Source organism: Scyliorhinus canicula, chromosome 15, assembly GCF_902713615.1.
Source record: "Scyliorhinus canicula chromosome 15, sScyCan1.1, whole genome shotgun sequence".
Lineage (NCBI taxonomy): Eukaryota > Metazoa > Chordata > Chondrichthyes > Carcharhiniformes > Scyliorhinidae > Scyliorhinus > Scyliorhinus canicula.
Genome location: NC_052160.1, coordinates 130,009,588 through 130,153,766, shown reverse-complemented (window position 1 = coordinate 130,153,766; position 144,179 = coordinate 130,009,588). Strand labels below are relative to the sequence as shown.

At 46.7% G+C, this 144,179-nt stretch overlaps 1 protein-coding gene across 1 annotated transcript; it reads left to right on the top strand.

Moving 5' to 3' along the window:
- Positions 1-56,137: 56,137 nt before the first annotated feature.
- Positions 56,138-128,464, top strand: wnt2bb (wingless-type MMTV integration site family, member 2Bb). The gene is made up of 5 exons (XM_038820722.1): positions 56,138-56,850; positions 80,001-80,221; positions 98,820-99,097; positions 108,920-109,184; positions 127,390-128,464. The coding sequence occupies exons 1-5, from the start codon at positions 56,663-56,665 to the stop codon at positions 127,617-127,619; spliced, it is 1,182 nt and encodes a 393-aa protein (XP_038676650.1). The 5' UTR covers positions 56,138-56,662; the 3' UTR covers positions 127,620-128,464.
- Positions 128,465-144,179: the final 15,715 nt, after the last annotated feature.

The following is a 144,179-nucleotide window of genomic DNA, read 5'->3' as shown; positions in this document are numbered from 1 at the left end:
CATCTTCGCCGTCATTCCTTTCCATGTGCCTCCTGGTGTTTCACGAGGTATTTGCTTTATCTCTGTCCTCAGCAACTTCCTCTGGCTCTGACCTACCCATGTGGATTCCAACAAAAGTTCCAGTCAGTGTGAATCCACTCAGGATTACAGGTGTATTCAGGACTTTTAACATTCTTTGGACTGTTGTTCTCACCATCGCCTGAGATTCACACTGAATGCCATGCACTGCCGTATGTACACACTCAACCTCTCTCTCTCCAGCAGAACCCTATCTCAAAGCTATCTAGGTCCCCAGTTTCATTTCATTCGTCGCCTCATCTGATGTCTTAAGAAGAAGTTTTTTCTCTTCCTTTCAGGTGTTAAGGGAACACAAGCTCCATCAACTTATGGGCACTGTCCACCCCTGTGGATCCTTCCTCCCATTCCCTTCCCTCTGACCCCATTCCTTCTTCTAATCCCATCATGCATTCACTCTACAATCTGCCGTTCCCCTTTCTGACCTCGCCTTCTTGGAGCACAACCTGTGCTCAGCAAAGGACTCAACTTTATCCCCTTCTGCCCCAATCTCAGTGAATTTTGGGCTTGACATGAACAAAGAACAAAGAGCAAAGAATAAAGAAGAAATGACAAAGAACAAAGAAAAGTACAGCACAGGAATAGGCTCTTCAGCCCTTCAAGCCTGTGCCGATCATGATGCTCTAACTAAAAAAAACTTCTTCCCTTACTCGATCCGTATCCCTCTATTTCCTCCCTATTCATGTACCCATCCAGATGCCTCTGAGATGTTTCTAATGTGCCTGCATCCACCACATCCTCTGGCAGCGCATTTCAATCACTCACCACTCTCTGTATGAAAAACATACCCTACACCTCGCCCTTAAACTTTCCCCCTTTCACCTTGAACCTGTGCTACCTTGCAATTGACACCTCCACCCTTGGAAAAAGCCTTTGACTATCCACCCTGTCTATGCTTCTCATAATTTTGTAGACCTAAATCAGATCTTCCCTCAGCCTCCGTCTTTCCAGTGAAAACAAACCTAGTTTATTCACCCTCTCTTCATAGTCAACACCGAGACCAGGCAATATCCTGGTGAACCTTCCCTGCACCCTCTCCAAAGCTTCTGTGTCCCTCTGATACTGTAGTGACCAGAACTGCATGCAATACTCCAAATGCGGCCTAACCAAGTTTTTCGATTGATGTTGAGCTCTTCTTCCGTCACCTTTGCCTCCGTGCTCACATCTTTGGGCAGGAGGTCTTCCTCTGACCAGCGGATCCTTTCACCCACCTCCAATACTCTTCCTCTACCTGGTCCCCTCCATCTGGCATCTTACCCGCTCTTGATCTTTTCATTGAGCACTACTGGCACAGAAACAGACCAATCGGCTTGATCCGTCCATGCTGATGTTTATGTTTCATCCAGCCTCCTCCCCTCATTCCTAATCTAAATCTGCCGTTGGATCCACTGATCTCTTCTCCCTCGTATGCTTGACTAACTTCCCCTTAAATGCATCCATACTCTTCACTTCGACTGCTCCCTGTGTTAGCAAGTCCCACATTCCCGCCCCTCTCTGGGCAAAGAAGTTTCTCCTGAATTCCTTCTGGAGATCCTACACAGCGGTGAGTGACGACACTTCAGAAATACTAAATTGGATGTAAAGCACTCTGGGATGTCCTGAAGTTGCGAAAGGCGCGATACAAATACAAGGCTTTCTTCTCAACTTCCATGGGATTTGAACCCTTGTTCACAGTGAACAATTTGTCCAGATCAGTTCCCTCAATTCCCTTCATGGCTATGAAATCCTCAATCAGGTCACCAGGCCACTCCGTATTCTGTCTGATGTGGAACTTCACAATATTATTGTGGTTTTGATCGTGGATTCTGGACCCTTCTCTGGTGGTCATAATCTTGTAATTCTCTTTGGGTATTCAGCAACCTACCTGGTTTGTGACTATTTCTTGTTTTTAAATGTGTTGCAGAAGTACATTATGGGGAAGTAGAAGTTGCAGTTTTAGTGAAACAAGCACAAGGCACTGTTTGGCATTCCATTGTGTCAATGTCATACTGGACTGACCTCCAGTAAATCAGTTTCCAATAAAGACATGGAATTACTGCCAAGGTTCAGCCGAATTTATTAAGTTGCCCTGACATTTTGTGCAAAAGGGTTTTTGATTGTGACCGCCTCAATACACATTCCTTAAACGGGGAGGGGGGGCTCATGCAGACTTTCTGACAGTTCCTCTCTCAGTCTATGAGTCCTAGAATCATACAGTGCAGAAGGAGGCCATTCGGCCCATCCAGTCTGCACCGACCCTCTGAAAGAGCACCGTACCCAGGCCCATTTCCCCCGCCCTATCCCCACAATCCCATGCACTGATCATGGCCAACCTCACTTAACCTGCACATTCTCTGGCATAAGGGGCAATTTAGCATGGCCAATCCATCTGACCTGCACATCCTTGGACTGTGGGAGAACACAGGAGCACCCGTAGGAAACCCAAGCAGAAACGGGGAAATCATAGAATCATAGAATCCTTAAATTGCAGAAGGAGGCCATTCGGCCTATCGAGTCTGCACTAACCTTCCGAAAGAGCACCCTACCTAGACCCACGCAACCGCCCTATCCCCGGAACACTACCTAACTGTTGGACACTAAGGGGCAATTTAACGTGGCCAAGCCGCCTAACCTGCACATCTTTGGACTGTGGGAGGAAACCGGAGTATATATATTGTGAATAGCTGGGGTCCCAGCACGACGCCTGCTGTACCACATTAGTCACTGCCTACCATTAGAAAAAGACCGCTTTATTCCTACTCTTTGTTTCCTGTCTGCCAACCAGTTTTTTATCCATCCCAACACACTATCCTCAATCCCGTGCACTTTAATTTTACATGCAAATCTCTTACGTGGGAATTTGACAGCAGTTGATGCTGGAACAGTTGTTCATTTTAAATCTGAGATAAATAAATTTTTGTTAAGTAAAGATATTAAAGGAGATGGGCCTCCAGGTATATGGAGTTAGGCCCCAGATCAGCCATGATCACATTGAATGGCAGGGCAGGCTCGAGGGGCTAAATGGCCTACTCCTGTTCATAGAATTTACAGTGCAGAAGGAGGCCATTCGGCCCCTCGAGTCTGCACCACCTCTTGGAAATAGCACCCTACTCAAGGTCCACACCTCCACCCTATCCCCATAACCCAGTAACCCCACCCAACACTGAGGGCAATTTTGGACACTAAGGACAATTTTAGCATGGCCAATCCACCTAACCTGCACATCTTTGGACTGTGGGAGGAAACTAGAGCACCCGGAGGAAACCCACGCACACACGGGGAGAACGTACAGACTCAGCACAGACAGTGACCCAAGCCAGCTATCGAACCTGGGATCCTGGAGTTGTGAAGCAATTGTGCTAACCACAATGCTCCCGTGCTGCCCTGTTCCTGTGTTCCTGTGTTGTCGAAAACCTTCTGAAAGTCCAAATGAGCCGCAACCACTGGCTTCCTCTCATCAACTCTACTAGTTACGTCCACGACAGTAAATCTTCCAGCAATATTTCCCTTCCATACATTCATGCTGATTCCCAATCCTGCCGCTGTTTTCCAAGTGCTCTGTTATTAAATCTTTTATAACACTCTCTAGAATTTTTCCCACTCCTGACTTCAGGCTGACTGGTCTATAATTCCCTATTTTCTCTCTACCTCCCTTTTTAAATAGTGGGGTTACATTAGCTACCCTCCAAGCTGTAGGAACTGTTCCAGAGTTTTTAAAAAATAAATTTAGATTACCCAATTATTTTTTCTATTAAGGGGCAATTTAGCGTGGCCAATCCACCTACTCTGCACATTTTTGGGTTGTGGGGGCGAAACCCACGCAGACACGGGGAGAATGTGCAAACTCCACACGGACAGTGACCCAGAGCCGGGATCGAACCTGGGACCTCAGCGCCATGAGGCGGTTGTGCTAACCACTAGGCCACCGTGCTGCCCTAGAACTGTTTCAGAGTTGAGAGGATATTGCAAGCTGACCACCAATGCATCCACTATTTCTCGGGTCACTTCCTTAAGAACTCAGGGATGTAGATTATCAGGCCCTTGGGGATTTATCGGCCTTCAATCCCAGCAATTTCCCCACCATTTCCCTACTAGGATTGATTTATTTCAGTTCCTCCCTCTCACTAAACACTATTTATGGTACGTTATTTGTATCCTCCTTTATGAAGACAGAAAAGAAGTGTGCATTTAGTTGGTCAGCCATTTCTTTGTTCCCCATTATAAATTCCCCTGTTTCTGATCAAATAGACCTCCTTGTCTTCACCAATCTTTTTCTTTTCAAAAACCTATAGAAACTTTCAGTCAGTTGTTTATGTTCACCACAAGCTTACTCCCATTCTCTATTTTCTCCTTCTTAATCAATTCCTTGGTCCCCTGGCTGAATGCTAAACTTCTCCCAATCCTCAGGTGTGTTGTTTATTTCTGGCCATTTTGTACGCCTCTTTCTTGGATCTAATACTATCTCTAATTTTCCTTGCAAGCCAGGGTTTGGCCACCTTTCCCATTTTATTTTGCCGCCAGACAGGAATGGACAATTGTTCCAGCTCATTCAGGTGCTCTTTGAATGTTTACCGTTGCCTACCCACCTTCATCAATTTATCACGGCCAACTCGCGCCTCATACCAGAGTAGTTTCCTTCATTCAGATTCAGGACCCTAGTCTCAGAATCTACCACGTTACGCTCCATCTTGATGAAGAATTCCATCGTATTACGATATGGCACCAAGGGGCCTCGCACTACAAGATTGCCAATTATTCCTTTCTCATTGCACATTACTCAGTCTAGGATTGCCTGTACTCCCCAGACATTTCTTTTGACTAAGACACATATACTTTACTAGCCCTACCTATGGGTTTACTCTGAAAAAGCAACGTTTAAATCCTTTGCAACCATTTCAATTGTCGAGCTATCTTTTCAAATGAATTAAAAAATGCTTCCACATCCTTTTAATCAAAATTTGAAAGAGCATGTATGAATCTAAAGGTCACCCCACTAGGTTCTTGTCGAGAATACATTGTCTTTCAACCTGCTGTGGTGACTACGCTAACCATCAGTTTTTTATGTTGAAATTTTGTCTCCCTCCTTTTCTCTTCCTTCCTTTTCTATATTCTCCCTTTCCACTTCAAGTTTTCTCATTTCCGTATCCCTATCCTGTCTTCTTCCCTCTCCTGCATTTCAAGATTCCTTATTTCTATTTCTCTTTTAAAAAGCCCTCTCTTTTTCCATTTCTTTTTCTTTTGTTTCAATTCAGGTTCTATCCTTTGCTATTTAATTTTTGCCAATTCAGTTGCCTCACCTTTCGGAGAACTTAATCTATCAGTCACCTCTTGTGCGTTTAATGCGTAACTCTACTGTCAAGTACAGCAGCTTTCTCAACCCTGCAGGTAATCCTACTTGTAACACATCTTCAAATTCCAACAACTTAACTTTAGTTGCACTTTTTAAACTCTCCGAAGTAATATCGTCTATTTCCAAACAATTTCCATTGCTGCAGCCATGTTGCAGTCACCCTATTTAAAAGCATACACTATCCCACCTGGTTCAAGACTCGCCTTACTCTCGTTGCGCTTAAAGTCACAAATTCTAATATACCCAAGGGATTATGCTCTTAATCTCCTGCCAAGAGCTCCCGAGTTTTGTAAAGAATCTCACTGATGTTACTTGCGAGTGTATATCGAAACCCAAGAGAGTAACTTAGAACACTGGTTATTAAGTGTTTATTTTGCAATTCGGAATAATGTGAGGAAAGATATGCAAAGCAGTGAGGAAAGGTCCCGTCTTCTTGGAATCATTTAAAGAAAATAATGTTCATCAAACTGTAAAATACACAAGAAAAGGCCACAAGACCAAACACATTCGCTACAGTAATGATTCCACACACAGGAAACTTGAATTAACCCCATTCCACATCTACCTACATCCCTAAACTCTGAGAATGTCCCTTTACGAAAGCAACATCCCGTAAAGTTTACCTTTATGAGCCAAATCCAGCAAAAAGTTAGGGACTGGTTAAGCACACTGGGCTAAACAGCTGGCTTGTAATGCAGAACAAGGCAGCAGCACGGGTTCAATTCCCATACCAGCCTCCCTGAACAGGTGCCAGAATGTGGCGACTAGGGGCTTTTCACAGCAACTTCACTGAAGTAACTTATGATAATAAATGATTATTATTATACACACAATTTGTATATTTATTATAGGAAGCCTTCTTCTGGTTCAGTGTAGAAACTTTGAGGTTTTCAAAACAGCAGCCTCTCAGCCTAGAAGCCTGCTTTTGGGAGAGCTACTATTTCTAGCTGTATGATCCTAGTTGCTCATCGGCTATGTTTCTCTCTCCAGTACATAACTAACTCTGCCACTGATATATTGTTTATCCCTTTTGATCTTATCCTATCTAAACAACTAATTTCAGAAGGCATGATTTTAGCAGGTAAGTGTGACATGCATTCTTATATCTCCACTTTGAACTCCCACCTTCTGTAATTTTAACACCTACAATTCTATACTCTATTGTTCTCCACCTCACCTAAGTAAATAGCTATTTATCCTGCTGCTGAGCTAATTTGACATCAAAAACCCCTCAGAGTAGCTGAGCCCTTAACAATTCCCTTTTATCCAATTGCTTAATCTTTATTTTATCCCAGCTTCTTGACAGTAAGAACACAGTTTGGAGAATTCCCCAGCCTCCTTTCCACTTTGCTGTTGATTTGTCCCCTGTTTAATCTCCTGTGATGCAATGGCACTGAAACATGTTGCAATTTGATTCTGCAGATATTCACTGGCACCTCTGTATGGATCCACCCTTTAACTGGGAGCTTAAACTGAGAGGACTGTCACCAATGATCCATCAATGTTGGACATACACCAACTATTGTGACAACAGAGTCCACGCGAGAGGTGTAAAGAAACTGATTATTTCTCATTGAAGTAACTATTTACACGTTGCACACAGGTTCCAGTCAGCATACTCTGGTCACCTCCGACTTGGCCCGAGATTTGAGCTTGTGCCCGTTGCTCTGCTGATGGGGCCCTGCCCCTTAGCGGGGAAGCTCATACCCGAAGAGACTCACTGGGAGACTAATTGGTCCGACTCCTAATGTCTCGTGCGTGTCATAATATCCCACTCCCCACCAAGCCCGAACACTCTTCCGAGAAGGTGAAGTAGGAGGTTAGGTGGATTGGCCCTCATAAATTGCCCTTAGTGTCCAAAATTGCCCTTAGTGTTGGGTGGGGTTACTGGGTTATGGGGATAGGGTGGAGGTGTTGACCTTGGGTAGGGTGCTCTTTCCAAGAGCCGGTGCAAACACGATGGGCCGAATGGCCTCCTTCTGCACTGTAAATTCGATGAGAGATAGATTCTATGAGGGTGCTTGCTTTTTTCTTCACCCACATTGTGCACTGGTGGAGCTGGGTCCGGGAGTCTATATCTAAACGGTGAAAGCCGATTCCTCGCTGATCATCATGGTTTGGGTCACCATTGGTGGCAGCTCATCAGTCTGTTCACCGCCAGAAATTTCCAATGCCTGGGTCTCCATATTGGAGTCGAAACCCTCGGCTTCCTTCCTTTCTGTGTTGGGTTCACCTTGGGGTAACGCCCTGGAGGCTGCTGGTGCCGACGCTGCCTGAATCGAAGCTGGCTGCTCCGGTTGAGTTCTGCATATAACCGGTCTCCCGTTGTGGAGATGGTCTGGATTTCTCGGTCCTGCACCCAAACCCTGGTGTGAGATTGGTCCTGTTTGTCGCACTCCCAATCCTGGAACCCACTTGGCACCGTCATCCCAGTTGCTAACAGACTGCGTTACCTGTTTTTGTCTATCTGGGCAACACGCTTGTTGATCTTGAATGCGCTATATTTTCCCGCCAATATCTGGACACATGAGGCTGAGGCGGGTCTGAAGTCTGCAGCCCATCAAAGGTTCTGCCGGTGCTACACAAGTCGCAGCATGTGGGGTGGTATTGTAAGAAAATAAGAATCTAGCCAGGCATATGCCTAGGGAGCCAGAGGTCTGCTTTTTCAATCCTCTCCTGAACTTTTGCACTGCTCTTTCAGCTAGCCCACTTGAAGCTGGGTGATAAAGGGCCTTGCAGATGTGTCACAACCCCTTTCGTCTTCATAAAACCCCCAACTCTTCGCAAGAAAATGGCGCACCATTGTCGGTAACTAACACCTCCAGGATATCGTGTGTGCTAAATGAGAGACTCCGTTTCTCAATCGTCGCCTGTGGACCTCCAGCCATTTTGGATGCACATCGATTATGATCAGAAGCACGGAGCCTTGAAAAGGGCTGGCAAAATTGGCGGGAAACCATACCCGAGGCCAACCCGGCCACTCCCGGGTATGAAGAGGTGCAGCTGGCACGATCTTCTACAGTTCCTGGCACACACTACATTGTTGGGCCAGTTGCTCTATCTCCGCGTCTAGGCCCAGCCACCAGACATATCTGCGGGCGAACATTTTCGCTTTGGACATGCCCAGGTATGAAAGTCCCTCAGTATAGGACCCTGACCCTTATACGGAACCATGACGCGAGTCCCCTAGAGGAGGATGCCGTCTTCCACACAGAACTCTATCTTGGCAGTAAAAGCCTTTAACCTGCTGGGCATTTCCCAATGTTGCCCCCCAGTATATAACAAACTTTGGGCAATAAGGAGTCAGTTTGTGTCCATCCACATGGGCCGCTGTAACTGGCAATGTATCCATGAAGTGTAACGCTGCTATGCCTTCATCGGCTCTGGGGAGCGTTGGTGATCTCGTCAGCAGCGGGAAGCTGCTCAATGCATCCTCGTTCCACGATCTGCGGGCCCAGCCAATGCTCTAACGTATGCTCGTACGTCGCCAGTAAGAGGGCCTATCTCTGGATTCTGGCCAACGCTATAAACGGAATGGCCTTATCCTCCTTGAAGAGTCCAACAACGTTTTGTGGTCCGTCGACAGTATCTGACCCAAGGGCTTCCGGTGTGCACCATGGAGTGAGTGGTCACACACACAGCAGCTCCTGCCTAAGGTTACAGAAAAGAGCTCTTTTTTAATCAATACGGGATGGAATTTTGATGGAAAGGCGTAGGTGAATGTTGGAGGAGTACTTTCCCCCAGGAATGGTATGTTTCTTGGTTACCAGACCCGCAGAAACTGTGGAAGATTTGGCTGCAGCTGCAGCAAAGATAAAAGCCTCTTCCAGCATGCAGGCGGGGGAAGGGCGGGCTTAGAGGCCTCAAGCTGACTTGAGGGCCTTTATAGAACATAGAACAGTACAGCACAGAACAGGCCCTTCGGCCCTCAATGTTGTGCCGAGCCATGATCACCCTACTCAAACCCACGTATCCACCCTATACCCGTAACCCAACAACCCCCCCCTTAACCTTACTTTAATTAGGACACTACGGGCAATTTAGCATGGCCAATCCACCTAACCCGCACATCTTTGGACTGTGGGAGGAAACCGGAGCACCCGGAGGAAACCCACGCACACACGGGGAGGACATGCAGACTCCACACAGACAGTGACCCAGCCGGGAATCGAACCTGGGACCCTGGAGCTGTGAAGCATTTATGCTAACCACCATGCTACCCTGCTGCCCCTAATGAAAGCTGAATTCTAGCAGCACAGGGAACAACTTTGAAAATATCTCACCAAGGCCATTGAAGAAGTGGGGACGGGACTTCCGGTTGTGGCGATGCGGAGCTAAGCCGCACGTTCAGTAGCTCCCGCTATTTTTGGACTTTCGGGCTCTTTTAAGGGTCCGCAACGGCGCTGATTCGGCTTTTCCCCGGGTGGGAATGCAGACTCTGTGCTTGGCGGCCGGTGGATGGGCTGGACTGGAAGTGGAGCAACCAGAAAATCAACTTTGCAGCAGAAGAAGGTGCGAGGCAGAAAGGACAAGATGGCGGCGGGCAGGGAAACGACAGCGTGGCAACAGTGGGCGAGGGAGCAGGAGGAGCTGCTGCTGCACTCCTTCCAGGAACTAAAGGCTGAGATCCTGGAGCCGTTGAGGGCATCGCTGGGCAGGCTCGGGGCGACTCAGACGGCTCAGGCTGCGGAGATTCGGGAGCTGCAGCAGAAGGCTTCGGAGAACGAGGACGAACTCCTGGGCCTGGCGGTGAAGGTGGAGTCACACGAGGCGCTTCACCAGAAATGGTTGGCAAGGATGGAGGAGATGGAGAATCGCTCCCGCCGGAAGAATCTGCGGATTTTGGGCCTCCCGGAGGGGCTGGAAGGTTCGGATTTGGGGGCCTACGTGGTCCTGATTCTGAACTCGCTGATGGGCGCGGGGTCGTTCCAGGGACCCCTGGAGCTGGAGGGTGCCCATCGGGTGCTGCTGCGGAAGCCCAGGCCGAACGAGGCGCCCAGGGCGGTGCTGGTCCGTTTTCACCGCTTCGTTGACCGTGAGTGTGTGCTTCGTTGGGCGAAGAGGGAGAGGAGTAGCAAGTGGGAGAATACGGAGATCAGGATCTACCAGGACTGGAGTGCGGAGGTGGCAAAGAGAAGGGCTGGGTTTAATCGGGCGAAGGCAGTGCTCCACAAGAAGGGGGTCAAGTTTGGCCTGTTACAGCCGGCACGCCTGTGGGTCACCTATAAAGACCGCCAACTTTACTTTGACTCTCCGGAGGAGGCCTGGACTTTTGTCCAGGCAGAGAAGCTGGACTTTAACTGAGGACTGGGGGCTGGAGAACGGTGCACACAGCTTTGTCCTCCTTTATATCCTTTCCCTTTTTTCTTTTTGGTTCTATTGGACGATGTTTTTTTTGCTGTTCTGTTTTTGTTTTGTCTGCTTTTCGGGACTGTTATCTGTTTATTTGGGTGTTTTATCATATCATGTTGGAACTTTTATTATTTCACTGGTTGCGGGTTTGGGTGGGGTTCGCGGCCCTGTTGGGTCATGTGCCTGTCTCCCCGCGTTTTGGGTTTGGGGGCGGGGCTTGGGATAGGGGCGCGGGCTTTTCTCCCGCGCTGGAGACGCAGGGGGCGGGGTTGGGATTGGCAGAATGGGTGTGTGTCACTGGGGAGGGTAATTGAAGTGGCGGGAGAAGCCGGGGTCAGCAGGAGTCGGCTGACTTACGGAAGTACAATGACTGGAGTTACGCAGCTAGGGGGGCCCTAGCTTGGGGGAGGTGGGGGCGGTGGAGGTTTGGGGGGGGGGGGGAAGAGGGGGGGTACCGGGTTGCTGCTGGAATGGCCACAAAGGAGCTGCAGCGTGTAGAGGGGGTCGGGATGGGGGTCTGTTGCTGTGGGGAATGGGCTGAACGGGGGGCACGGGCACGTGGCGGATTACGGAAGGGTGATGGCTAGTCGATGGGGGAGGGGGGCAGGTGGCCCTCCGATCCGGCTGATCACCTGGAATGTGAGGGGACTGAATGGGCCGGTTAAATGGTCCCGCGTGTTCGCGCACCTGAGGGGGCTGAAGGCGGACGTGGCTATGCTTCAGGAGACGCACCTGAAGGTGGAGGATCAGGTTAGGTTGAGGAAGGGGTGGGTGGGCCAAGTGTTTCATTCGGGGCTGGATGCAAAAAACCGGGGGGTGGCGATCCTGGTGGGGACGAGGGTGTCGTTTGAGGCATCCAGTGTGGTGGCAGACAGCAGCGGGAGGTACGTGACGGTGAGCGTGTGGTGATATGATCTGCATACCTGTCTGCCATTGGGCCAGAACGTCGGCTTACCATTGGCCCTGATCGGTCATGTGCCTCTCGACCGATTGGCCGAGAGGCTGAGTTAACCACGCCTCTATTAACGAGGTATAAATGGTCAGACGCCTGACGATCGTCCTTTCCATTGTAGACGATCGCAGAGCTGTGTTCTAGTCTATTAAAGCCTGACTTTGGTAAAGCACTCGCCTCGCGTACAATTGATGGCACATCAGAGCGGCAAGCTACAAGTGGAGCGGGTGGTGCTGGTCAATGTATACGCCCCGAATTGGGATGGTGCAGGTTTCATGCGGCGCATGTTGGGCCGGATTCCAGATTTGGAGGCGGGGGGTCTGATAATGGGGGGGGGATTTTAACACGGTGCTGGATCCGCCACTGGATCGATCCAGAACCAGGACGGGTAGGAGGCCTGCGGCGGCTAAGGTGCTGAGGGGGTTTATGGACCAGATGGGAGGGGTGGATCTATGGAGGTTTGCAAGACCGAGAGCCAGGGAATTTTCATACTTCTCCCATGTGCATAAGGCCTACTCCCAGATCGTTTTTTTCATTATGAGTAGGGCGCTGATTGAGAGGGTGGAGGATGCTGAGTACTCGGCGATAGCCATTTCAGACCATGCCCCGCATTGGGTGGACCTCGAGCTGGGGGAGGAGAGGGACCAGCGCCCGCTTTGGCGCTTGGAGGTGGGGCTGCTGGCGGACGAGGGTGTGAGGGGGCGGGTTCGAGGATGTATTGAGAGGTATCTAGAGGCCAATGATAATGGGGAGGTCCGAGTGGGGACGGTCTGGGAGGCGCTGAAGGCGGTGGTTCGGGGAGAGTTGATCTCCATTCGGGCCCACAGGGAGAGAGGGGAGCAGAGAGAAAGGGAGAGATTGGTGGGGGAGATGGTGAGGGTGGACAGGAGGTATGCGGAGGGGGGATTGCTGTGGGAGCAGCGCAGCCTTCGGGCTGAGTTTGATTTGTTGACCACCAGAAAGACGTAGGCTCAATGGAGAAAGGCTCAGGGTGCGGTGTACGAGTATGGGGAGAAGGCGAGCAGGATGCTGGCACACCAGCTCCGTAAGCGGGATGAGGCCAGGGAGGATTGGTGGTGTTAAGGATCAGGGAGGAAATGTGGTGCGGAGGGGGCTAGACATTAATGGGGTCTTCAGGGACTTTTATGAGAGACTAGATCGGTCCGAACCTCCGGCGGAGGAGGGGGGGATGGGGCGCTTTTTAGACCGGCTGAGATTCCCGAGGGTGGAGGAGGGACTGGGGGCGCCGGTTGAGCTGGTCAAAGGGATAGGGAACATGCAGTCGGGGAAGGCGCCGGGGCCGGATGGGTTCCCGGTTGAATTTTACAAGACGTATGCAGACCTGCTGGGCCCCCTGTTGGCTAGGACCTTTAACGAGGCAAGGGAGGGGGGGGCTTTGCCACCGACGATGTCTCGGGCGCTGATCTCCTTGATTCTTAAGCGAGACAGGGATCCCCTGCAGTGTGGGTCATACAGGCCGATTTCACTCTTGAATGTGGACGCCAAGTTGTTGGCAAAGATCTTAGCCACGAGGATTGAGGATTGTGTGCCGCAGGTTATTCACGAGGATCAAACGGGGTTTGTGAAGGGGAGGCAGCTGAACACTAATATAGGGAGGCTCTTGAACGTTATAATGATGCCGGCGGTGGAAGGGGAGGCGGAGATAGTGGTGGCGCTAGATGCGGAGAAGGCCTTTGATTGGGTCGAGTGGGGGTACTTGTGGGAGGTGCTGGAAAGGTTCGGGTTTGGGGAGGGGTTTGTCAGTTGGGTGAGGCTGTTGTATGAGGCCTCGATGGTGAGTGTGGCCACGAATAAGAGGAGGTCAGAGTATTTTCGATTATATCGAGGGACGAGGCAGGGGTCCCCCCCTTCCCCCCTACTTTTTGCGCTGGCAATTGAACCCCTGGCTATGGCGCTGAGGGAGTCGGGGGATTGGAGGGGGCTGGTCCAGGGTGGGGAGGAGCACTGAGTGTCGCTCTACGCGGACGACCTCTTGTTGTATGTGGCGGACCCGTGTGGGGGGGAATGCCGGTGGTGATGGGGATTCTCCGGGAATTTGGGGATTTCTCAGGGTAGAAGCTTAACTTTGGGAAAAGCGAGCTGTTTGTGATACACTAGGGGGACCAGGAGGGGGGGATTGGGAGGCTCCCACTGAAAAGGGCGGAGAGGAGCTTCAGGTACTTGGGGGTTCAGGTGGCCAGGAGCTGGGGGGCCTTGCATAAGCTTAACCTCAAAAGGCTGGTGGAGCAAATGGAGGAGGAGTTTAAGAGGTGGGAGATGCTGCCGCTGTCTCTGGCGGGTAGGGTGCAGTCAGTCAAGATGACGGTGCTCCCGAGGTTTCTGTTCCTGTTCCAGTGCCTCTCCATCCTTATCCCGAAGGCCTTTTTCAGGCGGGTTAACAGGAGCATTACGGGATTTGTGTGGGAGCACAGGACCCCAAGGGTGAGAAGGGTGTTTCTGGAGCGGGGCAGGGATGGGGGGGGCTGGCGCTGCCCAACCTCTGTGGGTATTATTGGGCTGCCAACGCAGCGATGGTGCGTAAGTGGGTAATGGACGGGGAGGGGGCAGCATGGAAGAGGATGGAGATGGCGTCCTGTGTGGGCACGAGCCTGGGAGCACTTGCAATGGCGCCGCTGCCGCTCCCTCCAATGAGGTATACCACGAGCCCGGTGGTGGCAGCTACCCTCAAGATTTGGGGGCAATGGAGGTGGCACAAGGGAGAGGTGGGGGCCTCGATGGGGTCCCCGATACGGGGGAACCACCAGTTTGTTCCGGAGAGAATTGATGGCGGGTTCCTGAGTTGGCACAGGGCAGGTGTCAGGAGGCTGGGGGACCTGTTCATAGATGGGAAGTTCGCGCGCCTGGGTGAGCTGGAAGGGAAGTTTGGGCTCCCCCCCGGGGAACACCTTTAGGTACATGCAGGTGAGGGCGTTTGTCAGGCGGCAGGTGGCGGGGTTCCCTCTGCTGCCGCCGCGTGGGGTTCAGGACAGGGTGCTCTCGGGGGTGTGGGTTGGAGAGGGCAGGATCTCAGAAGCATACCAGGTGATGCAGGAGGTAGACGAGGCCTCGGTGGAGGAGCTGAAAGGTAAATGGGAAGAGGAGCTGGGTGAGGAGATTGAGGAGGGGACGTGGGCGGATGCCCTGGAAAGGGTGAACTCCTCCTCTTCATGTGCGAGGCTTAGCCTCATACAGTTTAAGGTGCTGCATAGGGCTCACATGACAGGAACAAGGATGAGTTGGTTTTTTGGGAGTGAGGACAGGTGTGTTAGGTGCTCTGGGAGCCCAGCAAACCATGTCCATATGTTCTGGGCATGCCCAGCGCTGGGGGAGTTTTGGAAGGGTGTAGCAAGGACGGTATCGAGGGTGGTAGGATCCAGGGTCAATCCAGGCTGGGACTCGCAATATTTGGGGTTGCAGTGGAGCCGGGAGTGCAGGAGGCGGAAGAGGTCGGTGTTCTGGCCTTTGCGTCCCTAGTAGCCCGGCGGAGGATTCTTCTTCAGTGGAAGGATGCGAGGCCCCCAAGCGCGGAGGCCTGGATCAACGATATGGCGGGGTTTATTAAATTGGTGAAGGTGAAATTTGCCCTAAGGGGGTCAGTGCAGGGGTTTTTCAGGAGATGGCAACCATTCCTAGATCTTCTGGCAGAACGGTAAAAACAAAAGGTCAGCAGCAGCAGCAACCCGGCGGAGGGGGGGGTTTCTTTGTTTTTGTTTTGGGTTGAATCTTCGCTAACGACGGGCGTTTATTTATTGTTTCCCTTTTGTATTTATGGGGGGGGGGGGTGGGTTTGTTCTTTTTGTTATTTGAATTTTCTGTTACTGTTTTCTTTTTTGTGAAAATGTGAAAATTTGAATAAAAATTATTTTTTTTTAAAAACAGTATCTGACCCTATTTCCTCTCTCACTTTGACAATGAGCCATCCTGACTTGAACCATTAACTCTCTTCTCTCTCTACAGATGCTGTTGGACCTGCTGAGATTGTCCAGTATTTTCTGTTTTTGTTTCAGATTCCAGCATCCGCAGTAATTTGCTTTTGTATTATACTCTGATTGACCAAAACCTTGGTTACCCTAGGTTTTAAATCTTTGGTTTGAAGGAGCTTCTAAAAGGAGCAGAACGAGGTGGGGAGTTAGTGGGGGGTAGGGCGGAGGGGTAACACGTAGGCGCAGAATTCACTGTGTGATGTTTCCCTCAAACACCCAACTTCCAAAAAGGAACAAATGTTAATAAAGATTACGGATCCAAGGCATGCGGATGAAGTTAAGGCAGAGATCACCCATGATCTCAGTGAATGGGAGGAATAGAGTCGAGGGGCTGAATGGCCTGTTTCTATGTTCCTATGGAGCAGAAAAGCAGGAGAGAAAATTCAAGATATGTGAAAAAAACATGCAGATCCATTTGATATAGGTGCCAGGTTAATCTCTCTGCTGAACTTTATTTTGCCCCAAAGTATCTACTTTCACACTTCCGCTGAGCCATGACATCAATTCTTTCTCAATACCGGTTCTGGGTTTCACTTGCACTACGGCGCACAGACAAAAAATACTCACGAAACATAAAGAAACACACAGAGACTGCAAGGCTGAGACATTGATCGGAATAACTTTGAGCTGTTAATTATTAATGGGACAGTGTCAGGTGAGACAACTATTACAAAGTCACGGTCTGCAGATATAGGGCGGAATTCTCCGCAAGGCCCGACGCCCTCGTGAAACCTGGAGAGGTTCACGACGCCGTCGGAAGCCTCTCCCGGCCCCCTATTCTCCCCTCCCCGGGGGGATAGGCGGGCCGTAACGGGAAACTCGGCGGTCGGGCCTTGTCCCTGGCTTCAAGGCCCGGCGCACCAATAATGTCGCCGCGGTGGAGCCTCATGACGTCAGCCGCACATGCGCGGGTTGGACAGCTCAAACACGCGCATGCGCGGTTGCCGTCTTTCCCCTCAGCCGCCCCGCAAGACGTGGTGGCTTGATCTTGCGGGGCGGCGGAGGGGAAAGAGTGCGTCCCCTTGAGACGCCGGCCCGACGATCGGTGGGCACCGATCGCGGGCCAGTCCCCTCCCGAGCACGGTCGTGGTGCTCGATCCCCGATCCGCCCCCCCCCCAGGCCCCACACTTACCTGGCGCGCCATGTTCACGACGGCAGCGACCAGGTGTGGTTGCCGCCGTCATGAACAGGTCAGGAACGGCAGGCCGCTCGGCCCATCCGGGTCGGAGAATCGCGGGTCGCCGTGAAAAACATTTTGGGGGGTGTGGGAGAATAGCAGGAGGTGCGGGAGCGGACCTCCCGCTATTCTCCCACCCATCGTGGTTGCGGAGAATCGCGGCCACAGTCTTAAGACAGCATAATAATAATAATCTTTTTTTTTTAATCGCTTATTGTCACGAGTAGGCTTCAATGAAGTTACTATGAAAGCCCCCAGTTGCCGCCTGTTCGGGTACACAGAGGGTGAATTCAGAATGTCCAATTCACCTAACAGCACATCTTTCGGTACTTGTGGGAGGAAACCGGAGCACCAGGAGGAAACCCACGCAGACACGGGGAGAACGTGCAGACTCCATACAGACAGTGACCCAAGCTGGGAATCGAACCTGGGACCCTGGCGCTGTGAAGCAACAGTGCTACCTACTGGGCTACCGTGCTGCCCTTGACATAGAAGTGCCTCCAAGAGAATCACGTCACTATGATGTCTACTTGGCCCCAAGGATTGTAAATCCCTTCCCAAAATTTTTTCATGCATTCTGATTCTTGTTGAAATTGAATTTCCTGATAGATTGCCTCCAAAATGAATGGCAACTTGATTCATGAAGTTTCAGAAGCAAAACTGCTCCATGGCCAATTGATTCAAGTTGTTTGTATCGTGTTAGGCTGCTCAGGCAACACAGGTGTCAGTGTTCAATCAATACCATTTTCTGATAAATGGGACAGGTTCCACGCTCGATGAATATTAATACCAGACCCTGAAGATTGAACAATTGAGAACAAAATTCAAAGAGATTTGCATACAGGGAGATTGGACAAATAAATTGACAGATTAAGAGAAGCGAGTGAACATTAGGACATGGTAGCATTATGGTGATGCAATTGAACAAGTAATCAAGAGACCTTGATTAGTGAAGACATGGAGTGGAATTTTTCCGACCCCCCCCGCAGGGTCGGGGAATCGCCCGGGGCCGGCGTAAATCCCGCCCCCGCCGTGGCCGGAATTCTCCGCCACCTGGGAATCGGCGGGAGCGGGAATCACGCCCCACCGATCAGCGTGCCCCCCGCGGCGATTCACCGGCCCGCAATGGGCCGAAGTCCCGCCGCTCTCAGGCCTCTCCTGCTGGCGGGAATTGGAGCACCTCTGGTGCCAGCGGGATTGTTGGCGCGAGCGGGCCCCGGGATCCTGGGGGGGCCCGGGACGATCGGACCCTGAGGGGTGCCCCCCACGGTGGTCCGCACCTTTGGGGAGGCCCGACGCCGCAGTGGTTGGCGCCACTCCGCTACGCCGGGACCCCCTCCCCGCCGGGTAGGGGTGAATCCCGGCCAAGAACTCAAATCCAAGCCCAGCTGCTGGGGTATGTAAATTCAATTGGTTCAATAGAATCTTAAATAAAAAACTGGTATCAGTGATCGCTGACATAACTTGGGTTCTTTATGCTGCTCTGGTGGTGGCTCATTGAAGAGATTTTGAGACTTGTGGGTTGAAAGTAAAACAACTTAATTGGTAGGCTTTAACTAACAACAGTTCCAAGTATGGTCACGCATGGCGTTGCTCCACCATTGAGGCAAGCTGCATACAGAGTGTTGCTTCCAGCCCGTTCTTGCCATGTGACTGCACACATCAAACTGTGGGTGGTGTCACATTCCAATCCCATGTTAACCCTTGCTATGCCATCTCCTCCACATTATAATTCACATTGACCATTCCCAGTGTTCACATTGACCATTCCCAGTGTTCACATTGACCATTCCCAGTGTTCACATTGACCATTCCCAGTGTTCACATTGACCATTCCCAGTGTTCACATTGACCATTCCCAGAGTTCACATTCATCAGTCCCAGTGTTCACATTGACCATTCCCAGTGTTCACATTGACCATTCCCAGAGTTCACATTCATCAGTCCCAGTGTTTACATTGACCATTCCCAGTGTTCACATTGACCAACCCAGTGTTCACATTCATCAGTCCCAGTGTTTACATTGACCATTCCCAGTGTTCACATTGCCCAATCCCAGTGTTCACATTGACCTTTCCCAGTGATCACATTGATCAATCCCAGTGTTCACAATGACCATTCCCAGTGTTCACATTGATCATTCCCAGTGTAAACATTGATCAATCACAGTGTTCACATTGACCATTCCCAGGGTTCACATTGACCATTCCCAGTGTTCACATTGATCATTCCCAGTGTTCGCATTGACCATTCCCAGTATTCACAGTGATCAATCCCAGTGTTCACATTGACCAATTGAGTGTTCACATTGACCATTCCCAGTGTTCACATTGGTCATTCCCAGTGTTCACATTGATCAATCCCAGTGTTCACATTGATCATTCCCAGTGTTCACATTGATCAATCCCAGTGTTCACATTGATCAATCCCAGTGCAGGCATTGACCATTCCCAGTGTTCACATTGACCATTCCCAGTGTTAACATTGACCATTCCCAGTGTTCACATTGATCAATCCCAGTGTTCACATTGACCATTCCCAGTGTTCACATTGATCATTCCCATTGTTCGCATTGATCAATCCCAGTGTTCACATTGACCATTCCCAGTGTTCACGTTGACCATTCCCAGTGTTCACACTGACCAATCCCAGTGTTCACATTGATCAATCCCAGTGTTCACATTGATCATTCCCAGTGTTCACATTGATTAATCCCAGTGTTCACATTGACCATTCCCAGTGTTCACATTGACCATTCCCAGTGTTCACATTCATCATTCCCATTGTTCACATTAACCAATCCCAGTGTTCATATCGATCATTCCCAGTGTTAACATTGATCAATCCCAGTGTAGACATTGACCATTCCCAGTGTTCACATTGATCATTCCCACAGTTCACATTGATCAATCCCAGTGTTCACATTGACCATTCCCAGTGTTAACATTGACCATTCCCAGTGTTCACATTGACCAATCCCAGTGTTCACATTGATCAATCCCAGTGTTCACATTGATCATTCCCAGTGTTCACATTGACCATTCCCAGTGTTCACATTGACCATTACCAGTGTTCACATTCATCATTCCCATTGTTCACATTAACCAATCCCAGTGTTCATATCGATCATTCCCAGTGTTAACATTGATCAATCCCAGTGTAGACATTGACCATTCCCAGTGTTCACATTGATCATTCCCACAGTTCACATTGATCAATCCCAGTGTTCACATTGACCATTCCCAGTGTTAACATTGACCATTCCCAGTGTTCACATTGACCAATCCCAGTGTTCACATTGATCAATCCCAGTGTTCACGTTGATCATTCCCAGTGTTCACATTGACCATTCCCAGTGTTCACATTGATCATTCCCATTGTTCACATTGACCATTCCCAGTGTTCACATTGATCATTCCCAGTGTTCACATTGACCATTCCCAGTGTTCACATTGATCATTCCCAGTGTTCACATTGCCCAATCCCAGTGTTCACATTGATCAATCCCAGTGTTCACATTGACCATTCCTAGTGTTCACATTGCCCAATCGCAGTGTTCACATTGAGCATTCCCAGTGTTCACATTGATCAATCCCAGTGTTCACATTGCCCAATCCCAGTGTTCACATTGACCAATCCCAGTATTCACATTGATCAATCCCAGTGTTCACATTGACCATTCACAGTGTTCACATTGACCATTCCCAGTGTTAACATTGACCATTCCAAGTGTTCACATTGATCAATCCCAGTGTTCACATTGACCATTCCCAGTGTTCACATTGATCATTCCCATTGTTCACATTGACCATTCCCAGTGTTCACAATGACCATTCCCAGTGTTCACATTGATCATTCCCAGTATTCACATTGCCCATTCCCAGTGATCACATTGATCAATCCCAGTAGTCACATTGACCATTCCCAGTGTTCACCTTGACCATTCCCAGTGTTCACATTGACCATTCCCAGTGTTCACATTGATCATTCCCAGTGTTCACATTGACCATTCCCAGTGTTCACATTGATTATTCCCATTGATCACATTGACCAATCCCAGTGTTCATATTGATCATTCCCAGTGTTCACATCGATCAATCCCAGTGTAGACATTGACCATTCCCAGTGTTCACATTGACCATTCCCAGTGTTAACAATGACCATTCCCAGTGTTCACATTGATCAATCCCAGTGTTCACATTGATCAATCCCAGTGTTCACATTAACCAATCCCAGTGTTCATATCGATCATTCCCAGTGTTCACATTGATCAATCCCAGTGTAGACATTGACCATTCCCAGTGTTCACATTGATCATTCCCACAGTTCACATTGATCAATCCCAGTGTTCACATTGACCATTCCCAGTGTTCACATTGACCATTCCCAGTGTTAACATTGACCATTCCCAGTGTTCACATTCATCAATCCCAGTGTTCACATTGACCAATCCCAGTGTTCACATTGATCAATCCCAGTGTTCACACTGATCAATCCCAGTGTTCACATTGATCATTCCCAGTGTTCACATTGACCAATCCCAGTGTTACATTGATCGATCCCAGTGTTCACATTGACCATTCCCAGTGTTCACATTGATCAATCCCAGTGTTTACATTGATCAATCCCAGTTTTCGCATTGACCATTCCCAGTGTTCACATTGATCAATCCCAGTGTTTACATTGATCATTCCCAGTGTTCACATTGACCGATCCCAGTGTTCACACTGATCAATCCCAGTATTCACATTGACCGATCCCAGTGTTCACACTAATCAATCCCAGTGTTCACATTGATCATTCCCAGTGTTCACATTGACCATTCCCAGTGTTCACATTGATCATTCCCATTGTTCGCATTGACCATTCCCAGTGTTCACATTGCCCAATCCCAGTGTTCACATTGACCAATCCGAGTATTCACATTGATCAATCCCAGTGTTCACATTGACCATTCCCAGTGTTCACAATGACCATTCCCAGTGTTCACATTGATCATTCCCAGTGTTCACATTGCCCATTCCCAGTGTTCACATTGATCAATCCCAGTGTTCACATTGACCATTCCCATTGTTCACATTGATCAATCCCAGTGTTCACATTGATCAATCCCAGTGTTCACATTGACCATTCCCAGTGTTCACAATGACCATTCCCAGTGTTCACATTGATCATTCCCAGTATTCACATTGCCCATTCCCAGTGATCACATTGATCAATCCCAGTATTCACATTGACCATTCCCAGTGTTCACATTGATTAATCCCAGTGTTCACATTGACCATTCCCAGTGTTCACATTGACCATTCCCAGTGTTCACATTGATCAATCCAAGTGTTCACATTGACCATTCCCAGTGTTCACCTTGACCATTCCCAGTGTTCACATTGACCATTCCCAGTGTTCACATTGATCATTCCCAGTGTTCACATTGACCATTCCCAGTGTTCACATTGATTATTCCCATTGATCACATTGACCAATCCCAGTGTTCATATTGATCATTCCCAGTGTTCACATTGATCAATCACAGTGTAGACATTGACCATTCCCAGTGTTCACATTGACCATTCCCAGTGTTAACAATGACCATTCCCAGTGTTCACATTGATCAATCCCAGTGTTCACATTGATCAATCCCAGTGTTCACAATGACCATTCCCAGTGTTCACATTGATCATTCCCAGTATTCACATTGCCCATTCCCAGTGTTCACATTGATCAATCCCAGTATTCACATTGACCATTCCCAGTGTTCACATTGATCAATCCCAGTGTTCACATTGACCATTCCCAGTGTTCACATTGACCATTCCCAGTGTTCACATTGATCAATCCAAGTGTTCACGTTGACCATTCCCAGTGTTCAACTTGACCATTCCCAGTGTTCACATTGACCATTCCCAGTGTTCACATTGACCATTCCCAGTGTTCACATTGATCAATCCAAGTGTTCACATTGACCATTCCCAGTGTTCAACTTGACCATTCCCAGTGTTCACATTGACCATTCCCAGTGTTCACATTGATCAATCCCAGTGTTCACATTGACCATTCCCAGTATTCACATTGATCAATCCCAGTGTTCACATTGACCAATCCCAGTGTTCACATTGACCATTCCCAGTGTTCACATTGGTCATTCCCAGTGTTCACATTGATCAATCCCAGTGTTCACATTGATCATTCCCAGTGTTCACATTGATCATTCCCAGTGTTCACATTGACCATTCCCAGTGTTCACATTGACCATTCCCAGTGTTCACATTGATCATTCCCAGTGTTCACATTGACCATTCCCAGTGTTCACATTGATTATTCCCATTGATCACATTGACCAATCCCAGTGTTCATATTGATCATTCCCAGTGTTCACATTGATCAATCCCAGTGTAGACATTGACCATTCCCAGTGTTCACATTGACCATTCCCAGTGTTAACATTGACCATTCCCAGTGTTCACATTGATCAATCCCAGTGTTCACATTGATCAATCCCAGTATTCACATTGACCATTCCCAGTGTTCACATTGATCATTCCCATTGTTCGCATTGATCAATCCCAGTGTTCACATTGACCATTCCCAGTGTTCACATTGACCATTCCCAGTGTTCACACTGATCAATCCCAGTGTTCACATTGATCAATCCCAGTGGTCACATTGATCATTCCCAGTGTTCACATTAATTAATCCCAGTGTTCACATTGACCATTCCCAGTGTTCAAATTGACCATTCCCAGTGTTCACATTCATCATTCCCATTGTTCACATTAACCAATCCCAGTGTTCATATCGATCATTCCCAGTGTTCACATTGATCAATCCCAGTGTAAACATTGACCATTCCCAGTGTTCACATTGAACATTCCCACAGTTCACATTGATCAATCCCAGTGTTCACATTGACCATTCCCAGTGTTCACATTGACCATTCCCAGTGTTAACATTGACCATTCCCAGTGTTCACATTGATCAATCCCAGTGTTCACATTGATCAATCCCAGTGTTCACACTGATCAATCCCAGTGTTCACATTGATCATTCCCAGTGTTCACATTGACCAATCCCAGTGTTACATTGATCGATCCCAGTGTTCACATTGACCATTCCCAGTGTTCACATTGATCAATCCCAGTGTTCACATTGATCAATCCCAGTGTTCGCATTGACCGATCCCAGTGTTCACACTGATCAATCCCAGTATTCACATTGACCGATCCCAGTGTTCACACTAATCAATCCCAGTGTTCACATTGATCATTCCCAGTGTTCACATTGACCATTCCCAGTGTTCACATTGATCATTCCCATTGTTCGCATTGACCATTCCCAGTGTTCACATTGACCATTCCCAGTGTTCACATTGACCAATCCCAGTGTTCACACTGATCAATCCCAGTGGTTCACATTGATCACTCCCAGTGTTCACATTGATCAATCCCAGTGTTCACAATGACCATTCCCAGTGTTCACGTTGACCATTCCCAGTGTTCACATTGATCAATCCCAGTGTTCACATTGACCATTCCCAGTGTTCACATTGATCATTCCCAGTGTTCACATTGCCCAATCCCAGTGTTCACATTGATCATTCCCAGTGTTCACATTGATCAATCCCAGTGTTCACATTGCCCAATCCCAGTGTTCACATTGACCAATCCCAGTGTTCACATTGATCAATCCCAGTGTTACCATTCCCAGTGTTCACATTGATCATTCCCAGTGTTCACATTGCCCATTCCCAGTGTTCACATTGATCAATCCCAGTGTTCACATTGACCATTCCCAGTGTTCACATTGATCAATCCCAGTGTTCACATTGACCATTCCCAGTGTTCACATTGACCATTCCCAGTGTTCACCTTGACCATTCCCAGTGTTCACATTGACCATTCTCAGTGTTCACATTGATCATTCCCAGTGTTCACATTGACCATTCCCAGTGTTCACATTGATTATTCCCATTGTCACATTGACCAATCCCAGTGTTCATATCGATCATTCCCAGTGTTCACATTGATCAATCCCAGTGTAAACATTGACCATTCCCAGTGTTCACATTGAACATTCCCACAGTTCACATTGATCAATCCCAGTGTTCACATTGACCATTCCCAGTGTTCACATTGACCATTCCCAGTGTTAACATTGACCATTCCCAGTGTTCACATTGATCAATCCCAGTGTTCACATTGATCAATCCCAGTGTTCACACTGATCAATCCCAGTGTTCACATTGATCATTCCCAGTGTTCACATTGACCAATCCCAGTGTTACATTGATCGATCCCAGTGTTCACATTGACCATTCCCAGTGTTCACATTGATCAATCCCAGTGTTCACATTGATCAATCCCAGTGTTCGCATTGACCGATCCCAGTGTTCACACTGATCAATCCCAGTATTCACATTGACCGATCCCAGTGTTCACACTAATCAATCCCAGTGTTCACATTGATCATTCCCAGTGTTCACATTGACCATTCCCAGTGTTCACATTGATCATTCCCATTGTTCGCATTGACCATTCCCAGTGTTCACATTGACCATTCCCAGTGTTCACATTGACCAATCCCAGTGTTCACACTGATCAATCCCAGTGGTTCACATTGATCAATCCCAGTGTTCGCATTGACCGATCCCAGTGTTCACACTGATCAATCCCAGTATTCACATTGACCGATCCCAGTGTTCACACTAATCAATCCCAGTGTTCACATTGATCATTCCCAGTGTTCACATTGACCATTCCCAGTGTTCACATTGATCATTCCCATTGTTCGCATTGACCATTCCCAGTGTTCACATTGACCATTCCCAGTGTTCACATTGACCAATCCCAGTGTTCACACTGATCAATCCCAGTGGTTCACATTGATCACTCCCAGTGTTCACATTGATCAATCCCAGTGTTCACAATGACCATTCCCAGTGTTCACGTTGACCATTCCCAGTGTTCACATTGATCAATCCCAGTGTTCACATTGACCATTCCCAGTGTTCACATTGATCATTCCCAGTGTTCACATTGCCCAATCCCAGTGTTCACATTGATCATTCCCAGTGTTCACATTGATCAATCCCAGTGTTCACATTGCCCAATCCCAGTGTTCACATTGACCAATCCCAGTGTTCACATTGATCAATCCCAGTGTTACCATTCCCAGTGTTCACATTGATCATTCCCAGTGTTCACATTGCCCATTCCCAGTGTTCACATTGATCAATCCCAGTGTTCACATTGACCATTCCCAGTGTTCACATTGATCAATCCCAGTGTTCACATTGACCATTCCCAGTGTTCACATTGACCATTCCCAGTGTTCACCTTGACCATTCCCAGTGTTCACATTGACCATTCTCAGTGTTCACATTGATCATTCCCAGTGTTCACATTGACCATTCCCAGTGTTCACATTGATTATTCCCATTGTCACATTGACCAATCCCAGTGTTCATATCGATCATTCCCAGTGTTCACATTGATCAATCCCAGTGTAAACATTGACCATTCCCAGTGTTCACATTGAACATTCCCACAGTTCACATTGATCAATCCAAGTGTTCACATTGACCATTCCCAGTGTTCACATTGACCATTCCCAGTGTTAACATTGACCATTCCCAGTGTTCACATTGATCAATCCCAGTGTTCACATTGATCAATCCCAGTGTTCACACTGATCAATCCCAGTGTTCACATTGATCATTCCCAGTGTTCACATTGACCAATCCCAGTGTTACATTGATCGATCCCAGTGTTCACATTGACCATTCCCAGTGTTCACATTGATCAATCCCAGTGTTCACATTGATCAATCCCAGTGTTCGCATTGACCGATCCCAGTGTTCACACTGATCAATCCCAGTATTCACATTGACCGATCCCAGTGTTCACACTAATCAATCCCAGTGTTCACATTGATCATTCCCAGTGTTCACATTGACCATTCCCAGTGTTCACATTGATCATTCCCATTGTTCGCATTGACCATTCCCAGTGTTCACATTGACCATTCCCAGTGTTCACATTGACCAATCCCAGTGTTCACACTGATCAATCCCAGTGGTTCACATTGATCACTCCCAGTGTTCACATTGATCAATCCCAGTGTTCACAATGACCATTCCCAGTGTTCACGTTGACCATTCCCAGTGTTCACATTGATCAATCCCAGTGTTCACATTGACCATTCCCAGTGTTCACATTGATCATTCCCAGTGTTCACATTGCCCAATCCCAGTGTTCACATTGATCATTCCCAGTGTTCACATTGATCAATCCCAGTGTTCACATTGCCCAATCCCAGTGTTCACATTGACCAATCCCAGTGTTCACATTGATCAATCCCAGTGTTACCATTCCCAGTGTTCACATTGATCATTCCCAGTGTTCACATTGCCCATTCCCAGTGTTCACATTGATCAATCCCAGTGTTCACATTGACCATTCCCAGTGTTCACATTGATCAATCCCAGTGTTCACATTGACCATTCCCAGTGTTCACATTGACCATTCCCAGTGTTCACCTTGACCATTCCCAGTGTTCACATTGACCATTCTCAGTGTTCACATTGATCATTCCCAGTGTTCACATTGACCATTCCCAGTGTTCACATTGATTATTCCCATTGTCACATTGACCAATCCCAGTGTTCATATTGATCATTCCCAGTGTTCACATTGATCAATCCCAGTGTAGACATTGACCATTCCCAGTGTTCACATTGACCATTCCCAGTGTTCACATTGATCAATCCCAGTGTTCACATTGATCAATCCCAGTGTTCACATTGACCATTCCCAGTGTTCACAATGACCATTCCCAGTGTTCACATTGATCATTCCCAGTATTCACATTGCCCATTCCCAGTGATCACATTGATCAATCCCAGTATTCACATTGACCATTCCCAGTGTTCACATTGATCAATCCCAGTGTTCACATTGACCATTCCCAGTGTTCACCTTGACCATTCCCAGTGTTCACATTGACCATTCCCAGTGTTCTCATTGACCATTCCCAGTATTCACATTGATCAATCCCAGTGTTCACATTGACCAATCCCAGTGTTCACATTGGTCATTCCCAGTGTTCACATTGATCAATCCCAGTGTAGACATTGACCATTCCCAGTGTTCACATTGACCATTCCCAGTGTTAACATTGACCATTCCCAGTGTTCACATTGATCAATCCCAGTGTTCACATTGATCAATCCCAGTATTCACATTGACCATTCCCAGTGTTCACATTGATCATTCCCATTGTTCGCATTGATCAATCCCAGTGTTCACATTGACCATTCCCAGTGTTCACATTGACCATTCCCAGTGTTCACACTGATCAATCCTAGTGTTCACATTGATGAATCCCAGTGTTCACATTGATCATTCCCAGTGTTCACATTGATTAATCCCAGTGTTCACATTGACCATTCCCAGTGTTCAAATTGACCATTCCCAGTGTTCACATTGATCATTCCCAGTGTTCACATTGATCAATCCCAGTGTTCACATTGACCATTCCCAGTGTTCACATTGACCATTCCCAGTGTTCACATTCATCATTCCCATTGTTCACATTAACCAATCCCAGTGTTCATATCGATCATTCCCAGTGTTCACATTGATCAATCCGAGTGTAGACATTGACCATTCCCAGTGTTCACATTGATCAATCCCAGTGTAGACATTGACCATTCCCAATGTTCACATTGATTAATCCCAGTGTTCACATTGACCATTCCCAGTGTTCACATTGACCATTCCCATTGTTCACATTGATCAATCCCAGTGTTCACATTGATCATTCCCAGTGTTCACATTGATTAATCCCAGTGTTCACATTGATCATTCCCAGTGTTCACATTGACAATTCCCAGTGTTCACATTGCCCAATCCCAGTGTTCACATTGATCATTCCCAGTGTTCACATTGATCAATCCCAGTGTTCACATTGCCCAATCCCAGTGTTCACATTGACCAATCCCAGTGTTCACATTGATCAATCCCAGTGTTCACATTGACCATTCCCAGTGTTCACATTGCCCATTCCCAGTGTTCACATTGATCAATCCCAGTGTTCACATTGACCATTCCCAGTGTTCACATTGATCAATCCCAGTGTTCACATTGATCAATCCCAGTGTTCACATTGACCATTCCCAGTGTTCACAATGACCATTCCCAGTGTTCACATTGATCATTCCCAGTGTTCACATTGCCCATTCCCAGTGTTCACATTGATCAATCCCAGTGTTCACATTGACCATTCCCAGTGTTCACATTGACCATTCCCAGTGTTCACATTGATCAATCCAAGTGTTCACATTGACCATTCCCAGTGTTCACATTGATCATTCCCAGTGTTCACATTGACCAATCCCAGTGTTACATTGATCGATCCCAGTGTTCACATTGACCATTCCCAGTGTTCACATTGATCAATCCCAGTGTTCACATTGATCAATCCCAGTGTTCGCATTGACCGATCCCAGCGTTCACACTGATCAATCCCAGTATTCACATTGACCGATCCCAGTGTTCACACTAATCAATCCCAGTGTTCACATTGATCATTCCCAGTGTTCACATTGATCATTCCCAGTGTTCACATTGAACATTCCCAGTGTTCACATTTATCATTCCCATTGTTCGCATTGACCATTCCCAGTGTTCACATTGACCATTCCCAGTGTTCACATTGACCAATCCCAGTGTTCACACTGATCAATCCCAGTGGTTCACATTGATCATTCCCAGTGTTCACATTGATCAATCCCAGTGTTCACATTGATTAATCCCAGTGTTCACATTGATCATTCCCAGTGTTCACATTGACCATTCCCAGTGTTCACATTGCCCAATCCCAGTGTTCACATTGATCAATCCGAGTGTAGACATTGACCATTCCCAGTGTTCACATTGATCAATCCCAGTGTAGACATTGACCATTCCCAATGTTCACATTGATTAATCCCAGTGTTCACATTGACCATTCCCAGTGTTCACATTGACCATTCCCATTGTTCACATTGATCAATCCCAGTGTTCACATTGATCATTCCCAGTGTTCACATTGATTAATCCCAGTGTTCACATTGATCATTCCCAGTGTTCACATTGACCATTCCCAGTGTTCACATTGCCCAATCCCAGTGTTCACATTGATCATTCCCAGTGTTCACATTGATCAATCCCAGTGTTCACATTGCCCAATCCCAGTGTTCACATTGACCAATCCCAGTGTTCACATTGATCAATCCCAGTGTTCACATTGACCATTCCCAGTGTTCACATTGCCCATTCCCAGTGTTCACATTGATCAATCCCAGTGTTCACATTGACCATTCCCAGTGTTCACATTGATCAATCCCAGTGTTCACATTGATCAATCCCAGTGTTCACAATGACCATTCCCAGTGTTCACATTGATCATTCCCAGTGTTCACATTGCCCATTCCCAGTGTTCACATTGATCAATCCCAGTGTTCACATTGACCATTCCCAGTGTTCACATTGACCATTCCCAGTGTTCACATTGATCAATCCAAGTGTTCACATTGACCATTCCCAGTGTTCACATTGATCATTCCCAGTGTTCACATTGACCAATCCCAGTGTTACATTGATCGATCCCAGTGTTCACATTGACCATTCCCAGTGTTCACATTGATCAATCCCAGTGTTCACATTGATCAATCCCAGTGTTCGCATTGACCGATCCCAGTGTTCACACTGATCAATCCCAGTATTCACATTGACCGATCCCAGTGTTCACACTAATCAATCCCAGTGTTCACATTGATCATTCCCAGTGTTCACATTGACCATTCCCAGTGTTCACATTTATCATTCCCATTGTTCGCATTGACCATTCCCAGTGTTCACATTGACCATTACCAGTGTTCACATTGACCAATCCCAGTGTTCACACTGATCAATCCCAGTGGTTCACATTGATCATTCCCAGTGTTCACATTGATCAATCCCAGTGTTCACATTGACCATTCCCAGTGTTCACGATGACCATTCCCAGTGTTCACGTTGACCATTCCCAGTGTTCACATTGCCCAATCCCAGTGTTCACATTGACCAATCCCAGTGTTCACATTGATCAATCCCAGTGTTCACATTGAACATTCCCAGTGTTCACATTGCCCATTCCCAGTGTTCACATTGATCAATCCCAGTTTTCACATTGATCAATCCCAGTATTCACATTGATCAATCCCAGTGTTCACATTGATCAATCCCAGTGTTCACATTGACCATTCCCAGTGTTCACATTGATCATTCCCAGTGTTCACATTGCCCATTCCCGGTGATCACATTGATCAATCCCAGTGTTCACATTGACCATTCCCAGTGTTCACATTGATCAATCCCAGTGTTCACATTGCCCATTCCCAGTGTTGACATTGACCATTCCCAGTGTTCACATTGATCAATCTAAGTGTTCACATTGACCATTCCCAGTGTTCACATTGATCATTCCCAGTGTTCACATTGCCCATTCCCAGTAATCACATTGATCAATCCCAGTGTTTACATTGATCATTCCCAGTGTTCACATTGCCCAATCCCCGTGTTCACATTGATCAATCCCAGTGTTCACATTGACCATTCCCAGTGTTCACATTGCCCAATCCCAGTGTTCACATTGATCATTCCCAGTGTTCACATTGATCAATCCCAGTGTTCACATTGCCCAATCCCAGTGTTCACATTGACCAATCCCAGTGTTCACATTCAGCAATCCCAGTGTTCACATTGACCAATCCCAGTGTTCACATTGCCCATTCCCAGTGTTCACATTGATCAATCCCAGTGTTCACATTGACCATTCCCAGTGTTCACATTGATCATTCCCAGTGTTCACATTGATCAATCCCAGTGTTCACATTGCCCAATCCCAGTGTTCACATTGACCAATCCCAGTGTTCACATTGATCAATCCCAGTGTTCACATTGACCATTCCCAGTGTTCACATTGCCCATTCCCAGTGTTCACATTGATCAATCCCAGTGTTCACATTGACCATTCCCAGTGTTCACATTGATCAAACCCAGTGTTCACATTGACCATTCCCAGTGTTCACAATGACCATTCCCAGTGTTCACATTGATCAATCCCAGTGTTCACATTGACCATTCCCAGTGTTCACATTGACCATTCCCAGTGTTCACATTGATCAATCCAAGTGTTCACATTGACCATTCCCAGTGTTCACATTGATCAATCCAAGTGTTCACATTGATCAATCCCAGTGTTCACATTGATCAATCCCAGTGTTCACATTGACCATTCCCAGTGTTCACAATGACCATTCCCAGTGTTCACATTGATCATTCCCAGTGTTCACATTGCCCATTCCCGGTGATCACATTGATCAATCCCAGTGTTCACATTGACCATTCCCAGTGTTCACATTGATCAATCCCAGTGTTCACATTGACCATTCCCAGTGTTGACATTGACCATTCCCAGTGTTCACATTGATCTATCCAAGTGTTCACATTGACCATTCCCAGTGTTCACATTGATCATTCCCAGTGTTCACATTGCCCAGTCCCAGTGATCACATTGATCAATCCCAGTGTTTACATTGATCATTCCCAGTGTTCACATTGCCCAATCCCCGTGTTCACATTGATCAATCCCAGTGTTCACATTGACCATTCCCAGTGTTCACATTGCCCAATCCCAGTGTTCACTTTGATCATTCCCAGTGTTCACATTGATCAATCCCAGTGTTCACATTGCCCAATCCCAGTGTTCACATTGACCAATCCCAGTGTTCACATTCATCAATCCCAGTGTTCACATTGACCAATCCCAGTGTTCACATTGCCCATTCCCAGTGTTCACATTGGTCAATCCCAGTGTTCACATTGACCATTCCCAGTGTTCACATTGATCAATCCCAGTGTTCACATTGATCATTCCCAGTGTTCACATTGACCATTCCCAGTATTCACAATGACCATTCCCAGTGTTCACATTGATCATTCCCACTGTTCACATTGCCCATTCCCAGTGATCACATTGATGAATCCCAGTGTTCACATTGACCATTCCCAGTGTTCACATTGATCAATCCCAGTGTTCACATTGACCATTCCCAGTGTTCACATTGACCATTCCCAGTGTTCACATTGATCAATCCAAGTGTTCACAGTGACCATTCCCAGTGTTCACCTTGACCATTCCCAGTGTTCACATTGACCATTCCCAGTGTTCACATTGACCATTCCCAGTGTTCACATTGATCAATCCCAGTGTTCACATTGACCATTCCCAGTGTTCACATTGACCATTCCCAGTGTTCACATTGATCATTCCCAGTGTTCACATTGACCATTCCCAGTGTTCACATTGATCATTCCCAGTGTTCACATTGACCATTCCCAGTGTTCACATTGACCATTCCCAGTGTTCACATTGATCAATCCCAGTGTTCACATTGATCAATCCCAGTGTTCACATTGATCACTGTTCAATACGTGTTCTTCTCTCCCAGTCTGTTAAACTAATCTATATTTTTTACTGGATCTTAAATGCTTCAGTCCAGATTTTTGATTTTCCCCGTAATTAATTTTTGCTTGAGTTACTGTAGAGCTCCACATTCTCTCCACTGTACTCTGCCTCTCTAACCTGACTGATTAATTGAATCACTTACACAGGCCATGTTGCGTATAAAATAGTTAGCATACTCATAAACATCAACATTAAAAGATGTCAATCTGTCCATCTGCCTCTCTCCTTCTCTGATTCCATAAGACCATAAGATATAGGAGCAGCCCATCAACTCTGCTCTGCAATTCAATCAAGACCGCTATATTTCTCATCCCCATTCTCCTGCCTTCTCACCACAACCCCTGGTTCCCTTATTAATCAAGAACCTATCTATCTATGTCCTTTTTTTTTTTTTTGTTTAAAATTTAGATTACCCAATTATTTTTTCCAATTCAGGGGCGATTTAGCGTGGCCAATCCACCTACCCTGCACATTTTTGGGTTGTGGGGGCGAAACCCACGCTGACACGGGGAGAATGTGCAAACTCCACACGGACAGTGACCCAAAGCCGGGATCGAACCTGGGACCTCAGCTCCGTGAAGCAGCTGTGCTAACCACTATGCCACCGTGCTGCCCTATCTATCTATGTCCTAAAGACACTCAGTGACTTGGCCTCCACAGCTTTCTACAGCAAAGAGTTCCACAGATTCACCACCGTCTGTCTAAAGGAATTCCTCCTCAGTTTTATAGGAGTGTCCCTTCAGTCTGAAACTGGGCCCTTTGGTTCTGATTTTTCCTACTAGTGGAAACATCCTCTCCATGTCCACTCTATGTAGGCCTCTCAGTATTCCGTAAGTTTCAATAAGATCCCCCCCTCATCCTTCGAAACTCCATTGAATACAGACCCAGAGTCCTCACTTGCTCCTCAAATGACAAGTCCTTCATTCATGGGATAATTCTTGTGAACCTCCTCTGGGCCCTCTCCAAGGCCAGCACGTCCTTACTTAGATATGGGTCCCAAAACTGCTCACAATACTCCAAATGGGGTCTGACCAGAGCTTTATACAGTCTCAAGTGTACATCCCGGCTCTGGTATTCGAGCCCTCTCGATATGAATTCTAACATTGCATTTCTTGCCAACTTTAGCTGCATGTTAACCTTAAGAGAACCCTGAACTAGGACTCCTAAGTCCCTTTGTGCTTCTGATTTCCGAAGCCTTTTCTCCTTTAAGAATAGTCAATGCCTCTATTCTTCCTGCCAAAATGCACAATCCCACACATTTCCACATTATATTCCATCTGCCACTTCTTTGCCCACTCTCCTACCCCATCCAAGTCCTTCTGCAGCCTCCATGCTCCTCAATACTACTTGTCCCTCTACATATCTTTGTGCCATCTGCAAACTTAGCAACAATGCCCTCAGTTCCTTCTTCCAGATAGTTAACATGTATCGTGAATTGTTATGGTTCCAACACTGACCCCTGCAGAACATCACCAGTCACCAGCTGGCATTCTGAAAAAGACACCTTTATCCCCACTCTCTGCCTTCTGCCAGTCAGCCAATCCTCTATCCATGCCAGTACCTTGCCCCTAACACCATGAGCTCTTATCTTATTTACCAGTCTTCTGTATGGCACCTTGTCAGAGACCTTCTAGAAATCCAAGTAGATCACGTCCACTGGTTCTCCTCTGTCTAACCTCCTTGTGATCTCCTCAAAGAATTCTAACAGATTGGTCAGGTATGACCTCCCCTTGACAAATCTGTGCTGACTCAGTACTATTTTACCATGCACTACTAAGTACTCTGCAATCTCAGCCTTAATAATAGACATTAAAATCTTATCAACAATCAAAGTCAGGCTAACTGGCTTATAATTTCCCATCTTCTGCCTCCAGCCCTTCTTAAACAGGGGTGTTTGTCTCTCCCTCTATTTCACTCTGTAACCCTCTCTCTCCCTCTCTCAATTTCTCTTTATCTCTGTCTCTGTCTCTCTCTCCCTTCATGTCCACGTCCCTACTCTCAATTCCACCTCTCTTTTATTCCCCCAGTGTGCACACTGCTCCAGGCATGGTTAATATCTTCGCTTATCATGTTGAAATCTGGGCTCATCGCTCTGACTCATTCTTTCCAAGCTTTTAAAACTGCGGAATCAGATCTTTCTTCTGTTACCCCTTCCTCTTAAAACCCACAGCCTTTCAAACAACAATCTTGGTGCCACTTAACCAACTTCTTCACTTACCTCACCTACTCTCCTGACTTACATTTGTTCAATTTTCCCACAGATGGCACCACACCAGACACTGCACTAGGGGTCACTCTGCACCTATGAGTCAGCGCTCACTGCCGGAGGGGTCAGTCCACAGCAGTGAATCATTGCAGTATGATTCAGGCGGCACTAATGACAATGTTCGGACTCTAAGAGCTCATGCTCCTAAATTTTGTCCCCAAATTGCTATTTAAATTACTATTGCAAAAGATTAAACCCAGGCTACTAAATCCCTTTAGACTTTTTTACTGTGGAAACTGCAGCAACTTAGTAACTAACTACTGGAAGTTTGTAAATTTTGTACAGTTGTCTAAATTGACCCCATATATATATAGCTGGACCATAATAAAACTGCTCCAGTTCTGTCCTGCCAACTCTTCAGAGTGCTAATTGAAAGTTAAATTTTTTAGATCTTTTGGCCATTGTTATCCCATCCAACACAATAAACTCCACCAATGCACTGTCGCAGCTGTTTGCACTGTCTACAAGATACATTACAAGCGGAATTCAGGGAGTTAGGAGTTAAACTAAAAAGTAGGACCTCAAAGGTAGTAATCTCAGGATTGCTACCAGTGCCACGAGCTAGTCAGAGGAGGAATGTCAGGATAGATAGGATGAATGCGTGGCTCGAGAGATGGTGCAAGAGGGAGGGATTCAAATTCCTGGGGCATTGGGACCGGTTCTGGGGGAGGTGGGACCAGTACAAACCGGACGGTCTGCACTTGGGCAGAACTGGAACCGATGTCCCAGGGGGGGTGTTTTCTAGAGCTGTTGGGGAGGGTTTAAACTAATGTGGCAGGGGGATGGGAACCAATGCTGGAAGTTGGAAGGTAGTAAAACAGGGACAGAAACAAAAGGAAGTAAGGGGAAAAGTGCAAGGCAGAGAAGATATAGTCAGAAATCCATAAGGGCGACAGTACAAGGTAGAGTGACTGAGGGGAGCACAGTGAATAGGCCCAGTAATAACAAAAGGAATAAAACTGGAGATGTTAAGATTCAAAACAGAGGTAAAAAAAACCAACATAAGTGTACTTTACCTGAATGCTCGTAGTATTCGGAATAAAGTAAATGAGTTGGTGGCACAAATCATCGTAAATGACTATGATTTAGTGGCTATTACTGAAACATGGTTAAAGGATGGTCACGACTGGGAGTTAAATATCCGAGGGTATCAAACTATTCGGAAGGACAGAGTGGATGGTAAGGGAGGTGGTGTTGCTCTGTTATTTAAGGATGACATCCGGGCAATAGTAAGGGATGACATCGGTGCTATGGAGGATAAGGTTGAATCCATTTGGGTGGAAATCAGGAATAGTAAGGCGAAAAAGTCACTGATAGAAGTAGTCTATCGGCCACCAAATAGTAACGAGATGGTGGGGCAGGCAATAAACAAAGAAATAACTGATGCATGTAGAAATGGTACAGCAGTTATCATGGGGGATTTTAATCTACATGTCGATTGGTTTAACCAGGTCGGTCAAGGCAACCGTGAGGAGGAGTTTATAGAATGTATCCGCGATAGTTTCCTAGAACAGTATGTAATGGAACCTACGAGGGAACAAGCGGTCCTAGATCTTGTCCTGTGTAATGAGACAGGATTGATTCATGATCTCATAGTTAGGGATCCTCTAGGAAGGAGCGATCACAATATGGTGGAATTTAAAATACAGATGGAGGGTGAGAAAGTAAAATCAAATACTAGTGTTTTGTGTTTAAACAAAGGAGATTACAAGGGGATGAGAGAAGAACTAGCTAAGGTAGACTGGGAGCTAAGACTTTATGGTGGAACAGTTGAGGAACAGTGGAGAACCTTCCAAGCGATTTTTCACAGTGCTCAGCAAAGGTTTATACCAACAAAAAGGAAGGACGGAAGAAAGAGGGAAAATCGACCGTGGATATCTAAGGAAATAAGGGAGAGTATCAAATTGAAGGAAAAAGCATATAAAGTGGCAAAGATTGCTGGGAGATTAGAGGACTGGGAAATCTTTAGGGGGCAACAGAAAGCTACTAAAAAAGCTATAAAGAAGAGTAAGATAGAGTATGAGAGTAAACTTGCTCAGAATATAAAAACAGACAGTAAAAGTTTTTACAAATATATAAGACAAAAAAGAGTGGCTAAGGTAAATATTGGTCCTTTAGAGGATGAGAAGGGAGTTTTAATAATGGGAAATGAGGAAATGGCTGAGGAACTGAACAGGTTTTTTTGGGTCGGTCTTCACAGTGGAAGACACAAATAACATGCCAGCGACTGATAGAAATGAGGCTATGACAGGTGAGGACCTTGAGAGGATTGTTATCACTAAGGAGGGAGTGATGGGCAAGCTAATGGGGCTAAAGGTAGACAAGTCTCCTGGCCCTGATGGAATGCATCCCAGAGTGCTAAAAGAGATGGCTAGGGAAATTGCAGATGCACTAGTGATAATTTACCGAAATTCACTAGACTCTGTGGATTGGAAATTAGCAAACGTGACGCCACTGTTTAAAAAAGGAGGTAGGCAGAAAGCAGGAAATTATAGGCCAGTGAGTTTAACTTCGGTAATAGGGAAGATGCTGGAATCTATCATCAGGGAAGAAATTGCGAGGCATCTGGATAGAAATTGTCCCATTGGGCAGACGCAGCATGGGTTCGTAAAAGGCAGGTCGTGCCTAACTAATTTAGTGGAATTTTTTGAGGACATTACCAGTGCAGTAGATAACGGGGAGCCGATGGATGTGGTATATCTGGATTTCCAGAAAGCCTTTGACAAGGTGCCACACAAAAGGTTGCTGCATAAGATAAAGATGCATGGCATTAAGGGTAAAGTAGTAGCATGGATAGAGGATTGGTTAATTAATAGAAAGCAAAGAGTTGGCATAAATGGGTGTTTCTCTGGTTGGCAATCAGTAGCTAGTGGTGTCCCTCAGGGATCCGTGTTGGGCCCACAATTGTTCACAATTTACATTGATGATTTGGAGTTGGGGACCAAGGGCAATGTGTCCAAGTTTGCAGATGACACTAAGACGAGTGGTAAAGCGAAAAGTGCAGAGGATACTGGAAGTCTGCAGAGGGATTTGGATAGGTTAAGTGAATGGGCTCGGGTCTGGCAGATGGAATACAATGTTGACAAATGTGAGGTTATCCATTTTGGTAGGAATAACAGCAAACGGGATTATTATTTAAACGATAAAATATTAAAGCATGCCGCTGTTCAGAGAGACTTGGGTGTGCTAGTGCATGAGTCACAGAAGGTTGGTTTACAAGTGCAACAGGTGATTAAGAAGGCAAATGGAATTTTGTCCTTCATTGCTAGAGGGATGGAGTTTAAGACTAGGGAGGTTATGTTGCAATTGTATAAGGTGTTAGTGCGGCCACACCTGGAGTATTGTGTTCAGTTTTGGTCTCCTTACTTGAGAAAGGACGTACTGGCGCTGGAGGGTGTGCAGAGGAGATTCACTAGGTTAATCCCAGAGCTGAAGGGGTTGGATTATGAGGAGAGGTTGAGTAGACTGGGACTGTACTCGTTGGAATTTAGAAGGATGAGGGGGGATCTTATAGAAACATTTAAAATTATGAAGGGAATAGATAGGATAGATGCGGGCAGGTTGTTTCCACTGGCGGGTGACAGCAGAACTAGGGGGCATAGCCTCAAAATAAGGGGAAGTAGATTTAGGACTGAGTTTAGGAGGAACTTCTTCACCCAAAGGGTTGTGAATCTATGGAATTCCTTGCCCAGTGAGGCAGTTGAGGCTCCTTCATTACATGTTTTTAAGGTAAAGATAGATAGTTTTTTGAAGAATAAAGGGATTAAGGGTTATGGTGTTCGGGGCCGGAAAGTGGAGCTGAGTCCACAAAAGATCAGCCATGATCTCATTGAATGGCGGAGCAGGCTCGAGGGGCCAGATGGCCTACTCCTGCTCCTAGTTCTTATGTTCTTATGTTCTTATATTACAGCAACTCACCAAGGCTCCTGAGGGAGCACCTTCGAAACCTCTAGCTGCTACCACAGAGGAGGTCAAGGGCAGCTGACACAGGGGAACACCAACGCCTGAAGTTCCCTTTCAAGCCACTCACCATCCTGATTTGGAAATATATCGCCGTTCCTTTACTGTCATTGGGTCAAAATCCTGAAACTCCCTCCCTAACAGCACTGTGGGTGTATCTACACCACATGGACTGCAGCAGTTATCACCTTCTCAAGGGAAATTAGGGATGGGCGATAAATGTTGGCCTAGCCTGATTCCATGAGCGAATATTTTTAAAATCTTTAACCGAGTAGTCAGTGCCTTTAAATTATCTCCCCTGTAATGTCGTCTTGATTCTACAGCCTGACAATTTATGATTGTTCCCAATCTTTTGCTCGCATTCGTCTATAATGAACAAGCTGTATCCAGTATCTAGAATGAGGCCATTCGGCCAGTTGTTTCTGTGTTGACACTTTGTCAAAAGTTTTTTTTAATATATGTTTTTATTGGAGTTTTTCATTTATCACAGGTAAGTCTTTGCTTCTTATAGTTCCATACGTCCCTCCAAACCAAGGTTATAAATAATTTACATCTCTTTGCTGTGGTCAGAGTTTACTTTAATCTTATTAAGCATATACAGAGAACAATGGAAAAGACAATGGCCGCGATCTACCGGAATGGGAACAGAGTCCCATAGCTCGGAGCGGCGAGAAGCACCACACTATCGAATGGCCATTCGGGTAGACTGGGGCCTAAGCGGGGAATGTGTGGCCATGGTCGCACTTTGTCTCATTTTCTGCAATGAAGAACTCTGCTCGCCGGGACTCCTCAGTAGAGGGACAGACCGGCCGAAGACTCTGGAACTTTTCATGGGCCCGTTGAGTCCCCTCACGTTCCAGGTGACTATTCTAATGGGGAGTTTATGTCCCCCATCCACCCCCTCCTGAGGGGTCAGCCATACTTACCTCGTGGATGTGCCCCTGCATGCCAGGGTTTCCATTTGTCCATGGTCCATCCAAGATGGTCGCCGCAGCCTTCCTCTTTCCAAACGTCTCCATGTGTGACATCTTTGTGACCAGCATTCTACACTTCCCCCCCTCCCATCGCCCCTCCTATTCCCCAACCCCCTGGAGCTCTTATACACTGCTGTTTACCCCCCCCCCCCCTTTCCCTGCTCACCCCTTGTCTCCCCTCCTTACCTACCTATTCCCTTGCCTCTCAACCCTGTCCCACCTGGTTTGTTGCTCTACACCCCCTCCCACTCCTGCCAGGCACTCCCTCCACCCTGGCAGGTACAACAAGACACCCCTTTCTTACTCCCATGCACCAACTTGCTCGAGGGTGTAGCAACTACCCTCTCGAATCAGGTTCTATTGTAACCTCTCCATCTGATTTTCCACTCTCCTCCACATCACTAAGAACAGTTTCCCCTTTCTCCCCTAGACCGTCAAAGTCCACATTATTTTCCCCCACTGCTTCTCGAGCTCATTCTTTCAGATGAATCCTCTGATCCTTTAGGTCCTCTGGCGAGTCAAAATAGTGTTCTTTGCTCCGGTGTGTGACCCATAGCCTGGCCAGGTACAGCGTACCAAACCGCATCTCACTCTTAAACAGCAGTTTTGGCCCTGTTAAATTCTGCCCAGCGCTTGGCCAGGTCGGCTCCAATGCCTTGGTACAAGCGGATGGTGTATCCTTCCCACTTCCACAACTGCGTGTTCGTCGTCCACCTCAGGACCCACTCTTTCTAATGGAATCTGTGAAGCCTCGCTATCATTGCCCAGGGTGGGTCTCTGTTGGAGCGCCCTGCGTGCCTGGTCTACCCCCCGAGGGATTGACGAAGCCCTCATCCTTGACCAGCTTTCCCAGCATCGATGCCACAAACTCTGTCGGATTCCTCCCCTCCCTGCCTCCGGATGCCTGTCAATCTAAAGGTGCTGCTCATCAACCTTTCCCTTCAGTGCCTTCTGGGTCATGTCCAACCTTGCAAACCTCGGCTTCGAGCGAGGCGATCCGGTTTCCCTGGCCCGTGGCTGCCTTTTCCAGGTCCCACACTGATGCCTCCTGGGCCCCGTCTCTGCTCTGCTTTGTCCATTGCCTCCTTTCTGGGGCCACGGCCTCTAGTACTGACCCCACCGCCGCCATGAGACCATAAGACATAGGTGCAGAATTAGGCCACTCGGCCCATCGAGTGCTCTGCCATTCAATCATGGCTGATATTTTCTCATCCCCATTCTCCTGCCTTCTCCCCATAACCACTGATCCCCTTATTAATCAAGAGCCTTTCTATCTCTGTCTTAAAGACACTCAGTGATTTGGCCTCCACAGCCTTCTGCGGCAAAGAGTTCCACAGATTCACCACCCTCTGGCTGAAGAAAATTTTCCTCACCAGTGTTTTAAAAGATCGTCCCTTCAGTCTGAGATGGTGTCCTCTTGTTCTAGTTTTTCCTACAAGTGAAAACATCCTCTCCATGTCCACTCTATCCAGGCCTTGCAGTATCTTGTAAGTTTCAATACGATCCCCTCTCATTCTTCTAAACTCCAACGAGTACAGACCCAGTGTCCTCAAACGTTCCTCAAACGACAAGTTCTTCATTCCAGGGATCATTCTTGTCAACCTCCTCTGGACCCTTTCCAAGGCCGCACATCCTTCCTTAGATACGGGGCCCAAAACTGCTCCCAATACTCCAAATGGGATCTGACCAGAGCCTTATATAGCCTCAGAAGTACATCTCTGGTCCTCTTTCATCGCCTCTCCATGCTTCTAGAGTTCCATTGTGATGAACTCCATCACCTTCATCATCATCTCCTTGGTTGGTGTTAGCGAACCTGTTGGATCAGCCATGGACAGTTCTGGGCCTCCATTCAGGGGTTGAGGTTTTCCTCTTCCTGCTCTTACTGTTTCCACGGCCTAAGTGCTGGCTCGCCAGCATCCGGCTTGATTCAGCGGTGGATGGGGTGGGGGGGTGGGGGGGGGGGGGGGGGGGGGTTGTTAAGCTGGGGAACCTTCTGCACTTTTGGTGCCGTTTGGTAGTGTTAGAAAGTCGAATGTTCCTCGGAGAGAGCCACCTTTGTGTGACCGCTCAGCTCATGGCCACCACCGAAAGTTAATACAATCCCGGTTTAGCTAACGCTGCAAGCATTATTATCATAATCAGGTTCCGTGTGCCTTTGTTAGAAGAGAACTGGAAACCATGCTGTTAGAAACTAGTGAATATTTATTGACTAATCTCACTATTTACAGAGACAGACTTTAGCAGGGCTCCATGAGAACCACTTCCTTCATTCCAGTTACACATGATGTGGCAACACCCTAGCTATTACATCATAGCTATTAACCCTTCATACTACTCGACTTGTACACATGTTCGCAGAATACAGCATTGGACTGAGGTACTGACACAACTAATGCACAAGCAGAATAAGCACCGCAACACTTTCCTTTCCAATTATTTCTCCAATTCCCTTTTGAAAAGTCGAGAGGGAGGAAAGGGGGCAGGGGAAGACAGAACCAAAGGATAGGAAGGCTAATTGAATGAATCCTATGATGTCAATAACTCCCTTTAGCAGAAATTTATTAAAAGAAAACATTTTTAAATATTGTCATTTGATGGTTCAGAAATTGAGTATTGCTAAAAAAAAAGAGATGTTGTCGAAACTTTTCATCTTGCACTTATCAGGACAGATTTGCAAGAATACCAACAGTAAAAGGGAACAACAATTTATACTGCATGATAATAGAGTGCTGGTTGAGCCTAATATTGAGCACTATGTTTTGTCTTTTGTAAGCACAGATTGGTTGGTTTAATATGTTAAAAAATATTTCATGATGGCAGGAGATAAATGATAGTCCAGAATTTCCTGGGTATTTGGAGGTCTACCCCATTAGTTCAGCAGCTTTATTCATATTCAACACAAAATGTTTTGCTGTATAAGTTGTATTAAATGTGAGCTGATATCAAGGCAGCATGGGTAAAGGGCACCTGGGACCTCGGAACAACAGAACCAACAATCTGTCTCCTTAGCCAATAAGATTCCATAGAATGGTTACAATGCAGAAGGAGGCCATTCAGCCTGCCGTGTCCATGCTGGCTCTCTGCAACAGCAACTCAGCTAGTTCCACCCAATGTCTCTTCCCCGTGGCCCTGCAAATTGAAAAGCACGATTGAACCGACCTCCACCATACTTTCAGGTAGCACATTTCAGATCATAATCTCTCACTGTGTAAATGCTGTATCTCGTCAAAGTTGCCCTCGGTAATTTGGTTCAAGCATTGAGGGAAAGTAAAGAGAAACAATCAGGGTAATTAGAGCCAAATCTGGCACAGGAAGTGAAATAAAGAATAAAATATTGGAAAAAGAGAGAGAAAGGAAAAGTTTTTTTCACTTAAAAGTTGCCCAACAATAATTTACCGCCTGTTTGAATGAGACCTCACACTCTCAGCTATTCCCTCTCCGAGCTGGAGAGTTTGAGGGAAACTGCAGGAATACAACCTCCAGACTAAGAAATTACTTACACTGTTCAGTACATGTTTGGTTGGCAACTAAAGTGTAAATAGTGTAATAAAACCATGGGAAGGTTGATGGCAAGCATTTATTTATTTTATTATTTTTATGGGGTGTGGGCATCATTGGCAAGGCCATCTTTTGTTGCCCATGACTAATTACCCTTGACCTGAGTGGCTGGCTAGGTCATTTTCCGTGGACAGTTAAGAGGCAACCACATTGGTGTGGGACTGGAGTCACATGTAGAGGGGCAAGGTTTAGAGGAGATGTACGAGGCAAGTTTTTTTACACAGAGGGTAGTGGGTGCCTGGAACTCGCTGCCGGAGGAGGTGGTGGAAGCAGGGACAATAGTGACATTTAAGGGGCATCTGGACAAATACGTGAATAGGACGGGAATAGAGGGATACGGGCCCAGAAAGTGTAGACGATTTTAATTTAGACGGGCAGCATGGTCGGCACTGGCTTGGAGGGCCGAAGGGCCTGTTCCTGTGCTGTACTTTTCTTTGTTCTTTGAGTGAACTCGGTAAGGACGGCAGATTGCCTTCCCCGATAGGTTGTTTATGACATGGTTCCCCATTTGGGGCAGCAGGGTAGCATGGTGGTTAGCATAAATGCTTCACAGCTCCAGGGTTCCAGGTTCGATTCCCGGCTGGGTCACTGTCTGTGTGGAGTCTGCACGTCCTCCCCCTGTGTGCGTGGGTTTCCTCCGGGTGCTCCGGTTTCCTCCCACAGTCCAAAGATGTGCGAGTTAGGTGGATTGGCCATGCTAAATTGGCCGTAGTGTCCTAATAAAAGTAAGGTTAAGGGGGGGGTTGTTGGGTTACAGGTATAGGGTGGATACGTGGGTTTGAGTAGGGTGATCATGGCTCGGCACAACATTGAGGGCCGAAGGGCCTGTTCTGTGCTGTACTGTTCTATGTTCTATGTTCGTTACCAATGGCTAATTTTTTTTTAAAGTTTTTTTTTAAATTTAGAATATCCAATTCATTTTTTCCAATTAAGGGGCAATTTAACGTGGCCAATCCACCTAACCTGCACATCTTTGGGTTGTGGGGGTGAAACCCACGCAGACACAGGGAGAACGTGCAAACTCCTCACAGACAGTGACCCAGGGCCGGGATTCGAACCCGGGTCCTCAGCGCCGTAGGCAGCAATGCTAATCACTCTGCCACCGTGCCGCCCACCAATGGCTAATTGAATTTAAATTCCACCAGCTGCCATGGTGGGATTTGAACCCTCGTCCTCAGACCCATTCTGATGGGTCGCCGGATTACCAGGCGGGTGACTTTACCACTATGCCACCATCTACGATGCCGAGGGCAGAACCACACGGCTCGTCCAACAACGTGTGGAAATTCACAACCCACGAGGAATCCCTTCCTCATCCCAGACTGTTGAGTGGTTTCCACCTTAATGACAGCAAGCACCATTAAATACCTCAATGATGTGGCAGAAAATTCCAGCCCTGTGTCTCCTGTGTGTATCCATCAGAGTGCGACCTTTTGCTGTGTAAGTACATCGGTATCACATGCACGTCTGTAAATAAAGCTGCCACTGGCATCCCAGGGAATCAGCAGTGTCCACTGTATGCGTATAACGTTTTCACAGGATTCTGTGATTCGCAGTGAATGTCTTCAGTGGCAGACGCACTAAAGAGCTGGGATGCAGACTCTTTGTTCCGGGAAAGGATAGGAGTTGGGTAAATTTCCAGACTGACAATTTTATAACACTTTGTTGTGGGGTAGAGGCACAAGAATAAGAGTCGAAACTGGATACCAATTTGTTCCTGAGCTGATGGGACTGGAGTTATTTTTAGGGTGCTGCATTGTTCCTGGCCCTTTTGTTAAGTTTATGACTAATGCTTGTGGATTTGAGACGATTAATGTGCATCAGTTCAGCCATGTGTTCTGGGTAGCTCCACCCAATTGCAGGATGATAGCACATGAACCCTGTGCAGACTCCAGGCTTGTGCTGAAAAGGCGGTGAGTACCTGAATCAGCAAAGGCCTAGACCGAAGTACAGTTACGATCGGAGGTTAGAAGCAGAGGTCGCTAAGTCGCAGGTCCACCTCACAGGCCCGAAGCAATGGTCCTATTGTCAGCTCCCCATTGTCAGGAGAAAGAGAGTGATCTGTGAACACAAATTCTGGCTGTAGAGAAAGAAACGTACAGTGCCAACAGTGTCCCAAACAGCACATCACCTCAGGCATCCATTAGTAATAAAATAGTAATGCCTTGGAATCTTTCCTAAATTCGTTAACCATGTTACCAGAGAGTTTGGTCATGCATTGTTGATGTAATTAAACTTGCCTTTCATACTATTAGACAGGAAATATCATAATCTGATCAATACTCGGTAAGATCCCAGTCCCTCTGTTAGTGTTAGGCTCAAAATGGAGGCCAGAGAAACAGTTTGCTGCCTCTCATTCCTCATTCATTTGCAATTTACCACTGGTGCTTTTTAATTGTACAGTTATTACTGGTCTGTGTGCTAAAGGTGCTCATTTGTTACTGCCTCTTTGGTGCTCTTCATATTACTGACAATTACTATTACAAGTGTCAGCTATGGCTTTGGATGGTGCCCTCATCTCAGAGGTTCAAGGTTCAAGTCTCACTCCCCGGCTTGAGCACAAATGTACGTCGTTGATGCTCCCATTCGACTCAAGAAGTGGTAGCTCATAGTACAGACAGACCCGACCCTAATCCCGAACGCTCAGCGGAAGCGCGTGAGCCAAAGAAATGCTTTGCTTTAACCTAGACCCACAAGAAACTCCCTATCAGGCCAGTGTTTGGCATATCCATATACCAGCTGAATCTCCACCCTGGTTATGGTGACAGCCCGTTAGAATGGCTGAGTAAGTTTGGACCCAATCAGCCCTTATTACGGTTCAGAGGAGACATCCAACCTCTGTGCATTACTTTCAATATACCTTAGGGAAGGAAATCTGCTGCCCTTACCTGGTCTGGCCTCCATGTGACTCCAGACCCACAGCAGCATGGTGTGACTCTTAACACCCCTCTAAAATGTCCTGGTAAACACCACAGTTGGATTTAAGAGGGTAGCTCACCACCACCTTCTCATGGTCAATAAATTCTGGCCTTTCCATTGGTGCCAATGTCCCGTCAATGAATAAATGTCACAAAGAGAGTATCCCATATGTTGCACAAATTTTTGAAATTTGGAATCAGAGCTCCCTATAATCCATTGAATCCCTACAGTGCCGTAGGAAGCCATTTGGCCCATCGAGTCTGCACTGACCCTCCAAAAGAGCACCCTACCTCAGTCCAATACCCCCTCCCTTGCCCACAAACTCACCTAACTTGACATCTTTGGACACTGAGGGACAATTTAGCATGGCCAATCCACCTAACCTGCACATTCCCGTACCAGCCTCCCCGAACAGGCGCTGGAATGTAGCGACTAGGGGCTTTTCACAGTAACTTCATTTGAAGCCTACTTGTGACAATAAGCGATTTTCATTTCATTTCATTTCATTTCTTTGGACTGTGGGTGGAAACCGGAGCACGCTTGGGAAACCCACACAGACACGGGGAGAACATGCAAAGCCAGAATCAATCCTGGGTCCCTGGAGTTGTGAGGAAGCAGTGCTAATAACTCTGTCTCTACATCTAGGACTCATAGAGTTAAACTGCATCTTTTATAAAACCAGAAATTGGTCAGTGGATCCTAAATTCTTCCATTAATGCATTATAATGGAATCAGAGTTTGCAAAGGCTTAAATGAATATAAACACTTCATTGGGTCAACCTCAATGACCGGCTGGAAATGGGTGACTGAGTCGCTTTCAACTTCCAATAGTTCACTCAGTGTAACGCGTAAACTAATGTGTTTAGTCGGGAATAGGCTACTTACAAGCCAAAACTTGAGCAAACTTTATCTGTTGACATCTGCTAGCATGCTGTTTGTCAAAGAGAGAGGTTTTAAGGAGTATCTTAAAGGAGGAGGTAGGTAGAGAGGCAGAAAGGTTTATGGAGGGAAATGCAGAGTTAGGGCACAGGCCATTGAAAGTAATGGGGCAAATGAAATTAGGGGCGCACAAAATAGCAGAATTCAAAGAGAGCGAATATCTCTGACTTCTAGGGCTGGAGGAGATTACAGCCCCAGGTAGAAGTGAGACCAGAGGAGGATTTGAAAAAAAAAGAATGAATTTTAAAGTTAAAGAATTGATTAACCTGGAGCTGGTGTAACTTGCCTGTGTCTGCCCTTCTGTCTCCCTCTTAGCCTATCCCTCTCTAACCCTAGCACTTCTTCTTCTCCTTCTCGTTCTTCTTTCAGCTTCTCCCATGTTACATGGGTCATCACAATGCTGGTTGATCACCCTTTTCCATCTACGCCTGTCAGTCACCATTCCTCTTCCAATTCCGCTGTGTTTACGTCTCTTACCACTGCATCTTTCCATCTGTTCATCGGCCTTCTTTTGCCTGCGTTCTGGGTGAGCCATCTCTGTCTCTCGCCTCACCACTTTGCCTCTCTCTCTGCCAGAGATGACCAGACTATGTCCATCTCTTCTCCGATACTTTCTTCAATGCGCCAACAATTCTCACCAACGCCCTGATATGTTGGTTCCAGATTTTGTCCTTTCTCATTGCACCCACACATCCATCTCAGTACATGAACCTCATTACTATCCAGTCATTGATCCTCTTTTATTGATGTTGCGCCAAGTTTCTGCATTATATATGAAGACCAGCCTCCCAACTGTCTGGTAGATTCTTCCTTTTAGTTTCAGTGGTATTTTCTATCCTTTGCTAAGCACTGGAAACTCCCTGTTCTTCCCTGAATTGGGCCACAAGAACTTTGTTTATTCCTCCCGGGTCATCTCTGGCCAGTGGCGATATGGTTGTTTCTTAAATGGATCAAAAGCAATATTCCCTATAAGCTGTGCATGTACACCTTGGATGTTATAGTGCAGATGACTCACAAGCTGGTCTCTTTGATGCATTGTGTCTATCACTGTCCCTATCACTATTCAATCCTTGTGTGTGTGTGTCTCAGTCTTCTTTCTTTCTCCCTATGGGTCTCAATCTCACTCTCTATTTTTATCCGGCTCTTCCCCTTCCATCTCTTTCACTTTGTCTCCCCCACCCCTTGTGTTCCTATCTCTTCCCTCTCTTACGTTCTGTTTCCTGTTATGTCAGTAATAGCCGATGGTCGCTGGTGATTGTGTTTAGTACATAACTGAATATGGTGCGCAGACTTTTTCTATTTCCCTGTCCGTGCCGCCTGGCCAGGCATTAGACAGGATTACATTACGAGCAGCAGGAGGTGCTTGGAGTTCAGACTATTTGCAACTATTCCAGTTTGAACTCTGTGAGCTGACAGCTGATTGCATTGTTACATAGGCGAGAGAGAGAGAGAGTAACTCCGACCCAACAATGGGGTTTGTGACTCAGTGCTCTTTTCATGGTCCAGGTTGAATTGCAACAGCTGGGACTCGAGGGTGTCTGAATTCTCAGCCAGAGTAAAAATCAAGCAGCAACGCTCTCCCTCTCATCTCATCTACAAAATTTCTTCCTGTACATTTATTTATGGGCAGCGCCCCTACCTCTCGGCCAGGAGCTCTGGGTTCAAGTCCGGTCACAGAATGTATGTCCATACGTGGCCAAACAGGTTGACTATCAGCCTGTAAATCCTTCCGATACGCCTGGTGGCAGGCGGTAAGAGTGGGAGAGTTCCCTGATCGGCCATACTACAGAGTTTAAAAGGCAAACCATTGTGGTACTTTGCCAAACATAATTATGGGCCAATCCAATGGAAGTTCCTGGTCGCCAACATGGGCATGTTATCTGAACAACAAAACAACCATATATTAACCAAACAACCACAGTAAAAACCAAAGAACAAAAACCAACCCCCCCCCCCCCCCCCCCCAGCAACTACAAAAACAAAAAAAGAAAACAACAAAAAGGAAAGAGATAACACCCGCCACATCCAACAAACCCATGTACACAATTCTCCCACCGAACCAGACCTCCCCCCAACCCCCCCGGGTTGCTGCTGCTGCCGGCCTATTTCCCTACCGTTCCGCCAGGAAGTCCAGGAAAGGCTGCCACCGCCAAAAGAACCCTTGCACCGACCCTCTCAGGGCAAATTTCACCCTCTCCAACTTAATGAACCCCACCATGTCATCGACCCAGGCCTCCACGCTTGGGGGCCTCGCATCCTTCCACTGGAGCAAAATCCTACGTCGGGCTACTAGGGACGCAAAGGCCAGGACACCGGCCTCTATCGCCTCCTGCACTCCCGGCTCCACTGCTACCCCAAATATCGCGAGTCCCCAGCCTGGCTCAATCCTGGATCCTACCACCCTCGACACCGTGCTTGCTACCCCCTTCCAAAACTCCCCCAACGCTGGGCATGCCCAGAACATATGGGATTGGTTCGCTGGGCTCCCCGAGCACCTAGCACACCTATCTTCGCCCCCAAAGAACCTGCTCATCCTCATCCTGGTCATATGAGCCTTATGCAGCACTTTGAACTGTATGAGGCACAAGAAGAGGAGGAGTTCACCCTTTCCAGGGCACCCGCCCACATCCCCTCCTCAATCTCCTCACCCAGCTCCTCTTCCCATTTACAATTCAGCTCCTCCACCGAGGCCTCATCCACCTCCTGCATAACATGGTACACGTCCAAAATCTTCCCTCCTCCAACCCACACCCCCGAGAGCACCCTGTCCCGAACCCCTCTCCACGTTGTTGAATGTTACTCTGTCCTTATCTTCATCTGGTTATTCTGTACTCTGCTCTCTCTCTCTCTTCCTAGATTCTCACCTGTTTATTCTGAGTTATCTGCCCTACATTTTGATGTCTTTCTTTCTCTCTTTGTGAGTCTATCTCTCATGTACACCGTTGACTATGCCAGTTAAAGAAGTAATGCCAAACATACAGAAATATTCAAATATGATAAACATTTCATCTAATTGATGTTAAAACTGTGAGTAGATTCTCCAAATAGTGCAACCCAATTTCGCAACAGCATTTAGCAGGTGGGAGGGGGGAAATGGAAGAGTCTCTCCTCTACCCCAATCCATGACCATTTTTACACACCTGTCAATAATGTTTTCATCGTCAATTCAAGGCCAATTTTCCATAATCACTAATGTGTGTGCACCATCCTAGAGAGGGGCAGCAGGGTAACATGGTGGTTAGCATAAATGCTTCACAGCTCCAGGGTCCCAGGTTCGATTCCCGGCTGGGTCACTGTCTGTGGACTGTGGAGTCTGCACGTCCTCCCCCTGTGTGCGTGGGTTTCCTCCGGGTGCTCCGGTTTCCTCCCACAGTCCAAAGATGTGCGGGTTAGGTGGATTGGCCATGCTAAATTGCCCGTAGTGTCCTAATAAAAGTAAGGTTAAGGGGGGGGGGGGTTGTTGGGTTACGGGTATAGGGTGGATACGTGGGTTGAGTAGGGTGAACATGGCTCGGCACAACATTGAGGGCCGAAGGGCCTGTTCTGTGCTGTACTGTTCTATGTTCTAGAGGTGGACATTGATGAATCAATAGAGAAATGAATGATAGATGATAGTCAGGTAATCAAAATGTAGGCACATAAACAGATCATAATATAAACAAAAGATAGATAGATATTAGATATAGATAGATAATTATTATAAATATTAGAAACAGAGATGGAATATAAATGAATAGGGACAAGATAGAGAATACATTGATAATGGAAGTATTGATCCAGTTCTTTGTAACCATGAATAAAGATGTGTGACGAGGGGACGTCTAAGTGGTGATGTTCCCAGCCATTTGTTGTCCTTCCCCTTCTGGGTGGTGGAGATCGCAGGTTTGGAAAGTGCTGTTGAAGGAGCCTTAGTGAGTTGTGACAGTGCATCTTATAGATGGTACACAATGTGGCCAGAGTGCATCCGTGGTGGAGGGAGTGAATATTGAGGGCGGTGGCTGGGCATCAATCGCACGGGTTGTTTTGTCCTGGGTGACGTCAAGCTTCCTGAATAATGTTGGAGCTGCACTCTTCAGGAGAGTGGAGAGAATTCCCCATCACACCAATTGATTTGAGCCTTGTAGGTGGTGAATAGGTTTTAGGGAGCCTGGAGGTGAGTTACTTGTCTCAGCATTGCCAGCCTCTGACCTGCCCTTGTAACCACAGTATTTATACGGTAGCCCAGTTCAGCTCCTGGTGACTGGCCGTGACTGGCATCTCCACACACCAGAGGGTGTAATTACAGTGACATGTTTGGATTGTAAATTTCCATTGTAAATAGAGACATAGGAATTTTTAATGAGAAGGATCAATAGGAAGTATGTGCAGATGTGGGCTGGGAATTTTCTTGGAGTGGCTTGCATCAATCATTGTAATGTAACCAGAAGATCATTAGGAATGAAGCTTACACGCGTAAAGCTCCAAATCACAGCAATGGAGGAGGGACAACTGCAAGAAAATTATTGGTTGGAGAATCTTTCGCATATTATAGATAGATAGAAAGAGAAAATTGGTGATTAGTAAATAGAGAAGCAAGAAAAATGAAACACCTGCATTTATATAGTGCCTTTCATGACCTGGAGATACCTTAAAGCGCTTTGTAGCCAATGAACTATTTTTGGCATGCAATTGTCGTTGCAATGTAGGAAACGTGCCAGCCAGTGCGTACACAGCAAGATCCCAGGAAGGGCAGTGAAATAAATAACAGAATCAACTGATTTAGGTATTGGTTGAGGGATAAATATTGGTCAGGCCACTGAGATGAACTTATCCACTCTTCTTCAAAATACTGCCTTAGGTTCTTTTGCGTGTGCCCGAGAGGGTAGACAGGGCTTTGGTTTAACACTTCATCTAATAGAGGAAATATAACTTGCAAATATTCTCGGCAACACAAAGAAAACCCTTCCGAACTCAAATTAAATACTTCCACCTATTTTCTGCATCTTGGAGGGATGAAGATAGAGTCATTGTATCAGATAATTGGTGGAATGTTACTGTAACTCAGGTAGGCACAGGCACAGAGAACTCAGTAGATCTCTGTCGGTTACTGGCTGATTCCAAAGCTACACAGCCTGACCACCAACTAACACCAGTGTAACTCATGTTTAGTTCACTTGGCTAGCCAGCTGATTTGAAATATAGAGCAAGACTAGCAGCACAGGTTCAATTCCCACACCAGCTGAGGTTGTTCATGAAGGCTCAACCTTGTCCCTCACCTGAGGTGTGGTGACCCTCAGGTTAAATCACCACCAGTCAACTTTCTCCCTCAATGGGGAAAGAAGCCTATGGTCATCTGGGACTATAGTACCTTTACCGACTCATAGGAGTTAATCACTCATTTATACTTCCTGAATACTTTAAAATTTATTCACAAAACTTTTAGCAGTATTCGCCAAATATTTTGCTTTGAAAGAAAATAACTTGCAGTACTATAGTATTTTTCACATCTTCAGGATATCCCAAATGCTTTGCAGCCAATGAAGTACTTTTAAAGTTTAGTCACTGTAGGAAATGCAGCAACCAATATGTGCACAGCAAGCTCCCACAAACATCACTCTGATAATGACCAGATCACCTATTTTTTAGTGATATTGGTTGAGGGATGAATATGAAATGAAAATCACTTATTGTCACGGGTAGGCTTCAAATGAAGTTACTGTGAAAAGCCCCTAGTCGCCACATTCCGGCGCCTGTTCGGGGAGGCTGTTACGGGAATCAAACTGTGCTGCTGGCCTGCTCGGTCTGCTTTCAAAGCCAGCGATTTAGCCCTGTGCTAAACAGCCCCTATTGTCCAAGACCTTGGGAAGAACTGTGCCACTCTTCGTTAAATTGGTGCCGGTTTAGCTCAGCGGGCTAGACAGGGAGTTTGTAATGTAGAACAAGGCCAGCAGCACATGTTCAATTCCTGTACCAGTTTACCTACACAGGATTTTCGTAGTAACTTCATACTTGTGACAATAAAAAATTATCATAAGATCTTTTCCATCCACCTCAGAGGGCAGGTGAGCCTCTGTTTAAAATCTCATCCAAAATCAACAGTGCAGCATTCCCCTCAGTACTGCACTGGGAGCATCAGCAAAGATTATGCGTTCAAGTCCCTGGATTTGGATTTCTGCCACAACCTTCACATGCAGAGCCAAGAGTGTTACCAGCTGAGCTGCGACTGGCACATTGAGAAAGGCTGAAAAGGTCACACTTGTCCTTATGAAACACAAATTATTCATCTTCAGGATATCATATCCTGAGATATGCCTGGTGTTTCACCCCCTGGTGTTTGGAGGAATGCACTGCGGACATTTTGAAAGGTGGAAAGGCAGGTCTCATTTCAGTTCTATTCCCAGCTGACTTGTCCAACCAGAGGATAACTTTGTCTATTTATTTGTATTCTAAGTTCAGGATCTCATGCGACTGGGTTGGAACTCAGCCAACAGCTGTCTATTTTGACTGGGCCCATTCCTACACATAATCTATCAATTGTGTGATGATAGTTTGTCATAGTCTTCAGTGCCTGTGTCATCTGTATATGTCAAGCAGCTAATTATGTTCTGTTGCATAAACCTGGAGACTGAGCAATATCGGCCTCTTTTGCCACTCAGACTGCCTCCAGCCATGGTTGCCTTTCTCAGATATCCAGAAAACATTTCCCTCTACAGTGTGAGAACAATTTTCCAATAATGTTATAAATAAGGAAATTCAGATTATTTTCAGTAAACCAGTTTGCCTTCCTTTGCCTGCAAGAGATTGATTCATCCTTCACATTTGGCCACTTGTGCTTTCCCCACTCCTTTTTTTAAACTATCTTTGTTATTGTCACAAGTAGGCTGACATTAACACTGCAATGAAGTTACTGTGAAAATCCCCTAGCCGCCGCACTCCGGCGCCTGTTCGGGTACACGGAGTGAGAATTCAGAATGTCCAATTCACCTAGCAAGCACGTCTTCCGGGACTTGTGGGAGGAAACCGGAGCACCCGGAGGAAACCCACGCAGACACAGTGAGAACGTTGTTTTCCTTATCCATCACATCACTACACAAATATTTCTCATGAAGATCCATTAGATCATTGAAAGTCTTCATTAAGTTTTGCTTAGAGTCCATCCCGTTGACAATCTGTTTCTGCATTACAAAAGTCAGAAAGCTCCAGCATTTTACGTTAAAGTGAAGTCCTCCAAGAACCTGCAGTATTGTATAAATTCAAGCTGTTCCAGTTCAATGACTTGTAGTCAGTTTGAAATTTAAATTGGAAGCATGCATTTGTATGTGATAACCCATATCATTGCATGCATGTCAACTATGGCACCCTTGCTTTGGTGTCAGAGGGCTATGGGTTCAAGCCCCACTCCAGAGGTCTATAGCTCATAATTTAGGCTGGCACATCCAGTGCAGTACTGAGGGTGTACTGCCCTGTCGGAGGCGCCATTTTGTTTGAGTGAGGTCTTAATGCACGGTGCTTTCTGCCCTCAGGGTGTGAACGATCTCACCTGTGATTTTTGCCCTCCCCCCCCCCCCCCCCCCCCCCCACCATGGCAGATGTGACAAGCCAGTCAAAAGTTCATTGACTTCTGCGGCATTGGAAAATCCGGCTGGCTGGCGGGACCAGAGAATCCTGCCTCTCATGTCAATATTTGGATTTAGAGCAGGCGCGTTCTCCTTAGTGTCCGAACCAGCATTTATCCCTCAGCAAGCATCATTAAAAAAAAAAGTTTATTCTGTCTTGAAGACGTTGCTGTCAGTGGGAGCTTGTTGTGAGCACGTTCGCTGCCATTTTTACCACATGACAACAGTGACTACACTTCAAAAGTATCTCATTTGTCTACAAACTGCTTTGGGACATTTTGAGGTCATCCTATATATATATGTATATATATGCAAGTTTTTAAAATGTGGCTATTAAAAGAAAGTCATCATATTCTAAATATGCATTATTGGCAAGTAACGTTCAAGTGCAGCATGTTCAACATATTCCTATGGGCTCTAGGACCCAGGTGCAACATGTTTAGTATTAGGTATTTAAGCCTTTGTACATCTTCTGAACTCTGTGTGTCTGCGTGTGTGAGAGTGTGTAATTTTACTCCAGCAGGTGGGGATGTGGTGCTTTTTGGAATCTGCAGCTCTAGCCCCAGCCTTGGTGTCAGCAAGTAGATCGCCAGTCAACAGCTAAGAGTGCCAGGGCTCTTCTACGGCACAGCACTGTTATCGACTCAACCCAGAAGGAGAGGAACAGAGACAGTCGCACACTGCCAGTGCTTCACTGTAGATCCGAACAAGGTGCTCCCTGTCTCAGCAACCAAGAAAGCACAGAGGAGGGGAAAGAGAGAGAGAGGAGAAAGAAAAAAAACGTTCAGTTAAAAGCCACGATCGCTCATCTCAGCCCCGACTTTACAAAAGGGAAATTTACAGATTAATTTGAGGTGTCAGCTCAGAGGATGAAAATCCGACCACATCAGAGGATGAATTCAGTACGTTGAAATTGCGAGGATTTTTTGAAATACAACCATTGACAATTTGAAGATATCGGGAAGAATTGTTTGTGCACAAACCTTGTTGATCTTCTGCAAGATTGTGGGAGGTTTTCTTGTTGTTAAAACACAATGTCTGGGCGGACCAGAGCTGAGGAATCCAGGCTGCACTGGAAAATGACCCATACCTCTGGACAATACGGTGTGAGGCAGATTAATAGGACAGCAGGAAATGATGGGACTAGTACCTGCTCCAGACTTTACCTTGCCTTTATATTAATATTACTCACATTGACGCCACGAGTGGAATCTTCCTGGTGGTAAGTCTAATTCATTCAAAATCATGGCCAAAATCCTTTGCTCTTGTTTTGCTGACTGGTTTGTGGGATGGGGAGTCCTTTTATTTCAAGGTTGCAAAATGTATATAGAGGCATTAAAGATGGTGCAAAAGATATTTACTGGGAGGATACCGGAGCTGGAAGGTTATAACCTCGGAAAAGGCTGGACAGGCTGGGGATATTTTCTTTGGAAAACAGAAAGCTGAAGAGTGAGCGGAGGGAAACCTTCAGGATTGTTAAGTGACACGATAGGGTAGACTGGAAAAGATGTTTCTACTTGTGGGCAAGACCAGAATTTGGAGCTTTCAATATGAGAGAGTCATAAATAAATTCAGTAGGAAACTCAGGACAAAACAGCCTTTCCCAGAGAGCGGTGAGAATATGGATCTTTCTCATTGATAGCTGAGGCTTTTGGCGTAGGTGTCTTTGAAGGGGAAGCAATATAAATACATGAGGAAGAAAGGAATAGAAGGATATGCCGATAAGGTTAAATGGGTTATGGAGGAAGGAATATTATGTGAACTCAGGCACGAGCGTGGACCAATTTAACTGAACAGCCTATTTCTGTGTTGCAAATGCTGTGTAATACTTTGTACTGTTCCCAACTCTTATTTAAACCCTTGTTCATTCCCTGACCAACCTGCTCACGACTCCGTGACCTGCCTGGAGAGAGCCAAAATATCAGTCTCTGTGACTGGGACGGTGAAGCCTTATCCTTGTTAATCCCCCCCCGACCTTTCTGCTAACGGCCATGTCTCAGTCACCTCACAGTCTGGAGGTCGTGGATACAGTCGAGATCCAGAGGTTGTCTTTTCGGATGAGACGTCAGAGCGAGGCCTTGTCTGGCGGACAGAAAAGCTCCCACGGTACTATTTCAAAGACCAGGGGGAAGCTCTCCCTAGTGCCCTGGCCAATATTTATTGCTCAACCAACATTCAACAAAACAGATTATCTAATCATTAACACATTGCTGTTTCTGGGAATTACTGTGTGCCAATTGGCTGCCGTGTTTCCTAAATTACAGTGGTGACCACTTGATAGAATCATAGAATGGTTACAGCACAAAGAGGTTTATCGGCCCATCGTATCTGCTCTCCCCAAGAGCACGTCAGCCAGTCCTACTCCCCCGTCTTTCCCCCCTATTCCTGTGAATATTTCCTCTCCAGGTAATTATCCAACCCCCCCGTTGAAAGCCATGATTAAATCTGCCTCCAGCAGGCTCTCAGGCAGAGCTTTCCAGTGCCTAACCACTCGCTGCGTAAAAATATATTTCCTCATTTTCCCATTGCTTTGTTTGCCAATCAGCATAAATCCATTCCTCTGATTCTCAATCCTTCTGCCAACAGCAACATTTTCTCCTATTCACTCCAGAATCCCCTCATGATTTTGAACACCTCTATCAAATCTCTTCTTCCCTTTTCAAAGGAGAACGGTCCCAGTTTCTCCCATCGATCCACGTCACTGACGTTCCTCAACCCTGCAATCATTCTTGTGAATCTTTGCTGCACCTTTTCCAATGTCTTCACATCCTTCATAAAGTGTCATGATCGGAAGTATTCCAGTAGACGCTTCACTATTGCTCTCTAGGGGTTTATCACAGCTCCCTTGCTTTTTGTACCTCATACTCTGACTTATAAAGTCCAGGTTCCTGTATGCTTTATGAACCACGTTCTCAACCTGCCCTGCAACCTTTCATGATTTGTGCACATATACACCCCAGGTGCCTCTGCTCCTGCACTCCGTTTCAAATTGTTCCCTTATTTTTATATTGTCTCTCCTCAGTTACCTTGCCGAAATGAATCACTTCACACTTTTGTCTGCCACTTGTGCGCACCTTCCGCCAATCTGCTTGTGTCCTCTTGAATTTTATCATTATCCTCCTCACAATTCACAGTACGCCCAAGTTTTGTGTCGTTCACAAGTCTTGAAATTCTACCCTGTATACTCAAGTCTACGTCATTAATATGAGGCTTCTAACTCAATCCCACTCTATACCTTCCTCCAGTCTGAAAAGCAGCCATTCACCACAACTCTCTGTTCCCTGTCAACCAGCTAATTCTGTATCCATGGTACCTACTGTCCCTTTTAGACAATCAGCTCCAACTTTCCTCACAAGTTTTTTTTCTGTGGCACTATCTTTTTGAAGTACATGTAGACCACATCAGCTGCATTACCTTCATTAACCATCTCTGTTACCTCATCAAAAACTCAAGCAATTTATTTAAACATGATTTGCCCTAAACAAATCCAAACTGGCTATTTCCTTAAATATTCACATTTGTCCACGCGACTGTTAATCTTGTTCTGAATTAACATTTCTAAAAGCTTTCCCACCACTGAAGTTAAACTGTAGTTACTGGGTTCATCTTTACACTCTTTTTCAAACAGGGGTGTAACATTTTCAATTCTCCAGTCCTCTGGCACAACACTTGTATCTAAATAAGGGTCCCAACACTAAGCTCTGTGGATCACCACATTCATGAATCTTTCCATTCACAAGGGCATCGCCCATTACCCTTTGTTTCCTGTTACTAAGCCAACTTTTTATCCAGTTTGCCACATTACCCTGTATCCCATGGGTTTTTACTTTTTTGACCAATCTGCCATCAGAGACCTTGTCAAACACCTTGCTAAAATCCTTGTCTACCACATCCACTGCACTGCCATCATCAACCCTTCTTTTTTTTAAAAAAAATTTAGATTACCCAATTATTTTTTCCAATTAAGGGGCAATTTAGCGTGGCCAATCCACCTACTCTGCACATTTTTGGGTTGTGGGGGCGAAACCCATGCAGACACGGGGAGAATGTGCAAACTCCACACGGACAGTGACCCAGAGCCGGGATCGAACCTGGGACCTCAGCGCCGTGAGGCGGTTGTGCTAACCACTAGGCCACCGTGCTGCCCTGTCATCAACCCTTCTTGTCAATTCCTCAAAGAATTAAATCTCAGAATTGATTCTACTAATTTTCTCACCACTGACGTAAGACTAACTGGCTTATAGCATTACCTTTGATTCATTTTTAAACAATGGAACTACGTTTGCATTTCTCCGCTACCTCCCCTACATTCAGTTAGGGTTGGAAAATCATCCTCAGACCATCTGCTATCTCCTCCCTGACCTCCTTCAGCAGCCTCAGAAACAATCCATCTGGCCCTGGCGACTTACCAACTTTCAAGGACTCCAACCCTTCGAGTACTTCATCTCTCTTTATGATTAACCCGTCCAATACCTCACTGTCCCTCCAGGACTACTATATTTGCATCGTCCCTTTCCTTTGTAACCATGGACACAAAATATTCATTTAAGACCCTTTCCATGCCCTCTGCAACTGCACACAAATTCCCTTCTTCATTTCTGATAGATCCCACTTTTTCCTTAACTAACCTTTCACCATTAGTATATTGGCAAAACATCTTTGGGCTATCTTTAACTTTACTTGCTGATCTTTTTTCACGTCTTCTGTTTGATTTCCTTATTTCCTTTTTTACTTCCTCTCTGCATTTCCTATATTTGTCTAGGTTATCTGCGGTGCTTAGTTCTTTATGCCTATCACATGCTTTCTTTTTCTGTTTGATCTTCCCCTGCATTCCTCTAGATAACCGGGGGGGGGGGGGGGGGGGGGGGGGGGGGGGGGGGGGGGGGGGGGGGGGGGGGGGGTTTAGATAACAGGGGGGGAAAAGGTTAGATTTGGCAGTACCACTCCTATTCTTGACGGGTCATGTTTACTTTGCACTTTTAGGATCTCACGTTTTCATGCTTCCCCTGGTTTTCCATTGATTTATCCTTTAGCAATGTTGGCTGATCCATCTCAGCTAAGTCCCTTCTGGGGCAGCACGGTGGCCTAGTGGTTAACACAACCGCCTCACGGCGCTGAGGTCCCAGGTTCGATCCCGGCTCTGGGTCACTGTCCGTGTGGAGTTTGCACATTCTCCCCGTGTCTGCGTGGGTTTCGCCCCCACAACCCAAAAATGTGCAGAGTAGGTGGATTGGCCACGCTAAATTGCCCCTTAATTGGAAAAAATAATTGGGTAATCTAAATTTATAAAAAAAAAAGCTAAGTCCCTTCTCAATCCTGAAAAATTTGCCTTCCTCCAGTTCAAAACGTTTACTCCTGCTTTGTCTCTGACTTTTCCATGGGTAATACTGAATCTAACTGAATTATGATCACTATCCCCCATATTGTCGCCAACTGTCACTGCACCTACTTGCCGTTCTTCGTTCCCCAAGATTACATCTAGAATTGCAATTCCTCTCATTGGGTTTGTCACTAATTGATTGAAAACAATTTCCTGAACACACTGCAAGAGCTTTTCTCCCTCAGTTCCCCTTATATTGTTTGAACCCCAGTTGATATTGGGATAGTTAAAGTCTCCGACTATTATTACCCTGTTGTTCTTACAGACAGAAATCTGCCTACAAATTTGTCCTTCTATCTTCCTTTCACTATTTGGGGGGTCTGTAGTGTACTCCCAGTAGTGTGACTGCCCCTTCTCTATTTCTAAATTCAACCCATAAAGCCTCGCTTGTTAACCCGTTTAGTAAATCACCCCTTCTCACAACTGGAATGGATTCTTTAACCATTAGTGCTACCCTCCCCCCCTTTTTTTAAATCTCCCATTCTATCATGTCTGAAGACTCTATAACCGGAGATTCTGAGTTGCCAATTTTGCCCCTACTTTAGCCAGGTTTTCGTTACAGCAATGACATCCTGCTGTAATGTATCTACCTGTGCCCTTAACTAGTCCACCTTGTTTGTAATAGTCCTTGCATTGAAGTATATACAGTTTAATCCCATCAACTTCCCTTGCTGGACACTTTTTTAAAACTTTGCTTCCCCTGTAATTCCAAGTCTATCACTATCTTCTATATCAATAGGGAATGTTCCACCTCCATATTCCTGATCTGGATCTGACCTATCTGATCCTAGCCCCCTGCTACACTAGTTTAAATGCTCCTTTTACAGTCTTTTTTAAATCAACTTTTAGTCCATTCAATATCTTCAACCCTCTCTCTCACTATGACTTGGGTAGCAGCTTCTTCCTTAGTAAAGACATGTCACAAACTAATTTCATACCTCAGCCATGCCCCCTGCTGCCTTCATGCAGAGATTCCCTTTGTCGTCCTTAATCAGCCCCACTCTCCTTATTACCCTTTTACTATTTATGAGCCTACAGAAGATTTTTTTTCGTTCCATTCCAATTTTCTTCCTGCACCCAGTGGTGCTCAAAGGCAGACATTTGCCTGTTTCCATAGTCAATTATTCCTGGAACAGGTCACTAGTCTGTCACCAGGGTCTTATAGCTTGAGGGGTGACACTCCCCATCAAGTGTGGCTGACCAGGTGTCTCTCCCGCTCTTACTGCCAACCATTTGTGTATTCGGAAGGATTTTGCAAGTTTGACTGCATTATAAACACACCTTCTTGGCCATCAGCTCCTGGAGTGGTTCAGAGGCAGGGTCACTTCACATTGTGCCATGAGACTTCCTGGAGAAGATTTTGGGATTCCGTTTTATGTTTGCTGCCAGCCTCTTCTCATACTCTACCTTTGCTTCTCTTATTTCTTTTCACTTTCTATATACAAACTAGTTCTCAATTGTATCATCCACCTGACACCCATCATGTGCAGCCTTTATATGCTTTATCTTATCCTCTATCACTGCCATCATCCAGGGAGATCTGGGTCTGCTTGTCTTACCTTCCACCTTGTGTTAATGAAACTTGACTCTAACCCAAACTCTCTCCCCTTCCAAACTCTCTCCCCTTTCATTGTTTTATTAAGATTTTGTTGGCCAATCTTTGATCCCAATTTACCTGGAGCAGGTCCGTTCTCACGCCAATGAAATTGTCCCTCACCCAGTTAATTACTTTTCCTCTGGATTGGTCCTAGTCCTTTTCCATGGCTAACCAAAACCTTATGATACTATGATCACTATTCCCTAAATGTTCCCAGATGACCTGATCCATTTGATTGACCCAGCTCCTTCTCAAGAACTGATCCAGCAATGCCTCGTCCATTTTGGGCTAGAGATGTACTCATCTAGAAAGTTCCTGGGAAATTCCTTTTCAATTTGACTTTCTGCATCTTTCCCACTAGTTGGTGGCCTATATAATACACCCAGTAGTGCAATGGTGCCACTGTTGTTTCTTAGGACTAGCCAGATAGAGTCTGCCCTTAACCACTCTAGGACACCCCCTCTCTCCATGACTTCAATGTTCTCCTTCATTAATACTTTCCTTCCTCCCCTTTCTTTCCTGAACACCTTGTATCCAGGAATATTTAGCACACAGTCCTGCCCTTTTTTGAGTCAGGTCTCTCTCTGTTTGTGTCTCTGTCATATAGCCACATGGCGATATACACCTACAGTTCTCCAACCTTAATTACCACACCCCATGCATTGTCATACAAGGATAGTAAACCTACTTTACACCTTATTACATTCCCTCTTACTTTGACCCTTCCTAATAAAATACTATTTCCTATACTAGTGCTCTCCCCATTCTCTGTACCTTGTTTTGCCTCGTCAATATTACTACCTAGTTCCCACACGCATTGGGTTCATTTATACCCTCCCCAACAGCGCTAGCAAAGCACCTTGCAAGGTCATTAATCCAGTTCTATTCAGGTGCAACCCCTCCAGTCTACTCAGATCCCCCATCTCCCCCAGAAGTGGTTCCAATGACCCAGGAATTGAAATCCCTCCTTCTTGCACTCTCTCTCCAGTTGCTACATCCTCCTATTTGTATTCTCACTAACACGTATTACAAGGAGTAATCTGGAGATTATGGCCTTTGGGGTTCTGCTCGCTAGATTCTACCCCAGCTCACTAAGTGCTGCCTGCAGGACCCCAGCCCTCCTTCCACATCTGTCTTTGGTGCCAATATGAATCACACGCCGCCTTAGTGTACAATGCAGTCGCTCAGTGACAATCTTCAAAAGTACTTCATTGGCTGTGAAACACTTGGGGATGGATTGAGATTATTATAAGGTGCTATAGAAATGCAGGTTCGTTTTATTCCTTGTTGTAATGTCCTGCACCCCTAACTATGGAATGCCCCTTCAATACCTCTCTTCTGCTGACGGGCTGTGTTGGGTTTTCCCTGGATGGTTCTGTTCCTTCTCGTGAGGACACAGCTCAAATATCTTGGGTAATGATTCCTCATTTCCCATCACTTTAACTTATTGAAATTCCTCCATCTCCTCTCACTCGCCCCTTCACCACCACCTTCCTTGCCCGTATGGTACCTCTTGGCCAATATATTTACGTTTATAGGCAGCCAGCACGACATTACAGCCAAGCCATTTAGGGGTGTTGTCGGGAAGCATTTATTCGCACAGGCAATAGTGGAAATCTGGAATTCTCTCCTCGAAATGGGGCTGGGGGGGGGGGGGGGGGGGGGGGGGGGGGGGGGGGGGGGGGGAGGGCGCAGTGTTAACTGTAATTTCTATATTGTTGCTGGATTAACAGTATTAAGGACGTTGGAACAAAAGCAGGAAGATGGAGCCAAGATACAGATCTAAATGAGTGATAGAACTTGATTGAGGGACTGAATGGCCTTCTCCTATTCCTATGTTTCTATGTAATGGGCAGCACGGTGGCTCAGTGGTTAGCACTGCCGCCTCACGGCGCCGAGGACCCAGGTTCGATCCCGGCCCTGGGTCACTGTCCGTGTGGAGTTTGCACATTCTCCCCGTGTTTGCGTGGGTTTCACCCCCATAATCCAAAGATGTGGAGGGTAGGTGGGTTGGCCACGCTAAATTGCCTGTTAATTGGAAAAAATTAATCGGGTACACTAAATTTTCTTTTTAAAATGTTTCTCTGTAATTCCCAGGACCACTTCTCTGCTGTCGAGCTGTGACAAATAGCTGTCAATCAGTCAGAATTTTCTCCATCTGAACACTAGGAGAATGGAATCCATTCCTTTTGGCCCCCCTCAGCTCCCCGACCATTGACTTTGGCCCTCTCCCCCAACCACTCACTCAGCTGAACCTGACTGTGTGAAATCATGCGGTCCTGTTCTCTCCACAGCTTAGCTTCAAACCCCACACCTCGTCAAACAGAAAAACTGGCTATTGTCACCTCACTTGCCCCTCTCTCAATCCCAGCCATTCCAGAATTGAGAACCATACGTATGTTTGTGTTATATCTGGATGCAATTTCTCAAATGTCCTCCTCACGTGTTGCCCCCTTACATAACTCCCTTTCCATCAAACCTCCAGTCACCTCATTCCCCCAACCTACCCATCCTTGGTCCTCAATTATACTCGAGAAAGTCTGATGATGAAGGATAAAACTGAAACCAATCTTTACACACTTTTGTAAACATTTATTTGCAGAGATACACATTACAAGCATGCATCCCTTAAGTCAATCAGCAGATTATGGAGGAGGGGTACTGGTGTGAGGTGCTTCGGAGAGTGAATGCCACCACCTTGTGCACGAGGTTGGGGATGATAGAGCTGAAGGTGGTTACAGAGCACACCTCAGGAGGGCGATGATGAGCCGATTCTTTGAGGGAGTGGAAGATGTGTGTGAGCGTTGCGGGGGTGGGTGGGGGGGGAGGGCGCTAATCACGTTCATACGTTTTGGTCCTGTCCAAAGCTACAGGATTACTGAAAGTAGCTTTTGGGGTAATTTCTCAAGTGGTGCACGTGAAACTGAACCCGGGCCCCCGGGTGGCCATATTCGGGGTGTCGGACCAGCCAGGGTTGGAAACGGATGCGGAGGCAGATGTTGTAGCCTTCGCCTCGTTGATCGCCCGAAGGCGGATCCTGATGGGTTGGAGAGCAGCCTCTCCACCCTGTGCCCTGGCGTGGCGGGGTTACCTGTTGGAATTCTTGACTCTTGAGAAGGTTAAGTTTGAACTGAGGGGAAGGATGGAGGGGTTCTACAATTCATGGGCATTATTAATTTTGCACTGTCAAGAACTGGATAACATTGAACATTAGTTGGGGGGGGGGGGGGGGGCAGTGTGTGTTAATGGTGGCTATGGGTGATTCCTGATTCCTTTTTGTCATTTGTTTGTGTGAACATGCGGGCTAATGTTTGGGGTTTGGTGGGAGGATGGAATCGTTGTTATTGACATGGGGATTGACATATTTGTTACTGGTTATTGTTTATTGTTGGTGGGTGTAAATTTTGGAGAAAATGTGAAAAAGGAGAATAAAAATATTTTTTTAAAAACTCAATCAGCAGAGTTGTAGTCAATCCCTACTAAGAGAAGCACAAGTGATTCCCCAGTTAATGTCCAACACCTACATACAATTAAATGCAATTAATATACAATGAACATCTTCAACCAACCTTGCCCTTCACCACACTTGACGCTCCTCCCCCATTCTCTGTATTCCTCCCTCCATCCTCCAAAACCGCACCCCTCTCCATTCTCTACCCTTTGCTTGCCCCTTGCACCTGGTCCCATTGGGCCATCTTGGTTCCTGTGATCCCAAGGTTAAACCTCCTCACCAGCTTGACTCGCCATATACCTGAAGCACCCTCCTTGAGCCCTTCCACGACTCACCTTATAAACAACCTACTTTCCATATTTTCAGCCAAACTTGCATTTGCCGACCCTCAGCTCTCTTTGTGTACAATGCAATATGATGGCTGGTTTAGCTTAGTTCGCTAGACCGCTGGCTTGTGATGCAGAGTGAGGCCATCAGTGCAGTCTCCGTACTGGCTGAGGTTATTCAACCTTGCCCCTTGCTTGAGGTGTGGTGATCCTCAAGTTAAATCACCACCTGTCAGCTCATTGGATTTGTTTATTGTCACGTGTACCGAGGTACAGTGAAAAGTCTTTTTCTGCGAGCAGCTCAAACAGATCATTAAGCAACAAGACCGGGACGAGGATGAGTAGGTTTTTCGGGGGCGAGGACAGGTGTGCTAGGTGCTCGGGGAGCCCAGCGAACCATGCCCATATGTTTTGGGCATGCCCAGCGCTGGGGGAGTTCTGGAAGGGGGTAGCAAGGACGGCGTCGAGGGTGGTAGGATCCAGGGTCAGGCCAGGCTGGGGACTCGCAATTTTTGGGGTTGCAGTGGAGCCGGGAGTGCAGGAGGCGAAAGAGGCCGGGGTTCTGGCCTTTGCGTCCCTAGTAGCCCGGCGGAGGATTTTGCTTCAGTGGAAGGATGCGAGGCCCCCAAGCGTGGAGGCCTGGATCAATGATATGGCGGGTTCATTAAATTGGGGAAGGTGAAATTTGCCCTGAGGGGATCAGTGCAGGGGTTCTTTAGGCGGTGGCAGCCTTTCCTGGACTTCCTGGCGGAACGGTAGGAAAATGGGCCGGCAGCAGCAGCAACAACATGGGGGGGGGTTTGTTGCGGGGGAAGGGAGAAATGTGTATATGTGTTTATTGAATATGTCGGGTGCTTATCTATTTTTTCTTTTTGTTGTTACTGTGGGGGGGGGGGGGGGGGGTTTGGTTTTGGGGGTTATTGTGTTTTTTCATTTTGTTGATGTTACTACGGTTTTCTTGCTGTTATTTTATGTTTTTGATATGTTTCTGAAAATCTTAATAAAAATTATTTTTTTAATAAAACATCATTAAGTACATGGGAAGAAAAGGGAATAAAAGAAAACACATAACAGGGCAACACAAGACATACAATGTAATTACATAAGCACTGGCATCAGATGAAGCATACAGGGTGTAGTGTTAATGAGGTCAGTCAATAAGAGGGTCATTTAGGAGTCTGGTGACAATGGGGAAGAAGCTGTTTTGGAGTCTGTTTGTGCGTGTTCTCAGACTTCTGTATCTCCCGCCCGATGGAATAAGTTTGAACAGTGAGTAAGCCGGGTGGGAGGGGTCTTTGATTATGCTGCCCGCTTTCCTCAGGCAGCGGGAGGTGCAGATGGAGTCAACGGATGGGAGGCAGGTTCGTGTGATGGACTGGGTGGTATTCACGACTCTCTGAAGTTTCTTGCGGTCCTGAGCCGAGCAGTTGCCATACCAAGCTGTGATGCAGCCCGATAGGATGCTTTCTATGGTGCATCTGTAAATGTTGGTAAGGGTTAATGTAGACATGCTGAATTTCCTTAGTTTCCTGAGGAAGTACAGGCTCTGTTGTGCTTTCTTGGTGATAGCGTCGACGTGAGTGGACCAGGGCAGATCTTTGGAGATGTGTGCCCCTAGGAATTTGAAACTGCTAACCCTGGGCAGCATGGTAGCATTGTGGATAGCACAATTGCTTCACAACTCCAAGGTCCCAGGTTCGATTCCGGCTTGGGTCACTGTCTGTGCGGAGTCTGCACATCCTCCCCGTGTGTGCGTGGGTTTCCTCCGGGTGCTCCGATTTCCTCCCACAGTCCAAAGATGTGCAGGTTAGGTGGATTGGCCATGATAAATTGCCCTTGGTGTCCAAAATTGCCCTTAGTGTTGGGTGGGGTTACTGGGTTTTGGGGATAGGGTGGAGGTGTTGACCTCCAGGATGGTGCTCTTTCCAAGATCCGGTGCAGATTTGATGGCCCGAGTGGCCTCCTTCTGCACTGTAAATTCTATGATAATCTATGATATGATAATCTCCACCTCGGCCCCGTTAATGCTGACAGGGGTGTGTACAGTAATTTGCTTCCTGAAGTCAATGACCAGCTCTTTAGTTTTGCCGGCATTGAGGGAGAGATTGTTGTCGTTACACCACTCCACTTCCTCAAAGGGGAAAGTAGCCTATGGTCATCTAGGACTATGCCGACTTTACTGCCACTGGAGTTGGAGGTGAGGGCGGAAAAAATGCCAGTGAAGAGCATTAGATTGGCCTTATAAAATTGTCCCCCCTCCTCACACCTTTTTGGACAGGCATTAGTGATGCCAACCTGCCTGACGGCAGTGGCAATGCAATCAAGCTAATTAAGGAGACACTTAGCAGTGATTATTGCCAATATGGCTCCGGCCCCTTGCTCGTGTGTCTCACCCCGGACAAATAAGAAGTGGCAGCTGCACAGCAAGAGGTCAAGGCTGCCTTACAGATGGAGGCTTCTTGGAGGAAAAGGCAAATCTTCCCATGTCAAAGTCTTGCCATTGGGTGTAGAATTCCCAGGAATGGATGTCTCTGATCTTCATGGAACTAATGAAGCCTCAGTCGCTCGCTCCCCTGATGCTAATGGGTGACTTCCGTCGTCACCTGCCAATCCTGTTGCCTGGGTTTCAGGAGCAGGGCCATGAGTCAGAGAGTGAATGTTGATGGCCTGCGTGCGGTGGGCCACACTGACCTGAGCTTCTGCCTCCCTAGCCCACCGTCCCTCATTGAGCAGCAAATGCAGAGACCACCTGCTAATTGGCCACTACTTGTAAAACTCCGCCAGAAGGCGCTCTGCCGCCTCAAGTGGATTTACAATCCAGAAACCACCCCCTGAATCGAGTTCCCAATGCTCATGGTAAAATTTAGTTGTTAGAACCGTAGAATTCCTACAGTGCACAAGGAGGCCATTTGGCCCATTGAGTCTGTATCGACCCTCTGAAAGAGCACTCTACCTCGTCTCACTCCCCCCACCCATCATCTTAACCTCACGTAACCATCACACCTTTGGACACTAAGGAGCAAGCTATCATGGCCAATCGACCAAACCTGCACATCTTTGGATTGATGCACGATCACTTACACAAAGACGAGAGTTGGATACAATCGAGGCTTTATTACTCTAAGATGTGTGGCCTCCTACAGCAGCTGGCGAAATGGCTGCTGTACTGGGAGCACACATATTTATACTCCGCCTACTGGGCGGAGCCAGCAGGCAGGGAACTACTGCCGTACCTGTAGTACAGGGCCTTACCACAAATCACCTAATATATACATCGGTGGTGACTACCACATGGATTGTGGGAGGAAACCGGAGGACTCGAAGGAAACCCGCGCAGACACGGGGAGAAAGTGCAGACTCAGCACAGTCACCCAAGGTTGAAATTTAACCTGGTCCCTGGCGGCTGTGAGGCAAAAGTGCTAACCACTGTGCCACCGTGCCGCCCGTGTCCATTCAAAGCAAATCTACTCAAGCGCTGTTGCAGTTCCTTCACATCTGACTGAACAACCTCAACACTTACAATTTGGAGATATTTATTTATATTCATGCTGTTTAACTGAAAGAACATAACAAATAGGAGCAGAAGGATCATGTAGGCTGCTCGTCCATTCAATAAAATCATGACTGATTTTGGCCACAATTCCACTTTCCTGCTTGTTCCCCATAACCTTTGACTCCCAGGCCGTTCAAGGATCTGTCTAGCTTGACCTTAAGTATATTCAATGACCCAGTTTCCACGCTCTCCAGGGTTGAAAATTCTAAATTTTCATGACCCTCTGAGAGATGAAATACCTCCTTATCTCTGTCATAAATACACAACTCCCTTTTCTAAAACTGTGTCCCTTGGTTCTAGATTTACCACAAAGGAGAGAATCCTCCCAACATCAACTGTTTTAAGACCCCTCAGAATCTTTATACGTTTTGATTAAAATCACCTCTTATTGTTCAAAACTCCACTGAGTAAACGTCTAACCTGCTCAAACATTCCTTATTAAACTCTGTTCCCAGCCTCGCTCTTTCTTTTTTTTAAATTTAGGGTACGCAATTAATTTTTTCCAATTAAGGGGCAATTTAGCGTGGCCAATCCACCTACCCTGCACATCTTTGGGTTGCGGGGGCGAAACCCACGCAGACAAGGGGAGAATGTGCAAACTCCACACGGACAGTGACCCAGAGCTGGGATCGAACCTGGGACCTCGGCGCCGTCAGGCTGCAGGGCTAACCCACTGCGCCACCGTGCTGCCCCCAGCCTCGCTCTTTCACTGCACTCAGAGCCTCACTCTCTCTGATCACTCAGAGTATGTGTGTATGTGTGTGTGTTGCATAATAATGTGTGTGTAGCTGTGTGTCCGTATTGTGTGTGTGCGTAGTGTGTGCGTGTGTGTATTTCTGTGTAGTGTGTGTGTTTGTATCTGTATAGTGTGTGCCTGTGTATGTGTGTAGTGCATACGTGTGGAGTGTGCATGTGTTGCATGTGGGTGTAGTGTGTGCATGTGTAGTTTGTGTGTGTGTAGTGAGTTTGTGTACTTTATGTGTGCAGTGTGCGTGTGTAGTGTATGTGTAGTGTGTGTATAGTGTGTATGTAGTGTGTGTGTAGTTTGTGTATGTAGTGAGTTTGTGTACTTTGTGTGTGTAGTGTGCGTGTGTAGTATGCATGTGTAGTGTGCTTGTGTATCATGTGTGTGTAGCGTGCTTGTGTAGTGTGTGTAGTGAGTTTTTTGTGTGTGTGTAGTGTGAGTATGTAGTATGCGAGTGTAGTGTGTGTGTATTTCTGTGCGAAGTGTGTGTGTAGTGTGTCTGCACCACTGTCTGGCACTGTGCCAACCTGGCAATGCCAACCTGTGCCAGGGGACAGTGTACGAAAATGTCCCTCCCTCCCCAAGGGCTCTACTTACATCTGCGCACGCGGATTGATCCCCTCGACTGATTCACCTTTGGCCAAACCTGTCATCACGTCAGTCAGGTATGAATATTACTGAGGCGGGTGGGGTATCATATGGCAGGGGGCCCATTAATAATGTTTAAATTCATTAAAATCTATTTAAATGAGGTCCCTGCCCTTTTTGTGCTTATGACTCTGTATGTCTCTGTGCGTTGAGACTCTGTACATGTCTATATGTGTGCAAACACTTGGTATGTGCCTACATCTGCACTGTCTGTTGGAGAGCCAATCTTGGCATTGGGTTTATTATAGATTCTATTTACCTCTTATGTTGGGAGAGTTTCATACATTCTCTGCTTGGTGTAGTCACTATTTGGAATTGTCTGTTCACCGCTTTTACACAGAAACGATTTAGAAAATGATGAGCTTCTTCTAATTGATGGTGTTTACAACAAAGTGGATTTGGACTGGGATGAAAAGGAGAGTGTTTGCTAAAGCCAGACACTGACACTGTTATCCAGGGTCATCAGGATCAACAATGAGCTTAGTACCTCCTCCCCAGGGAAACACTCACAGTTTCGGGAGACGGAATGTCTAATCCGGCTGAGCTTTTCACGAATCATGCTCAAAGAGGAATATGAGTGGAAGCCGGTCTGCGTAGCAGCTCTTCTGGCCAATCCCCCCCACCGACCCCACCCCTCACCCAAGCCATGGCGAGAGGCACCAGGAAGTGAGCCCCAACTCCCTGTGGGGACACGGAAGAGGCAAGTAAAGACTCAGGTTAGCAGCGAGGTTGGAGAAAGAGAAAGTCTGAGGATCTGGAGGACCAGTTCGAAGATATTCCTTGGGGCCCAAACATGTAGATTTCTAGGGTTTTCTAGGTAAGCAGCTAACCACAATGGACTAGACAGGGACAAGGGTCATTTCAGTGCCCCGTAGCTGCCCACCTGTAACATTTGCCAACAGATTTCAGCCACTACATGTCATTGGTCAGACATCCTGGCTGCTCTCTGTCAGTCAATCAGGCATACATTTTTAAATTACTGTCTTTGGGCATCTAGGCAGCTTGTGGCGAGATATAGTGGAGCTCACAGCAGCTGTCCCTTGCAAAGGCTAATGCATCAGAAGTCATTCAGCTTTGCCAATATCCTCTGACAAGCCATGTCATGATTTAGATGATTTAGAGTTGGGGACCAAGGGCAATGTGTCCAAGTTTGCAGATGACACTAAGATGAGTGGTAAAGCGAAAAGTGCAGAGGATACTGGAAGTCTGCTGCAGGATTTGGATAGGTTAAGTGAATGAGCTAGGGTCTGGCAGATGGAATACAATGTTGACAAATGTGAGGTTATCCATTTTGGTAGGAATAACAGCAAACGGGATTATTATTTAAACAATAAAATATTAAAGCATGCTGCTGTGCAGAGAGACCTGGGTGTGCTAGTGCATGAGTCACAGAAAGTTGGTTTACAGGTGCAACAGGTGATTAAGAAGGCAAATGGAATTTTGTCCTTCATTGCTAGAGGGATGGAGTTTAAGACTAGGGAGGTTATGCTGCAATTGTATAAGGTGTTAGTGAGGCCACACCTGGAGTATTGTGTTCAGTTTTGGTCTCCTTACTTGAGAAAGGACGTACTGGCACTGGAGAATGTGCAGAGGAGATTCACGAGGTTAATCCCAGAGCTGAAGGGGTTGGATTATGAGGAGAGGTTGAGTAGACTGGGACTGTACTCGTTGGAATTTAGAAGGATGAGGGGGGATCTTATAGAAACATTTAAAATTATGAAGGGAATAGATAGGATAGATGTGGGCAGGTTGTTTCCACTGGCGGGTGAAAGCAGAACTAGGGGGCAGAGCCTCAAAATAAGGGGAAGTAGATTTAGGACTGAGTTTAGGAGGAACTTCTTCACCCAAAGGGTTGTGAATCTATGGAATTCCTTGCCCAGTGAAGCAGTTGAGGCTCCTTCATTACATGTTTTTAAGGTAAAGATAGATAGTTTTTTGAAGAAAAAAGAGATTAAGGGTTATGGTGTTCGGGCCGAAAAGTGGAGCTGAGTCCACAAAAGATCAGCCATGATCTAATTGAATGGCGGAGCAGGCTCGAGGGGCCAGATGGCCTACTCCTGCTCCTAGTTCTTATGTTCTTATGTCACAGTCCCACCCAGAAAAGCAAGTACTCCCGGCACTGGGAATCCCAGATCCTGGTCCTGTCTCCTTGCCACCATTTGGCTTATAAAGGAAAGACAGCTCCACATCTTACAAGCCAGTCAGCGACCTCTTACAATCTCGATTCCTACAGCTTCTAGTGAGGAATTGCCTACGCCATCTGATGTGGCATATCCTTTACTTTGTACCAATCAGTGAAAGGTTGCACTGATTGAAATGCATGCTTAGTCTGTTTTCAGATAGATTAGTAAGAAGTCTTACAACAGCAGGTTAAAGTCCAACAGGTGTGTTTTGAATGACTAGTTTTTGGAGCGCAGCTCCTGCCTCAGGCTCCTTCAGCTCAGGAAGGAGCTACCCTCCGAAAGCTAGTGATTCAAAACAAACCTGGTGCACTTTAACCTGGTTTTGTAAGGCTTCTTACTGTGCCCACCCCAGTCCAACGCCGGCATCTCCACTTGAGAGAGGTTGTAGACTTAATGGGCAGAATTCTGCTCCTCGTGCTGCACCAGAGTGAGGCAGAGAATCCAGCACTGGGGAGAAAACTGGATGGGGGCCGGGCGCCGAACCGTTTCCAATGCTCCAGCCTCCTGCTGGCATCGGGATCAAGGTTTATGCCAGGCACCAGCCGGAGGATGCAAATGACTCATTTGCATCCACTTGAAATGAAATGAAATGAAATGAAAATCGCTTATTGTCACGAGTAGGCTTCAATGAAGTTACTGTGAAAAACTCCTAGTCGCCACATTCCGGCGCCTGTTCGGGGAGGCTGTTACAGGAATCGAACCGTGCTGCTGGCCTGCTTTCAAAAGTGATTTAGCCCTGTGCTAAACAGCCTGGGTGCCATATTATCCAGATCCGTGCGATTCTCCGGTCCTCTGGACCGCGAATCACGTGGGCGAGAGTTACTACATGTGTGGCCCTGAGGGGGTAAACCTTTATGGGAGTTGCCCCCAAAGTCCATCCAAGGGCCACTCCGCCTCCACCATAATTCAAGACCTGCCCATCCCACCTCCACCAGATACCCCCACCCCCCCATCGAGACCACCAAAATAAAGAGGCCGCCCAGATTCCCCTTAAATAAAGAGATCCCCTCCCAGAGATCCCCCAGAAAAGAGATCCCTGTCAAGATGCAAATTTATTTTGCTCGAGTTTCCACTCAAATTCATTTGTGTACCACATTTATTGCAAGAGGAATGGAATATAAAAGTAGGACAGTTTTACTGCAGCTGTGCAGGGCCTTAGTGAGAACACATCTGGAATACTGTGTACAGTTTTGATCTCCTTATTTGTAAAAAAGGATATAATTGCATTAGAAGCAGTTCTGAGAAGGTCCATTTGACTCATTCCTGGGTTGAGGGGTTTACCTTATGAGGAAGAATTGAACATGTCGGGCCTATACCCAATGGAGATTGAAGAGTGAGAGGTGATCTGATTGAAACATATAGGGCACAATCTAACCAAAATAAACAGACTCCATTCTGGGCGGGATTAGCGGGGTCGTTTCAGGTGCTTCGAGGCAAAGTAATGGGACTCTGTCTTGTTCTATGCTCCGGCAAGGAACACACGCCCTGAGGCCGCAGTTAGCTTCAATTCCTGCGCTGTGAAACTCCAACGCGCTGAGCTCCTCAGTGCAGGATGAGATCGAGACGCCATTTTTAAATCTCTCGACCCACCGATGCAACCCCCCCAACGCCCCAACTCAACTTGGGGGAATCCTCGGGCCCCCACCCCCGCACCCCACCTCATACAGGCAGGGCACCCCCGGGCCCGATCCCCAGCTTGGACACAATGCCAACTTGACACTTTGGCACTGCCAGCCTTGCGCCTGGCAAGGTTCGCCTGCCAGCCTTCCAGTGCCACCTGGGCACCACGGCAGTGCGAGGCTGGCACCTAGGTGGCACTGCCAGGCTGCAGTACCAAGGTGCCCAGTTGGCACTAGCAGTGCCAGGGAACCACTCTGCCTGGAGGCCAACCACCCAGGGGCCTCCGATTGCCTGAAAGACCCCCCCAGGTACCATTTCGCCTGGTTCCCATGTGTGGGTACCAGTACTGAACGGCATCCGGTTGAGGGATCCTCGGCGAGGCCGAGAGATGACGGGCAGCTGTTCGATTCGGCATCAGTGCGGCTAAGTGGGTTCTTAAACTCACTGAGCCGTGGCAGACTGGGCCCTGCCCATTGTGGACAGGATCCAGATCGCGATGTCTCACGAGATCTTGTTGGTTCATGCGAGACATACAGCCACCAGGAATCCCGAGGGAGGCCTCCCCCAGGATCTACTGGCCGAAGCCCTCCCAGATTCCGGTGGAACACGGCCGGTAGATCGCACCCTTAAGATCCTGAGGGGACTCGACAAGGTGGATACCAAGCAGCTGTTTCTTGGGGGAGACCAGAGCTAGGGGACACAGTTTAAGAATAAGAGGGGATAAGGAGAATTTTAAGATAGGGACGAGGAGGATTATTTTCTCTCAGAGATTTGTTAGTCTGTGCAATTCACTTCCACGGAGAGCAGAGGAGGCTGGTTATTGAATTTATTCAAGTCAGAGATAGTCAGATTTATGATAGACAAGGGTTATGGGGCCAGCGCCAGATTAGGTCCTGGACACCGGGAGAATACCGCAGACGCATATTTAAATGAGCCTAATGCAATTTTGTCAAGTCTCATGAGGCTTCTCGCGAAATTCAACGTCCTCGTCCCGACACCATGTTGTTCGCGAAGAGGTCATTAAAACACACCCAAGGTTTCAGGTTGAGTGACCTTACTCAGAACTGTTCTTTTAAATTAATTATAACATTTAATATGTTTTGGAAAGTCCCTGTGCTCCAGTATAAAGGCAGAGTGTTATGACTTTGCCCAGGGTACCATGTGGAGAATCTCGACGGGTGAACAATAAGTGGACCAAGTCATCCAGATTTAATTCTGTCCTCATTTTAAATCTATAATTTCTATTCTTATTGTTCTGGATTTGTATTACAAAGCCTTCCGTTCATCACTCTAATGAATGCAGCCTGTGTAATCATCATGGGCTGCATTTTCCGTTTGGGAGATTGCTGGAACTGAATCACTTCTAGATTGTTCTGGCACAATGAAGGGTACCCTGAAGGGATTCACTGTCTCTAGCATGCAAATTCATGCATGACTGGGATAGCAAGGAATTCCATTCTGAATCCCATTATCGGAGGACCCGTGGCATGGTCCAGCGGCTGGACCCTTCCCCCGCAACAACGCAAATCCTGCCCCCCACCCCATGCTGACAAATAGGGGCATCCTTCAGCCCCCTCCCTACCATGGAAATTGCTGGGTCAAGCCAGACATGCTGCCCCCCGCTACACAGCACGCACATATGAGGGTGACCCGACATGCCTCACTGACCCCCCATCAGAGACCATCCCACAAGAGACCCCCATAACAGAGGCTTCCCCATATCAGAGACACCCACATATCAGAGACCCTCCCTATGATTGACAGCTCCTGACCACATCAAACACAGTTAAGTGCTCTCTGCTGAGAAAAGAGAAAGTGAAAGCACGTAATTCCTAGATGTTTATAAACATTGACGTTAGGTTCAAAGCAGGGTTCTTGATGTGCATTCAAGCATGAAGGGAAATGAAAATAAACAATGCAGCACCTGGAAGCCTTGAAGCTATTACCCTGTCAATTGCAGCCTACTAAAAGCTTTGTCTCTGTGAAAGCAAATAGAAGACTTGCAGATTAAAGGACCTGAGAGAGCTTAAAGCCTTGTGATGTGATTTTGGATTTCTATGAAGTAACAGTTGTTGCTTTCTACACCTTTGTCTGAGGCAGCAGGTGTAAGGAACATGCGAGTAAAAAAGCAATGATGTTTCACTGTTTCTGTCCATACTGCTCTTTAGCTTCCAGGCAGGAATGACTGATTGTGAAGGGGAGGGGGGAGGGGGTAAGGGGTCTCTGATATTGATGATTCTCTGATTGGGTGTGTCTGTTATGGGGAGGGTCTCTAATATGGAGGGGGTCTCTGATATGGGGGAAGTCTCTGATAGGGGGGTCTCTGGTATGGGGGTCTCGAATATGGGGGGTTTCTGATGGGGAGGCCTCTTATATGGGGTGGTCTCATGGCAGGTTTCTTTTTGATGCCTGGTAGGAAGCCTCTGGTCGGGGTCTCTGATGGTGGTCTAATGGGTGGTCTGGTGGAGGTCTCTGGTTGGGGGTCTCTGATGGGGGAGTCTGATGGGGGGTCTGATGGGGTGGGTCTGGTGGAGGTCTCTGGTTGGGGGGTCTGATGGGGTGGTCTGATGGGGGGTCTGGTGAAGGTCTCTAGTTGGGGGTCTCTGATGAGGGGGACTGATGACGAGGGGCTGGTGGAGGTCTCTGGTTGGGGGTCTCTGATGGGAGGGTCTGATGGGGGGACTGGTGGAGGTCTCTGGTTGGGGGTCTCTGATGGGGTGGTGTGATAGGGGTGTCTGGTGGAGGTCTCTGGTTGGGGGTCTCTGATGGGGAGTCTGATGGGGGGGTCTGATGGGGGGGTCTGATGGGGGGGTCTGATGGGGTGGTGTGATGGGGGGTCTGGTGGAGGTCTCTGGTTGGGGGTCTCTGATGGGGGGGTCTGATGGGGGGTCTGGTGGAGGTCTCTGGTTGGGGATATCTGATGGGGTGCTGTGATGGGGGTGTCTGGTGGAGGTCTCTGGTTGGGGGTCTCTGATGGGGAGTCTGATGGGGGGGTCTGATGGGGGGGTCTGATGGGGTGGTGTGATGGGGGGGTCTGGTGAAGGTCTCTGCTTGGGGGTCTCTGATGAGGGGGTCTGATGGGGGGGTCTAATGGGGGGCTGAGGGCGGGTTGGGCAGGATTCGCGTTGTTGGGGGGAAGGGGCCCTCCGATGGATTTTGAAGCACCTACGTTAAATACTTTGGCTAACCACAAGGTCCACCACGGGAGGGGAACACTGGCAAATACTTTCACCAATCCACACCCGCATAAATCCCGGCCCAGAGGGCCAGAGGAGGCAAGGAGAATCTGCTGCAAAGCCCGTTAATAGGATGTAAATGGGGTCAAATGACCCATATGTACCCTCCCGCTGGCACGGGCCACAAAGGTTGATGCCGCTGCCACTGGGGACCGGCGCATCGCAACGGGATGGGTGCCCAACCCACCCAAGTTTTCAGGTTGAGATCTCCGCCATATCGGAAACTCCACTAACGGTGGCGGGCAGCAGAGAATCCCACCCCCCCCCCTCCCCTCCCCATGTTATAAATGCACCCTCTTGCTGCAGCACCTCCAATGGCAGGAGGACATAATTACAGTCTGATATCTTTCATCTGAGGAGCTTCAATCATAGGTGGAGACATGGGAATTGCGAATGGAAAATAGTGGGCAGGAGCCACGTGAATACCTTTGCTTTCTGCAGGAGGTAAACGATGATAGCAGATCAGTCTCTCTACTAGACCCCACCCAAGACTGGGAACGAAGCTGCAGCAGGGAGTGTGATGGGCAGCCGACCCACTTGCCCTCTCCCGCTTCCGAAAACTTTTCCCAATTTTAAAAATTTTAATTATAATTTTCTCAGGTTAAATCAATTAAGCAGTCGATCACAGCGGAGATTTAAGAGTTTTAAATTGTGAAGAGGCTCGGTAAAGTAAATAGGGCAAAACGTTTTATTGGCGGGAGGTTTTGGCCAGCAGGGTTGAAGATTGTTGGCAAAAAGAAGCCGGGGAGAGGAAGATAAATTATTTTATGGGGCGAGATGTTATGATTTGGAAGTGTTACCCGAGAGAAGCAGATTCACTAGCATCATGGGGGAGGCAATGGCATAGCGGTATTGCCACAAGGCTACTATTCCAGAGACCCAGGGTAACACGCTGGGGACCTGAGTTCAAATCCAACCACGGCAGGTGATGGAAATTAAACCAAAATCTGAATTAAGAGTCAAATGGCGACCATTGTTATAAAAACTAATCTGATTTCCTTCCCTGAAGGAAATCTGCTGTTCTTTCCTGGTCTGCCCTACTTGTGACTCCAGCAATGTGGTTGACTCTTAAAAGGTGGGGTGCTGGTAATTTCACTGGACTAGTACTCCAGGGTAACATTTTGGGGACAGTGATTCAAATCCCAGCTGAGCAGCTGGTGGAATTTAAATTCTATTTATGAAACTGGAAATTGGAACTAGTCTCAGTAATGGTGACTCTGATGCTATCATTAATGGTTGTAGAAACCTGTCTAGTTCACTAACCTCATTTCAGTAGGAAATCCGCCATCCTTACCCGATCTGGCCCGCAGCAATGTGGCTGGCTGTTACCTGCGCTCTGAAATGCCGCCCAGTTCAAGGGCCATTGAGGAGGGGAAAGAAATTGTTGATGCCCACATCCTGTGTCATATTCTTTCAAACTTGGGAAGCAAATGTTTGCAGGGCTATGGGGAAAGAGCAGAGGGAAGGGGGGCCAAACTGGATATCTCTTTCAAAGAGAGTGCAAAGACACGATGGGTCATATTGTGTGCCTTCTGTGCTGTATCGTTCTATAACACTAAGCAAATTATTTGAAATGGTATTCGGGACGTTTGTGTAATGTGATGTGGTCTAATGGCGCTGATCTCTCCCACAGGTACATTGGAGCTCTTGGAGCACGTGTGATCTGTGACAACATCCCAGGACTGGTCAACAAACAGCGGCAGCTGTGTCAGAAGCACCCGGATATCATGCAGTCAATTGGAGAAGGAGCCAAGGAGTGGATCCGTGAATGCCAGCACCAATTCCGACACCATCGATGGAACTGTAGCACCCTGGCCCGGGACCACACTGTATTTGGCAAAGTAATGTTGCGTAGTAAGTTGTTTTTTTCCCCCAAAAAACTTTCGAGATTAAATGGTAAGGAAGCAAAGCTGGAGAATGCCTGGAATAAGAAAGGAAACACATTGGTGTTAAAATGTCTACCATTTGAATATACACCCCACTCAAACTCACATTTAGCTCTTTATTCAATTGTAAACTCTAACATTAATAATAACTAGGGGTTGCCAATCCTCCAGGATTTCCCTGGAGACGTCAGGACGCTGCTGTGAAAAATCAAATGGTCACTAAAAAGAATTATATATTTGTAAAACTTATTTGACTCTTTCATAGCTTCATTTTATAAATGGGTGGCACTGTAGCACAGTGGTTAGCACTGTTGTTTCACAGCTCCAGGGTCCCAGGTTCGATTCCCAGCTTAGGTCACTGTCTGTGTGGCGTCTGCATGTCGTGTCTGCGTGAGTTTCCTCCGGGGGCTCCGATTTCTTCCCACAGTCCAAAGGTGTGCCGGTTGGGTGGATTGGCCGTGCTAAATTGCCCCTTAGTGTCCAAAAAGGTTAGGTGGGGTTACGGCTATAGGGTGGAGGTGTGGGCTTAAGTCGGTTGCTCTTTCTAAAGGCCGGTGCAGACTCGATGGGCCGAATGTCTTCCTTCTGCACTGTAAAGTCTATGATTTGTTAGTAATAAAAAAAATAAGAGGCGATGGGGGGAAATCAAGAATCATCCACTGGCGGTAATGAAAAGTCTATCCATTTCCAATTGGTGTGTGAAGGCATGACATCACGTGAAGCTCCGGAAATATATGTCCAGCCAAAGTTAGCCACCCTAGTATTAACAGGGATGGACTCATCTCCAAGCAGGAGGTGACTCAATTCCATTTGAATTTCTAAATATAATTCTTCGGATGATTCAGATAGTTTTGTTAGTCTCTGTTCGTCGGATGTGGGCGTCGCCGGCTGGTCCAGTATTTATTGCCCATCCCTAATTGCCCTTGTACTGAGTGGCTTGCTAGGCCATTATCGGAGGGTAGTTAAGAGTCAACCACATTGCTGTAAATCTGGAGGCCAGGCCAGGTAAGGATGGCAGATTTCCTTCCCAAAAAGGCATTGGTGACTCAGATTATTAGTGAACATCAATCACTAATGGCCATTAGACTTTCAATGGTTATCAATAGACTTTTAATCCCAGATTTTTTTATTAACTTCAAATTTCACCACCTGCCATTGTGAGATTCCAACCCAGGTCGCCAGAACATCACCCTGGGTCCCGAGATTACTAATCCCGAAACAATACCGTGGGGCAGCACGGTAGCATGGTGGTTAGCATAAATGCTTCACAGCTCCAGGGTCCCAGGTTCGATTCCCGGCTGGGTCACTGTCTATGCGGAGTCTGCACGTCCTCCCCGTGTGTGCGTGGGTTTCCTCCGGGTGCTCCGGTTTCCTCCCACAGTCCAAAGATGTGCGGGTTAGGTGGATTGGCCATGCTAAATTGCCCGTAGTGTCCTAAAAAGTAAGGTTAAGGAGGGGAGGGGGGGTTGTGGGTGTGGGGTGGATGCGTGGGTTTGGGTGGGGTGATCATTGCTCGGCGCAACATTGAGGGCCGAAGGGCCTGTTCTGTGCTGTACTGTTCTATGTTCTAATACCGCTCGGTCTCCCTATACGCTCAGTTGGCTGGACAGTTCGTGATGCAGGACGAGGCCAACAGCGCCGGTTCAATTCCCCGTACCGGCTGAGGTTATTTATGAAGGCCCCGCCTTCTCAACCTTGCCCCTCGCCTGAGGTGTGGTGATCCTCAGGTTAAATCACCACCAGTCAGCTCTTCCCCCTCAAAGGGGAAAGCAGCCTATGGTCGTCGGAGATTATGGCGGCTTTACTTTATTTATGAGAGCATGGATGGGTTGTGGTATTTTGGAATTACGCAGTGTAGATTCTTAAGTTTTATACCTCAATGCAGTATAAAAGGAGTGTTACACTGTCAGAAGAGATGTTTTTGGATGAGATGTTATTTTGAGGCTTCAATCTGCCTGTTTAGGTGGACACAAATAATCCCATGACATTATACAAAGAAGAGCAGGGGGTTTCTGTCTGTCCTGGTTAACATTTATCAACAAATCGCTACTACTGAAACAGCTGAATTCATAGAATCATTGAATCCCTGCAGTACAGAAGGAGGCAATTCGGCCCATCGAGTCTGCACCAAACCCTCTGAAAGAGCACCCTACTTAGGTCCACACACCTGTGCCATCCCTGTAACCCCGCCCAACCTCTGGACACTAAGGGGCATTTAGCATGGTCAATCCACCTAACCTGCACATGTGGCGGGAAACCAGAGCACCTGGAGGAAACCCACGCATACAGTCACCCGAGGAAGGACTCGAACCCGGGTCCCTGGTGCTGTCAGACAGCAGTGCGAACTGCTGTGCCACCATGCCGCCCAATTGTTTCTTTATCTAATTTCTGAGTGTGGGATCTTGCTGACCTGCACGTTGGTTGCCATGATTGCCCACATTGCAACCAACGTACATTTAGATAATTCCCTAAATATTGAAAAATGACCCATCGAGGGTGACTCAGGCCAAAATGGCCATCAAACCAAAATCAAAGACATGAGGACAGGTAATGAAAAACCTGACAAAAGAAATAGGGTTGGATTTGAACCTCGACCCAGGCCGGTGTCAATGGTGGACAGCCGTTAAAAAACAGGCACACTAGTTAAAAGGCAGCTGAAGGCCTCTGGGGCACGTTTGCAGAGATGATTTGGGAGTAGCAAAAGGAACAAATCACGTTCATTAAGAGCCTATTGAGCTGAATTCAAGGTATTTTTTCCAGTTAGTCATCAGACTCCACAGGCAGCAAGAAATCATTTTGATGCGCAGAACATGGGGCTGGTTCTTTGTTTGGGAGACTATGTTCTGCTGCCGGAGCTGAGTTGCACCACTTTTACCAGCCACTTCACATTTATAAAGTGGGGTACAATTCAGTGTTCCACGTCATGAAAATTTATGCATGGCGTGGATTAGGAAGAATTCCCAGGGTCTCCCAATATCGGGCCGCCACCTTGAGAAAAGTGCAGTAAAATTATACTCTTGAGCAATTAGAATGCACTTAGTGCACTTACATCTCTTTGATGTGGTCAATGATTACAAACATTGGGGTTTCACCGTTCGGCCACTGAAGCGTGATAGGATATGAATGGATCAAAGCTGCAGATGTTTTTTATGAGTTGTAAATCACAGACCACTACTCAAAAGCTATGAATGGCTTGCAGATAGTGGACCTGTGGGAACCAGACGCAGGTATAGCTGCTCTCCTTCGAGGAATGGACACATGGAACTGCAAAGTAAGTATTTCGGCTATTATGCTTCCCGCTGCCCCAGTCTAGGCTGCGATCCCTATCACAGGAGTCCCTGGGGGGGGTTTCCCTGTTACAGGGGTCCCTGCAGGAGGCGGGCTGGGTGACCCCTGACCTTGGGGGTGGGGTTGGCACACCCAAAAAATCCAGCGGTTGAAGGCTGCTGTGCAGTGTCAGGGGGTGGGGGGAGCAGGGCTGATGTGCGATGCAGGGGGGTTTGGGCTGTCGGATGGGCTCTGATGGTGTCTACCATCGTGGCGCCGGCGTGGGGAAGCTCATGATGGAGGTCCAGCATACCAGGGCCACGATAGTACAGACCACACGTGAACTGCGCCCACGTGATTCTCTGTCGTGTGGAACAGAGAATCTCAGGAGAGCGGAGCATAGGGCGCCGGGCCCATTAAATAGATGCAAATGGGTCATTATGAACTCGTTCACCTTGCCAGTGAGAGGTCGGAGCATCACGTCCTAATTTTGCCGCAACACCCGATTCTCCGTCCCAACGGGGAATGCATTCCAGGCATCCTGGGGCGGAGAATCAAACCCATGGCCTCCCAGCAACAGGCTTAGGCACCAGTGCTCCAGGCAGCCCTTTGTCTGGGTGCAGGAGCAGCCACAGGCTGCCCTACAAATGGCACCCCCCCCTTCCCACAGTGGTGGCCAAGGTACAAAAACTGTTTATTAATTGAGGTTTGAAAAATGTGGAGAGCTGGTGCTTCCATATTTAACGCACCTTCCCTTACCCACTGTGGCATTTTGCCATTCGTTTCCAAACACAAAGACCTTTAATTGACGGTCTAGATCCGAGAGCTCACTCACTGGCCTATCCGCAGGCCAATCATTGTGAAAATCCCAATGAGCGACTGTTTCCCTCCTGTGTTAGAACATAGAACATACAGTGCAGAAGGAGGCCAGTCGGCCCATCGAGTCTGCACCGACCCATTTAAGCCCTCACTTCCACCCTATCCCCGTGACCTAATAACCCCTCCTAACCTTTTTTGGTCACCAAGGGCAATTTATCATGGCCAATCCACCTAACCTGCACGACTTTGGACGGTGGGAGGAAACCGGAGCACCCGGAGGAAACTCACGCAGACACGGGGAGAACGTGCAGACTCCGCACAGACAGTGACCCAGCGGGGAATCGAACCTGGGATCCTGGCACTGTGAAGCCACAGTGCTAGCCACTTGTGCTACCGTGTTGCCCATATCCCATGAAAGAATAAAAGAAAAAATGCCCTGAGTGGCACTCCATTAATGTAAATTATTTTTCTCTATTAAATATTTCAGCTCCTTGTCCCATATAAGATGTGTTTCTTCTGCAGCCAAATGGCTGAATCCTGTGCGGGTGCCGCGGGTTGTAAGCTGGTTCTTAGAATGCGCACTGCTGCAGATCTCGTGCGATGAAGGCAAATGGCAGGCACTCGGATTCCTGGCTGGAATTGCTGGCTGTGCTTTTCAAGTGTGGCAACGCTGAGCCAACAGTCTGCAGAATATCAAAAGCTCCGTCGAGCTGCTGATGCAGAATCTTGGCCAGCACGCTACTTTCTGGAAATGTTTTCTTCAAAGACGCCGTCCTGAATTAAAGGGACGGTACACAAATCATCCGCAAATTTTAAGAATCGAGCCGGAGAGGTAGATGCTGTCAGTGGAATACTAATCCCCCAGAGGCTCAGGCTAATGGCGACATGGATTCAAATCCCACCCAGGCAGCTGGCGGAATTTTAATTCAATGAATAAATCTGGGATTGAAAGTTAGTCTCAGTAATGGCGAGCAGGAAGCTACCATCGATTGTTGTAAAAATCCATCTGGTCCGTTAATGGCCTTCAGGGAAGGAAATCTGCCGTCCTAACCTGGTGTGGCCGACATTGTGACTCCGGGCGCAGGGTAATGTGGTCGCCTGCCCTCTGAAATGGCCGAACGAACCACTCAGTTCAAGGGCAATTAGGGATGGGCAACAGATGCTGGCCCAACCTGCGACACCCGCTTCACATGAAAGAACCATTTTTCTTACAAAGTGAAGATCTTCATTCGGGACATGGGAAGTGTTCAGCCGGAAATCCCACACAACCTGGTGAGAGGGATAGTTTGAGAAGGAATAATAATCGCTTATTGTCACGAGTAGGCTTCAATGAAGTTACTGTGAGAAGCCCCAAGTCGCCACATTCCGGCGCCTGTTCGGGGAGGCTGGTACGGGGATTGAACCCGCGCTGCGGGCCTTGTTTTGCATTACAAGCCAGCTGTTTAGCCCACTGTGCTAAACCAGCCCCTACGTGGACGTAGCTGAGGCGAATAACATAGATACATTTAAGAGGGGGCTAAAGAAAACCCAGGTGGGGGGAAGGTGGAGGATCTGTTGATAGGGTGAGAGGAAGGGGGGTTGGGAGGAGACTCGTATGAAGCATGAATGCTAGCATCAACCAGTTGGGCTGAATGGCCTGCTTCTGCGCTGTAATTCTCTGTAATTCTGTAATCTCCTATCCTATGTTTCAGGCCTCCCATTGATGGTGTGTGGGGGTATATTCTGCAGGTATTGAATTGATCTAACTATTAGTCACCCATAATCAATTAGGGCGGGATTTACCCACCATCCCGCCGCATGTTTATCGGCAGGGCAGGGGCCCCACCACCCCGCCGCTGTCAACGGGGATGGCAGCACCCCTCTTGTGCCGGCGTGGGATTGGAATTTCCTGCCGCAGTGAACAGCCAGTAAATCTCTCCCTAAATGGCTGTTTTATTAAAGGTGTAAGGAACAAAATCTATGGGGGATTGAAACCTCACGTTGGAGTAAATAATGCTCCTTTCACAGGAGCAAACATGCACAAGACATCAACAAGCCTGAGCAGGGTGTTCCATCAGCTGTGGCCCGGACCGACCACAGATTCCTGGTGATCATTTACATTGAAGGGGCAGGATCTCAAGTCACCTCTGCCGCAATTTGCATTACCGGCCACACTTCTCTGTGAGTCAGAAGGTCGTGGGTTCAATTCTCACTCCAGGAGACTTCAGCACATTAATCAACAACTGCCGGGGGTGTGCTGCACTGTGGATGCCATTTATTCCTAATCCGAGGTTAAACTGAGGCCCCATCATGTGGAGGTGGAAGTTCCCATGGTTTTTAGTTTGAAGAGTAGGAGGGATTCTATCCAATGTAAATATCAATATTTATCCCACAATCAACATCATTAAAACAGATTATTATTTGTGGGATCTTCCTGTGTTCAAATTGGCTGCCATCTTTCCTTCGTTATAACAGTGACTATATTTCAAAGTGCTTCATTAGCTGCAAATCACTCGGGGACATGTTGTGTAGTGAATGGCACTGTGGAAACTAATGCTTTAAAAAAACGTTTTAATAATTAACACATTAGCAATGTCACATTGGTTTTAATTGGAAGGCAGACACACACACATGCAAACGCACAAAACACGCACTCAAACACACACACAGCACACTCAAACATGCACACTCAAAGGCACACATTCAAATACAAACAACACACACTCAAACACACACAGCACACTCAAACATGCACACTCAAAGGCACACATTCAAATACAAACAACACACACTCAAACACACACAGCACACTCAGACACGCACACTCAAAGGCACACATTCAAATACAAACAACACACACTCAAACACACAGCACACTCAGACACGCACACTCAAAGGCACACACACACGCTCAAACATGCATACACACTCAAACAAACATGCACACAGCACACTCAAAGACACACACTCATACACACATGCAACACACACACAACACACGTATTCACACACATGCTCAAACACACACACACTGCACCACTCAATTGCACACACTCACATTGAAACTCACGCACTCAAACACACTCACATACACTACACACTCACACACAAATTCATATATATACACACACAAGCAGTCACACATACTCACATATATACACGCACAAACATACACTCAGAAACATTCACACAAGGGCAGCACGGTGGCCTAGTGGTTAGCACAACCGCCTCACGGCGCTGAGGTCCCAGGTTCGATCCCGGCTCTGGGTCACTGTCTGTGTGGAGTTTGCACATTCTCCCCGTGTCTGCGTGGGTTTCGCCCCCACAACCCAAAAATGTGCAGAGTAGGTGGATTGGCCACACTAAATTGCCCCTTAATTGGAAAAAATAATTGGGTAATCTAAATTTATAAAAAAAAAGAAACATTCACACACTCACAAAACACTCACAGATGCATACACACACACACTGATACAACACACAGTCACACACACTCACACATGCACTGATATGTACACACACACAGACACAGACATACACTCACTCACACACAAATAGTTGTCATTGGTTCTGAGTATGGGCATGCCCAGGGGAAAGCACCATAAATGTTCATCGGTGCTGTTTTGATCAATATTTGTGTATCATCACTGCTTAAACAGCTCTGAGCGAGAGAGGGGAGATCGAGAGAGGGAGCACGTGTTTTACAAGGGGTCAGGCAGCGGGCTGCTCTCCTAAACTAGCTAAAGTTGGAGCATGTCTTTATGCCAAGTTGTGTAAACAGTAATAAGAGATGTAAATATTTCCACAGACAAACTGGTGCAAAGTCAAACAGAAATAATTCAGGGAGTAACTTGTTGCAAATCTGCAGGGCCCCAGTCAGTAACTGTAACGGTAAAGACTTCGCTGCCCCTCTCGGGACAGTGTAGATATTCCCCCTGTCCACTCGATAGGGCTATGGTGCTCTGAAAGTCCAAGCATAAGCTGCTATTAAAATTGACATAATGCTCTGTGTTTAAAATAGTAAAGCAAATTGATTCTGCAGATAGAGAGAAAATTATTATCCTTTTAAGCACCTTGATTCAATCCGCTGTCTAAACTCAAGGGAATATAAGCAATCATCGACTCTTAACAAATTTTTAAAATAATAATCTTTATTAGTGTCACAAGTAGGCTTACATTAACACTGCAATGAAGTTACTGTGAAAAGCCCCTAGTCACCACACTCCGGCGCCTGTTCGGGTACACAGAGGGAGAATTCAGAATGTCCAATTCACCTAATAACCATGTCTTGCGGGACTTGTGGGAAGAAAACTGGAGTGCCCGGAGGAATCCCACGCAGACGCGGGGAAAACGTGTTAAACTCCACACGGGCAGTTACCCAAGCCGGGGAATCGTACCCAGGTCCCTGGTGCTGTGAGGCAGCAGTGCTAACCACTGTGCCACCATGCCGCCCATTCTAGTGCAGGAGTCCAGATCAATGGAGCATAGTCTTAAAATTAGAGCCCGCCACACCAGGGCGAATTCAGGAAGCATTTTTTCATACAAAGGGTACTGGACTAAACCTCTGCCTCAGAAGGCTGTGGATACTGAGGGTTAATTGGATTTTTCAAAACTGCAATTGATAGGTGGTTGCAGGGAAGTACATTAATATGGATAAGCGACAAAGGCAGGTAATGTTCTGCAATTCTCATCCTTGTTTTCAAAGCCCTCCATAGCGCCATCTCTTCCCTTTCTCTGTAATCTCCACCAGCCCTACCACACTGCAGGATTCCAGCGTTCCTTCAAATACAGCCTCCTACTCATCCACCACTGGTCATTGTACTTCCAAATGTTTGCACCCTAAATTCTGGAATTTCTTCACGAACACCACCTGCCTCACTATATCCCTCTCCTCCTTTAAGATGCTCTGAAAGTCCCTATTTTTCATGGCCTAATGGGGAGGATTTTTCCAAGGACTTCTGTACCCCAATATTGGGCATAACTGTGAGGGTCCTGGACCTACTTTTGTCGGGAGTCATGCCAGGGGAATTTATTTTCCTAAAGACAGCTTTCTATTTGGTCTCCTCTGTGCTCGCCATCCTATTGGGGTGGAAGACTGGGCTGCCAATGCTGCTGGACCAATCACAGGGCTGACAGCCTTGACAGACCCAGGGCTGTGAAGCATCTTAGGACAATTTAGCACCACAAAGGTGCTGCCATAAAGGGGTGGCCTCGTGGTTTTGCCGTTGGACTAGTAATCCAGAAGCCCGAGGTAATGCTCTGTGGACCAGGTTCGAACCCTGCCATGGCAGATTGTGAAATCTGAGTGCATTAGTGTCTGGAATTTAAAGTCGAACAATGACTATGAAACGATTGTCGTAAAAACCTGTCTGGTCCCTTTGGGAGGGAAATCTGTCATCTTTACCTGGCTTGGCCTACATGTGACTCCAGATCCGCAGCAATATGGTTGACTCCTAGATGCCCTCGGTGGTGGGCAATAAATACTGTCTCAGCGATGCCCTCATCCCATCAACCAATAAACAAAACATAAATGAAAACTGTTGTTATACAATTGAAGCATTACCGTTTCTCCTAGCACCATTGCGATGATGACCAACATTTCATTCAGTTTTTTTGAATGCATTTTGTACCCGGCCACTAATTCAGGTAGAAACCGTGGTGAGCTGAAATCTAGGATGTCCCTATAGCGTTCAAACCTGTTGGTAATGATCAAAACTATTGAGGCTTTCCAAGGATGATCTGACAAGGGCACCTCAACTTAGAGTTAGCATCCAAAGTATCTTTGAATGAAAGAATCAAAGGGACCAGTTCCAACTATGCAGCACAGTAGCACAGTGGGTAGCACTGGTGCTTCACAGCTCCAGGGTCCTAGGTTCGATTCCCGGCTTGGGTCACTGTCTGTGTGAGTCTGCACGTTTTCTCTGCGTCTGCGTGGGTTTCGTCCGGGTGCTCCGGTTTCTTCCCACAAGTCCCGAAAGACGTACTTTAGGTGAATTGGATATTCTGAATTCTCTCTCTGTATACTTGTTATGGGCCAGGGTTTAGAGAACCCTAAAGTGTATCATGGAGTTCACCTGACCCACAACTTTTAATAGATTGTGGTATGGGGGCACACGGCCCACTCTACAGGTGTGGTACAGCAGAAATGGAAAAGTATTTTTTAAAGCAAAACAATATTTATTCTATGAACTCAAGTTAACCTTTTTAAACAGACAGTGAACATCTTAGCAACCATCAATTCAAATACAACCCCCAAAGAATACAACACTAAGTAATCCTTAATAACTTCCCAAACAACATCCAGGAGACAGAAGAAACAGCTTTTAACAGAAACACATTAGGTTTACATTCACTAGTGAAAACATTTAGAATTCACCAAATGATCAAGAGATAGTCTTTTCATGGCAGAGAGATCAACAGTACACCTGCTCTGTCTGGCTTCAGCTCCAACACTGAAAACAAAACTAAAACACACCCTGCAGCAAACAGCCTAAAACGAAAGTAAAGAGCTGATAGACAGCCCAGCTCCACCCACTCTCTGACATCACTGATAAACATCCATTTCTTAAAGGTATATTTCTTAAACACCCATTTCTTCAAGGTACTCTCACATGACAATACCCGAACAGAGGCCGGAATGTGACGACTAGGGGCTTTTCACAGTAATTTCATTGAAGTGTTAATGGGAGCCAACCTGTGATGATGAAGATTATTACAGGGCTAGTTTAGCTCAGTGGGTTAGACAGCTGGCTTGAAATGCAGAGCAAGGCCAGCAGAGTGGGTTGAATTCCCGTACCCGGAATGTGGGGACTAGGGGTTTTCCACAGAAACTTCATTGCAGTGTTAGTGCAAGCCTACTTGTGACAATAAAAAGATTATTATTAATATTTTTAAAAGGCAGCTCTTTTCTCAGCTCCCATCACCTTCAGGTCCACCAGCCCAGCCCCAGAAACTTTGTGTGGTTCCATGTCAAATTTCACATTCAACAGACTATCACGCAATTAATCAAACGTCAATTATAGGGGAATTACTAGGATTGGCCATTGGCGATAGATTGACTGAAAACTTGGACAGGACAGGCATCAGCCACTCAAAGAGAATTGCCGTGCATTTGCGAAGTCATGTTTGACTAATCTGGTTGAGATTTTCCAGGAGGTCACGAAGGTGATGAAATGGGGCCTATTTATAAATGTTGACGATGTCAACTTCCAACAGAATTTGATATATTTCTGCCCAAGAGATCATTAAAGAAAATTAAATGTATACAGAGTTGGAAATAACGTTGTGAAACCCGTCATCAGTTTTTTTGGGAGAGTCTCCAAGTGGTGGAAGACAATTGGGGTTCCCAGGGATCCTTATCAGGGTTTCAGCTCTCCTTCATATTTCTCAACAACTTAGATGAAGGAATAGTAAGTTGTATCAAAGTTTTGTCGTTGACACTTTGTTCAGTGACGCAATACGTTACATCGATCAGAGCAGAACATTACAAAGAGACATGGGTGGGCATAAGTGGTAAATTAAGTTCAATGTGGGGAAATGTGAGCTTGTCCACGCTTGATCCACAAAAGATCTTGTGCATTTGCTAAATGGTGAGAAAGCAGGGAGGTAGGGGAAGCAAATGGATTCGGGTGTTCAAGTACTCAAAACGGCTAAACTCGAGGATGGGTGCAGAATTCAATCAAAAAGGCGAATGAAGTGTTGGCCCTCATCGCAATGGGGAAGAATACAAAGGGGAAGAGGTTATGTTTCAATTGTATGTCAACAACTTGCACCTTTAGGGTATTCAATTATCCCAAGGATGCTTCACAGGAGCATCATCAAACAAAATTTGACAATGGGCCCCATTAGGAGGTATTCTGGCAGATTATTGGTCAATTTAAAGGAGGGAGGTATGGTAGAGAGGCTGAAAGTATTAAGGAGGGAATTGCAGAGCTTCGGGCCAGGGCAAGTGAAGGCACAGCCACCAAGGGTGGAGTAATCAAAATTTGGGGATGGTCAAGAGACCAGAACTGGAGGAGCGCAGATATCTCAGAGAGTCATCGAGTTGGAAGACGATATGGAGAGAGGGAAGGAAAGTACATTTGCTGAATGTTGGGTATGGACAGGGCCTGGGAATGACTCAATTCAGGTTTACAGCTTTTGCACAGAATCGCAGAACTCTGACAGCACAGAGAGGCCATTCAGCCCCTCATGTCTGCACCAGCTCTCTCCATAGGAGCAATTTACTTTATATCATTCCCCTGTCTTCTCCCTATAACCCTGCACAGTCTTCCTTAAAACTGAATGGCTTGCTGGCTCTTTCAGAAGGCAGTTAAGAGTCACCCACATTGCTGTGGTTGCCTTGTGGCACAGTGGGTGGCGTCCCTACCTCCAAACCAGAAGCTCCAGGTTCGAGTCCCATCCTAGGACTTGATGTCCAAGGAAGATGTGTTAGTAGCATGGCCTAACATGGCTGAGTGCACCAACCTGAAAAACCCTTCCAAACACGCCAATGACTGGTGGTAAGAGCGAGAGAGACTCCTAGTCAGCCACGCTCGATATGGAGTGGCGCCCCTCAAGGTATAAGTCCCAGGCGACAGACTAGTGACATGTAGGCCAGACCAGATAACGATGACAGATTTCCTCCCCTGAAACACATTGGTGAACCGGATAGGTTTTTACCACAATCCAGTAGGTTCTTGATCATCATCACTGAGACTAGCTTTTTAATTCCATTCATTAATTCATTAATAATATCCCAGCTGCCGTGGTTAGATTTGAACTCCCAACTCCAGAACATTCACCCAGATGCTGGATGAGTAGTCCAGTGACATTGCCACCATGCCCAAGGTCAAGTTATGGGACAAGCTCCCTGGGGAAACAATGGAAAGATTCGTTATTGATTAAGTCCAATGCAAATTAGATGGATCTCTTTCAGAAAATAATTAATAGCGAATAGGAGTTATTGGAAACATGATGTGTGATTGATGTAGGAGCGCGGGAAGAGGGTGGGAGGGATACAGAGCAGAAAAGAAAAAACTGTTCCTGGTGTTAGAAAGGTCAAGAACCAAACTGTGTGACAGCACGGTGGCGCAGTGGGTTAACCCTACTGCCTCACGGCGCCGAGGTCTTAGTTTCGATCCCGGCTCTGGGTCACTGTCCGTGTGGAGTTTGCACATTCTCCCCGTGTTTGCGTGTGTTTCACCCCCACAACCCAAAGATGTGCAGGGTAGGTGGATTGGCCACGCTAAATTGCCCCTTAATTGGAAAAAATGAATTGGCTATTCTAAATTTATTTAAAAAAGAACCAAAGTGAACGGACTTAAGAAGATTGGCAAAGGAAGCAATGGGAACACGAGGAGAAAACTTTTCACGCAGCGAGTGTTTAAGATGTTGAATGCACTGCCCGAAGGTGTGATGGAGGCAGCTTCAATCAAAGCATTTGAGAGGAGCTGGATTTATTGTCTGGAAAGGGAGAATGTGCAGGATTGCGGGCGAAGGCGGGGGCATGGCACGCAGTGAATTGCTCATTCAATGAGCATGATGGGCTGAATGGCCTCTTCCGTACTGTAACAATTCTGCAATTCTGTGACTTTGGACTTTGGTTCCCAAAGTTCCCCACCACCGAAGAGTTTCCTCACCTCATACCTGGCTCTGTCACAGACCCATTGTCAGAGACGGATCACTGTGATTAGCCAACAGTTGCACTGGAGAGGGTGCAGAGGAGATTCGCTAGGATGGCGCCTGGACTGAAGGGTCTGAGCTAGTGGGAAAGATTGAATTGGCTGGGGCTGTTTTCCTTGGAGCAGTAAAGGGTGAGAGGGACCTGATAGAGATTTATAAGATTATGAGAGGCATAAATAGGGTAGATAGGAAGGAGCTTTTTCCATTAGTAGAGGGGTCAATAACCAGGGGGCATAGATTTAAGGTAAGAGGGGAATGGAGGATAAACCTTTTTGCTCAGAGAGGAGTCTGGACTCACTGCCTGAAAGGGTGTTTGATCTCATCACGTTTAAAAAGTGTTTAGATATTCACTTGCACTGTCATAACCGCCAAGGCTATGGGCCAAGCGATTGAAAATGGGATTAGAGTAGTCAGATCGTTGTTGACCGGTACCCGGAGAATCGCTGCCAATCGGGCGCGCACGGTCAATGCTTCGCCGGTTGGGGGCCATTGAAAGAGGCTCCGGCGGCGATTCACGGACTGCAGCCGGTCGGGTTACGCCGGCGTGGTTCACTCATGGTTCCACACGGCGGCAACTCGGCGTGGCGGCTGCGGACTCAGTTCACGGCCGCCCTGGTGGGGGGCGGGGGGATCATTCACGGACGGGGCCTCCAGGACGACCAGGCTACCGATCAGGGGCCACCGATCCATGGGTGCACGCGATCTGGGGGGGGGGGTCTATCGTCTTGGTGCCGGTTCGTGGTGTGGGTCGACCATGTCGCGCGGGGCAACCAACACAGGCCACCGCCGTGCGCATGCGCGGATCCCCCGACCGGAAGTGCAGGGCTCCGTATCAGCAGCTGGAGCTGCCAGGGGCACTTCGGGGCCCTGCTAGCCCCCTGCACATCCGGAAATCACCCTGGACTTTCTCCAGGTAAGTCCAGAGTGATGCGCGCGTGTTTTTTTTCGCGGGCGTGGGGACGTAGCCCCATTATTGGAGAATCCTGCCCTCAAACCCCTGCTCGTAATTCTATGTTCTTATTATCAGAACTAAGAAACAGTTTTAAAAATACAGGAAATGGCAGAGCAAGTCAGTCAACATCTGAAAGAGAAAATTGGCTACATATTTTCGGCAAAACTTTAACATAAATTTCAGCTGATCCTAAGCTCTTCTAGTCTCAGGCTGGCTTATGGCACGTCATGTTCACCCATCACCCCTCTACTAACCAATCCACATTTATCCCTGATCAATCAATCACTTGATTTTAGTATTCTTGTTTTTGATTGAAAACCCTTCCATGGCGTCACCACTCCCAATCCCTAAAATGAAAAAAATGAAAATCGCTTATTGTCACGAGTAGGCTTCAATGAAGTTACTGTGAAAAGCCCCTAGTCGCCACATTCCAGCGCCTGTTCGGTGGAGGCTGGTACGGGAATCGAACCGTGCTGTTGGCCTGCTTGGTCTGCTTTAAAAGCCAGCGATTTAGCTGAGTGAGCTAAATCTAATCTCCTCTGACAGTTCTTTGTGATATCTAGACTTCTCTAATTCTTGGGGGCTCTTGAGCATCGCCAATTTTAATTACTCCACCGTTGGTGATAATTCATGGAGGCATGCCACCTCGCTTTGCCCCACCACCTGTGGAGTGACGCCCCTCAGGCTGTATATAACTCAATTCTCTCTCTCTAATGGGGAGAGATGCCTCTGGCCCTTTGGAGACTGTAGCCAATTATCACATTACCATTGGAGACCATGCCTCCAGTTGCCTGGCCATTACGTTTGAAACTCCCTCCATAAACCTCTTCATCTCTCTATCCCTTCTCCTCCTTTAAGATATTCTTTAGAACCTGCCTCTTTGGCTCATCTATTCGAATAAACTGTGACGTGGTGTCAAATTTTGACCTCTAACATTCCTTTTCACAAGGTGCAATAAATGCAAGTTTCTTGTGTAGTGTATCAGGATTTCAGGATAACTTTTTGGATCTCTGACTGATAAGAGTAAAGGAAAAGGGAAGACAGGGAAAGGGCAGTTTTGAAGAATGCTTTACTGACCTATGGAACTGTGCACAAAGTGTGCGTTGGGAATAGGACAGGATCAAAGCAAATGGGAGGAATAGAGTATAAAAACAGTCATGGATGAGACAGATGCAACCTGAGAGTGGGAACTCGGTGAAATGGCAGCATTCGCACAGAGCAGTGATAGACGGAATGTGTTGTGAAATCAGAATGTGACATAACGTGTCCACTGGTGAGTGAGGGACTCCTGCCGATTTACTGCTGTTTATGCTTCCTTGTTAGCAGTTAGTTGCCCTCAATAAATTATGTACACGCAACCTGACACCTTTCACAAGAAAATAAATAGTAAAAGACTGCGTGTGTGGGAAAAATGGAATGGAAATACGTTTTTCTTTTGCATCTTATTTTATGTTTTAAAAATATTAGTTCTATTAAATGTTCCTATTTAAGGCTTTGCCTGTGGTCCGAATCTGTTTATAGGCCTACATTTTCTCAGAGTTAAATAGCACCTTATAATTTTCGTCTTGACTTCAAAACCCTCCATGGCCTCACCCCTCCCTATTCCTGTAATGTGCTCGAGTCCTACACGCCTCCAAGATCAAAGAACAAAGAAAAGTACAGCACAGGAACAGTCCCTTCGGCCCTCCAAGCCTGTGCCGACCATGCTGTCTGTCTAAATTAAAATCTTCTACGCTTCCGGGTTCCGTATCCCTCTACAGTATTCCCATCCTATTCATGTATTTGTCAAGATGCCCCTTAAACATCACTATCGTCCCTGCTTCCACCACCTCCTCTGGCAGCGAGCTCCAGGCACCCACTACCCTCTGTGTAAAAAAACTTGCTTCTCCTCTAAAAAAAACTTACATCTCCTCTAAACCTTGCCCCCCCGCACCTTAAACCTATGCCAACTAGTAATTGAGCCCTCTACCCTGGGAAAAAGACTCTGACTATCCACTCTGTCTATGCCCCTCATGCACTTGATCAAATTCAGGCCTACTGAGCTTCCCCGATTTTAATCGTCCGCCATAGATAGCCATGCCTTCAGCTGCAGAAGTTCTAAACTCTGGAATTCCCTCCCTAAATTCACCGCCTCTCGCTCCTCCCACCTCCTTTAAGATACTCCTTAAAATCCACCTCTTTTACCAAACCTTTGGGCACCCGTTCTCCTTATGTGTCTGTGTGTCAAATTTCTGTTTGGTAACACGCCTGTGAAGGGCCATGGGAGGCTTCATGATGTTAAAGATGTAATTTAATACAAATTGTCATTGTTGTTAAATGCTGGAGGCAGTCTCACCGTTTCTCGTAAGAAATCTTACAACACCAGGTTAAAGTCCAGAAGATTTATTTGGAATCATGTAGTTCCTTCATCATCAGGTAGCTCGACATCATCATGGTTTCTCAGCAGAAAGGCCTGAGCAATGTAGGCCTGAGTTATGCTGACTCCTAATCACTATACCCAGGAATAATGGTGGACAGTGCATTTGAAGCTCTTGCACACCAGCTTCGGAACAATGGTTAATTTTTCATGCTTTCAGAGCACCTATCATGGGCTATTTAACAAAACATTGCCTCACCCCAAATAAACTCACCCCCTCCAACCCACGCACTCAATTGTGCAATCCAGGTGCGGCTATTGAGAGGGTAGAACTGCAATCATCTTTACTTCAACTTCTGTCACATAACTGAGCTATCAAACTGTCCATTTCCTTAATCCAAAACAGTCCACTTGACGAGCAGCTGATCTACCCAGCGAAACATACATTCATTTCTTCCATCGCCAGAGCACTGTGGCTGCGGTCTGAGCTATCTGCGCATTCTCTCCAGCAACTGGTCAAGGCTCCTTCCCAAAGTTTATGACATCTAGCACCTAAAAAGGACAGGGGCAGCAGGCACGTGGGAACACAGCCACCTACAGTTCAATTCCTCCCCCCCCCCCCCCCCCCCCCCCCCCCCCCGCCAAGTCACCCACACCACCCCAGCCTGGACACATCTCGGACGCACACCACCATTCCTTCACCTTCCCTACGCCAAAACCCTGCAACGACATAACAGAATTGTGGGAGCACCTTGGGAACATTGGTGATGTATCGTCAATTACCACGAGACGAGAATGGCGAAACAATCGAGGCTTTATTGAACAAGATGTTGTGCCTCCTGTAGCTGGAACCAGAATGGCTGCAGCGCAGGAGGGCACACCCTTTTATACGCCGCCTGCTGGGCGGAGCCAGCAGGCAGGGATTTACCATCGTACCTCTAATATACAGGCAGTGCCGTAATACATATAATATACCACTAGTGGTGTTTGCCACAATTGGGAATAAGAGGAGGAGTTTCACCCCCTCGAGCCTATTCCACCATTCAGTTAGATCATAACTGGTCAGCATCTCCGCACCATTTACCTTTGTTTCCTGTCCCTTGAATCCACCAATATCAGTTTGAAAGCTCCAGTCGTTCTCCCGCACACTCAACCCTTTGAGAAAAAGACTTGCACAGATTTCCAGCAGCCTTCATGTGAAAAGGTGAAGTCGGAACAATCTGGCCGTTATTTTAAGATTAAGTCTCCCAGTTCTTCATTTTGCCCCTCCTCCCACAGAGGAAATAGACTCTCTATCTATTATCGCAGATCACCTTGATCAGATCACCACAAAAAAAATCACCATTTCAAGAGTGACTGTGCAGAGGCGATAAATCTCAGTCTTGCCAAGAGATGCCATGTCTGTGAATGAATAAGATAAAGGAAACGGGACCCGATTGTTCCTCACTCATGTTGTAAATTAGGAAAGGAAAATGCCCAATTATCCGATTTATAAACATGTCTCCCCCTATTCCCTCCTGCACCCCTCAGGTAGCCAAGAGGCAGCTTTCGTCTATGCGATTTCCTCCGCTGGGGTTGTGTACGCCATCACACGGGCCTGCAGCCAGGGAGACCTGAACAGCTGCAATTGTGACCCGCGCAAGAGGGGCAAAGCCCGGGACCTGAGAGGGGAGTTTGACTGGGGAGGCTGCAGCGACAACATCAACTATGGAATCAAGTTCTCTAAAGCCTTTGTGGACGCCAAGGAGAAGAAGGAGAAGGACGCCAGGGCACTGATGAACCTCCACAACAACCGATGTGGCAGGACGGTGAGTAGCAGATAATAGATAGACCTTTCCAATGAAACCTTACATGGCAGTCAGGTTCTTTTTGAAATAAGCTCACATTCAGACTTAACCGCACACGGCCTCCAATTTTTACAAGTACATCCCATCCACGAAACCGAACTGGCACTCAGCCAACCAGTCCAGAGTTCAACCAGGCTTTAGAAATAAGATGTAAACTATGCAGGGTGGCATAGTGAGCGTCACTGCCGCCTCACAGCGCCAAGGACCCGGGTTCAATTCTGGCCTCGGGTCACTGCCTGTGTGCAGTTTGCACATTCTCCACAGTGACTGCGCGGGTTTCCTCCGGGTGCTCCGATTTCCTCTCACAAACATGCAGGTTAGGTGGATTGGTCGTGATAAAATTGCCCCTCTGTGTCGAAAACATTAGGTGGGGTTCCGGGATTAGGGGGTGGGGGAGCGGACCCAGGTGGAGTGCTCTTTCGGAGGGTCGGTGCAAACGGGATGGGCCGAATGTCCTTCTGCACTGTAGGATTCTAAGATTCCGATGATTTCTATGCAGCAACAACCTATTTTTTTTTAATTGCTGCATTTTCCATTAAATTCCATGTTTTGTAATATCAGTGTGTTAATTATTGATGGAAAAGCAGTTCCTGAAGTGATGAGATCAATAATTGATGCAACACACCAAATTATTCAGGAAACATCATTAACCACCAGTGTAAAGGTATCCATTGTAACGTATTAGTTGTTACATCAAAGCCTGAATTATTGATTTGAAAGTGTTAATTATGCAGGATAAAATATTAACTTGATATTAAGGTATTACTTATTGAAATGTATAGTCATAGTGATTAAATCATTAATAATTGATCTAAAATTGTCAATTCGTGATGGAAAAACAATATTGGAATTATAACATGGGTAGTTAATTGAAGCAACAAATTATTAATATGTGCAGTCATTATTAAGGAAAATATTAACTATTGGAATATAGTTATTAATTATTGAGACTAAATCATCTCTAACGGATATTGAGGAATTCATTAGTGACTTTATCACATTAATTATTGAGGGAATGGTCCGATCTATTGATTTTAAGCTCAGGTTTTCTGTGCTGACGGGAAGGCTCTCCATCTTAGTGCAAATGGGAGCGGAGGCCTGGATCTAGAAGTCCCGACCCACACCCGGCGCCCACCAATTCCACAGAGAGGAATTGGGGCTGGGTTATAATGTGCACATCCATGATTCACGGAGGAAATTACACATGTTAAAGTGCAGCTGCCTCAGTCAGATCTGATTTTGGCTAATGGGATGTCCAGAACAATCAAAACATTACAAGGCTGAAGCATTTGCAACAATCTTCAGCCAGAAGGGCCGAGCGGATGATCCATCTCAGTCTCCCCCTAAGGTCCCCGGCATCACAGATGTTAGTCACCAGCCAATACGATTCACTGCACGTGATAGCAAGGAACAGCTGAAGGCACTGGATACTGCAAAGGTTACGGGACCTCACAATGTTGCAGCAATACTGTAGTACTAAAGACTTGTGCTGCAGAACATGCCGCCCTTCCAGCCAAGCTGTTTCAGTATAGCCACCAAACTGGCATCTACCCAGCAAAAGCCCAGATATGTCCGACCCACAAAAAGCAGGACACTCCAACCAGGCCAGTTACCGCCCCATCAATCTACTCTCAATCATCAGCAAAGTGATGGGAATTGTCCAACTCAGCGATAAGCACTGATACTGAGCTTGGTTTCTGCCAGGGCTACTCAGCTCCTGACCTCATTACAGCCTTGTTCCAAACATGGGCAAAAACAGCTGAACTCAAGAGGTGAGGTGAGAGTGACTGCCCTCGATATCAAGGCATCCTTTGACCAAGTTTGGCACCAAAGAGCCCGAGCAAAACTGGAGTTAATGGGAATTGGGGGGAAATGTTTGCACTGGTTGGAAGTCAATCATTTAGTCCCAGGACATCATTGCAGAAATTCCTCAGGGTAGTGTCCTCGGCCCAACCATCTTCAGCTGCTTCATCAATGACCTTCCTTCCATCATAAGGTCAGAAGTAGAGATGTTCGCTGATGGTTGCACAATGTTCAGCACCATTAACAACCTCATATGCCGAAACAGTCCGTGTCCATATGCTGCAACATCAGGACAATATGCAGGTTAAGTGGCAAGTAACATTCATGCCAAGTACCAGGCTATGACCATATCCAGTAAGACGGAATCTAACCATCTCCCTCCCCGACTTTGAATGGCATGACCATTGCTGAATCCCCCACTATCTCATCCTGGGGGGTTACCAAATGATCAGAAACTGGACAAAGCCGCCCGCTTCATTGGCACACAATCCACCACCTTATGCATTCACTCCCTCCAGCACCAACTCACAGTAGCAGTAGTGTGCACCATATACAAGGTCACTGTAGCAACTTAACTTTCTTTCAACAGCACCTTTCCAACTCATGGCCCTCACCATCTAGAAGGACAAGGGCAGCAGATACAAAGGAACGCCACCACCTGCAAGTTCCCCTCCAAGTCACACACCACCTGACTTGGAAATATATCATCATTCCTTCACTGCCACTGGGTCAAAATCCTGGAACTATCTTCCTAACCACTGTGGCCGTACCTATACCACGTAGACTGCAGTGGTCGAAGAAGACGGCTCAAAACCACCTTTTCAAGGGAAATTATGAATGGCCAATGTAGTGACTAGGTTTTCATCAATTAGAGTAACTTAAGGGTCTCAGCTTGGGCCCTAGATCTACTTATGGTGGATACTCAGTGAATAGGTGCAAGGGCAAAGGGTGGTAGGGGGCATAAGTTGACATGAGTTGGCATTAAGTTGGCAGAGTGACTATAACGGGCCATGGGTGTGTAGAAGATCATGGTTGGGATGGGGGTTATAAAGGACTTGGGGGGGCATAGGTTGGCATGAAGGGCATGAAGAACCATGGGTTTGAGGAGATAGGGCACTGGGAGTGTATGGGTGGGGTAAGGTGGTCTGAGGAGTGAAGGCTGGAAGATTGTTCTTTGTTTTGTCCATTTTTTGCTGTCTTCGCCAAGGCGCTGGGCCACAGGGGTAGCCATTCTGCCCAGCCCACTTCCACAGTCGACAGTCTCTGAACTCTCTCCTATCACAAGTCCCATCTTCACCCATCTTCCTGGACCAAGAATTGGAAGTCCCCCGGGAAGGTTTTTCCAGGTTGGGTTTGCAGACCTCCCCTAACTCTGCCCTCCTGACCCATAAGGACGCTGGAGCATCAGCTCATCAACTCTGCCCCAGAAGCAAACTTTCAGGCTATTAATATAGCTATTGATATACAGTCCTAATTTATTGATGTAAAGGTTTTAGTTATTAATAAAAAGACATTAAGATCTTCTGTTACCTTTCAACACCAACAAACGTCACATTTGCTCCCTCTGCCCCATTTCATCTGTCCCCACTTGGTTTTGTCCCTCACCCCACCCGAAGGTAGAATTGAGCTAGAATAACACCAGGGCTTAGAGGGTTAAATTAAAGGACAGGTACCATAACATAGAACATACAGTGCAGAAGGAGGCCGTTTGGCTCATTGAGTCCGCAGTGACCTACTTAAGCCCTCACTTCCACCCTATCCCCGTAAACCCTCCTAACCTTCTTGGACACTAAGGGCAATTTAGCATGGCCAGTCCACATAACCTGCATATCTTTGGACTGTGGGAGGAAACCAGAGCACCCGGAGGAAACCCACGCAGACACGGGGAGAACTTGCAGGCTCTGCACAGACAGTGACCCAGTGGGGAATCGAACCTGGGACCCTAGCGTTGTGAAGCCACAGTGCTAGCCACTGTGCTACCATGCTGCCCGGATTTGCATTCCCTTGCATTCCGGGTTGCATTCCTTTGCATTCCTTGGACAGCAGCTTCCAAACCCATGACCACTACCATCTGGAAGGACAAGAGCAGCAGATGCCTGGGAACCACACCACCTGGAGGTTCCCCTCCAAGTCACTCACCACCCTGACTGGGAAATATATCGCCTTTCCTTCACTGTCACTGGGGCAACATCCTAGAACTCCCTCCCTAACAGCACAGTGGGTGTACCTACACCTCAAGGACTGCAGCGGCTCCAGAAGGCAATTTGCCACCACCTTCTGAAGGGCAACTAGGGATGGGCAATAAATGCTGGTCGAACCAGCGACGCCGACATCCCGTAAATTATTTTTTTTTTAAACCTGATTGAGTTGATTAACATGATAAAGGATATTAGACACAGGGAGCGGGATTCTCTGGGTTCCGGCCCCCAGACCGGGTGTCTCTTGGCGCCGCACCATTACCTGGTGGTGGGATTCTATCTTCCCACCGCTTGTCAAAGCGATTTCCCATTGCGCCTACCCCACCCCACGAGAACCCACCGGGTGAGGGGTTACACTGCCAACGAGAAAAGTGAATCGCATCGGCCGGAGAATTCCGGACTTAGTAAGAGAGAAATTATTTTTTCCAGATGCAGGAGGAGTCTAGAAGGATGAAGAACAAGCTTAAAGTTCAAGCTAGACCATTCAGAGAGGAAATCAGGAAGCACGTCTCCACTTTAAAGTCGGAAATCTAAAACTCCCCGTCCCAAAAGGCGGGTTGGGGGGGGGGGGGTCAACTGAATCTTTCAAGACAGATATTTTTGTTGGGTAAAGATAGCAAAATATTGGGTGCACAAAGTAGAGGTTCAGGTTAGCCATGATCTAGGTGAAGGTCAGAAGCCTGAGGGCCTGAATGACTTACTCCCACTCATAATATTCTTATAACACTCTATCCCAATTAAAACAATAGTTGGGTTGCAGGAAAACTCAGGACTTAGTGCTCTAGACTGGAACTGCCTTGCCCATGTTCCACAGATCTCCGATTAACGGGTGACTTAATCCAAGGTTTCACGGTATGATGGGGCACCGTTGATTAGATAATGAGAAACTATTTCTACTGGTTGGGGAGTCAAGGACTAGAGTCCCAAGTCTAAAATCTAGTCAGATCTTTCAGGAGTGACATGAGGAAACACTTTCCCACACAAGAAGTGGTAGAAGTTTGGAACTCTCTTCTGCAGGCGTCAATTGATGCGGCACCAATTGTTAATTTTAAATCTGAGCTTGATGTATTTTTCTTAGCCAAAGGTATTAAGGGAAGTGGGGCAATGGTGGTAGATAAGTTAGGTTACATATCAGCCATGATTGCATTGAATGGTAGAATGTGTTCGATGGACTGAATGGCCTCCTCCTGCCCAGCTGTGAGGCTCCCTGCCCGTCCTCTTACAGAGACAAAAATAGCCTTTAACAGACTTTTTAAAAATTCTGTTGAATTCTGTATCAGGCAATGGGCCAGCAAAGTGAGATTGGTATCAGATGTATAGCAGACGACATCCACATGTTCGAAACATGCAGAGGAAACACTAACCTCAAGGGGTTAATGATTTTTAAATCAATTTGCACCAGTTATCATAGTGAGCGTATTTCATCAGAAGTTTTATAGTTTATAGCACAGTAAAAAGAACTCAAAAAATCTCAATGGAAACATAAAGAAATATTTCACTCATTGCGCTGTCCTTTTAGATATTCTGGGGCATCATATTCAGGTTCTGGTTCTTACTGATCCAATCTGACTAATAAAGGACATCATCCCCGCTTGTTCATTGCTTCTTAAGAATCTAGATGTGAGTGGAGAAGGAAGGATGGTCTCGGATCCAAACTGTCCGTCATCAGAAACTTGTCACCTTAGTAAATAGCAGCAACTTTTAAACAAATCTCCTAACGACACACTGTCATGAGAGGAGAGGGTTTAATTTAAAAATCTCAGCAGGCGTGGCAGCATATTTGGAGAGAGAAGCGGTGTTAACATTTCTACAGATACCACCTAACCTCCAGAGCATTTCCAGAATTTTCTGTTTTCTAGTTCAGATTTCCAACATCTGAAGCACCTTACCTTTGGCTTTCGAAGTAAGGTTTAAGATCTACTAATGTTGGGTGAAGGAGTTTCAAATTTCCGTTGAGTTATAGGTTAATAGAATTAAATTGTCGTTTGGTACTGCAGAAATTGAGCTTTGTTGAAAAAAAGAGACAAGCTATCAAAACATTTTGTCTCAGACTCACCAGTTAGGGGCTGGTTTAGCACAGTGGGCGAAACAGCTGGCTTGTAATGCAGAACAATGCCAGCAGCGCGGGTTCAACTCACGTACCGGCCTCCCCGAACAGGCGCCAGAATGTGGCGACTGGGGGCTTTTCACAGTAACTTCATTGAAGCCTACTTGTGACAATAAGTTATTATTATTATTATTACCAGGACACCCCACAACAATGCTAATTCAGATAAAGTCAGACTGCACACTGAGCCCTATCATGAGCTGAGGAGATTCCAAAGAACTTCATAGCCAGGAACACCCAATGTAGTTGATTTTGTAAACAAGTGCATAAAGGCACAGCAAGCTCCCCGAAATAGCAATGAAACAAATTCTCAGATCATTTGCTTTAAGTGTTGGTTGAGAGCTGAATCTTGACCAGGAGAACTCCCCTTCTCTTCTTCAAATACAGTAAGAAGTCTTACAAAACCAGGTTAAAGTCCAACATGTTAATACCTGTGTATACGGAGGGCTTGTCCATAGGGGATGGCTTCTTTAATGTGTTTAGGGTGGAAGCTGGAGAAGTGGAGCATCGTAAAGTTATCCGTGGGCCTGCGGTAAAGCGAGGTGCTGAGGTGACCGTCCTTGATGGAGACGAGTGTGTCCAAGAATGCAACTGATTTTGGAGAGTAGTCCATGGTGAGTCTGATGGTGGGATGGAACTTATTGATGTCATCGTGTAGTCGTTTCAGTGATTCTTCGCCGTGGGTCCAAAGGAAAAAAATGTCATCGATGTATCTGGTGGTTGAAGGTCCTGTGCGGTGAGGAGGTCATGTTCAAACTTGTGCATGTAGATGTTGGCGTATTGAGGTGGGAATTTGGTCCCCATGGCTGTTCCGTGCGTCTGGATGACGAACCTGTTGTCGAAGGTTAAGACGTTGTGATCCAGAATGAAGCAGATGAGTTGCAGAATTGCATCTGGAGATTGGCAGTTGTCGGTGTTGAGGACTGAGGCTGTTCCAGCAATGCCGTCGTCATGGGGGATGCTGGTGTAGAGTGCCGAGACATCCATTGTGACGAGGAATGTTCCTGGTTCAACTGGTCCATGGGTGCTGAGTTTCTGTAGGACGTCCATCGTGTCGCGACAGAAGCTGGGCGTTCCTTGTACGATGGGTTTTCAGATGCCTTCGATGTAGCCAGAGAGGTTCTCACACAGGGTCCCATTGCCTGAACGATAGGACGGCCTGGTGTGTTGGCCTTGTGTATTTTCGGGAGGCAGTAGAGATCTCCAATGCGGGGAGTATATGGGATGAAAGCACGTAGGGTGCTCTGAAGGTCTGGATCCAAGGTCTTGATCAGTCTGTTGAGTTGGCGGATGTGTTCCTTGGTCGGATCTGCGGGTAACTGTCTATAGTGTTCCTGGTTGTTGAGTTGTCGGTATACTTATTTGCAGTAGTCCGTTCTGTTCAGTATGACGGTGGCCCCTCCTTTGTCTGCTGGTTTGATGGCGATGGTGCGGTTGGTCTTGAGAGCACGGATGGCGTTGCGTTGTGCTTGGGTGACGTTCGGGGCTGTCTTGTGAATGCGACTGATGAATCTGGCATTGACGCGACTCCTGATGGCTTAAGCATACATGTCGAGTCCAGGACAGCGGCCTTCCGGAGGGGTCCAATTCGACTCTTTCCTATTCAGTTGCCGCACCGCAGATCTCTCGGTCTGCTGTTCCGGTTCATTGGTAGTCTCCTTGGGTTTGCTGTCGGCCTCTTGGGGGTCTGTGGAAGAATTTCCGGAGCCTCAGTCGCCTGATGAATTCCTCCGTGTCGGCCGTGAAACTGATGGGGTCCATTTTGGTGGTGGTGCAGAAATTGAGCTCTCTGCTGAGGACTTCAATTTCGTCTGGTTGAAGGGTGTAGTCCGACAAGTTGACAATAGATTTCCCTGTATTTCTTTCTACTGTGGTACCGGGGGAGGCTTGGTTGCTGCTGGTGGTGATGCTGAGTTTCTCAAGCTTCCTGTTCTTGGTGTGCATTTAGGTGGCAGAGTATCGTTGTCTCATCTGTTTGCCAGTGTTCCGCAGCTGGTCTGTTGAACTTTAACCTGGTGTTGTAAGACTTCTTACTGTGCTCACCCCAGTCCAACGCCGGCATCTCCACATCTTCTTCAAATAGTGCCTTGACATCATTTGCATTCATCTGAAAGTTAAGTTTGGACCTCGGTTTAACATCTCATCCAATAGATGGTCCTTTTTATTTTTCCAATTAAGGGGCTATTTTAGCGTGTCCAATTCATCTACCCTGCACATCTTTGGGTTGTGGGGATGAGACCCACGCAGACACGGGGAAAATGTACAAACTCCACACGGACAGTGGCCCAGGCCGGGATCAAACCCGGGTCCTCGGCTTCGTGAGCTAGCAGTGCTAACCACTGCGCCACTATGCCACCCTCCATCTGCCATTTCTGACAGCACAGCGCTCTTTCGGTACTGCACTGAGTGTTTATTGTAGCTTGCACTCCTCTCTGGAGAAGTTCTTGAACCAATGGCTTCTAGGCCCAGAAACAAAGAGCTCCCCACTGGGCCATGGCTAACATTAATGAATAATAATGGCATGAAATCCCAGAGGGCAATGTGGTGAATGTATAATATAAATTCACACTGTGTATCACTGTGTCCCTGTGGGCTCCATCTGTGAGCTGTTGCGCGGCTCTGCCCACAAGGGGAGATGTGGAGCATGTACAGGGCTCCACCCTTGGCTCCGCCCATGGCTCCACCCATGGCTCCTCCCATAACCGGAAGTATAAAGTGCTGCAGTCTTGCGACCCTGCCTTCAGTTCAGCTAGTCGCAGGCAGGCTCAGTTGTAAGTCGATTAAAGCCACAGTTTACTTCCACTCGTGTTCTTGAGTGAATTGATGGTCGCATCAGCATGTAGCACTCAGTACTTGCTGTACCTGAGTGAGATTTAGCATCTCTCAGGAGAGGGAAAAAAAGAATGTTCAGGTGGGGCAAATTCCTCATGAGGGATCAATGACTATGAATACAAATAACATATTCAGACAAGACATGCCACATTGATTCAATAGCACAAAGGGAGATTACTTGCTCCTTTCAGTGACAACTCCTATAAATCATGGTGAATTTCCACAGTATTCTGTTGGAGTGTCAACCCAGGTTATGTGCTTAAATCTCTTGGTATGGAGTTTCAACACACAAGCATGTGATTCAGAGAAAAGAAAGTCTCCCAGTGAACCAAGGCTGACAAAAAACACTTGACATCCTTGCCAGGTCTCCACTTAAAGAAGTTGGTCTGTGGATCCTTACCAGCAGCAGCTTCAACTCATTGAACAAAGTTGTTGTTTTCCAGACCTATGGTAATCTAGAAGTGCTGCAGCCCAGAGCTGCGGCGTTCCAGAGCTGCGATATTCTAGAACTGCTGTGTTCCAGACCTGCCCACAGAGGAATTCATCAGACAAAGATAGGAGTGTAGAATGGCCAATCCCCAGTCTTGTTTCTCAAACACTCACATACAAACACCAGCTTGGACAAAGGCGCCAAGGACATTGTGATTTGCTTTGACCATAGCTCACTGACTCTCCTTGACCTCTCCATCAGTTTGTTGGCCACTCCATTCTCTTTCACATCCCTCCACTTTCCCATGTGTCAGCTCCATGGTCCCATCCTCTCTTTTTTGAAAATCCTCCAAGGTCAGTGACAGAAGGTTTGTGTCTCTTGTGTTAACTCTGTCTCTCTCTCTAACCCGGCAGGCTGTGAAAAGGTTCATGAAGCTGGAGTGTAAATGTCATGGAGTCAGTGGATCGTGTACGCTAAGGACTTGTTGGTTAGCAATGTCGGACTTTAGAAAGACCGGAGATTACCTGCGGAAAAAATACAACCTGGCGATTCAGGTCACCATGAACCAAGATGGGACAGGTTTCACTGTCACCAACAGACACTCAGACAGGTTAATCAAAAATGAGTTGGTGTACTTCGAAAACTCACCCGATTATTGCGTCCTGGACAAGGCAGCAGGTAAGATCCAGACTGCGTCACACAGGGTAGAAACTGTCACTTGGTGGCAGAGATATCGAGATATGGACTAGGGTTTATTTTTAGCGGGGATAAGTGGAGATGAATGTTCTGCAGGTGAAAGAATGCAGAATCGGTTCCTGAGCTGATGAACGAGAGCAGGGTCAGCTCAGGCCCGGATGTGTTCCAGTCAATGTCAAACCAGGGAGCTTGCAGTTGGTAAAATCAGATGCTTGATGTTGGAAACTGAAAAGAATAGTTTTGGTTTGATCTGTGGATAATAAATAGGAGGACTTGGGAGAGTACGGGACCATGGAGATGGAGCATGGCAAAGTGGAAGGATGTGAAAGAGAATGGAGCGGTCAACAAACTGATGGAGAGGTGAAGGACAGTCAGTGAGCAATGGTCAAAGCAAAACACAATGTCCTTGGCAGCCTTTTCCAAGCTGGTGTTTGTATGCGATGTGTTTGAGAAACAAGACTGGGGAATTGGAAGGCTGGAAGAGCTGGATACTGGATAAAAGCAAATTATTGCGGATGCTGGAATCTGAAACCAAAAGGAAAATGATGGAAAATCTCAGCAGGTCTGGCAGCGTCTGTAGGGAGAGAAAAGTGCTGATGTTTTGAGTTTCAAAATTTTGACAAAGGGTCATCTGGTCGAAACATTAGCTATTTTCTCTCCCTACAGATGCTGCCAGACCTGCTGAGATTTTCCAGCATTTCCTTTAAGAGCTGGATACTTTTGGTTAGTAACAATGCATTCAAGGATCTTGAAATATCATTAGATAGGTTACAGCTAGAAATAACCTCTACAGAAAGATCTGAAAATGGTCTTGCTAGATAGGTGGTGTCAGGTCCTTTTTCATTTTGCTCCATCTGCCCCATCACATTGCCATTCATTTTGCAATCAACCCTAAGTGAGGTCCACTTGCAACCTTGAGGTGGCCCTCCTCTCACTGGACATATTGGTTCATAGAACATACAGTGCAGAAGGAGACCATTCGGCCCATTGAGTCTGCACCAACCCACTTAAGCCCTCACTTCCACCCTATCCCCGTAACCCAATAACCCCTCCTAACCTTTTTTGGACACTAAAAGCAATTTAGCATGGCCAATCCATGTAACCTGCACATCTTTGAACTGTGGGAGGAAACCGGAGCACCCGGAGGAACCCCACGCAGACATGGGGAGAACGTGCAGACTCCGCACAGACAGTGACCCAGCAGGGAATCGAACCTGGGACCCTGGCGCTGTGAAGCCACAGTGCTACCCACTTATGCTACCGTGTTCCCACGGTTACATCAGGTATCATTGAGGCTGGGTAAGTGGGAAATCCCAGTGTAGGATCTGCCTGCTGATCTCCAACACGCAGGAGAAAAGGTTACGGTTTATTCCCTGACAAAATTCCTCAGCCAAGAACAGAACCGAGTGTATCCAGGCACAGGGCTATGTTCCAGGCCTTCAACTGCACTATTAACAGTCTTGAAGAAAGGGAACAAACGTGCATTTCTACAGAACCTTTCCCAACCATCCGGACGTCCCCAAGTCTTTCACAGCCAGTGTAACAATTTCAGGAAATATGGCAGTTAAATTGAGTACAGCAAGCTCACCCCAGCAGCAATGTGAATTTTTTTATTTTTTAAATTAATTTCAGGGCTGTGGTCGCACTGGCTAGACCAACATTTATTATCCATCCCTGGTAGCATGGGCAGCACGGTACCACAGTGGCTATCACTGTGGCTTCACAGCGCCAGGGTCCCAGGTTCAATTCCCCGCTGGGTCACTGTCTGTGTGGAGTCTGCACGTTCTCCCCGTGTCTGCGTGGGTTTCCTCCGGGTGCTCCGGTTTCCTCCCACAGTCCAAAGATGGGCAGGTTAGGTGGATTGGCCATGCTAAATTGCCCTTAGTGTCCAAAAGGGTTATGAGGGGGTTATTGGGCTACGGGAATAGGGTGGAAATGAGGGCATAAGTGAGTCGGTGCAGACACGATGGGCCGAATGGCCTCCTTTTGCACTGTATGTTCTACGTTCTATCCCTAATGCCTTTGAGAAGGTGGCGGTGTGCTGCCTTCTTGAACCGCTGTGGTCCATGAAGTGTAGGTAGACCCACAGTGTTGTTATGGAGGGAGTTCCAGGATTTATGACCCATCGACAGCGAAGCAATGCTGATATACTGATGACTCATTCCATCACTTTACAGATTACGAGCTCAGTCTATCACTTGCTTCTTATGCTGTTTGGCACACACAAATAGCCCTGTGCTGTACCTTCACCAGGTTGACACCACGGGTGGGAGCCTACGACCACCCATCCAAGTATTTCTCGGCAGCTGGAGGCAGCATGTCGTTTGCTGGAGACGGGATTCACTGTTCCTGTCACAGTCAATGGGAATCCCAATCGAAGCCATCCCTCACCACAGGGAAACCCACAGGTGGAGTGCGCTGCCGGCAGGACCAGACAACCCCGGCAACTGCGAATGTCTGGAGAATTCCGGCCCTCATTTTTAGGTATGCCTGGAGTTGCTCCTGGCATGGCCTGCTGCACCCTTCATTGAACCAGGGTTCAATCTGGCTTGGTAGAGTGGGGAATATGCCAGGCCATAAGGTCACAGATGGTGGTTGAATACAATTCTGCTGCTGCAAATGATCCACAACACCTCATGGTTGCCCATTCTAGAATTTCTAGATGCGTTTGAAATCTGTCACGTTTAGCAACACGATGGAGAGTGACCTCAATGTGAAGATGGGTCTTTGTCTCCACTGGTCACTCCTATCGATACTGTCATGTACAGATGCATCTGCGGCAGGCTGATTAGTGAGGGCGAGGTCGAGTGTGCTTTTACCTCTTGTTTGGTCCCTCACCACCTGCCGCAGTCCCAGTCTAGCAGCTACGATCTTTACGACCCAGCCAGCTCCGGCTGTGGTGTTGCAACTGAATCACTTTTGGTGATGGACATTGCAGTCCCCTACCGAGAGAACCATAGCACCCTCAGAGCTTCCTCTAAGCAGTTTCAACATGGGGGGAGGTGGGGGGCATTGACGGTAGGTGTTAATCAGCAGGCGATTTCCTTGCGCATGTTTGACCTGATACCAGGAGACATCAAGGGGTCCAGAGTTGATGTTATGGGGTCCCAGGGCAACTCCGCCCTGACTCTATGCCACTGTGCCACCACCTCTGCTGAGTATGTCCTGCCAGTGGGACAGGACATACCCAGCGATGGTAATGGTGGTGTCTGCGACATTGCCTGCAAGGTATGATTCTGTGAGTGTGACTATGTCAGGCTGTTGCTTGACCAGTCTGCGAGACAGCTCTCCCACCTTTGGCATAAGCCCCCAGATGTTAGTAAGGGGAGCTTTACTGGGCCAACAGAGCTGATTTTGCCGTTGTTGCTTCCGGTGCCCAGGCCAATGCCGGATGTTCCATCCAGTTAACCCTTTCCATCCTATCCCCTTTTGAAAGCCACAATTGACTCCGTCTCTGCACCACACTCTCAGGGGGTCCATTCCAGAACCTAACCGCTCGCTGCAAAAAGCCGTTCTTCTTCATGGTGCTTTTCATTCTTTTGCCAATCATCTTAAACCAGTGCCTTCTGGCCCTCAACCCTTCCACCAACGGAGCAATCTCGCCCTATTTACTCTGCCCAAAACCATCATGATTCTGAACACCCCAATCAAATCTTCTCTCAACCTTCTCTTTTCCAAGGCAAAGATTCCCAGCTTCTCCAATCTATTCATGTAACTGGAACTGTTCTGGTAAACCGTTTTTGCACCCCCTCCACTTCTTTCACATCCTTCCTGAAGTATAATGCCCAGAATTGGACACCATACTTCAATTGGGGCCGACCCTTTGATTGTATATGGACTGAGTAAAGGCGCCCATCGAGTACTCTTCTTTGATTGGGGTAGGCTGGGTAAAGTAGTGGTGGTGGTGGAGGGAGTTGAATGGAATTCCTATGGTTCCAACATGATCATAGCTAATCGTCCTGAAAATTAAAAGTTTCCAGAATCTATTGAATGTAATTTAGAAAACTGCACAATTGCTGCTTTAATTAAACACACCTCCTATTCACTCTGCCCAAATACAAGAGGAACTGAATTTCCCAATGCATGCAGCATGATTACATTTCCGTGGCAAGATAGGACGTGTTACACAATGACAATGACCTTGCAGCTGCTCCGATACGTCTGCAGGACCTTAATAAATCCCAGCAACATACCATAGCAACAGCGTATGGCAGATCCTATCACTGAACTCTGTCAGCTTAAACTCCCCTTCCAGAGGGGCCAAACACAGCTCGTAGCAAGCCAATATTATAGGAGTCACTTTAAATCTTTCACCTGGAACTGAAGGAATAAAAGTATTTTGTTGAATCATGGAGCCTGACCCTCTCCACTCAAAGTGAATGGCCAAGGCAGCATGTCGGTCAGCACAGTTGACCTTACAGTGAGTCTCGATGTCAACCCAGAGGCTGTGAGGGGAATTACAGAATCGTAGAATGGTTACGGCGCAGAAGGAGGCCATTTGGCCCATCGTATCTGCAGCAGTTCTCCAAACGAGCATCATGACTCAATGTCATTCCCCTGCCTTGTCCCTGCACCCTGTCCATTGTTTCTATTGCTGGAAGACTTGGAGGAAAAAGGAGAGTTGGGAATAAAATAGGGAGAAAGTAGAGGGAAATGACCTCTTGATTTTCTAAGTGGAAAATATTTTCCTTGATGTGGCAGTTCCTGTTGTGTGGTGGCGTTCGTGGCGCCATGAGAAGCGGTTGAAAGACAAGTCACTTCATATGATATGGATCTGCCCTTTTTGAACAGGTCATGAATACTGAAGGTGGAATTGCAGCTTAGAGAAGCTGCTCCCCAAATCTCCCACACTCCCCATCTCACCCCCCCACCCCCCAAGCTATACTCAAGAGATATTTTGGAAAAGTAAATAGGAAGAAACTGCTTCCACTGGTAGGTGGGCCAATAACAAGAGGACATCGATTTCAGATAATTGATAAAAGTACCAGAGGGGAGATGAGGAAAGTGTTTTTTGAAGAAGCAACTTCTCATTTGGAATGCGCTGTGCATAATGGCGATGGATTCAGATTAAATTGTAACTTTCAAAGGGGAATATGATAAATATTTGAAAAATAAAAAGATTACGGGGCTGTGGGAAAGAAGAGGAGGAGTGGAACAAATGGGCAGATCAACCTCGACAGGCTAAGTGGTCTCCTTCAGTGGCATTTGATACAATGAATAACATATTTATCCTCTCAAACCCTTGCATAATTTTGAACATTCCTCTTAAGATTCATCCTTAGCCTTTTCTCGTCTAGGCAATGTAACCACTGGTTTCTGAAGTTTGCTAAATATAAGCATATTGTCACATCCCTGGTATCAGCCAATTTCCAGTGAACTTTCCTATGGGATCAACTTTACACTCTACATTCGGGATAGCTTCCCTGCTCTTCTTCAAAACAGTTCCATGGGATCTTTTACATTCACCCAAGCAGCCAGATGGGGGGCTCGGTTTCATCCAAAAGAGGGCACCTCTCACAGTGCAGCACTCCCTCACTCCCCGCGCCGGAGTGTCAGCTTTGATATTTCTGTGCAAGCCCCTTGAGCGGGAGCGGGACTTGAACCCAGAGCATTGTCACTCAGAGACAAGACCTTTGCCAACTGGGCAAAACTGTACACACTGCCTCACCATAAGTTTCTCGCTTTTGTTATGTCATGTCCCTACCACACCTCAGGATGTTAGGACAATATTTTTGCCATAAAAATGATTAGGAAAAATGTTGAATCATTTTTAGATGATAGATCGATAGATACATTCATACATACGTACACCTACGTCTGCTCCTAATGCCTATGTTCCTATGTTAAACGTTTGGTTGCTAAAGGAAAGTCTCTCCACATAATATTAATAAAGACACAGAAATGTTAGATGGTTGAAATATTAACAAACTGAGCCTCGAGGCTGTTTCACCTGAGACTATGTAAGCTGTTTGTTAGCCTGTCTGACCAATTGCTAAGCATCACATACCCATGCTGATTGGAGGTCCCGGGACCCTCGTGGCTATGAGCAGAGAGAGATAAGACACAGAAAAGCAATCGGGTTTTAAAGTGAAAAGCTGCAAGGGAAAACTTAGGCTTGACTGGAAAGGGGAATTTAGGGAGTTCATTCGCAATCCTTTTGTTTCCGTCAGGTAAGGCTGATGTCAAGCATGGGCAGTATATTCATTTTCACCGATTATTACGCAAAGACAAGTTGGACTGATTGAATTTAGTAAATTTTATGAGAAGACTTGTTACGCATTTTAACTTGCTGAGAAATAAAACCATATAATGATTCACATCTGGTATGCTGCCTAAGTGTTTTCTCAGTCTACCCTTTATTAGATTGAATAAATATACATGCAAAAGGCACAAATATTCGGCTCATGTAATGAGGAGATAGTGGGCTGGATTCTCTATCGCCGGTAGCGGTGTTCCCAATGCGGCAGAGGACCCAGGCTCAGGGAACAAACGGGATAGGCGCCTGTTTCCAATTCCGACCCAAAGTGGTCTCTGAAGGGGGTTGTTGCTTGAGGATCTCTGGTGGGGGCCTTTAGTGGGAGCCTTTAGTGGGGCCTTTGCTGGGGTCTCTGGTGGGTGGGGGGTCTGCTGCAGGGGGTCTGGTGGGAGGGTCTGGTGGGACTATCTCGTGGGGGGTCTGGTGGAAATGGGGTGGCAGGATTTTCATTGTGGGGGAGGGGAGCCCTCCGATGGACTTTGTGGGCACCTACGTTAAATATGTACCCCTTTGGTCCACTGCACCAGGGCCACACAGGCAAATACTTGTATTGTTCCACGCTCATGGCCCAGAGAATCACGGAGACATGGAGAATCTGGTTTCCAGCCCGTTAATGGGATGCAAATGAATCAACGTGACCCATTTGCATCCTCCCGCTGGTGCAGGGCGTAGGGAGCAAACTTCGATGCCACCACCAATGGGGGACCAGGAATAGTGGGGGAAGTCTGATGGATGGTCTGCTGGAGGTGGGGCGGGCAGGATTGTGAGGGATGGGGAGGCCCCCATATCAGAGACCCCCCCCCACTAGATGCCCCCTATAACAGAGACTTCCCCACCAGATACCACCCCCCCCCCCCCCCATGTCTGAGACCTCTCCCTGTCTGGCAGTTCGTGCTGCAGCCTCTGTAACAAATATTTTAAGTATTTCACACATAATGATGACAGCATCACTGCTGATCTTGGTTTTCTGATGCTTGATAATAATAATCTTTTATTGTCACAAGTATGAAGTTACTGTGAAAAGTCCCAAGTCGCCACATTCTGGTGCCTGTTCGCGTAAGCCAGTACGGGAATTGGCCTTGATCTGCCTTACAAACCAGCTGTCGAGCCCACTGAGCTAAACCAGCCCTCTGAAGTACAGTAGCCCTGTCTGGGAGCTAAAGAGAAGTCCAGGCAGAAACAGTGAAAAGAAAATCACTGCTGTTTCACTCACCTATCCCTTACAGCTGCTACCTCAGGCAGATGTCTAGAAAGTAGCAGTTCTAACTTCATAGAAAGTGAAAGCCACATCACGAGGCTTTAAACCTCTTCAGATCCTTTAATCTGCAAGACTTCAAAGGGAAATAGCATTTACTAGGTTGTAATTGACAGCTTCCAGATAGACAGGTGTCCAAATTGTTTTATTTCATTTCCCTTCATGCTTGAATGGATCACAAGTAGCCTGTTGTGAAACTAACCACAATAGTTATAAACATCTAGGTATGACTGACAGCTCCTGATCACATCAAAAGCAGTTAAGTACTTTCAACTGAGAGAAAGAAGAGGTGAAAGCACCTAACTCTTAGTTGTTCATGTGGTCTCTGGTAGGGGTTCGATGGAGGATCTGGTGGCGGGGGGGGGGGGGGGGTCGTGGTGGGGTTGGGCCACCCTCTCTGAGAAATGTAGGAACCTAGATATAGCCGTGAGTGCATACTGGGGGGAGAGTGAGCCAGTAATTCCTGTAGTGGAGGGGAGTAGAATGCCCCTACTTATCGGGGGGAAGGCAGAATTCACATTGCGGGGGAGGGGAGCCAGCCGATGGACCTCACTATTGGGCTTCCTGCTCAACTGTTGGCTCGATAGCCGGATTTGTGAGGGGAATCCCTTGTGGTCCCCTCCATGCATATATTTGTATGGCAAGGACAGTGAATCACTTCTGTGTGCCATTCCCAATGCCGGCGCAAACCAGAAGTGATTCAGTTCCAACTCGAACGGAGAATCCTCCCGGATATTTCTCCTGGCCCCCTAAATACTATCTTGTAGTTGGAAATAGGGAACCACGATCACACCCCTAAATATAAGGCTTTCAGATGGATTGTGGATGGATTATGGGAGTGACTGCCCCAAAGAATAAGCAAGAAAATTATTTTGCGGCCACAAGCTATAAAACCTAGGATCTGCATGATTAGATCAGGATATCTGCATCTGCAAATCAGTGTATCTGCACAAATAGATCAATGTATCTGCATCTCCAGGCATGTTTTTCTGCAATGTGGATCAGTGCACCTTCATCTCCAGATTGGTGTATCTGCACTTGCTAAATCTGAATCTCCAGATCAATACATCTGAATTCCAAGATCGGTGTCTTTATATGCTTAAAATAATGATCCTGGACACCAAGATCAATGTGGTGATTGTCCCTTTAAGGGCAACACAGCAGAGTAAGGGTCACCTGGCTTGGGGGAGTGGGTAATCACCACAGGGGGTGGAGTCCTCTATGAGCCATGTAGGACCCTAGATAGAGGCATAGATACAGCCAGGTGGTTGCTGTAGGCTGTAGAACAATTCTTATTAATAAATCCTTTTTGTTTTCAAAAATGAATGTTGTGAAAATGCATCATTGCATCTGGTAATGAGGATAAAATTTCCACTAGCCCGAAACCTTTGAGTATCCTGTTTTAATTGAAATCTGGGAAAAAAATGTACTAACCTGAATGTCTCTCTTTGGGCGAATACACCCATTTGATATACTGAGATGTTGCCAGGCCCTGAGGGACAGACGTAGAACAGACCTCAACTGGCCGTACAGTCAAAAGTTTAGAAACGTACAGAGAAAAAACATCAAGAGAAAATAACCTTGAAAATCCAGAGTGTGGCTTTAAGTTTTAAAAAAAATGGAACTTAAGTTTTTTTAAAAAACAGGAGTTTCTACAAAAAAAAATTAAGGAAGAGTACACAGAAAGCAGCACGTGCTTTCAGTAAAACAAAAAGCCTCAAGTGAAGTCCAGCATAGTGTACAAAAGCGCAGGAAAGTCAAACGGCGCAAACTGACATGTTTCCCGTGTCGGAGCAGCGCTTGCAGGAAAGTAAAGAAGCCCTCAACCTGTTTTAAAAAAGGATCAGTGTAGCTACACCTTTAGATCCGTGTAACTGCATCCATGTACCAGTGATAATGGCACTCCCAGATCATGCATCCGCATTGTTAGATCAGTGTATCTGCATTCCTCGGTCAGTGTAGCTGCACCCTTAGATCATTGTACGTACCCCCCCCCCCCACCCCGGTCAGTGTATCTCCACCCCTCGATAGTGTATCTGCACCCACTAAATCGATGTATTTGTGCCCCAGACCAGTGTATCTACACCCCTAGATCAGTGTACCTGCACCCAAATCAGTGTATCTGCATCCCTGCATTAGTATATATGCACCCCCTAAATCTGTGCATTTGTGCCCCACATCACTGTATCTGCACCACCAGATCACTGTATCTGCACCCCTAGATCAGTGTATCTGCACCCCTGGATTAATGTATCTCCACCTCTAGATCACTGTATCTGCACCCCTAGATCACTATATCTGCACCCAGGCCAATGTATTTGCATCCATAGATCATTATTTTTCATCCAGTAAATAAGTCTATCTGCACCACTAGATTAGTCTATCTGCACCACATGGTCAGTGAATCGCCTCCCCATATCAGTGTATTTGCGCCCCTAGATCACTATATCTACCCCTAAGGATCACTCTATCTCCACCCCTACATCAGTGTATCTGCATCCTTGAACCAGTGATATCTGCACTCCCAGATCACTGCATCTGTATTGTCATGTCAATGTATCGGCACTCCAAGATCACTATATCTGCACTCCTCCCCTAGATCAATTGTTCTATACCCCCTAAATCAGTGTGTCTGCGTTCTTCGGTTAGTGTATCTGCAACCCTTGATCATTGAATGTGCTCCCCCCCACCCCAGGTCAGTGTATCCGCATCGCCTAAATCAGTGCTTCCGCACCCTGAGGTCAGTGCATCTGCACCATTAGCAATGACTGCATATTTGAAGGGCTTCTGCTCGAATTTATTAAAGCTGCAGTTTGAGTTCACAATGTACTGCCTCTGACATGTAACCTTTGTAATTTACTGCGTCTTATGTTAAATTGGCACAAAAGCAAGAATTAGACTCATTATGTTAACAGGACCACACTGGGGGGCGGTTTGGCATATCAGGCTTTGTAGGTTTTGAATGTAAAGATTAGCGCACAAAGTGAGAATCACTCGATCCATGTATTAGATCAAAGATTTGACATGCACAAGGCTAGTTTTCAGCTCCAGGTTATTGAATTTTCTTAATGTTTCAACGCACGTTGTTTCAATTTAGAAAATGAGCCTTCAAAAAATGCAAAGTGGGGTCTGCACAAATATTCAGAAGCACTTAATGAGAACATTAAGACAAATGAAGCATGTTAATCAAAAAGGTTATCAAATCCAATCCTACAAAATTTTCCCTATCAACGACTCAACCATGTGGCACGCTTCCATCTCTTACGGTGATGGTTTGTGGTGGTCCCCGCTGTGTTAAGCGTCTCCTGTGGTTCAGGAGCCTCACTCTGTCATGCCAATCTGTGCTGCTTTGCTGGCGAGGAAGAGAGTGGGCTGAAAAAGTATACAATTCGCTGGTCTCGGTTTTCTCTAAACCCTCTTCTCGGCCGGCTGCGCTTTTGTTTTTTTTTGCCTTCCTCTTCCAATGCCCTTCCCAGTAGTCAGCCTCCAGAGGCCATGGCTGTCAGTGACTGTCTCCCAGGTTTCAGTGTCAATGTCACCACATGTGCAACTCGCTTGCCAGTGTCCTGGCGACAGACGTATCGATGCCCGGGTGGTTATGGCCCAGGGGCCAACTCACTGTACATGAGGCCTTTGGGTGTATGGATGTCATCCATTCGCCAAACGGTTCTAATGAAAGGTCATTGACCTGAAACGTTAACTCTGCTTCTCTCTCCACCGAGGCTGCCAAACGTGCTGGGTATTTCAAGAATTTCTGTTCTTATCTCAGACTAGTTAGGAGGTGAAACCAGTTCTCAGCTGGATGGTAAAATGGGAAGGTCATAAAACACACTGAATTTCCACCAGCTGCAGGATATTTGTCCAACCTCAATCCCAGTGACAGCGCAGGAAGGTTGCTTTCTGGGGATAACATTCCCATGACTTCAGCAGTGTGTTGCAACCACTAAGCCCCATGGCACCACTGATTGTAACCATTGTTATTCCATTCTGATACTTAGCCAGTCCGACACAGCACTAGTTGCCATCATCTCGATCAAGGGAGCAAATAATTTATTTGTAACCTGGTGTCACCATTCTTAGCTTTGTGTCTCTGCGTGTGTGTCAATGGCTTTGCCACGGTGTGCTGTTATGTGTCAAGTGTAGTTCCATGATCCACTGCCGCTAACTAGCTTACTGCAAAGAGGGAGCTGAGTGTGTAAGTCTCTCCTGCCGGTACCCAGCTTCTACATTACCAAGATCCCCTGTCATGTCTCCTTGCACTGACATGTAACAACGAGGCACCCTAGGACCGTGGGCAGAAAACGGGACTAAGTGCGTCCTTGGCTGAGCATTCCCCGCTGACACCCCCGATCTACCCGGATGGCCGTTAGATAGCGGGGTGTTTCCCGGTGCTCCGAGCTTTGGGAAACACCCGGCTAATCTCACGCGCTAAGGGGCTCTGTCCACATTCGGGTAGATTGACCCCATGATGTTGTGGTGATAACAGAGACCTAGTTCAAAGAAGACCCCGATCTGGGTGTTAAATATTCTTGGATACAAGATGTTCAGGAAAGACAGGAAAGACTCAATGGACTGAGTGGCCTCTTTCTATGCCATAACTTTCCTATGGTTTTATGGTTACACGAAGAGGGTGAGTGGAGGTGGCATTTATTAAAGAGGACATTGCAGTAGTGGAGAAAGGGGATGTTCCAGAGAGGTCAAGGACAAAATCTCTTTGGCTTGAGCTAAGAAACAAAAAAAAATGCAATTACATTGCTCGATGTGGTCTATAGGCTACCAACGAATGGGAAAGAAGTAGAGGAGCGGGTTTTCAAGAAGTTTACAGAGAATTATGGCGTAGCTATAATGGGAGATCTTAATTATCCGAATACAGATTGGGATAGTAATTGTGTAAAGGGCAGAGAGTGGCAATGGTTCCTGCAGCGTGCTCAGGAAATTTTTTAACATCCGGATGTTTCCTGTTCAATGATAAAGGAGCCACTGCTGGGCCTGGTTCTTTTTTTAAAATTTAAATTACCCAATTATTTTTTCCAATTAAGGGGCAATTTAGTGTGGCCAATCCACCTACTCTGCACATTTTTGGGTTGTGGGGCAAGAACCACGCGGACACGGGGAGAATGTGCGAACTCCACACGGACAGTGACCCAGAGCCGTGAGGCAGCTGTGCTAACCACTAGGCCACCATGCTGCCCTCTGGACCTGGTTCCTGGGAGTGGGGTGAGTCAAGTAGATTAAGTGTCAGTGGGAGAAAATTGAGGAGACAGTGATCATTCTATCATAAGGTTTAGACTGACTATGGAAAAGGATAAAGAACAATCCAGAATGAGAATTATTAATGGGAGGAAAGCCAACTTCAATGGGGTAAGAACGGATCTGGGCCAAATAAATTGGTGTCAAAGGTTGGCAGGAAATATGATAACTGAACAATGGGCTACCTTCAGAGAAGGGACAGTGGCACAGTCAAGATATAATCCCTCAAAGGGTAAAAGTATGGCCAACACATCCAGAGCTCCCTGGATGAAAAACAGCTAGGAATCAAGATAAAGGTGAAAATGTTTGCTTCTGACAGGTATCAAGTAGAGAATACAATTGAGAAGCAGGCTGAATATAGAAGATTCAGAGAAGAGATGGAAAAGCAAATAAGAGAAGCAAAGAGGGAGCATGAAAAGAGACCGGCAGTTAACATAAAAGGGCATATAAAAGTAAAAGGGTGGAGGAGGGTCTTAACGTTTCAAATGCTGTGGCAATTGAGTGCACGCTCCAGTTGTGATTAAGAGCAGCTGAGACGAATTGGAAAGGTCTGGGCACATATATAAGATGCGGTTTCCATCTGTGTGGAGGAACTAGTGAAGGAAAAAATAGTTTGCACTTATATTTTACTGGGTTTTGTGAATAAACCGATGCCGAAGACAGACTGGCTCCACTTTCGTCTTTTGCCAGGTGGATGATCACAGAATTAACATAGGGCCAATGAAGGACTAAAAAAGGGGACTTGCGATTGGAGGGAGCAGTCATAGCTGAGGTATGAAATAAATACTTTGCATCTATCCTTATCCAGGAAGATGTTACCTAGGTCATAGTGAAAGAAGATGTAGTTCAGACACTAGAAATGTTTAAGATCGATAGGGAGGAGGTATTGGATAGGCTGTCTACTTACCGTGGATAAGCACCAGGTCTCGATCAGATGCAACAAAGGATACTGAGGGAAATGAGAGTGGAAATTGAGGTAGCAACTGGCCATAGTTTTTCAATCTTCCTTAGACTCAGAGGTAATGCTACAGGGCTGGAGAATTGCAAACATTACACCCCTGTTCAAAAAAGGCTATAAAGAAAAGTGTAGCAGTTTAACGTTAGTGGTGGAGAACTTCTAGAAACAATACTTTGCGCAAAATATGGACAAATGTGGGTGACTTAAGGAAAGCCAGCATGGAGTTATTAAGGGAAGATTATGTTTTACAAGCTTGCTGGAGTTTCTTGAAAAGGTAACAATGGAGAGGGTCGATGAGGGTAATGCTGTTGATGTGGCATATGTGGACTTCCAAAAGGCATTTGACACAGTGACGCACAACAGACTTGTGAACAAAGTTTTAGCTCATGGAATAAAAGAGTCAGCAGCAACCTGGATACAAAATTGTCTGAGTGACAGGAAGTAGACAGTAGTGGTTAATTCATGTTGTTCAGGCTGGAGCAAGGTTTGTCGTGGAGTTTCCCCGGGATCAGTTTTTGGACCCTTGCTTTTCCTGATATATATTAATGACCTAGACTTTGGTGTACAGGGGCCAATTTGAAAATTTGCAAATGACATGAAACTGTAAGGTGCATAGAACTTCAAAAGGGCATAGTCAAGTCAGTGGAAAGGGCAGAGGACATATGAAGTTCAATGCAGAGAAATGTGAAGCAATTCATTTTGGTAGGAAGAATACGGAGAGACATTATAAACTAAAGGATAAAAATCAAAAGGGGTTGTAGAGGGACCTGGGTCTATCTGTCCATAGGTAATTGAAGGTAGCAGGATGAGTTGGGAGAGTGGTTAACAAAGTAAACAGCATCCTAGGCTTTAATAATAGGGGAAGACAGTACAAGAACAAGGAGGTTCTGCTGCCCCATGTAAAAGGCACTGATTTGGCCTCAGCTGACGTATTGTGCAGAGTTCTGGGTGCCGCACTTTAGGAAGGGTGTGAAGGCGCTAGAGAGAGTGCAGAATAAAATGCACGAGCATGTTTCCAGGGATGCGGAATTTCAGTTCTGAAGATATATTGGAGAAGTTGGGGCTGCTTTCCTTGAAGAAGAGAAGGCTGGGAGGTGATCTGATCGAGTTATTCAAAATCATGTGAGTCGGGACAGAGTAGATAGGGAGAAATTGTTCCCGCTCGTGAAAAGATCGAGAACGTGAGGACACAGATGAAAATGAAATGAAAATCGCTTATTGTCACGAGTAGGCTTCAAATTAAGTTACTGTGAAAAGCCCCTAGTCACCACATTCCGGCGCCTGTTCGGGGAGGCTGGTACGGGAATGTAAAGATGTAAAGTAATTGGCAACTGAAGAAAAGCAAAACGAGGAAAAACATTTTCACACAGCGAGTGGTTGAGGTCTGGAATGCGCTGCCTGAGAATGTTGTGGAGACTGGTTCAATCAAAACGTTCACAGAGCAATTAGACATGTGTCTCAAAAGGATGAATGTGCAATGTTACGGGGAGCAGATGGGCGAATGGTGAGGTGAATTGCTCATTTGGAAAGCAAGTGCAGACACGATGGGCCGAATGGCCTCCTTCTGCGCTAATTCAGACTCTAATTTTAAGGTGATACAATCGTGTTCTGGATTCCCCACATCAGGGGAAATTGTTTCATCGTATCCCTGTGCCATTTGAAAAACTTCGATTTTATCATGTTAACCTTGGGTAGGGTGCTCTTTCCAAGAGCTGGTGCAGACACGATGGGCCGAATGGCCTCCTTCTGCACTGTAAATTCTATGAATCACCCTCAAACCCTTTTTTCTCAAATCCGTTCCTGGGATCTGGGGGCACTCACCATCCTAATTTCCCCAGAGAAGGTGGTGGTGGGCTCCCTTCCTCAACTCACATGAGTACATGCAGATTTTATGCAACCTGTCCTTACAATTTAAACACTGTTATCATTCTGGTGAATCGCCGTTGTACCCATTCCTTCCCGATATGTGCTAGCCAGAACTGAATAAAGTTACTCCGCATGAGGCCTGAGCAAGTTAAGTGTTTGAACGTCAAGATCTTCAACAGTAATTAAGTGAAATCTATAGGACAAAAATAGAAATTAGTGAGAAACAAATTTTAAATAGATAGGTAGGAACAATTCTTGACTCAACTAAGCATTTCTATTTATTTGAAGTACAGGATAGGAGAGATCAAAATATATTTTTATGAAGGATATTTTGAGGGCAGCACGGTGGCGCATAGAGCATAGAACAGTACAGCACAGAACAGGCCCTGCGGCCCTCGATGATGTGCCGAGCCATGATCACCTTACTCAAAGCCACGTATCCATCCTATACTACCCGTAACCCAATAACCCCCCCCCCATACCTTACTTTTTAGGACACTATGGGCAATTTAGCATGGCCAATCCACCTAACCCGCACATCTTTGGACTGTGGGAGGAAACCGGAGCACCCGGAGGAAACCCACGCACACACGGGGAGGACGTGCAGACTCCGCACAGACAGTGACCCAGCCGAGAATCGAACCTGGGACCCCGGAGCTGTGAAGCATTTATGCTAACCACCATGGTACCGGCGCAGTGGGTAGCACTGCTGCCTCACGGCCCCGAGGTCCCAGGTTCGATCCCGGCTCTGGGTCACTGTCCGTGTGGAGTTTTTGGGGGTTATTCGGGAGGCACAACAGAAATTCATCCCAGGAGGAGGAAACATGCCAAGGGGAGGACAAGGCATCCATGGCTGACGAGGGAAGTCAGGGACAGAATAAAAGCAAAAGAAAAAATATACAAAGTGGCGAGGATTAGTGGGGAGCCAGGGATTGGGAAGCCTTTAAAGTGAGTAGAGTACAACTAAAAAAGCAATGGGGGGGGGGAGGGGGGGGGGGGGGGGGGGGAGATGATGAAATTTGAGTGCAAGCTAGCTCGTAACATAAAAGAATATGGCAAGAGTTTTTTTCAATATATAAAGGGTAAGAGAGGTAAGAATAGGTATGGGACCACTGGAAAATGAGGCTGGAGAAGTAGTAATAGGAAACAAAGAAATGGCAGAGAAATTGAATAGTTACTTTCCATCAGTCTTCACGGGGAATACATTAGTGGGACATCAGAACTTCAGGAGAATCAGGGATAGAGGTGAATGTAGTGGCCATCACTAAGGAGAAGGTTCTGGGGAAACTGAAAGATCTGAAGGTGGATAAATAACCTGGACCAGATGGACTATCTCTAAAGGAGATAGCTGGTAGATTGTGGAGGCATTGGTGGTGATCTTTCAGAAATCATTGGAGGCAGGAAGGGCCCCAGAGGACTAGAAAATGGCTAATGTAACACCCTTGTCTAAGAAGGAAGGGAGGCAGTAGATGGGACATTATAGGCCGGTTAGCCTGACTTGGTAAGATTTTAGAGTCCATTATTAAAGATGAGATTATGAAACTATGGGCTTATTTGAGAGGTTCAGTGCCTTCTCGGGCTATAAGTTGAATGTGGGGAAAAAGCGAGGCGTTTCAGGTGAATGAGGAGGGGAGCCAATTTGGGGGTGTTACCATTTAGGGTAGCCAGGGATAGGTTTAGGTGTTTGGGGGTCCAGGTGACAGGAGAGTGGGCAATGATAGACAAATGGAATCTAAAAAAAGTTGGTGGAGGAGATAAAGGAGGACTTTAGGAGATGGCATACATTACACCTGACCTGACGGGGAGGGTCTAGGTGGGAAAAATGAATGTCCTGCCAAGATCCCTATTTGTATTCCACACTCTCCCGATCTTCATTCCGAAGGCCGTTTTCTGGAGACTGAATGCAGCGATTTTGGAGTTTATATGGGCGGGGAAGGTGCTGAGGGTGAAGAAGGCCCTACTACAGAGGCAGAAAGGGGGTTGGCATTACCGCATCTGCTGCACTATTATTGTGCGGCGAATGTGGAGAAAGTGAGGTGATAGTGGGAAAGATAGAGGTTAGAATGGGTTAGGATGGAAGAGGCATCCTGTAGGGTGTCCAGCCTGAGGGCCATTGTGACGGCAGCACTGGCACCGAGGAGGTATACGGAGGACCCGGTCATACAGTCCACGATTAGGGTGTGGAATCAGCTGAGGAGACACTTTAGGATGGAGGGGATGCCGGTATTAACACCCCTGTGTGGAAACCACGAGTTCAAGCCGGGGGAGACGGATGGGATGTAAAGGAGGTGGAGAAAGGTGGGGCTGGTGAGGGCGAGAGATCTATACCTGGAGGAGAGGTTCCCAAGTTGGAAAACTGCGGGAGAGGGTAGAGCTTCTGTGGGGAAGCAAATTCAGGTATTTGCAAGTGAGGGACTTTGCGCGAAAGGTATGGAGAGGATTTCCCAAACTGCCAAAGTATACCTTATTGGAACAGTTGTTGCTCCCGGATGTGGAAGGGGAGAGTAGGATTGGCCTCTGTTTAACATAGAACTTTTGCAAAGGCCTTGTGTGGCTCTGTGCAGTTATCATCCTTAACAGTCCCACTTTTTCTTTCTTTCAGGGTCTTTGGGCACAGCGGGAAGAATGTGCAACAAGTCCTCCAGGGACACAGATGGATGCGAAGTGATGTGCTGCGGCCGGGGCTATGACACCACTCGGGTGGCGCGAGTCACAAAGTGCGAGTGCAAGTTCCACTGGTGCTGTGCAGTCAAGTGTAAAGAGTGCCAAGAGACAGTCGACTTCCACACCTGCAAAGCGCCCAAACGTGCAGACTGGCTTGACCAGACATGACTTCAGCGAGCAAAGCCACCTTAATATGGGATATGCGTGAAGGCGCGTGGCATTTTGGGGAGTTGTAGTTTAGCTGCATGGCTTTTCTTTTTAATTAATACCCTGTGAAGCACTAAAGAATGGACTACACCTCCCAGGGGACCATGGTGAACCGCTGGACATGTTCAGTAATCATCGCATATTCCTTATCGATAGGGGACATTGCAATATAAAGCATAAATCCTGAACCTTATCATTCGCAATGTTAATTTTTTTTCGAGTGGGACAGTGCAACTGCCCATTCAACGAGAGACTATGTAAGGTGAAGCACAGCACGGCTTCTGTAGTTGTCAAGTGATGAGGACCTCCCTGTAACACTGGCTGCATGCGACTAATTTCTCCAACCTGGTATTTCTTTTTGATTTATTTTTTATTATTATTGGTACGTCAATGCCTTATTATTGAGTGGAAAAGCTGCTGACCGCTCCTAACGGTCAACCAGAGGATGTGAAGCTGCAATTCTGTACCAGCAACAAGGGCCTGCACTTTCTGAAGGCAATTGTATAACTCTGTATTAACAAGACAACCTGCACTTTGAACATTAGCTACAAGAGGATAGCAGAGAGGGAGAGGAAGCGAGTGTGAGGGATAGAGAGACTTGCCTGGTTCCGACTAATCTATCCGTTGATTCTAACTCGCGTCCATAGCTACGGCCTTCAAACTGTAACGGGAAGCTTGTGAAGACGTTAAGAATGAGGTTTAGCTCTGGTTTGCTGCTGCTGGTTTCAATAGTGCAACTCACCTGAACTTTTTTATGGTTTAAGAATGTTTTTTTTTTAATAAAAAGAATATTGTAATAATTCTTACACTGCTGTCATTATGTTAATGTCTGGCAGTGTGCAAGGGGCCTTCCTACAGTCATAAGCTGATGCAAGAAAATGAATTTGGCCTTGTACTGTGGTCTGAAGGCACCCCACCTGGAGTATTCTGTTTGTAATTTCGCAAAATAGTTCGGCTGACGCCCACGTTCTGCAATGTGTGTTCCTGGTTCCGTCTCCAGTCAGGGGCGGAGGGAGTACAACCTTCGAATTACAATTCAGCCAATTTGCAAGTGAGATTAGAATTTCGTTTTTTGCGCAAAGGGTAGGGGAAATCTACAACCCACTACACCTTCCACCCCAAAACTCTGTGGAAACTAGAAATTGAAATGTTCAAGACTGAGATGGTTGGACTTTTGTTTTGTCGTGTGAAAGGGTATGGAGCAATGGCCACTGAAAGGAATCGAGGTACAAGTCAGTCTTCAAATGGTGCAACAGGTTTGAGGTGATCTCATTAAAAAATATCTAATTCTTAAAGTTGCTTAACAGCTCGATGATCATCTGAGAAAATGTCTTTCCTCACTGGGTCATAGCCCCAGAATATGGGGGTCGGGCATTTTGCACTGAGCGGAGGTGAAATTTCTTCACTCAGAGGGTTATGAATCTTTGGAATTATCTATCCCAGAGAGCTGTGAATAATCAATTATTGAGTATATTCAGGATGAAGGGCGCTAGCTCTTTGAGTACAAAGGGGCTAGTGGGGATAGTGTGAGGTGAAGCTGAGGTAGACAATCAAAAAGCTATGATCCTTGTTCTTGCCCCGCAACAGGAATTTCAGAGCAGGTTCGAGGAGCTTGATGATCTACTCGCGCTCCTTCCTGTTCCTCTCATGCTATGCCTGGCGTGGTGCTGAATCCTATCACCAACAGCCCCAGATTCCATCCCTAATCTGTGTTGAGTTAACCGACCCTCAGTCAAGATAGTAGTGAAGGTGAAGCAATGAGGCTCAATGCTCCTGGGATTACTACATCACCATCACTGTCCATTTACTGCAGCTGAACACAGGACGTGTATAGAGAAGGGAGGATTGGATACATCCTGGTGCCCACTCTGCCAACACTGGGGTCACATAGTAAGAAGTATCCATGCCAGTTTACCCCAACAGTAGAAATGCAAGAAATGGGGAGGAGAAAAATGGAGGCTTACACAGATCCTGAGAAAGAAAGATGTGCGTTAACATAGCCCTTCACAACCTCAGGATGTTTCAAAGTACTTTAAAGTGAATTATATTATTTTGAAGTATATTGATTGTTGTAATAGAATGTGAACATAAGAACTAGCAGCTGGAGTCAGCAATTCAGCCCCTTGAACCCACTCCGCTGTTCAATACAATCGGGGCTGATCGCCTCTCGGCCTCAACTCCACTTTCCCACCCATTCTCCATAACCCTTCAACTAATCAAAAATCTATCTAATGCTGTTGATTAATGGGTTCTGTATTGGGGTAATGCTGTTTATCTAAGGGGTTCTGTATTAGGGTAATGCTGTTTATTAAGGAGTTCTGTATTGGGGTAATGCTGTTTATTAAGGGGTTCTATATTGGAATAATGCTGTTTATCTAAGGGGTTCTGTATTAGGGTAATGCTGTTTATTAAGGGGTTCTGTATTGGGGTAATGCTGTTTATTAAGGGGTTCGATATTGGAATAATGCTGTTTATTTAAGGGTTCTGTATTGGGGTAATGCTGTTTATTAAGGGGTTCTGTATTGGGGTAATGCTGTTTATTGAAAGGTTCTGTACTGGGGTAATGCTGTTTATTAAGGGTCTATGTATTAGGTGATGCTGAAATGGTTATTGTCAGGGTCTGTGTTGTGGTGAAGGTCTTCATATAAGGGTGTTAAAAATGTTCATAATAATAACTCGCTATTGGGGTGAATCTGTCAAAACTGGGTCTCTGCCTTTGGCTGGGGTTCTTTATGTAAGTCACAGTTTTTATGTAATCATGCCATTAAAACACAGGGTCCCACAAATGACAATGATTAATTACTAGATCATCAGATTTTTATTGATGTTGATTGAGGAATAAACATTGGCCAGGACACTGGGGAGAACTTCCTTGTTCCACAAAATAATACAACGAAAAAAGAACAATACAGCACAGGAACAGGCCCTTCGGCCCTCCAAGTCTGTACCGGCCATGCTACCACCCTTGGCCAAAACCCTCAGCACTTCCTAGTGCCGTATTCCTCAATACCCATCCTATCCATGTATTTGTCGAGATACCTTTTGAACGCCGTTAATGCATCTAAATGCCATGGGATCTTTTATATCCGCCTGAGCTGACAGACATCTCACCTGAAAGGCAGCACCTCCGACAGTGCAGCACCCCCTCAGCTCCATACCGAACGCTCGATCAGACAATTTTGTATTTTATGCTCACTTAAACTTTACCAAACTCATTTCATGAACAACTTTAAAACCGCCGGGCAAAGGAGATTCCGTCACATCAGTCAAGGCTGACCTTGCTGCCAGAGAGAAATCACTTGATGAATAAAATGATGAATAAAAACATTTCGGCAACGTGGTGTCACCTGGGAGTCCAGATTCAGTCTGATAGGAATTGCACTATAAATTGGCTCCATTCTCAGCAGAAAAATAGCGGAACGTTGGAGAAAATGCAGAACAGATTTATAAGGATGTTACTTAAATTGAACGGATGCAGATATCAGGGAAGGTTGAACAGTTAGATAGAACATAGAACAGTACAGCACAGAACAGGCCCTTGATGTTGTGCTGAGCCATGATCACCCTACTCAAACCCACGTATCCACCCTATACCCGTAACCCAACAACCCCCCCCTTAACCTTACTTTTTTTGGACACTACGGGCAATTTAGCATGGCCAATCCACCTAACCCGCACATCTTTGGACTGTGGGAGGAAACCGGAGCACCCGGAGGAAACCCACGCACACACGGGGAGGACGTGCAGACTCCGCACAGACAGTGACCCAGCCGGGAATCGAACCTGGGACCCTGGAGCTGTGAAGCATTTATGCTAACCACTATGCTACCGTGCTGGAGTTGGGGATCTCCAGTGCTGGAAGAAGGCAGATTAAGGGACCTGATAAAGTTCTTTCAAACTATTATTATTTATTTAAAAATTCCAATTAAGGGGTTATTTGGCGAGGCCAATCAACCTAACCTACACCTCTTTGGGTTGTGGGGTGAGACCCATGCAGACACGGGGAGAATATGCAAACTCCGCACGAACAGTGACCCAGGGCTGGGATCGAACCCCGGTCCTCAGTGCCATGGGGCAGCAGTGCTAACCACTGCGCCGCCGTGCCGTCCCCCAAGTTCTTTCAAATAACGAAGGGGTTTTGATAAGGTGGATGCAGAGATTTATTTTCCCACTTGTGGGTGATTCCAGAACAAAGTGAGTATTAACATGAGATAGCCACTGAATGAACCAGAGGAAGGATTAAGGAGAGTTTCTTTACACAGAGAGAGGTGAGAATGTAGGTACAGCCACTACATGGAGTGCAGAAGTGGAACATTGGTAAAGTTGGCTTGATACATACTTGAGGAAGAAGAGAATAGGGGGGATACAGGGGCAGAATGGAAGTAGGAAGGGTCAAGTGGAATGTCAAGACTGGCAGAGACCAGTTCGGCAAAATGGCCTGTTTCTTCTACAATATAGTGAGCAGGTATTGTGGATTATCGTGCTCTATTATTGCTTCACTGACTGATCAGTGAATACCAGAAGCTCAGTCATTTGAAATGTTTGAAATGCATTGATTCAGAGCATTCTCAAGTGTATCAGACATTTCATTCTCTTCTGTCTAGGGGTGAATTCCTCCCTCCATCCATTCTGCTGGGCTCGTGGTGACACTGTCTCTATCAGCACTGTCGGCAGGTCAGTCCTGAAACATTTCAAATGACTGAGCTTCTGGTATTCACTGATCAGTCAGTGAAGCAATAATAGAGCACGATAATCCACAAACAGTAAAGGGCCAGACATTTGAGTCTTTAACAAATAGAAACTTTAATCAGTTTATTTCAACTTCTTTCTTCCCCTTTTCTCATTTCCTCCTACTTTCTGACACTTTCCCCACCGACGTCAGTGCTCAAGGTCTCCAATCACAGGTTAAGTATTTATTGGAAATGGGAGAAATGTTAACTTTTCTCTTCGTTCTTGGGGCGTGATTTCTCTGACGAGTTGAGTACTTATTGCCCATTGAGATGGTAGTGATTAGCTCTTTAGGTGGCTTTAGAAGGCAAGTCAGCCATTTTAGCTAAAGTCATAGAGACCAGACCAGATAGGTACAGGAGCTTTCCTTCCTCGAAGAACATTAATGAACCACTGGATTTTTATGATGGTTCCTTTTTTGAACTGAACACAACACTGGAGGATTTGAACTCTCATTTTCTGGATTAAAATCCATACCTTTGATTAATGGTACATTAACGTGGCAATTTATAAAATATTCTTGGATGAGATCATTTGTTGCCTATCCATAATTGCGCGTGCCTTCCTGAACTATCCATCTTTTGTCGGAACACCCACAATGTCGTGAGGAAGGGCATGCCACGATTTTGACCCAGTGAAGGTGAAGGAAGTGATCGATTTCCAACTCAGGATGGTGTATTGTTTGGAGGGGAATCTGCAGGTGGTGGTGTTCCCATGTATCTGCTGCCTTTCTCCTTCTTGCTTGTAGAGATAGCCAATCTGGAAAGTACTGTTGAAGGAGCCTTGGTGCGTCTCTGCAGTGCATCTTATAGGTGGTATACACTGCTGCTACTGGGAGCCAGTGATGGAGGAAGTGAATGTTTGGGGTGATGGATGGGGTGCCAATCATACAGATCGCTTCGTTCTGGATGGTGTTGAGCTTTTTGCATTGTTGGAAGTCACACTCATCCAGGCAAGGGGAGAATATTCATCATACTCCTGACTTGTGACACTCCTACAGACTTTGGAATTTCAAGAGATGAGTAACTCACCTCAGAATGCACAGTCTCTGACCTGCTCTTGTGGCCACTGTATGCCTGATCCAGTACAATTTCTGGTCAATCGTTGCCTCAAATGTTAGTAGTGGGACATTCAATGATGATGATGTAATTGAATGTCATGGGGAGGTGGTCATTGCCTGCTGCTTAAGTGGCACAAATATTACTTGCCAGTTATCAGCCCAAGCCTGGAAATTGTCCAGGTCTTGCCGCATCTGGACATGAATTGCTTTAGTGTGTGAGGAGCAGCGAATGGTGCTGAACATTGTGAAATCACCAAACATCGTCACTTCTGGCCTTATGATGGAGGAAAGGTAATTGCTGAAGAGGCTGAAGATGGTTGGGCCTAGGACACAAACCTGAGGAATTCCTGCAGTAATGTCTGCAGTTCTAAGTCATGGTTTTTAAAAGTCTCCTTTGAAAAGCATGCCCGACTAGCTGAAATCTGTGGCAGGATCGAACGGCCTCGTTGCGCCCGACCTGGTGACATGACGAGGCCATTAAATCTCGAGAGATCTCCCCCATTTAAAGGTGCTGGCTCCCACCAGAACCAAAAGAGTGGAGCGCTGGACGGTTGAACTGGGAGTTATTTTTATGTCAGATATTTAAAAGGGTTTGAAGGTTGTAACTGCAGATTATAAAATATCATTGGAGATTAGGTACTGCACAATGAAGGTGAAACAGTGAATGACACAGATTGCAATGGTTAGGAAGATTTTCTCACCGTGGAGATTCTACACAATGGAAGGGGTGACTTTACGATGTTAAATGGGCTTTATAAATGTAGGTTGTTGTTGGAGAGGTGAAATTGTCTTTTCACATTCCATGTTTTCTGATATTCCGAATCCAAACACTGAAGTCACAGGGAGTTGTGGAAATAGTCGACCAGACTCTGGTCTCACAGCAACAACAACCACTTGACTTTACACAGCACCGGCAATGTAGTCAAGCACCCTGAAGCACTTCACAGGAATGATACGGGACAATACGAGGGCCATAGATAGAGTAGACAGGAAGAAATGTTACCCCTTTGTGGAGGGGTCAATGACCAGGGGGCATAGATTTAAGGTAAGGGGCAGGAGATTTAGAGGGGAAGTGAGGAAAATCCTTTTCACCCGGAGGGTGGTGGGAGTCTGGAACTCGCTGTCTGAAAGGGCGGTGGAGGCAGAGACCCTCACAACATTTAAGAAGTATTTAGATGTGCACTTGTGATGCCAAGGCGTACAAGGCTATGGGCCAAGTGCTGGAAAATGGGATTAGAATAGTTCAGTGGTTATTTTGGACAGGCGCAGACATGATGGGCCAAAGGCCCTTTTCTCTGCTGTAGATCTCTACGACTCTATAACTAATAATTTGACACCAAAACTCTGGTGCGGCCGCATTTGGAGTATTGCGTGCAGATCTGGTCGCTGCATTGTAGGAAGGATGTGGAAGCATTGGAAAGGGTGCAGAGGAGATTTACCAGAATGCTGCTTGGTATGGAGGGAAGATCTTACGAGGAAAGGCTGAGGGACTTGAGGCTGTTTTCATTAGAGAGAAGAAGGTTAAGAGGTGACTTAATTGAGGCATACAAGATGATCAGAGGATTAGATAGGGTGGACAGTGAGAGCCTTTTTCCTCGGATGGTGATGGCTAGCACGAGGGGACATAGCTTTAAATTGCGGGGACATAGATATAGGACAAATGTCAGAGGTAGATTCTTTACTCAGAGAGTAGTAAGGGCATGGAATGCCCTGCCTGCAACAGTAGTGGACTTGCCAACATTAAGGGCCATTTAAATGGCCATTGGATAAACATATGGATGATAAGAGAATAGTGTAGATGGGCTTTAGAGTGGTTTCACAGATTGGCACAACATCAAGGGCCGAAGGGCCTGTACTGCGCTGTAAAGTTCTATGTTCTAAGCCATATATTAGGACAGATGGCCAAAAGTTTGGTCAAAGAGGTAAGTTTTAGGGAGTGTGCTAAAGGAAGAGGGAGACACAGGGAGATTTAGGAAATAAATTCTGGAGCCTATAAGGCCCAAGCAGCTGAAGGTATTGCCACCAATCATGATGAGCTGCAGGGACGCAGAAAATACTAGAATTTGAGGGATGCAGAGATGTCAGACATTTGTGGTTTAGAGGAGCTAAAGAGATAGGGAGAGAGAGGCGAGGTCGTGGAGGGATGCAAATTATAGGAACATTGGTGATCTGAAATACAAGTAAGGTCACATTTGGAATAAGACAACAAATCAGCACTTGTGTTATTAAAGGACCAAAAATAGCACTGGAGTCCAGGTCGAATTACATCACCAGTGAAGAAATCAGCAGCCAGACTTCTGATTATTTAAATTAATTTTATTGCTTAAAAGTTTGAATTACCCAATAATTTAAATTAAATGGGAATTTGAATGACAATTTGAATTATTGGATATAAATTAAGTAGATTTCAATTAAGAGGGGTTGACTCTATGATTAGAGAATGCAGGAACAATACATACATGAATCATAATCTAGTTGAGGGATTCAGATGGATATATAGGATAACAGGTACCTGGGAGGGAATTACAGACTTGACTCTAATCGAGATTTTCAAAGCGTGTACAGCGGCAACAACCTGCATTTATATTGTGTCTTCAGTGAAAAGTCCTCTCAGGAGCATTATCAAATAATCTCTGACACCAAGACATAAAAGCTTGATCATAGAGGCAGATTTTAAGGAGTATCTGAGAAAGATGGAGAGGGTTAGGAGAGGGACTACGAGAGTTTAGGGCCCAGGTAGTTGAAGGCATGGATGTTAATGGTGGGACGATGGAAATGGGGGCTGCACAAAAGGCCAGAATTGAGGTTTGTAGGCCTGGGGGAGGATATAGAGACGGACGGGCGAGGCCATGAAAGAAGGATCTGAAGACAAGGGGATAAGTAATTTAAAATGGAAGTCAGTGGGCGAGTCCACTGATAATAAATGACCAGTTTGGATTGAGTACCGACACCAATAAGCCCCAATTAACTCGAGGCAACCCCTTCAACAGAGGAATGGGAGGGAAAAGCATGAAATCTGAAGGAGTGTTCTAAAAAGTGGAACCTGACACTTGTATAATGTTCCCTCAGCTCATCTTTTACTGAAACAAAAAGCTTCAGGCAATCGCAGCTCAGATAAAGATTGATGACTGCAGTTTTGAAGGAGATGGGGTGGGGGGTGGGGGGGTGGGGGGTTTCATTCATCAACCTGTGCCTAAATCTGTTAGGTATTTCTGCCAGAGGATGTCTGGTGAGGGTGGGGTGGTGCTGGTGGGGAGCGGAGATGGGGCCTGGCCTTCAGATGTCGGCAGCAGAAAACTCAGCACATGATTTTCCGGGAGCACAGAAGTGTTTTCAACCACGGAAAAGAGAGTTTGTATATAGCCCCTCAGGGGCGGAAAGGTAACCTGCTTTGTTTGTGCAGTTCTGTCCATTCCACATCCCTTGTAAACGGGGTAGTAATTGGCTGGAAGTGAGTTGACGAAGATTAGTGAGGAGCAAGTTAGTGTCGGTGAGTCATATCTTTGCTGCTGAACGGGCCCACTGAGAGGATATGAAACTGGATCCCCTGCTGGGTCAGCAACACTTCACAGACCTCCCGGGCCATCCCCCACTTAACCTGAAAAGAAATCCATTAATTGCATTCTCCCGAGGTTTAACTCTCGGTCAGGGCAAAGCAAACATAAACACAGATTGTCTGAAACCCCCTTGAGGTGCAACGTGCGAATATGGCAAAGCTTCTTCAAACCACCGGTCGTCATGTTATGGAATGCACTGAAAATTTGCTGTACTATGGGGAGAGAGTAGCTGGGGTCATGAGGGGAGGTCTTGTGGTGCAGAGCGCAGCTGAAGCTCTGGGCCCAGGTCCCACCCCAGGATTGACGGCCACAGAACTATCGTTTGTGGCGGTGGCCAAGGAGGTTGATTGTCAACCTGTGAATCCTTATGTTACGCCTTTGGCAAGGCGGCAAGAACTGGAGAGGTCCCTGGTCGGCCAGAACTGGGTGGCAGCTGCAGCGCAACCCCTACCCCCTCCTCATTAAAAGACTCCATTGTACAGATTCTTGCCAGGCCCTCGCCTCGAGCAACTGCTAGAGAGAGAACTGGAGTTGTGGGACTAAATTCTTCCAAAGATCTGACACAGACAGGATGGGCTGAATGGTCTCCTTTTCTATATCATTCTAGAATTCTACGACTGACTGTGTTTTTGGTCAGTTACTGCAGACCCAGTTATTTAGCTTGTCGGTGGGATGGATGGCTTCAACTGAAAAAGCATTTCTCATCCCCCATCGCTCACCAAGTCCAAACCATGGCTCATCACAACCCTCCAACTATTGTTAGAATTGGTTCGAAATATCCCAGACCAGGTCTCATCCCGCGTTCCTGCCACTGATCAGGCGATCCATCCATCCTTGGGTACATAATTCCTTCCCACCCCAATGAAGACATTCTTTGCTTTCGATTGAATAATTCTGGACCATTAGTCACACCGCATTCCTATATCCAATATGTTTATAATCAATAAATGAATGCATTCAAAGAAAATGAAAACACTCATACGATGTTAGTGACGCTCCTGTGACTGTTCTCCTTGGATAATTTGGAGACTTCCTGGAGAATCCTGGAGAGAGCTGGCAGCCTCAGTTTGAATCCCCTTTTCCCAAAGCCTGGAGCCCAGTGTAATTCCCGATCACCTGCCTTTCTACAGCCTGAAGATCTTCAAAAGCAAACCTGGCACCAACACGATATTCTTTGGAGTTCAGTACAATGAGAGATGATTTCATTGGAACATATAAAGTCCCCCAAAAACCAACTAATATAAAACCAACTCTTTAAAATAGGATTGGCAAGGGCAGCACGGTGGCCTAGAGGTTAGCACAACCGCCTCACGGCGCTGAGGTCCCAGGTTCGATCCCGGCTCTGGGTCACTGTCCGTGTGGAGTTTGCACATTCTTCCCGTGTCTGCGTGGGTTTCGCCCCCACAACCCAAAAATGTGCAGAGTAGGTGGATTGGCCACACTAAATTGCCCCTTAATTGGAAAAAATAATTGGGTAATCTAAATTTATTAAAAAAAAGATTGACTCGCTGAGAGGCCATTTCTCCTGGCGAGCGAGTATAGAACTCGGAGACATGGGGTTGAATTCTCCGCTTCTGCCGCTGGCTACAGCAATCGCGATCGGCCGGAGAATAGCACCGAAGTGAAAAATCGCGATTTGTGCCCAGTGCCGATTCTGACGCCATGCTCTGGTCGTTAGTATGGATTTAAACGTCATTAGCGGACTAGGTACGTCACTCTCCACTCCTCTCGGGCGGAAGTCACACGGGCGTGAATTGGTGCAAGTGTTTACATGCAGGGGCTGAGTGCCATTGCTGCTGAGGATGAGCGAGTGGGTAAAATAAAAACCCTCTCAAAAACTGCTGGCCTTGCTGAGAATTGGGCAAGGGAGACTAGCGGGGAACTTAGGGCTGGATTCTCTGATTGCTGACGCCGAAATTGCATTCAGCGATTGGCTGGAGAATCCACTTTTATGCCAGAATTGGGAGCGGCGCAATTTTTGCGATGCTCCGCCCCCGCAAAAGCGGGGTACTCAAAGAGTACACGGACACCGTCGTGACGGCCTCAGGACATCACCGGAGGCCCTTCCCCGATGCTCCCCCCCCCCGCCCCCTCGACGGACCAAGTCCCCGACAGCGTTGCTCGCGTGTGCTCACAACATTCGGGGACCTCGCGTGGCGGCTTCGGACTGTAATAATAATAATCATTAATTTTTACAAATAGGCTTCAGTGAAGTTACACTGAAAAGCTCCTAGATGCCACATTCCGCCGCCTGTTCGGGGAGGCCGGTACGCGAATTGAACCCGCGCTGCTGCCTTGTTCTGCATTTCAAGCCAGCTGTTTAGCCCACTTGGTTAAACCAGCCCCTTATCCAGTGCCGCCACAGTTGGTGCGGGGGGGGGGGGGGGGGGAGCCGTTCCGCTGGCAGGGGGGCTTCAGCAGGGGCTTCGTCTCCCAAATGGAGAATCCAGTCCATAGTCTAGAACTAAGGGATCAGCCAATTACAACTGTGATAAGGGTAAATCTTTTCACTCCGAGGATTATGAATCTTTGGAATTATCTACCCCAGAGAGCTGTATCATTGAAAATATTAATGGCTGAGATCAGTAGATTTTTGGACATTAAGGAAATTAAGGAATTAGCGGTTGGTGTGGGTAAGTGGAGTCAGTGCAGAAAACCAGCCATTATCCTATTGAATGATGGAGCAGGCGTGAGGGGCTGAATGGCCTATATTTTCACTGCTCCTATTTTTTATATTCGTACCTTATTTTCTCTCCATTTGACTTGACAAGGGTTACTGACCTCCCCCACCCACCCCACCAGCATTTTCTGGGAGTTTTGAGGAATTGATGATTAATCTTCAGGACACTGCTACAAACAAGAGTCCAGGAGAAAATCATAGAGGCGTCAAAACAAATGTTTTTATCTGTATTTTGTTTGAACACTTACTATTTATTATTTCGGCTCGGTTGGCACAGTAAATAGTTTTGGAATTTCTCATTGAGCAACATCTCAGGAGGATCTAGTGGATCGGATAAGCACCTTCCACTCTGAGATACCTGGGATTGAAACCAGCCAGAGAAAATGGGATTAAAATCCGTTCGCTCTTCCACAAGGACCCTTCCTTCACACAGTGAGTTCACCGCAGTCTCAATTAGTGTTACCAAAGCTCCAGAAATGGCCTTGGGGATTCTCCTGGGCATAGCCGAAAGTAACCCTGGGAAAAAATAAAAGTCAGAGGGACACTAAAGTAACATTATGTATTTTTTAAAAAGTCAAGAATGCTTAGATTGATTATTGAAGATGGAGGGGGAAAAGGAGGTTGGACTGACTGCCAGTCAAGCTGAATCCAATCGGCCAATTGAACAGTTTGGCAACCTTCCGGCTGACACTGGGATGGGCCTGGCGGGTGACCAATGACGGGAGGGGAGGTGGTTGGAGGTCGGTGATACAATCCAACTTGAGCTGCCATTCTCTATCCATCGCAGCATCACGCACAAACTACTCTTAAAATTGGCAGCGCCACATGGGGCTGAGAAGTCAGTATTGATGGGGAATGGGACTGGTTGCAGCTCGGAGGGTGGAGTTAGGAACTGTGAGATTATTGACCCAAAAAGAAAAACAACCTCACAGCTGCTTAGCAGTCGATCCTATTGCCAGTAGCGGGATGTAGAAGGATTCCTTTGGTTGTCGCATTTCATTTCAGTGTGTTGTGTAATCTGGAATAAAGATTATCCTTCTGTGAAAATGTACAAAAGGCGCCATAGTATAACCAGCAGCTTGGGTCTACATTAATTGGAGTCCTGGTGGATGTGATTGAACAAGTGGCCTCTGTAATCTGACGATGATGGCTGGAGCCAACCAGACCAGACTCGCTCCCCAGACGCCCCCCTGGCTTCAGACTACCCTGCAGATGCTTCTCCTGTCTATGCACTACGTTGCACAGCATCAGTCGGGAAAGCCAACCAATGCAAACCCTTCGCTGTGTCTTGACCTCTTAAGGTGCCGAGGGAGCCGGGGAAGAGTGGCGGGGTTACATATGCTTGCAAAGCGGAATAATGTTCCATTTCCACCCCCCCCCCAATCCCTCGGTTCCTATCCCCATCCCTCCCTCTCTCCCGCCCACCACTGACATTCCTCACTCCAATCGGGACAGACAAGACAGGGGGGTGGGGTGGGGGGGGGGGGGGGGGGGGGGGGAGAAAAAATTCCACTGGGAGATTATTGCAGGAATGGAATTAAAACAAAAATCCCAAAGAAGCAACCATAGACGAGGCTGAACATTTTAAGCAAATATTTGTACTGCGTGAAAACCCATCGCATTCAATCCTAAAAACTTGGAACAAACGATTGTTTGTAAGAGGACCTCGTTTAGTATTGCGTACTTGGTGACTCGTGAAATCAAATACAATCTACTGAACCACACTAAGCTCCCAGACAAACACAGTAACAGCGCAGGACCAGAGAATCTTCGGTCACAATCAAACTCCTGCAACAAATTGAAGCAGATAAATTTTTCCAGTGCATATTTCAGATCAATGGGGGAAAAAATAGTACACGTAGCAAATTATTCACAAAACATCTTGCTGCCGGAGTTAGTTACCTTTGGGCTCGCTGCAGTTAGTCGACCCAGTTCTGGAACTGCGACAGGGCAAGGATTGCATTTTTCAAATTACACAAGAGCAGAGGCTGGCAGATTTTTGCCAGTCACTGCCTGGTGCGTTTATGTTGGACGTTGAAACAAACAGCCCCACCTCACCAAATATGTAGACCAAACAACAACTTACATTCATATAGCGCCTTTAATGTGGTTAAAACCACCCCAGGTGCTTCACCAAAAAAGGTTGCACACGGAGCCATTAGGACAGGTAACCAAAGGATGATTCAAAGACGTCGGTTTTAAGGGAGCATCTTTAAAGGGAGAGAGAAAGTGAGAGGTAGAGAGGGTTAGGGAGTGAATTCCAGAGCTTAGCGTCCAGACAGACAAATCAAACACCAGGAAATGCTGCAGCTGCTGACTGACCAGATTTATGGGGATGTGTAAGCTTCGGAGATTTCAGTGTGATGTTTAACACAGGGGGAAAGTGTCGGCTCATGTGCATCAAACAAGTAAACAGGATGGCCTGGTTGGGCCAAATGGTCTTCTTCCAGTTCCCAATTATTCTCATGCAATATACGGAAAGGGTCTTCGATAGGAACTGTGCCCCCAGGAGGAGGCTTCAGCTTGTTAATTGATGCAGAAACTTCCCCTCCTCCCCCTCTCACCCCCGCCCCCAGCCTCATGTCCCCAGCAACACGGCAGTAACTTCAAACCCAATGAGTCTCATGGAACAGTGAAACAGAGAGCGAACATCTGACTATTTTATATATTTTTTTAAATTGCTTGTGCGACAAACGGCCATTATTTGGCACTGACAATAATTTAATATCTTTTGTAAGTTGGAAGGTTTTTCAAAAACTGACAAATGTTTACATCAGGAAGCGGCCGTTCGATATAGTCATTCATGGGATTGGAGCAATGCTGAAAGGGCCAAGATTTATTGCCCGGCCCTAATTGCCCCTGAGAAGGCGGTGGCGAGCTATCTTCTTGAGTCGCTGCAGTCCGCGTGATGTAGGTCCACCCACAGCGCTGTTAGGGAGCGAGTTCCAGGATTTTGACAGTGAAGGAACGGCGCCGTGTATTTCCAAGTCAGGATGGTGAGTGACTTGGGAGGGGAACTTGCAGACGGTGGTGTTTCCAGTCACTGCTGTACTTGTCCTCCGAGGTGAGAAATGTTGCCGATTTGGAAGGTGATATCTTGTATTCTTGGTTGTACCAAATGTAAGGCCCTTTCAAGAGCTTTGGGGAGGGGGGGGGGGGGGGGGGGGGGGGGGGGGGGGGGGCTAAATTTACAAGATACCAATTTCCTGCCTTCTCTCCAGAACATTACAGATCCTCCATTCAATAACTACTCAGGACTTCTGTTTCAGTCCTGTAATTAAGAAGTCTCGATTGCAATTGTCTTGTGTGGCAGCATCACTGTGCTAAAATGGGATAGATTTCGAAAAGATCTATCAACACAAAACTGGGCATCCATGAGGTGCTGTGGGCCACCAGCAACAGCAGAATTGTACTTGACCACAATCTGCGACTTCATGACCTGGCGTGTCCCCCTCCCTACCATTACCTTCAAACCTGGGAATTAGCCCTGACTCTTTTTCTTTTTTTTTTTATAAATTTAGAGTATCCAATTATTTTTTATTTTTTTTCCAATTAAGGGGCAATTTTTAGTGTGGCCAATCCACCTAACCTGCACATCTTTGGGTTGTGGGGGTGAAACCCACGCAGACATGGGGAGAATGTGCAAACTCCACACGGACAGTGACCCAGGGCCGGGATTCGAACCCGGGTCCTCAGCGCCGCAGTCCTAGTGCTATCCACTGCGCCACATGCCGCCCGATCCCTGACTCAAAGAAGAGGGCAGGAGGGTATGCCAGTAGCAACACCAGATACACCTAAAATTAGCTGTCAACCTGATGAAGCTACAACACAGGACCACTTGTGTGTCACACAGCAAAAGCAACAAATAGCGATCCCATAACTACTGAGGTTAGATTTAAAACTCTGTAGTCCTGTTACATCCATGGTGGTGGAAAATTAAACTTCTACCCAGAGGGGGAGGTGCCATGAACATCAACACCCACAATGATGGGGGAGCCCAGCACATCGGTGCAAAAGGCAAGGCTGCCAGGCACCTTCTATCAGAAGAACTGAGTGAATTATTAATCTCTGCCTCCTCCAGAGGTCCCTCTGCATCACAGATGTCAGTCTTCAGCTAATTTGATTCTCTCCACGTGATGTCAAGGAATGGCTGAAGGCACTGGATACTGCTTCCATCACTTTGCGAATGATCAAGAGTAGACTAATGGGGCGCTAATTGGCCAGATTGAATCTGCAACGGCTATGGGCCCTGACACTACTCCGGCAATTGTACTGAGCACAAGGCCTGTGCTCCAGAACTCGCCGCGCCCCTGGTCAAGCTGTTCCAGTACAACTACAATGCTGGCACCTAGCCAGCAATGTGGAAAATTGTCCAGGTATATCCTGTCCACAAAAAGCAGGTCAGATTCAATCTGGCCAATTAGCGCCCCATTAGTCTACTCTTGATCATTCGCAAAGTGATGGAAGCAGTTATCAACAGTGCTATCAAGCAGCAC

Bases quoted from the DNA above. Each gene is read 5' to 3' on its own strand.
- wnt2bb (XM_038820722.1), top strand. From the start codon at position 56,663: ATGTCTGGGCGGACCAGAGCTGAGGAATCCAGGCTGCACTGGAAAATG. The intron at 56,851-80,000 runs GTAAGTCTAATT...TCTCTCCCACAG, and splicing joins CGAGTGGAATCTTCCTGGTG to GTACATTGGAGCTCTTGGAG. The intron at 99,098-108,919 runs GTGAGTAGCAGA...CTAACCCGGCAG, and splicing joins ACAACCGATGTGGCAGGACG to GCTGTGAAAAGGTTCATGAA.